Source organism: Rhopalosiphum maidis, chromosome 2 (assembly GCF_003676215.2).
Source record: "Rhopalosiphum maidis isolate BTI-1 chromosome 2, ASM367621v3, whole genome shotgun sequence".
Classification (NCBI taxonomy): Eukaryota; Metazoa; Arthropoda; class Insecta; order Hemiptera; family Aphididae; genus Rhopalosiphum; species Rhopalosiphum maidis.
In genome coordinates, this window is record NC_040878.1 from 63,618,188 (window position 1) to 63,762,366 (window position 144,179).

The 144,179-nt window shown below is 25.5% G+C and overlaps 2 protein-coding genes across 3 annotated transcripts; one reads left to right on the forward strand and one right to left on the reverse strand.

The window, feature by feature from the left end:
• Positions 1-842: 842 nt before the first annotated feature.
• LOC113551041 (nitric oxide synthase, salivary gland) lies at positions 843-79,817 on the forward strand. 2 transcript variants are annotated; one of them, XM_026953049.1, is made up of 25 exons: positions 843-1,280; positions 14,578-14,808; positions 37,690-37,829; positions 55,743-55,905; positions 57,146-57,237; positions 62,079-62,220; positions 64,237-64,376; positions 66,192-66,366; positions 66,438-66,539; positions 66,629-66,823; positions 67,241-67,338; positions 67,444-67,588; positions 67,740-67,844; positions 69,163-69,251; positions 69,328-69,447; positions 72,753-72,960; positions 73,313-73,445; positions 73,536-73,829; positions 74,747-74,916; positions 74,973-75,183; positions 75,502-75,589; positions 75,754-75,878; positions 76,003-76,148; positions 76,792-76,983; positions 78,443-79,817. In XM_026953049.1, exons 2-25 carry the CDS (start codon positions 14,593-14,595, stop codon positions 78,554-78,556), a joined length of 3,603 nt encoding a protein of 1,200 aa, XP_026808850.1. In that variant the 5' UTR covers positions 843-1,280; positions 14,578-14,592; the 3' UTR covers positions 78,557-79,817. The 2 variants fall into 2 exon arrangements, with proteins under 2 accessions (XP_026808850.1, XP_026808851.1); XM_026953050.1 differs by having other exon boundaries at positions 72,753-72,927.
• Positions 79,818-86,126: 6,309 nt separating this feature from the next.
• Positions 86,127-90,984, reverse strand: LOC113551650 (pre-mRNA-processing factor 19). The gene is made up of 9 exons (XM_026954021.1): positions 90,656-90,984; positions 90,032-90,181; positions 87,967-88,268; positions 87,700-87,894; positions 87,420-87,605; positions 87,114-87,317; positions 86,900-87,038; positions 86,576-86,780; positions 86,127-86,503 (listed from the first exon to the last, which is right to left on the reverse strand). Exons 1-9 carry the CDS (start codon positions 90,672-90,674, stop codon positions 86,362-86,364), a joined length of 1,542 nt encoding a protein of 513 aa, XP_026809822.1. The 5' UTR covers positions 90,675-90,984; the 3' UTR covers positions 86,127-86,361.
• Positions 90,985-144,179: the final 53,195 nt, after the last annotated feature.

Genomic DNA, 144,179 nt, shown 5'->3' on the forward strand with positions numbered 1-144,179 from the left:
TTTTGACAAAAGTATAAAATCATAATAGAAAACGTATTTTTCATTTTTTTGGAACCGAAATACTGGTTTTTTAAAAACCGAAATTTTAGTTTTTTAGAAACCTAACCAAAACCGGAACCGTAAAAATCATCAAGGTCCCAGTGCCTGGTGGGAATCCAATCCGTGCAGAAAATAACTAGGAATGTTACAGTGGATGATAAGAAAGAACATTTTCTCGTTTCAAAATTAGTTGCATTACAAGTGCACGGTTGACGCGAACTTAAACGGCACGAGCCCAGTAGGACGCGTAAATTTATTTTCCTTTCCTCACGGCGTAAAATCGTAGTTCGCACGCGGCATTCGCAGCGCAAGATATCACGTGCAGTGTTCGAAAAAAAAAAAAAAAAACCCGTCACAAATTACTCGCGCGTACGATAAACCAAATAGTATCGTGTTCCACGGCATACGGCCCATAGCGTTTTCCCGATTTTCGCGTATTGGCTAGGCGAAAGGTTAGCGACGGACCGTTATCCGGCACATTAAACATGATATTGTTATTGTCATTATTGCCTGCAACAAAATAATATATCAAAACGCACGTGTCGTATGCACGGACTGCGCTATTGCCCTCGTAACCCACCTAAAGATTATATCATTATCGTCGTCATCAGCATCACCATCGTTATTATTGTTGTGTTATAGAAATCGCGAGATAATTTCGATGGCGTTACGGCGAGACGGTGGCGCGCGCGCCATTGGCCGACCGCCGGGCGGCGCGCGTGGCCGTTAAAAAGTGGCGGGCGAACGCGGCGTGCACGTCTCGCGAGTCATCCGACACGGAACGCGTCGGCAGTAGACTTGTACGCGGAGGCAGCGACGACGACAAAATTATTATTGCAACGTGCTCCTTCGAATTCCACCGTAGTGGTTTAATTTTACCGACGAAGATTTCTCGTTTTCGGTTTCACGCGGTTTTCGACCGGCCAGACGATAACAACGACCGTTCGACATCGTGAACGCGCGCAATATTATCCGAAGCCATCGTCGTCGCGACGGTTATTATACGGCGCGACACCGTGAGACGCGCCCACCGCAGGCGACGAAACCGTTATCGTCGCGATACATGACAATAATTGTAACGATAATATTACTGTTATTCTCGGTTCTTACGGAAATTGTGCGAAATCGCGGTTTACTCGTAACATAACAGTCGTAGGTACGCTTCGCCATCGGCTCCGGCCAGAAGACGCGCACGGAGTGTAGGCCGTCGTCGCCGTCCCGCGAATTCATCGTCATTTTACGTAAGTACATTGAACGGATACATAAAATATTAATAATATAATCATTTTAGCATTATTGTATTCTCATCATTATTATACGTGATAAGTCGTTGTCGAATCTCTACCGTGCTATTATTATTATAGTCGTAGACCTTCGTCATAAATTATTTATTTTTAAATTATATTTTCAAACTATACATGAGCGAAATATTTATAATATATATTTTTTTCGTGTACATATAATTTAATATAATCGACCCATTTGATTCATAATTATTGTACAACCTAGATGTATTTGTAACAATGTAAAACATATGTTTTTATGTATGGAATAAACTTATAGTTATTTTTAACTCTTAGTTAAATTTCACTTAAAGTAATTAATATTTAGAGTAGAACAAAAAAGCTTATTTATTAAATATATATATTATTTGTTTTAATAAGTCTTATGATAAATATTACGATAAATATAAATAGGTATACAATTATTATTTATATAATATTATATAATTACCTAATAATATGTACGTACATTACAAATCTAATATACTAAATTATATTTTAAAACTATACATGAGCGAAATATTTATAATATAAATTAGTTAATAGGTGTATCTGCCCAGTCACCTCACAATTTTTGTCTTAACTTTAAATGCTTTTTTAGCATTACATAATATTATACGATCTACACATTTTAATATCAGCAACATAATACTAAATGTACATACAAAAAGAAAAACTATTACCTATTTTATTATTTTTTATTATCTATATTTCATATTATATATATTTTTTAACGAAACTAAAAAATGGTTTGGGGTGATGGATAATTTAATTTATAAATAATCACTGTGAGTTAATGCTAAATATGGATAGTAAACATAGAAAGTATTATTAAATTGTCAATGAGCACATCATATTATTATATGAACAATTTAAACAACATTAATGGTGTTTGCGTCCACCCAAATATATTTTTAAATTAAAAAACAAATAATTTCAAAAATTAAATAAATAACCAAACGATATTAAATATTTGTATTATACTTTAATTATTTCAAGTGGATACATTATAATGTGCCAAAGAATAAGAAATAACATTTTATGAATCGATTTCTCCTAGTCTTGAAATTAGAACTTTTATTTAATTGTAATAAAAATAATTGAAACGCTTGATTTTTGATTCCTAATTGTTATTATTAATATTAACTAGCGATACAATAATTAATAAAACGTTTGGAATAAATCAAAATATTTTAAATCAAAATAACATGCTTGAATTTTTATTATTATAATTTTTTACTACTCACTGTAAAAAAAACAACACCATTTGTTTGATAAATAAAACATTAATATATCTATACTATTGTATTCGTCCACTAGTGATATTAAATGTATCAGAAATTAAATAAATTAAATATCCTTTTAAATTAGTTTCATAAAACATTGAATGGTGTTATAAAAACAAATAAAACGTTAAAAAAAAACGATCACGTTTATTTAGGATAAAATAGTAAAACATAATTCAATTACTCTTGGTTGGGATTTCAAGGAAGGAATTCGGGCATCTCATCCACACATCGTGCTTTTCACCACGGTATTTTTCGTTTTACTGAGTATTATATTCCGTTACGGTAAATGTTTGGTTTTTTTCATTTTAAACAGCGGTTTTTTCATAACAAGCTGACAGATATTTTCGATTTAAATTTTAAACTATCTGATCGAACGCAATAAACAAGGGACATTTAATCTGGTGTATTAGCAGAAGTAACTGAGTAATGTGTATGCAAATAAAATAAAATGCCATTACTTACATACGAATTATATTATTAAAATGGGTGAAGCATATTTTAATGAACATATTCCCCAGATTGACATAATTTTTACACCTATCAATAATTTAAAGCAATTGTGTAGGAAATAAAAAAATCTCATATTTTTTTTCTTTCTTATTTCCATTAATATAAGAAATTCTAACGATGGAATAGAATCGAGTTCAAAAGTATATTGAGAATTCTATATATGATATGGCTTAATTATGATTTATATGTATGCATGTGTGTGTGTGTTAATGTACTTGAAATTACATGTATAAATAAAAAAAATCTGTTATTGAAATTTACAAATTATGTAAAAAAAGATAAAAAAACAGTCGCACAATAAAGTTACAAAATATTTTGTAATATTTATGCAAAATTTAGAAGATTTTATTCGTAATGTAAATTAAAAATATAGTATCACATAATATTATAATTTAGATATAATTTTATTTTTATCTATTTTAGCAGTGCTTTGGTGGAATACTTATTAATTATACAGCCTACGGCCAAAGTTTACTAAACTTAAATTGCAGGATATCAAAATATTATTACCAAGTCTTAACAACTACTAGCAGTGTGGTAGTGGAAGCTGAAAGATTCTGTCAGACCAATCTCAGAATATTTTATTTTAACACGGTCATCTCTATAGAAAACATATAAATATATAATTGCCTAAATACTCAGTAAACATTACAGTGATTTAAATTCTGATAAGAGTAAGTTCATAAAATATTGCTTTGAAAATATTATGATTTATTTTAAATTCATTTTTGTATATTCGATATTATTGCTTGCAAGAATATAAGAAAACGAATATTTTTAAACGTTTATTAAGATTTATTAAAAACAAAAACGTTGGAAAAATTAGTTTTGTGTTTGATAACCACATTATAGGTACTTATATATTATAATAGTATTCTTAATATTTAACTCCTCTCATATTTGTATTGTAAACTTTATTCATTTAATTGTATTGCTTTAAAATTACTTAAATTAATTACATTTACGTAGAAGCAAATCAGCGCTTAAAGAAAATTTGACTATACAATTATACTTACATATCTATATTTTACTATAACATAAATACAATTTTTTCAACACTGAAGATATAAACAATTTTTGCGAATCGATCTTCAATTCTAAAACTGACTAGTTAATAATTATTAGTAACGTATTTTATTAGAACATAATACAATATTTTTTTTAAGGTCATTTTTCCAAATTTTACAATTTAAAACAATTTTTTTTTTATGATCGTCTTTAGTTATTATTTAATTAATAACTGATTGTATTGAATATTGTATGAATTGTTTTTGTGGTGATTTCAATTCATCTAAAATTGCATATTTCAATATTATCACCATTAAACCGGTAATGGTATATAATAAATAGTATTTTATTTTAAATATTTTTTTCTTCTTTTTGCAATATAGAGATAAGATTCTGGGTAAAACGAAAAACACAGTAAATTCTTAAATGAAATTTAAAAAAACAAAAATTGCAATAATTTCTATTAAATATTTTTCAATAAATAAAAACATATTTTTCAGTTCATTAGAATTATTTATTTATAACATATTGTTTTTATTAGATTTTCTCTTTCTCCGATCAATCGTGTTATGTGTAATTAAATAATATAAATACACAAAGTATGTGATTGTTTGTAATAATTATGTATCGTATCATTATAAATTAATTAAATAAAACTATATTTATTGGAGGAATAAAAAAAAATTCCTATAACAATAATATGTCGTAAATAAATAATTTCAATAAATTGGAAAATATTTATCAATGTAGGTACTAATTAAATACGGATATTTAATAATTTAAATTTCAGTGGTTATTTAAAAAAAAAATGAATAATATGCATTAATTATATTTCTAATGACGACAAACTTAAACAATTTAAACAATTAAATTGATGTAATTTTATTTATAGTGCTGTTAACGAACTCAATTGTCTATACTTATTACTTATAGTAATAAACTATTGTTATTCAACATTATGAAAGATAATAATAATACTATAGTAGGTATGTCAATATTAGCAGTGTGACAATGCTTGATAACCTTAAACTTATTTTTTTTCAATACAACTCGGTCGTACATTTTTGATTTGCTTTAACTTAAATTATTTTATAAATATTGTGCAGAATACAATTTATACACTTTAAACCAAAATCTGTGGATTTAAAATATCAAAAAAATCTTATTCACTTTGGCTGCTTAATATTAAACACGTTTAAATAACGTCTATTGTAAATATTATAAAAATTAATGGCCACTGCTGCCGATATTATTTCAAGATCAATAAAAAAATATATATATTTAATAACATAGCACTCAAATAATTTTAAACATATTTTAATACGTAGTATTACATAATATTTGGGTTTTTAAAATCAAGTGTTATAAAAATATAAATGTTTTTCAATAGTTTTTCCACAAACAACACTACGTACCTATCTAATGCAGTAAGCTTCAACGAAAATATTATGTATATAATAAACCTGCAGTGATTAGTTATAATCTGACCTACTATTATAAATTAGCTATAGATATTTATTTAAAAAAAATTGTTTTTAAAATTTCACGATTTGTTTTTACTATTTATTACCTCGTTCATAAATATATATATATATATATATATACTTTAGTACCTTCTGATACTTCCTTGTCTTAGGAAAGCTGAGAATTAAAAAAAAAATTGTGAAATATTATAAAATTTTATTTATATAATCCTCAATACAATCATCATATAATTGTTGTTAGAAGTTCAAACGAAATAAATAACTTTAATTTTTTAATAATTTTATAGTTTAATTAACAACGATTTAAATAAATATTAATAAAAATTTACTTCGTATGAAAGTTTTCCACGAGCAAACTAAAAATGTTTTATTACTTTTCTAGAATTTTAAAATTACAATTGTTGCTTAACTGTACAAAGCGAATAGAATTTATGAATAAAATTAAAAAAAGAAAGGACATATAACTGGTTAGCTATATAATGAAAAAAATTGTAAGTACCTATGATAAACGTTATCCCTACTTGCTCTAAACTATTTAAAATATGTCTTAATCGACTTAACATTGTAAGGCTAAATATTTTAGAGCTTGTGAATTGTTAGAACTGTTAAACATATATTTGTATATACGATTTGAAAAAAAAAATGTATTTATTCCCTACAATAATATGAATACTACCTATGTGGCTATGTATAGTATATATTTAATTATAGTACAATTTACAATTCATCACGGATTAAAATTCTTTATTTTTAAAACTCTTCTTGGATTGAATATGGTTTGCTTTTAACTGGACCAAATTATAATCACATAAGTACATCAATACATCATAATAATCAATACTCAATCCGATAACAATGGAGTGGAATAATTTACGTATATAAAACAAAAATTAAAAGCATAAAATTGTTTTTAGTTTAAACAAATAGTTGTATAGAATTATGATATGTAAATACCACCTCAAACTCACATATTTTAGGTATTGACCAAATTTATATTTACAACTGCCCACATTGGTTAGAACTACCCGTTAGCGCAAACTTTGAAATATTTTTTAAAGTTTCAAAAACATTATTGGTACATCGGTTATTTTTAATTAGTTATACAAATATGACTTTATTCGATAACGGCAACCTATAGTTAGTTAAACAATATATTTAAATTTAAAAAGTAATTACTTCTCAAAATGGAACTGTCAACTATGAATGATAATAACAATATAATTTAACTAACGGTATTATGATAACAAGATAAAAACAAACATCTGTATAGAAATATGTTTTACTCCAAGCCTTATTAAATATCAAATAATGAACTAAAAACGATATATGTAGCAACTAAACGACCAAGATATTTATATTTAGTGTTAGTATAGTACAAAGAGTCATAGTATACCTTGGTTATTAAAATATTATCATATTAAAAATTTAAAAATTTAAACTTTTAATATTTTTTTATTTAGATTATATTTTTTCTTAACCTAAATTTATTTTATTACCACAGTTTTTTTACATAAGTAATTTTATTGATTTATGAAGTACGAGTATTTGTTGAACTTAATGAAAATTACAAAATATATCGTTTTATCGATTATATAAGCAATGAATAATTTAATCATAACAATATAATTTTTAAAAAAAAGGAATACGTACTGCATAAGTTGAGAATAAAATATCCTTTAATTTGTATTCCTGATATTTTTTCTTCTAAATAAATATATTTATCACTTTCATATGTGATATATATTTTTTGTTTCTTTTTGTAATTGTTGAGAGATAATAATTTATAAATTAAAATCTCGTCAATTATAAAAAAAAAAGAATAATATAAATAAATAGATGCAACATAATATTATTTTTAATTTAATTTCATAATACTTTGCTAGTACAGTGAATTTAAAATAAAAACTTTCACGTATGTTTCAGAAAAATATATATTCGACTATTTTATTAATTAATTGTAATTTTAAGCTATGTAGTTAGCACTTTACCAGTTATGAAGATTGAAAAAGAATTAATATTTTTCTATTCATATTTTCAAATAGCTTATTATACTTTAAGTTTATACTTCATATGTTTAATCTACTGTGTATAATTAGTTTGTTATCAATATTATTTGTTATTTATAAGCTTAAATGTAAACATTGAAAATAATTTTTCAGATGTAAAAATCAATTTTGCATAATTTTTTATATTTTAAAACATCTTATTATTTGTAATGATTACGAAATAATTATATTTAAAATATTTGAGTTGTCATTTGAAACAGTTAAAATCTGTAAAAATCGCTTCGATAAAAAATAGTAAAATAAATACGTAGAAAACATTTTTAAATACTTATTTAAAAGTTATTAATATTTTAAATTATTTATATATAATAAGTTTTTCAAGAAATATAAAAATGTTTTTATAGATTTATTGTATTAAGATAGCGAATCATAGTAGTGTTTTTATATAATATACCTATTATTAATTACTAATTAGTTCTATGTAAATTACATTTTCTTCGTAAAATATTAATTATAAACGAAGATATAAAAATATGTGCAAGCAGACACTCAGATGTCTAATATTATATAAGAATATCATACTTTTCCAAATGGGTTATTAAAATTATAAGCCTATCAAATCTACAGATTAAGTTATCATCTTTTATACCTGTATGCCAAAAGTGATGTGAGAAAGAATTGTTTAGTGTCTAAATTTACTGGCCAAATTGTTATACTCTTGTAAAACGAATATTACTACCTATATATAATAATAATTTTCGTGTGTCAGACAGTTAAATCACTGAGTGTATATAACATATTTTTTTACCATTAAAAAGTGAATAAATTACGATTGAAATTAATTTTTTTCGAGATAAATTAAGGCATTGAAAATGCATTTTAAAATTGTTTTTGAATGGAAATACTTTTTCAATATAACTATCACCTTAGTACTAAAATCAGGATTTTTAATTTATTATATACATCTATAAATATATAACGAATATTAAAAAAAAAAAAACTATATCTTGAGAGTTTTAAATTAACTCAATAATAAATAAAAATAGGTAATAATATTGAAGTAAAATGCATAAGTATAATTTATCAAAATTCTTGTTAGTGTTATTATTTTTTTAAAACAATTAAATTGTACTCGGTGAACCCAATACATTAATTCCTAGTGAATCGAAAATATTCAATATTATTAATTTAACAATGAACATTTTTCGTATAAAAACCATTTGTACGATGTTTTTATTTATACTGCCTTAATGCATAAATCGATATAGTATTCGGTAATTACATAATTTTTATTGTATATTTCTTATAATTATTTTTAGGCAAATGTTTAGGAATATAATTCAAAAAATATTTAAATACTTTGTTTTAACTTACCATAAAATTTATTTTTAATTCGATTTACTTCTATTGCGTTTGTTTTTGTTTAAATTTATGTCAATATTATGTACGGTATATTATAATTGGCAGATGTATATTTGAATGTATACTTTGCATTAAACATTTTCAATAACAGTTATTAAGTTGACAAAAAAAAAAAAATAAACGTGTAAATTAATATTAGGAAGTATAAACATTAAACAAATTAATATGATATTGAACGTAGAAATAATTACCATTACATGATATTATAATAGTATATACTTATACCATTGATTATATATTATAATAAAGCCAACATTTATATAATATATTGTTATTAAAATTAATTGGATAAAATATATTATGATAGATATTAAGCACTAATACTCTATACATAAATGCAAATGTACTTACGTAACATAGTTTACTTAAAATAATATTTTCAAACAACAGACATACTTGATCGGTAAAAATATTCCTTGAAATAGAAATTGCACTTTTAAATTTGTTTACCATATACGTTATTAATAAGTATCAGAAGATTTTTGTTTGTATTTTGCTACTTCAAAATGTTTGTTACAATCGTAATAAATTATAATATGATAGATAATAGGTATATTACTTTTAACTGACATACACTTTAAGTACCTAAATATATAATACTTATATTAGTACAAAATTGTTCACCCTTCACTGTGGTATAGATAATAATAATATTCTTAATTATAACTTCTGTATATTTGGATGGTAAAATCTGAATTATATTTTTATTAATTATATAAATAAGTATTTTGATTACCTACATAAATGCAATATGTAGTTTTTTTTTTTTTTTTGTGTACATATAATTTAATATAATCGACCCATTTGATTCATAATTATTGTACAACCTAGATGTGCTTGTAACAATGTAAAACATATGTTTTTATGTATGGAATAAACTTATAGTTATTTTTAACTCTTAGTTAAATTTCACTTAAAGTAATTAATATTTAGAGTAGAACAAAAAAGCTTATTTATTAAATATATACATATATATATATTATTTGTTTTAATAAGTTTTATGATAAATATTACGATAAATATAAATAGGTATACAATTATTATTTATATAATATTATATAATTACCTAATAATATGTACGTACATTACAAATCTAATATACTACTTTAATATTTCTTTGTCTTATCACTTAAACCATTTATGAAACTGTCTTATGATTCTTCATCCACTCACTCATCGTTATCTACTAATCCTCTTGATAGACTTACGTTGTTATACATATTTTCTCTAATCTTCCTTGTTATATTTGATTTATACTTTGAAATTGTAATCTTATTATTTAGTATTATTTCGTTTAACTTGTTCTAATACATTGCACCCTATTTTATAATTTCCAACTGTGTTTTATACGTTAGCTACTCTAAACAATATCATTCGTAAGCATACGTGCTGTTAAATATTATTTTATTTTAATACTTCTCGATAAAAATCAGATATACATCAAGTTTAATTGAAAATTAACAAAATAATTAGAAAAATATAGATAAAAAAAATTGTTTAATGAAAATTGTCAGGATAGAACTGGATAACATATACTTACATAAGAAACTCATATTTCTTCATTCACCATATTAGTGCAAGATATACTGTGTTTAGTATTGTGATATTACATTTGAGAGTTATGATAGAATATTATATTCAAAGAACTCTTCTGAGTTCATTGTAAAACTAATAGATCATATACCATACAGAATTGTGTCATATAAAATGTATTATAAAATATTATTTACTTATTTATGTGGTTATATGTATGAGAAAATGATATTCTATGAAGGTTTAAAAGAAAATACTTATTTTATTTTAAATGTTTATAGACAATAACATTTACAAATACTTTAAACAGTAAATAATATATTATTGTAAGACATAATTCAAAATATCATATTAGAAGAAATTGTTGTGATGTCTGTCCATCACACTATGTAATATACCTAGTATAGGTATACTATAAAATTGGTTTTGTACTGTCAAATAATTTCCTATTTCAAGTCAACATTTAACTACACAAAACTATTTTAAAATGTATAAATAAGGACATTATTTAAATTATTCTTGAATTTATTTTTTAATTATTTTTATCAAGTAACGATCTGAATTACAAAACGTGTTTTAACACGTCTTTTATTTTGTAATTCTGATAACAGCATTCTAAAAAAAAAATATAAAAATAATACACAAGAATGAGTACTGGAGAATTAAATTTATGCTCAGTATATATTTTAAAATAGATAAATGCGCATAATATTCAATTGCGTATTCCCTGTTAGTAGAACTAAGGAATCCAAATTTATTATTTTACCTAAAATATTTATTAAAGATAAAATATTATCATTGTTCTTTTTGGAGTAATATATATTAATATATCAGTCGTATATTTTTAAAATATTACAGTAAAATCATGAGTAAATTATTTCCTTTTATTATGAATAATAATTTTTTTATTATCAAAGCTACACGCTTAAATATTTTATATAAAAATAATAATAATAATAATAATAATAATAATAATAAATAAATAATTACAACGAATTCAACTTTATTCGGACTTTGTGAAGGTCAATTATCCAAGAAAAAAATGTGTCCAATGTTAATTAACGAAGGAAAATATGAAAAACATTGAATATTTAAACCGTTAACATTTGTTCGTTATAAAGTTCGCTTTAAAAATGATCTGTTTTTTAGATAATTTCACATAGTAAATATCAACATAAAAAGGGCTTGTCAATTGGAGATTTTTACGTTGTACAAATACATAATAATATTTAACACTAAATATATATCGAATATATTAAAAAATAAAAAACCTATGTCAAAACTATAATCCATTTTTGACAGCAATAAAAAAAAACTCTTCATTTAAAATCAGGAATCAGAAGTCTGTTTGTTACTTGATAATACAAACTGTCAATAAAGTATTATAATTATTATATTGCCTTTATTTTTTTTTATTATTATTATTATTATTCTGAGCGTAGCGATTTGATTTTCAATGATCCGTATTTTTTCTAAATATTCATATAGTTGTTAATAAAATGCTTCGATTTTGAAAGACGGGGATGGTTTTGGATATAAAATTTTAAGTTTTTTTTTCTATTAGTTATCCACTGGGTTAAAATTCTTGAAAATTGAATACAAGATCCCTCATAAGTTGTTCTTATATTAGTATAATTTGAAGTTGTAATTTTTATGATATTCGTCTTATTCCCAAAAATATCGTTAACAATTTAGTAGTTAGAAATACTTGAAAACTTTTATTTTATATTAAAGTTTTGAAAATTTAATACAATATTCTTCATAAGTAATTCAAACTCAAACCAAAATCTAAAAAATATATTAAGATAAATTATTTTTCATAAACATTTTAAATTTCAACTTTGGGCATTTAAATTAAAAATAACGGTATGTAAATTATTATGAATTTTACCATATGCAAAACTATTTTTGATTTATTTTAAAATATTATCTATTTACATAGACTTGAGATACTATAAATTGTTTTTACTGTTTTGCTATATTTACAAAATTATGTTGTTAAGTTTTGAGTTAAATAACTTGATATAAAGTAGTATAAATATATTATTACAAAAATTAAATAATAATATAATAAATGCAATATTTTTGAAAAAAAAATTATATCAACCTACTATAATACTAAAAATAAAATAAATTACTTTAATAGTAGCTACTTACTTGGTGATATAAGCTGATAGACCGTTTACCCTCAGAATCGTTTTTCGTATACAATGATATATTATTGAATTCAAATTTAATACATCTATAATAGTAAGTAGTGATCTATGTGATATCCAATGTTCAGCAAATCGGTAAACACTTTTTATTATTTTTTTTCTGTCCCGAGGCATAATTTAAAAAAAAATAAAACAAAGTGATGCATACCGATTGTATTTTTCTATTTTAAAAATTATTAATAATTTATTACCAATACATATTAAATTTTACAGAAAAGAGAGTTGAGTGAAACAAAAACAATAACTATTGGTTTCTGTATGTAAAAAAGCAGGTGATTGTGGTCAGTCTGATCGTTATCCTAACACAAGTGGCATATAGTCGACCCTTCCGGTTCATTGCACGAACATAATGCTAGTATATACATCCAGTACATATCCCCGCGGGATAGTGTAAGAAAAACGTTTTTCTCGATAACTCACAAATATTACCTAACTACAAGCACAAGTCTTTGACCCCTTTTCCTCGCTCATATAATATAACCATTAACCATCGGAAGGTGCTTATTGAACAACTTATATTTTTATTTGTTATCAAGCGTATAGACAAATATATATATACATATAAGTATTATATATTTTAATCAACAATACTTAGGGGATGGAATTAACTAACGATAGAATTATTCTAACTGTGCTTCACATAACATACTTTATTACGCTGTATTTATTTAATTGCAACCACAAACATTTAATATGTTGATATTAAATTGAAAATTATAATTTTAATTATCAATCGAATGTACTTTGTTGAAGGAACATAATTTATTTCTATGAAATTAAAAGAGCAAATTAATTTTGAAAATTCGAGAAACGGAAATAATTACACAATACCAATATTCAAAAAAGTCAATTTTTATATTTTGTTTGAATTCAATAATGATTTAACCTAGATACTCGAAATTATATTAGATTACATTATTACTAATTTTAGATAAATTATTTATAATATAGAAGTTGGTATAGTTTGTGAATAAATTATATTAAAGATCTTTAGAAATAGATATGCTGCCTCTGATCAAAACTGTTTTTTTATGTAATAATGTATCATTGAATTCAATAATTGAATACATCCTTAACAGTGGCTTATTCAACGATGAGGCACACTTTAAACCTACAGCAGACCTTTTTTTTAAATGTAAAAAAAAAATTTCTTCTACAAAATGTCTACCCTCTTTTTAGAAATAATGTTAAAATACAATAAAAGATATCAATCATTCATTACACTTATACATTTTAAAAGGGTAAATCGAAATAAACAACCAATAAGTCATGCTTAATAGTTATAATGCTAAACCGAAGAAAAGTAATTTAAACCAAAAAAACTCATTACGAATATGCATTAATCTTATTTAATTATTTTAAAGCTCTTAGAAAAATTGTTAAAATATGATTATTCTCAATAATATTTTCAACTATGGTTAGGTTATATGAAATATTAAAATAAAAAGTAAAATGGAGAATAATAATTTTTTTTAAATATATAATTATTAATATTATAATATTCAAATATTTATTTTTATATTACATCTCTTTATAGTAATAGTACTCAAGGTTTATATATTTCAAAATTAATTTTAGATGTCATTTTTTATTTATTAGATATTTTCCGAGAATATAACACATTTAAACATTTAATTTTTTAACACTTATGTTATTGACATAAAATACAATAAATTGATTTAATACAAATAACACAGTACTATAAGTAATTTAATCTAAATAAATCAATATAATATAATTTAGTTTTAAACATCTTTTAAATTTTGGAATATTTTGTATTAATATAGGAATAATTTACAAGAATGGCACGTGACACGCCGGACGAATCAGTTCCACTAGAATTAATCATACCGGGTAATACAAAAAGAGGATCACTGGTCAGTAGTCGTTTCGTTGATTTAGCCACTGACGGATTGTCCAACGGCCATTCAAATGTCCCTGTTCAGAAACCATTGAAACTGAAGAACCTCATATCTAAAGGAGAAGCATTCGATTCATTGCATCACAACTCTACCAAGGTTAGTGTGTCATCGATTCTGTATATATATATATGCATATTTTTAAACCAAAAAAAGTGCAATGTACTCAAACAGTTACATTTTAATTGAAACAAAAAAAAAACCATCTAAATTTGAACTTTGAACTTGAACAACGTTCATGTAAATGGCTTTGGGGCTGCTAATATATGTAAAAAAAAACGACAGATGCTTATCTGACTTATCTGCCGACAGAATTTAACGTTCAAAAGCCAACTCATCTCAAGAGTAGAACGAACCCTATTGTTAAACTCACGTATTTTTTAACGGTCAAAAATCAATATTTGTTATAGTTACACTGTATCCGGTTTATAATTTTATTTCTTTAAAAAAAAAACATCTAATAAATCTGATTGAATTGTAACGTAAGACATTTTTTTTATCAATTATGAAATCAATTTGGGTAAGATATTTTATCGAAATGATCCTAAAAAATTATGGATACATTAAAATATTATAATAATAGTTGTCCATATAGTTTTAAATGCATACTTATTTAATTATTAACACCATAATATTATGAATTACCAAAAACTTACTATACTATGCTATGATATTTATAATAGCAAATTTAAATATTTTAAAACTAATCGTGTAATCATCTATATATAATTGATAGAATTAGGATTATTAGGGTATTCACTGTCATAATCTTGGAATAAAGATCACAGCCTAACATAAAACAAATTTAATTTAATTAATAAACACTATATAACTTTAAAATAACATAAACCTTCGATATTGCTTAAAACCTAAATATGTTTATAAAGTATTTCCCAAACTAATATTTACTATGGTTATAAAACAAACCACTAATGGACATATTACATATTTTGCAAGTTATACATAGGAGTAGTGTTACATGGAAAATAATAATATATACCTACTGTATATTTTTGAATATTTTTTAGTTATCCGTTGTCAAACACATTATCGACATAAATCCTGTTTTGAAAATATACTTCTTGTTTACACCTATAATTTATTATATTGTTTTTAACATATTTTTTTTCTAAATTGTATACTGAAGAGAATTTTTAAACAAGTTTTAGTGGTTATATAAATGTAAAAGAGTAAACCACATTAAAATATATAAAAACTACACGCATTTCTTATTTCATAAGCATTACTACATGTTAAAGTCAAACAACATTTTACCAACATTCTTAATTTCAAACAATATACTATTTGTAAATTTAATAAATATTTGATATACTAATGATATTAAATATTTAATAGTCTTAAATTCCTATAATACCTACATTTCTACATCATCTTATTTATTTTATAGATTCTTAATATTTTCTCAAATTGTACTAACCGTTATCTACAAGATTTGTTCAATATCTAGATTATTTAATAGAACACTATTTAGTAATCCAGTAGATAAGTAGTTCTCACCTTGTTATTTTTTATGCCTTCACAGCCTCGTTTTTTACCAATATTCAGATAAAAATGTTCTTTTATATTTTGAATTAAAATAAAATATAGTATAGATATTTCAAAAACAAATAAAAACTACGTTAATGTAAAATAATACATTATTGTATTGAACATATATACACATATTAAATATTTATTGTTATACCTTTAGCCACTAAATTTACAATAAACATCATATTATAAAAACATTACTTAATTGGAAATGGAATCAATTTCGATATTTATTATTTAACAAAACTTACTTCTTTTTTTTTTACTTCATAATATTATACATGAAAAATGTATCATTATTTTTTTGTGCACATATTTTATGGGAGTTGTTTAGGTTTTACACATTTTTAATGAATTGTCTATTAAATACTTTTAAATAGGATATTTTATCACGTTTGTTCAAACTAATACAAAAATATAAATCAAAGTAAGTTAAATGACCCATAAACGTATAGTTTAAAGAAAAAAAAAATTCAGCATATTAAGAAATAACTACTGTTCGATTTTTGCTGTCATTCTGAAGCTGATTAACGAGTTTATTTCGATTTGACGCAAATAAAATAAAGTCAATTCCAAATCAGTTATGCTGTCGTTTTAGATTAAACAATACTATCTCTATTATTGAATCATAATAAAAACTTTAAATTTAAATCAAAACTTTAATCTGTATTGTATTCTAATAATAAGAAACTTCTTTTTCGATTTATCATATTGCAAATCTATAACATTGTTGTTTTTTTTTCAGTATTTTCTGATTTCTGAATGCTTTAACTAAAAACTAAAAATAACGAACAAGTTTTTGATAATAAGTTGTCTTGAATTAAAATATTTTAATATTTATTTTAGAGTCACAAATATCAAAAAAATATCTTTTATACCTAATGATTGCTCAAAATTATCATAACTTATAATCAATCTATGATAATCTGATATTTTTACTACAATTCTTTTGAATAAATTACAAAAAAAAAAACTTTAATACATCTTACATAAAGCTGAAGTATTGTTGCTTAAATTTCACAGTTCATACTATTCTTGGTAATCCTCAAAGACATCTCCGATGAATTTAAACATAAATGGTGTCATTTATGCTTAATGCATAATATTAATTTATGACTTTCCTATCAATTACTAATTAACTTATACAACATTTGAATTATTTTTAAGAATTGATCTGTGAGTATTATTTATTGTATGTCTTCTTTCCTTAAAATGTATTTATTAATTGTTGTATATTGTTGTATATTGTTTTTTTTTTTTTTAACGGATTTTACACGTTGCTTAAGCAGTTATTGTGTCATAGATATAGATTGTATATTTCTTTTAAAAATAATATTAATATTTTACCACCGTCGATACATAGATTATAAGAATAACGTTATATTAAAAATAATCATCAATATTACAAAAATCCTCAAGATTAAAGCCATAAAGATTAATATAATACGAACGTTAAAAAATCAATACACATAATTAATGGTTAGTTCTTATTATTTCTTTCGCATTTTTACTGAACCAGATTATAACGTAATCACGTTGGTATAGAAACTAAATTAATGTCAAATTCAATTTTGAGACGACTTGTGGTAAAAAAAGGGTGAAAAAATTAAGTTTTGTTATAAAAAATGTATTATCAATTTGCATTTTATATGTTATAAGACAAAAAAAAACTTATAAATTTACTATTTTTTTTTTAAATTTTATACCTTAAACCAATAAACATTCACATTTTATTAAAAAAGTTTATTAAAAAATGTTTATCTATTAGTAACATCTCAGTATCATGAAATAAAAAATAATTTTCAGGCTGTTATTACAATACTGTGTCTTATAAATTCTATATTCACTGATAATTCTTGTTCATTCTCATTGGATAATATCTCATTGGATTTACGATTATGGTAGTTACATTTTTATAAAATTTATTTCTAAAACAATAAATTTAAAATCATTATTTTATCAGTATTTTATTAGTTATGAATAAATTTAAAAATAATATAAAATAAATATGTAAATACTTTTAATTGATATCTGGTGGAATTTTATTGTAACCTATTAAAGTTGTATCGTTCAATAACACGATATAATTATTTCTAAATCTAAAAATGACTTAATCTGTCATAATTTGTATTAAGTATAAAGACAAAGCAAGGATCAAAGGATAGCTTTTTAACTCAAACGATATTTTCTCTCAATAACTTTCTAGGAAGTCCTCAACAAAAGGCTACATAATAAAGTTTAAAATAAAAAAATATTCTAACATTTTTTTTTGAATAATAAATATATATATATAATATTAAGTATATTAAAAAAATTGAAAAATAATAACTGACATTAAAATATTAGTGATTATAATTTGACGCCTAATCTATTAGGCGTTATATAATTTGATAACAATATGCTTATTGATACTGCCTAGTTCTGATATTTATATAAATCTGATTTAATACAAATACTTTATTTAATATTACATAAAATACATAAAAACTACATTACTATAACATTATAATATGCACTCACATGCTTGTGTGATAACTGAATTTTTAAATCAATTTTACTATGTAAATCAGGGACGATGACCAAAATACAAGTACAATTCGAAATAATTCAATAAAATAAAAATTAATTCATTTTTTAAGATCACTTGAGACGTTTATGAAAAACGCAATTTAAATATCAACTAACCAACTAATCATGTCATAGGTAGTTTTTATCCTTATGATATTTAATGTGCGTATCATTTTGTGTTTAAAAATTGGTTACCTATGAATTTTTCATTTTCATTAAAATATTTGATTAATATTAAAAATATTATGACACCGACGTAGGATTCTGATAAAAAAATTTAAACTTTAAACTACATATTAAATTGATTTATATAATTTATTTACTTCAAAAACATCTTTAAAATGAATCAAAATTTTAAACAAATTTAAAACGAAAAATGATATTGAAATAAAACTAAAAAAAAATGAATTCTAAAAGTATGTCATATCGTCAAAAAAAATTCCATGTATACCTACACAAATACGAAATATGCGTTATACATTGTCATAAATATATATTATATTTGTATTGTGTACATTAAACAGGCATTTATGTAATCCACGCGAGAAAATAATTTCTTTAAGTACCACCTGCAATATTCTTAAAAATAAACACAAGGAAATGAAAATATGAAGTAGCAATGCGTTGTTTTCGTAAAAATATTTTACCATTAAGAATTCAGAACTCAAGCCAAGCTTATAATATTATACAGGTATAAAAAGAGAAAAATGTTTGACGTATTATTCTGTGAAGTGCTATGATGTGATAATATAATATTTTACGATTAAATCTGATTTTTTCTTGTAGCAGTTTATAAAGATGTCAAACCCAACAATTTATATGATAATATAATTTAATAATACCAAATTACCTACTAATTACTATTTTACATTTTTAATACACATTATACAGTATACGCACATATATTTTATTATTATATATATATATATATATGTATGTGTGTGTGTGGGTGTATGCGTGTACTCGATTACGAGACAGCATTTAAATACTCACATTAATCACAACAAGATAGCATTTAAAAATTATAATCTTGTAAATTATAAATCGATTAAATTAAATAAAAAAAGAAACTTTAAACTAAAAAAAAAGTCATTCCGAGTTCATAAAAGTTCTTGTTTGTCCTGGAATCTGATTTTTAATTATCAAACTCAATAATTAAAATAAATCTAGATTGTTTCGAACTAGTGTATTTTTAATTATAAAATACATACAATAATAAACACGATATTGTATTTGTGTAATATATAAATTATATAAAAACTTGTACTCAGCAAATAATAAATTACAAAAAAAAAAAATATATCTGTAAAGTAGAAACAAATACATTAGAATGTTTATATTAGTTTCATAGATTACTATTCCAGTTGCAGAATTCGTTTTTAACTACATATTTTGATTACATTTATTTTTTAATAACATAATACTTGATTATAAACCAAAGAAAATATATTTACAAAAACCTATTAAAAATTGATTTATACGATCTATACTCCATGCAGTCCCTAAACATGGATTGAGATAATGTATACACATTTAAATAAATAAAATGGTCGATTTATAAATAATGTATGTTCTTAATTTTAATAAAATATATAGTCTACATAAAATACAAGAATATTTAATACTTCATTTATTTTGACTTAATGTTAATGTTTTTAATTATTTATGGAATCTATAGTGATAATCATCATCATTTCCGTATGTATAATTATTTTACAGTCATTAATGTATACTGAGTCCAAATTAATTTCAAAAGTTCTAATCTTTATTGAATGTTTAACATTTCCGAAATCATCAGCAATACTATAAAAAATAGATATTTAAAATAAAACAAATTAATTTTAAATCGTTTGATTAATTAAGAACAGAAAAATATACATACCATTAGAAAAAAATTAAATTATTTAATGCTAGCTGACGCTTAATAAATCTCAAATTTTGAATTGAAATGCCTTTAAAATACTCAATATAAAAATGATAACCATTTTACAAAGAAGATTTTGTTTTAATTATATAGTTAACTGAAAAGATAAATTAAAATAGTTATTATGCTACTGTTACTGAATAATATTTGTTATTATTATTTTTATTACCACATCTAAAAATTAACATGTTTATATTCATCTAAAGTAATGTCTCTCTGCAGTATAAAGTATATATTATACAAACATTTAAGAATATAATCAGATAATAACATAAAACTTTCCATATTTCTTTATGAAAAAAAACTTGGTTAGGTAAGAAAATTGAAACGGAGATTTAACCATTACAACGTTTGTAAAAACGCACATTATTTTTGTTGTGAATAACTTGCAATAGTATACTATGATACATTAAAGTATAAAAACTCGCATAAGAAACACATTTTCATAAAACAAATTATACACATTATTTTTGAGCATTATTATTATAATAAAAAAACAAAATAAGGAAACCTTCACTATGTTCAACACAAATATAGCCAAGTCTTTTATTAGTCTACTTTTACTAATTTTCGCTACAAACCGTATAAATTAATAATGATAGTATTTATATTCGTTGAACTTTCACAAGAATCGATGGTTTTAATATTATTTTAGTTTAAATAATTACTGATTTTTAGTGTTATTTTTGTACTTTTTATCGGAGTGTCCGAATTTTTTCTCGGGTTGTTTCGAAGGGGTTATCCGAATTGGTTCACGGGTTGTTAAAAATGAAATTGTGGCTTTATAAATGATTTTAACATACATTTTTTAAAAATTCAAATCTTAATTTAAAAATATATAAAAAATATAGGTATATTGTTTTTATTTTCATTTTTATTTGACATAAACAATCTATACACAATTGCACAATAAGTTTATTAGATGAGTGTAATAATAATAATAACATGAATGATGTGATTTAGCAGCCACCCATTAGTGACCCTTAGCAAGGTAAAACCTTATAACAAACATTTTTTAAAAATTAAAATCTACCGATTTCGTTATTTTTATATTTATCCATTTCTGTTTTTATAAATATTTCCTTATTTTTAGACTTCAGGTTTTGTAGTTTGTTTGAACTTCGCAATTTTATATAAGTTTCAATTTGAACTTCTTTTAATACATCCATAAATTGAAATATGTTCGGATGTGCGGAATAAAAACAACTGTTGAATTTTCTGTGAAATGTTTCACAGCAATTAGTAGTTCATTCTATTCGTATTTTGATTTTTCGTAAGTCTTTATCGGGAACCAATTCGGATGTGTGTTGCCTGGAATGTCGGGAACTAATTCGGATGTCAATTTTTAGGTATGGGAACCAATTCGGATGCAGTCCTTTTTATTCCCTAAACTTACTTATACTCACCTAAACTAAACTTGATACATTTTAGGTTCAAAAATAATGTGATTCTAAACGCAACAACTGTAATTTATAAACTTATAAATTAATTAAAATAAATTATACTAAGAATATTTTATTAATCTAAAAATATCAACATAATTATTAATTGCCTAAATTGATAGTTCCTAAAAAATTATATTTTTTATTTCTCTTATATTATATGATAATATATAATAAACATTTTTTTGTTCTAAATAATCTGATGTGTACTACAATTATTTTAAATTTAGAAAATAACTACAATATTTATTTTATTAAGAATAAATGCCTTATGAAAATAATATCATCTTGTGATGAATAATAAATTTAATATAGTACTATTGTGTGTATTATTTTTAGTTTTGTAGTTTTTAAACACTGTTATACGTGACAATAACAACTCATATTATTCCAAAATATAAAAATGTATTATTAATTAAAACATTTCAAATTTGTATTATCGCTTAGACTCAATACGCAAATTTGATTGCAATATAAATATACGTGAATACGAGAGTAATAATAAAACATATATGACTGAATTAATTGATTTTAATAATTTAAGTTATCTTCACACCAGTGTCAATGGAACAATGAGGTGGATTATCGAGAGAAAGCATAGCCAAATAAACTACTCGAAAATGAGTATAAAAAAAAAATAATAATTCTTTAGAAATAATAATTTTTCTCATGCGTAGGAACACTTGACCTAAAAGGTAATGTATTCCTTGTTTACTCGTAGTTTGTTACATAAAATACATGTTTACTTTATTCTTGAAATATAAATTTAAAAAAGTTCACACAAATTTCCAATTATTCCTTATGTTTGTAACGATTTTGTTATATATCATATTATTAAAAAAATAAATCGAATCTATTAATGTTCTAAATATTTAAATAACAATAATAGTTTTCATAATAAATTGTTTATGATAAAAAAAAAATAAACCTAGAAGTATTTTTAAATAATTAATTTTAAATCTTAATAATAACATCTATAAACAAAAAGTGGATACCACTTTGCTGGTGCATTAGGAGTCGAGTGGGTTACTGTAATTGATTTGTTAATTTTAAATTTAATTATTTATCGTTGAATACGAAAAAGAACTCAGAGTGGAAAACGCTTACCTTCCAATATTAATAATATGAAATAATATTATATTATTATGTTTTATATATTATTAATACATTCGGTCAGTTGTTTATCACAGTTCGTGATGTGAAGAGCTCTCGTAATTATATAAATGTAAATAAATACACTGAGCATTAAAATATAAATGTTAATTGTATTATTTATTTTATACATTACACTAAGAATACACGTAAATATTTTTAAAAAATTAATTTAACATTATATAGAAACGTTTTATTATTATTATTTTTTTAATATAGGTTAAAAAGTATTTAAAAATACATTGTGTTATATTTTCAAATCTTAGATATGAAAATTAAAAGTTTTATACATTTTTGAATACAAAATAATTTACTAATTTTTACGATTATGATGAATTTTCTACCCAAAATCACCATTAAAGTTAAAAACCTAAGCATTTTTGCTGACCTAAAAGGGCGATGACGGACAAAAATAACCCTTTGTCATTGTAAAATAAAATACATTTATCGCTCCGCTCAGAATCAAAAAATAATATAATATGTCAGACTTGCTAGAGTAAAAACTACAGTGGTTCTTTTGATAAAAGTCTAAAGATATTTATATCAAGGTTGATGTTTATATCAGACCCATATTATGTCTTTATATTTATCTATATAATATAATGTCAAATTGACTGCCTAAAATTGTTAAAAATGTAACAGTTATTGTATGGTGATAAATTCACAATTACTTATTTATAAACAAAAAAAACTTTAATACAATGATATTTGAATACAAAATGGTTTTTATCTTAAAACTTTAAAATTTAATATACAAATAACGTTACTTTTTTGATTCCAGACAACAAATCGATTAAAAATAATAAATACATACGTTTATTCAAAATATGAATACAGTAAATTGTTCAAGGTGTTCAAATTATTTAAATAGAATATAAATTGTCACTTGGTCCTAATAAATTTTTTTTCAAAGTAAAATATCACTTGATAAGTGTAGGTACAATTAATAGTATCATAGCCTATATTATATGAGAAAATTTTAACTTCATCATCTCATATTAATAAAATAATAAAAAGTGTGACTCTAATAGTTTATAAAAATATAATAACAATAAATAATATAATATAAAATAATTATAATAAATAATATAATATAATATAATTTAAATATGATAATATGATATTAATGTTTTGGTTTTAAGATTTTGTAAGAATTTATTAAACAGAGTAACACTATATTATGTAAAATACATATACCATACGTACAAGTATGTATCAGATTTTAAAAATTCAATAATTAGATATGCGAGTTTATTATCTTAATTTCCGTTTCATATAAGTGCCAAGGCGGTGAATTTTGTTTTTATAAGCCATAATAATTAATATGAATTTATCTTATTTCATTCTTACAAAAACTATACATAATTTCAAATGGAGATTATGAATAAATATAAGAAGTGACTTATGACTTTATAATTTGAAACTCCCAAATAGTTATACACAAATTTAAATAAGTTGTATGTATAACAATGGGAAATGAGAATAATAATTAAAAATTGTTTTAAATCCTCACTTAGAGAAAGAGAAAGGATGAAAGTAAAAGAATAAGAGGAAAGGAAATAGTGATACGTAGCAAATCAGAATTACTTCATTGGGTACTTTGTTGTCAATATTTGTTTTGCTATCCTCGAGGTATAACTTACCAAATGTATTAATAGATTAACTAAAATGAATGATTATATCGAAATACTATTCTTTTATACTTAATATAGAAGTTGAAATTCAAGAAAAATATCATATCAACAATTAAAATTCAATAAATCTATATTTATGAAATTAATTGTCTCGACAAGTCACAACTAAGATCATAAACAGATCGGCTGCCAGTTGTTGACAGCTGATTTTAATTATTATATTATTTACCTCAAAGAATACCACCAGATTTTCCAGACATCTTTAAGTAAATTAAAAATTCTTCTCATTAGTACAGAAAATTAAGTTGTCAATTTAAACTTTGTAGTAATCATTAATTGTAAAATATAAGATACCTTAAACGATAAATAAATGATGTTATTATTTATTTTGATACACCAGTACATATTATCGAACAATATTGTATATTGTTCGATAACATTTATACATCATTATTGAAATTGAAACAAAAAACTATAAGAGATAAGACAAGGCGTTAAATAATGTCTAAATCAAGAGTGTTAAGATGTTATCCAAGTAATTAAAATGTTTATGCATTTTATTTAAATAGATAGACGAAGTCATGAAAGTTAAATAAATTAAAATATCCTATGAAAATACGTATATAATTAAAAAAAGAGTAACACAAAACCAATGACTATTGTCTATTGTTGTCAGGTGCCTTGCGTTAAAGTCAAACGAACATGCGCATTAGAATATTATTTTATTATATTTTCTAATACAGATACCTATTCTTTACAGTGGTAAAATAATGTATGAATAATATTATACAAATTTGAACATAATATTAGTTATTGGTTATTGATAAAAACATAGTTTAATCGATGGTGTAATCATATTAAACAATGAAATAGATTAAAAATAATAACTTTAAAATAAGTGTATTTAATTTTACGACTACTAGTTTTTATGATAAAACATAATATATATATACCGATAGGTTAGGTTATGCATAATCAGTTTTTGACAAAATCAATTTTAATATTTTGATTTATAATTATTTAAATATATTTAAATTTAATAAAGTAAATAAGTATTATATGCAAGAAATAAAAACTTTTGTTCCATTTCTATATTACGAACACAACTATAAATGATGCATCTAACATTTTTTTTTTTTTTTGTATAGTATCATACATCGTAGCTAGAGAATTCTGTTCTCCGCTATTAATAATAATAAAAAAAATTTATAAAAAAATTCAATTTTTAATACCTATCAAAAATAATACATATGCACAAGATTATAAATCGTTTATATATATATATATATATACAATATACATTTCAAACATACAATTATGATAAAACGACATCATATAGATGGACAAAATGAGGTATATAAAGCGTTTATAATATTCTAATGCCATCATAAAATCTCACCGATAAACATTTATCTGAAATATAATCGTAAAGTACTTTACCTACAATATATTATTACATTAATATTATACGGCTAGTCAGAAAGTTAACCTTTTAGGACTTATAAACTTCTAGGTAATAATGTAAAATACATTTTGATTTAACCATGTTCTTGCTAAAAAATAAATCGAAAAATCGTGTAAATACATTACATTTGCAACCCTGTAATGAATTATATTCGTTTAGTTAATAATAAATCGATAGCATATTCGCCTTGCATGTAATAAAATAATAAATAACAATACTCAATAATTAAATTTTAATGTTAATATTAATAATAAACTTTTTTCTTGAATTTTTTATATGTGTAGGTTTAATAATTGTGTTCAATACTCGATAAACAAATATATTATACATTATTGTAAAATAACAAATTATATTAGTTTCTTAATGATCAAAAAAATAAAAAAAAATATCTTTATTTATCATTAGAGTCATTAAATTTAGTTCGGTTTTATCATCGTATAAACATAATACAAAAACTTAAATAGTTTTATTTTAAATTATGGCATACTCTGACATCATATTTGTATATAATAAATTATGTTCATATACACCTTTACGTATTAATGCACAAAAATTCAGCCAACTCGTGTATTATCTCTTCATACCTGCTAGTAAATGTATTGTAACTATTCATTGAAGCGAACGAATATATTGAGAAGAAAGCAAAAGCATTTTGATAGACTGCCAAAACACGACGTATGGATAAAATATACAATTGTTTCGATCATCCATAATATTTGATGCCATTAATAAATTGTTTAAAACATATAGAACACTCATAATAAAACTAAAATAAAAAGTAGGTATTAATATATTATGAAGTAATGAAAATGATAATAATTTACTGTTTTTAAAGTATTATTCACAGAAATAAATACAAAAATAAATAAAATACGTATTAATATTATGGAAAACTTTTTGTTTCATATTTCAAGTTTGAAGGAATATAAGTCGTCATCCAAATAGATTATTGTACTATATTATGGATTCCACCCTTATATAGTTATCGCTTAACAGCATATTAAGACTCAGCTATTTCTCGGTGTTACTTTACACTCTTATTTTTTTTAAACTAAAATTTAGGTTCCGAGCTTATCTAACCTTTATTACTCTAAATACCTTTTTACTATCACTCAAAAATGTTATTGTATTCATTATTCAAGACACTTAAAAAGTGATAACTTGACAATTAGTAACAAGCACATTATTTCATTTAACTATTGAATAAATGCACCGGTACTATTGACTGAGGTTTCTAAAAAATAAAAATGTTAACTTTAAATAAATTTGATATTTTGAAAAATTGTTATTAATATGTAGCTTATATTTATGGTGTGTAAACTGTGATTGTAACTAAATTACAATGAAAATCATTCGTAAAATGTATTTTTATATCAGAATAAACGCTAAACGTGAACAATAGAATTTATAAATCATTTACATTTTGCAAAGTAAATAACGCGTATACCTATAAACATAATTTTTCATCAATTGAGCTATGTTTTATTTATAGGTATTAATGATATTCAGTCAATGTATAAATAAACACAGTTATTATTTTAATGATTAAAAACAAAATTTAATTTACCAATATTTCCAAAACTATTTAATATATTACCCATGACTTTATTGACAACCTTTATTATAGATCATTAAAATACAAATCTACAGGTATTAAAATAATCACTAGTTACGAATTTTAAAGTAATAATAAATATGATAATTTATTTATTTTAACGTGATCTACCTAAATATACAATATTATTTAATAATTGTTATTATCTAAATTAATTATAGAATAGAATCTAAAATTTTTATTTTCAAATTACAATTTACGTAAAGTTTTCAAAATATTATACTTATGATATATTTACTAATAAAATATAATGTTATAACATAACATATTACATTTATGTATTAACCAAATACTGTGGATTCAAAAAATATTTAATTTAATACAGCTTTTTTCATACACTAAAATAAAGGTAGTCGAGGATAACAACACAGTCTAAAATAACAAAACAAAAAATGGAGGAAAGTAGTTAATTTTTATTTCTGACTCCTCGCGATTCTGACTAATTTCATTTCCTTACCAGGAAATATATTGAAGTTAAAATTCGAAGTATTTTTCTACTGTAAAAAGTGTCTTAAGAAACAAACATCATTGTAAAGTTAATACATTTATCACCCAACTTGGAATCTAAAAATAAACTTTTCATCTCAATTATCATTAATATTATTATACTATTTAAATATCAACAATCGAAAATCTAAAAATTGAATATAATAAAAAAATCTAAAATCCTTATCTGTTATGTTAAAATTTTTTAATTATTCGTAACTAATATAAATAGCTATTATGATGTGCTGTAATAAATTTAGTTTAATCCAAACGACGGAAAATTAAAAAAAAAAAATTATGATTTAAATAATTGCAGAATATTGTGTATTATTTCTTGTCCGTTTTATGTGAAACCATTGTATTATGATATCAGATTACATTTTACAAAAAAAAATAGATGATCGTTGTTACGTAATTCGCAATGTACAAGACGAATTGACTTGAGGCTCAACTTTCGTTTTAAGCATTTTTTAATATCCAATGTTCGTCGCTAATTTAGTATTAAAAAAAATAAAAAATAATAACAACGAGAAGAATTTTTAACAGATAAATTAAAAATTAATATTTATTATGGCATTATTTTATTAATTCTATCACGACATTTTTCGAGAAAAACTACCTCATTGACTTATTGTAATGAGTTTTTAAAAATATAAATATTTATCACTCCAAACCAAACCTTCTGTATGCATTTATAATATGTATAATAGCGAGGAATGATTATGACAAACTGTTACCATTGATATGAAAAAAAAATCTGGTTTTTATTAGTTTAAAATATAAAAATGTTTGATAGTTATCATAAATATCTGTTATTGAACGAAAAATAAACACTAAATAATATATTATAATATGTATTTGACTGCTATTACGATAGTTTAATTATTTAATGTGCTGTAATTTAAATTTTGGTTCATGTTTTTTTTTTTAACAAATTATCAGCAATTTAAAATTTTCACCAATATTTAATAATATAATTTAAGAAATTTTATAGATTATAAAGAATTATTAAGGACTTAACAATAATACAACAATATTGCGATTTTTGATTTGCTTATGTGTAGGTTAAAAATTGAGTTACCTTTACTACTTACTTACTTTTAGTTGTTAAGAATCAGTGTGTTATCCGATGTGTTTTTCAGTGATGAGCACAGGGAAGGGAGGTTAGAGGTTATATCTTCCTTCATTGACTCTTTTTTTGTTTTTTTTTTTTTTTTTCAGAAAACAACTTATCGGATATTAGAGGTTTTGTCATGTCACTACTTTTGATTATTAGCCATGAAAATATTGCTTATAAATTATTAATCCATAAGTCATAAAACTCCTTATTTGTGTATTTGGATCAGCATAATACATTTAATTGTATTATATTTATGTTATTATAAGTTATAACATATTCCCCCTTACTTAAAATTTCTGAGTACACCACTGGTGTTGAGTATAAATTACTAATCAGATTTCTGAATTCATCTTAAAGGTGAACGGCATTTCAACACGAAAATGCACGGAAAAGCACCAGTCCATGAGAACATATTATGTGATTTCATGGATAAAGGATATATGAAGGAAATTGACCGGAATAAGGGTTTTACGTTGAAATTCGATAGTCTATAAGACAATAATTCAATGTTGCCAAATGCGTTACGATTAATACACTTCGAACTTTTTGGGGGAAAAAAAATGCTGATTTCGATTTTTCGCGTAAGACTGCCTCGTGACAACTGGTCTACTTTCAAAATCACATTGGTTATTTGTCAACACTATAATTATATGATTAATCTTTGTACTTACTCAGTTAAATTAATGTAATTTTCAAAGAATCTAATACTATGTATGGGCGTATGGCATAGCTTTGGTTTGATTAACTTATACTGAAAATACTCAACTTAAAATAAAAGTATTGAATACTTATAATACTAAAATATCATAATAGTTGTTAAAAGTCTATGTATCGTGTAAGTAAATACAATTGATTGTATGTTCATTTTGAATATATCATATTACATCACATTTTAAAATTGAATTAAGTTTTCATTTCATTCGACAGAAAGTGCCAAAAAGTACTTTTTTGCATATAAATCTTCATTGCGTGTAATAAACGTCTACTGTAATAAAGTATATTAATTTACACATATATATATATATAATTAATTTAAAAGTATTAAGAAATATTTTATTATTATAAAGCCATTAACTTCTCTATATATTTTTTTATCAATTTGTGTTTAATAATATCATATTTACATAAATTAGTTGAATACAGTCTACATTTTAGAATCAATTACCTCCGTTTAACTCACAACAATCATCTAGAACAATATACCTATGCTATCTATATTAATCAAATAATTGTTGAACAGAGATAAGGTGCAAAAATGATCTCTTAGTTAAAAATAAAAAGTTTACAGAACATAAATAAGAACTGGCGTCACTATTTTATTTCAAAATAATTTTAACAACTGTTTTAGTTATTTATATTTATTAATTTGATTCGATTATTTAAATGATTTTATTTATTCCTCTTTTTTCAATTTACCATTATATAGGGTAATTATTTTATCGAACAACATTCATTATTTCAAAATCTATTAAATCTTTTGAAAATATTTTTTTTTCATATCTTTTCAAACAAGTTATATTATTTTTCTTTTAAAATGTTATTTTAAATATTAATGTAAAAAAAAATATTTTTTTAATGTTAATAGATTTTTAAATAATAAGTGTTGTTTGATAAAAGAATCACCCAGTATAATAATATGGTTTGATATTTTATTGTTTATTAAATTATTAATTTATTCAGTTTTAATGTAAACAAATGATTTTTCACTGAAAGTCTAAATAATCTAAGTTCAAACAAACAAGTACCTATACACAATTATTATAAAAACTACTCAAAGTATAAACACGTTATATGAATAAAATAAATATGAAAATTAAAAACGTTTTTTTATAAATGTATTGATTCTAGCTTAATGACGTGCTATCATCAATTTAGGTAATATACAAAAAAAATACTTAAATAGATATGATATAAGTGGTTATTATTTATAGATACAATTTATTATTCTCAAAAACAATTTCTAAGAATAATAAATTAACTCAGCTACAGTATTATAATTTGAAACTTTTAGTAACAACTAATCAAATGGCATATCATTAAAAGCTACATAGGTATAATATATAAACTTGTATTTACAAATTCGATTTAATTATATATTTTAAATAGTGTAATCGTCTTAATCATATTAACAGAGTATGTACATTATTACATTTCTACATTCATAAATAAATCATCGTCAATATTAGATGAAAGCAAACATTGAATAAAAGTATGCATTATGAATTTATAAATACAAATTATTCATATTATGAAACGACTTTACTAAATCTTAATAAACAACGATAATTCGATAATTTATTATTTAGGTTGATTTACGGTTAATAATAAACTTTATGCACAAGAATCGAAGTTAGATTAGCACATTATTATACTATTGTATTGAATAACGAAAGTAAGAAACGGTACACAGACGAATACAAATTTTATTATGTTTTGTAAAATTCAACGGAATTTTTGATAATATATTAGTAAAGAAAACAGATGGTGGCGTCAGACACGTAACTAAAATATATACCAAGAAATTATAGATTACGTTGCATAACGATAAACAAGCATGACTTTATCCTGACAAATTTTACTCTCATAACTTTTTGAACTTAATTTAGTTCCTTCCTCATCGCTTGATACACTTTTTTAAAAGAACAGTTAGTTTTTGTATTTATTTGTTTGATCTGTATAGTATATATATATATACATATATTTATGTATAGGTGTGTTTTAAAAAGTTTAAATTATTATATTTCAGCGAGAATGCATTAAATATGTTTAAGATAATAAAGGAAGTTGATTCAATGACTATATAATGCAATTAACAGGTTGAAAGTCACTATAATATAACATCTTGCAAGGAATCGCGCTACTTCTTAATCTCTTTGACCTTGTGTTTTTAACCAAACTCGCTAAATAACGTCGGATTAATGACGGTAAGGAGAAACCTTTTGCCAGCTAATGTGTCACTTGTAACCTAGCTGCCATTATACAATATACCTCGCGAGACGTGGCAAACTAATAAATTTACTTTTTATACACAAATCTTAGTTTCAATTAAAATGATTTCATCTCAAGACAAGAAATAATCCTCGTGTTTATAGAGCTTTCCGACATCCAAGTTTCGATGCGAGGATATACACCAGACAAACTTCTTGTGTGTGTGTGTGTGTTTTGTATAATATAATAATCTGGATTCAATGGAAAGCCGACAGTACAAGCGCACGCCTAATAAACACGTCGATGCTTTTACCAAACACTCTATTAATAACATGCGTATAACGATAACCGAGTATGGGGAAACTTTGCCGTGAAAAAAAAAGGTGCAACTATAGGAGGTTAAGTGTATAGACTACTTGTGACCTTCATCTAGTTTTATAAAGAGTACCAAATCATAATAAATAAATGTACCTAGTCTACGTAATAATCGTATGATTTAAATGAAATAAAAGATTTAGAGGTATTAAGTAAACTTTCTTTAATATTCTTAAAAAAAAAAAAAAATCCATTTTACAAGTATAGTGTGTTTTGTTTCAATGTTTTCGATAAATAGTAAAGAACAAAATTCGTTCAATAATTATGATACGATTCTATAAGTGCTTTTATAAATAATATTCTGATTCTTAATAATATCGATTAGGTAATATTTTGTACTTATTATAGAACTTTATTTGTTCACTTATTTTAGAATCTGTGTGGAAAAAATAATATATTTTTAATTTTTATCTGTAAATATTCTAATAATCTAATAAAATGTATCATGTTATTATCATGGGATATTAAAATGATTTAAAAAAAAAAATGAAAATTAATGATTAAGCTACTTACAGTTCTTCACTGTAAAATAAAACAAAATACAGAACTATTAAACTTATAATAAATCATTGATATTTTTATAATTTAAATCGTAATGCTATTTCGTATGAATAAATACATAATGTTCAAAACTTGTTTTCAATCAAATATACGTTATACCACATTTTTCTTCCCGAATTTGCGGTATAAAACGTTTAATGACGGTGCAAAATATTGTGTTGCCAAGTTGTTTATTGTTATTATTATTTTAGTTTCTTCGTCACGAATAATAACTAAGTTGGTGATTATTTTTTTTTTATGTATTTTTTTTTTTAATTAGATAAAATATTGATTGCTTAAGAAATATTGTTAAAAAAAAAATGGATTCTAGGATACTACCATGCTTTATACGGTTCAACGTTATCGAATATAGAATATAATAATATCAATTTAAAAACATGACTCTAATGCATAAAATATTTGTGTTAAAATAAAAATATATTTAATGTATTTACATATTGACTCGATTTGTTTGAAATGAGAATTTATTAATAGCTTTTGAGTTTATAAGTGAATTGAATTAATTGAATGTTTAAATACAGCCAGTATTTATTGAGGTGTCAAGCACTAGACGGTCTTATTATATAATAATAATACATTAAAAGTCTCTGAATCTCATCACGTTTAACTTAATATATTGTTCATACAATTATTAAAATACATTTTTGTTAACATTATAGCACTAAAACATTTTAATTCTAAAAGTAAAAAGTATCAGTTGACTCCCGACTTATTGACACATTTTAAATTGGAATACGTTTTTAATAATATGTAATCATTGGAAAAAAAATTATCAATATTGACTTTGTACTTAATTGAAATCTTTTATTTACGAATCAGAATATTTGACGCAATATTAAATTATTGTATAATGTTTAATACTATAGCATACTTCCTAATAATACTATACTTATTATTTCATTATTTTATTTTAGTTTGGTAATTTGTTAAATAATCTGAATAAACGAATAATAAAAATTTTATATCTAAAAGTAATTATGTTTAATCCCCTGTTAGGCACTCAATAAGCAAACAATGAGACATTTGTGTGGGTCCAATGACCCAAAAATTATGTATACATTTTTGTGATTTTTGTTGACATTCAAATCCTTTAGTTTGAAGTATTATTATTATAGTCATTGAGACAATGTGATTGTGAATAACTGACATTTGTTTTTTCATAACCGAGAAGCTCCGATGTTCAGTCAGTAGAAGCACTCTAGTATTGTCCTCTCGAGAGAACACTTACCCTAAAGGTTACAAAATATTTTGTCATAAATATTGTTCTTATGTGTTTCTTATTTTGAGACTTTGTTTTCGCGTTTTTAAACTTTTACCAGTCAATGTTCTTTTGGTATGAAATAAAACATAATTTTACTTACCTATAATCAAGATTTTGTGTTTTATATAATATAATAAATTAATACAAATAACTATGATATAGCGTTCAGTGTACACACACGGCACCAGCTACATTTATAAAATATAGACTATACTATGAACTAAAATAATTATTATGAATTGTAACAAAAATAAATTAATTTAAAAAAATAATAAACTCATTCTAAATACAATTAAGTTTGAAAAATATATGAATTTTAAGATAGAAAATAGTTAACAAATAGTCATTTAATAAAAATAGTCCTTGAATTTTAAAATGTATAATTTATTCATAATTAATAAAATATAAAATAATTGCATATATTCTTGACTGTTATATCTATATTTTTTGGTGAATTAAAAACTAATATTTTAGTTAAAAAATAAATTAAAAGCTTTCGCGATTAATATACATTTTTATACATGCACGTATAGGTATGTAATTATTATTAATACGTGCCTTTAAAAAGTTTTCAACCAAATAATTAAAAAAATTTAACTTGTAAAAATTATAAATACCAAATAATCTATAATTCACTAAAAATTAAAATAAGTATAATAATATAATATTATTAATTTAAGATAAAAACATACAATTGTTGTATTGATCAAAAAATAAAAATAAAATAGTATATATACACAAACTTATTTTTTTTTTATTGCTCATTACTAATGTGCATTTGTTTAAAACAATAAGTTCCATCTCTCCGTGCAAGTCATTCACTTTAGGATTTATTTTTATGATGTTCAATAAATTTTAAAGTAATACATATATTATGACGTGTGGGTAATAGTAATTACGTTAAAACTTTTAAAAACATATCTTATTACAAAAGTATGATGTGTTTTAATTTTTAATAATATCACCCAACAATAAATATTTATGAAATTTTTTTATAAATTAATATAAGTTATAATTATAGCTTTATACTTATAAAATTAGTAAATTAATAATTTAAATAAATTATTCATATATTTTTGTTAAATCATTAGTCAAAATACTTTTATTTTAATTATAAAAAAATAAAAATGTAATTGAATCTTTTCAAAAGCATATACGTTCAGTTTTATAAATTGTTCGACACTGGTTTTTAATTAAAATAAATTTAAATTTGTAATTGACAGAATAACTGATGTCTTAAATGGGTTAAAAATATTTAATGTAATTCTAAAATTATTCATTTAAAAAAAAAAAAGGTTATTAGTAATAATTTAATTAAATAATAGATATCAAATATTTATTTTCTGGAATTATCGAAAAATTAAAATACAATATATAAACCAAAATAATAATACCTATACTTGCTTAATAATAAAAAAAATAAAAAAAACTAATAAACATAATATTATTATTGTAAACGTTAGTAATTTGTACCGTACTTTAGTCGCAGCTAACGTATTAAGTTAAAATTAACTAAAATATCCATAAATAATATATGTAACTTATTGTTGTATGTTATGCATATTTTATATCACTATACGTTAAAGTATTAAAATCAAAATTAAATTAAATCATTTTTAGTACAATGTGTCTCGGGGAGAAGTGATTTGCCGGTATTAATATACTAGTATACCTTAAGCTATGAAAAATTCACCCTTTTAAAGAGTTTATCAAAAAACATTCAAAACAAAATAATCATAATATTAATAAATCACAACTAACCACATGTTATGAAAAAATATTGTATTACGATTTCATAAATCAATAAACGATTCTGAAACATAAATCGAGAAAAAGAATTAAAATTAAATTAGACAACCATTTGATGGATAAAAAAATATCAGTTTAGGTGAACAAAAAGTTAAAATAAATTAGTTTTGTACACGGTAAATATTTTTGAGTGAGCGAAAAAATGGATAGTCAGACACTTGTAGGATTTTCTCAGAATTGTATACGATAAATTGTATATATATATATATATTATTTTTTTTTGAGCGGATTATAGTCTGTTAAACATGGTGTAGTTACCGCGAAAAGGAATGAAAATAGAACCAGAAGGGACAAAAACATTATATCATAACTAAAGATTTACTACTTTATAAAAAAAAAAAATGTGAACTATGTATTTTTACATCTCAGATTTCTGCGTAAAATATAGGTTAGGTAGTAATAAAGTAAAGACAATAATGAAAAATTTTAAGACACCCATAGCGATGCCAGACTGTCAGAGCAAACAATAGTAAATGATAATAAATTTTAAATGTATTAATCTGAAATATACACAACTAATTTAGTGTATAGTATTTTGTGTCTATACAATGCTAATATAACAGTTAATTTACAATGTATAAACTATGGAAAATCCCATTTGAGAATATCGGAGTACGAGTAGGTTTATGGCATTCTTTTTAACACCCAAAGCCGCACTATTTGTTTTGCACAATTTCACCTGTGTACTTTATATTAACACGTGAAACCAATGTTTATCTTGAAAATCCGAGTTTTGGTTTTTCGTTTACGATAACAAAAGTTTCATCTTCTACAGAAAATAAATATTAACAATGTTAACTAAAAGAATTATAACTTAATGAATACAATTTTAAAATTTTAAAATATAACATAATATTTATAAAAAAAAAAAATGAAAAAATGAATTTTTAATAAAAAAAATACTACATCTCAACTAATTGTATTTGATTTGTAAATTTAATATCATATATTTCAATGTACATATAAAAAATATAGTATATTTTATAGGTTCACAGGTCATATACTTAATTTAGATTTAAGGCTAAATACATAGTAGAAACTACAGTGTCCATAATATTTTAAATCTAACTAAAACTGTAATGATTTCAGCCTCCTTTGTGCAATGAAAGAGCATGCCTGGGTAGTATTATGCTTCCGCCAGCATTCCATAACTCAACAGTAAGACCAAAAGCTGAAGTACTAGAGCTTGCTGAAGATTTTATGAAACAATATTTCGCCTCCATTAAAAGGTAAGCATTTTTAAGTACAAAACAATTTATTGGAATGAAATGTTGAATCTAGAACAGAAAAAGGTGACTGTGTATGTCAGCCTCCTGTAATGTGATGATCATTGTACTGATTAATGGTTTCTAATACGTATTTCCTCATACAATAAATATATACAAATACGGAGACTTAAAATGTATACACTAGAAAAAGTTATGTGACTGAAACTAAACCATCATCTAAGATATTATTTTTTATTAAAAATACACATAGTTATAAAAAAGAACTCGAACTTATGGGAAAAACAGGTATTTGTAATATTAAAATATTGATACTATAATTTTTAACGAACATGCGTCCAAGTTATGGTATAAATTATAAAATAATTTACTTTTTAGTCATTATTTATTTTGTGTAAAAAGATTTATTATTTATTTATTTTTTTTTAGAATAAGCTGAAATTACATAAAAACGTCTCTAATAGATACGCCGTGACTTATTGCATACGTTTAATATTAATATACTTAAAATCTTATTAAGTAATAGGTATACGGTTATATTTTAAAATCATCAAAATTAATCGAGATTATTAATAATTATTATAATTTTAATAAAACTAAGAAATTTTATGTATTGCATAATAAATAGTAATAAATAACTACCTATAATACATAATAATATTATACTATTTTATTCACGTTTGGTTAATGTTTTGTTAATTCAAATTGAATTTCAGTGTTAAACTACATCCAAATATATTATTGATAACATCTTTGAATATTATTGATTAACAATACAAACTTTTGTCTAATTATAATATTTTTTACATTTATGATGTACAAACTCGTTACATAATTGTTTTGAAACGTTTCAGTCTTCTATAATCTTCTTCAAGGCTTAGCAAATCCACCTATATGTCTATTCAATATGCTTTTTTTACATTCGTCATCTATTAGTCCTCTATTATATAACCATTTTTAATACTTCTTATCTTTACTTTGATTCTTACAATACTTCAACTTTCGTTCTACATTGTTACTTTACATTCAATTTATCATTTATATAATAAAATCTATAAGCCTACTTTTGTGAACATTTTTTCGTCCGTAATAAACTAAACCAATCGATCAATGTATATTATATACAATATAATATATTATATGCAGGTATAATCTATAGTATGTATGTATGTATGTATATTGTATATATAATTTATTATATTGATTATAAAAGTATAGTGTATAAACTATTTTTAAAAGATCGAATGGATTTAATGTGTGATTCATTTTGATTTTACTATTTCAGGAATACAATAAATATATGAAATTATAAACAGTGATCAAGAGTATACATTCTGGATTCTCTTTCTTCGACGCCCCATGATAAACTGGTATTGAGATCTAATTTCGAAATTGAAAAACCATTCCGAACCAAGCTTAATTTATAGGAAAATGGTCAAGATTTTTTTTTAAATTAGGTATTCCGTAATTTCACCTTTTTCACTATATTTCTAGTACATTTTTTAAAAATACCACAGAAATAAAAATCAAATTCACTTATCTGTAAGTAACATTACTGTTCATTTTCCAATCATTTTATAAGTTGCATATTGCATAAGCTTGTGGTACATTTTACTTCCCCAAAAGATAATTTGCATTTAAACATAATTTATTGGAATTTAGAGAGTTCTCTATTAAAAATGATCAGAATTTGAAATAATATAAAGTATATGCGTTGGAAACTTAGTTCATTTTATATTAACGTAGATAGTTTATAATAAACTTTAATTGAAACTTTTTTTAAAAAAAAAATTAACTTTAATAATGTAAATAGAAAATAATTAATTCGATAAAATTCAATATGTGTATAAGTAATAATAATTACGGCAATTATCCAAAATAATACATTAACATTTTACAGGATATATATATTATTATAAACCATATGCTGTGTTTTGTTCTTTGACTCCGAAAATCGCAATAATGTTATGATTAATTGTATGTCAGACTCATACATTTTTTTCGAATGTATTAAATGGACATTATAAGTATTGATATATTTGTATATTTTAATGATCGTAATAAAAAAAATAATGGTTTTTATTACAATATATATTCTATATACATATACATTATAATACAGGTAAACCTATCATAATTATAATATACAATTATTTAATTTAATATTAAACTTTTAAGAAATATTAAAATGAAAAGGATTAATTGTAAGCTATTTTTTTTTTAATCGACGCTCATTTAATGTGTTACCTATAAAATATTATGATTGAATTTCAAAATGTATCATAAAATATAAATGAACAATCTCAAAATATATAGAATAATACTTCAGCGAACTCTTCATATTTCGACAGCAGATCCATTATTCTTATATTTTTACTTTCGTATAATATTCTTATTCTAAGTTTTTGTTAATTTAATGTAAAATTAATTAAAATGTAATAATCAAGCCGATTTTGGGGCTTTGCTATAGCTGGTTAGGCCTTTAATCACAGCGTTACCTAAACTAAAGTTTAGCTACTCAGACCAAATACATCTAAAACCGATTTCCCGGAAACTTGTGTCCCCGTGTCGGACTGTCAGGTTGTATTTAGCGTTTTCGGGAGTCAAGTGTATAGTATTACACGAAGAGTTTTAATCGTAGTTACATTTACCGGATAGCTGGATTTAAATGACCGGGCCAAAGTTGAGAACATACGGTGGAGCTTAGATGTTTAACAAATGAAGTCGATATTACTTTAATATAATACGTATTAAACTGTGATGTTGTTTTATTTTTAAGTTAATTTTGACAGCAGAAGCGTCGTGCGTAGTATTATGCGAACGCAATAAAATCGAAAATCTTTGAAAGGTGTGTGTTTTCTCGTTAGTTAATTATACTCATCCGACGATGTTTATTACTGCGGCCCAACGGGTGAACGTTCCGAAAATGTTACGACCCCAATAAAATCATTCGATGTGCACGACAGCAGTGAAGAGTCGTTTTGTGCGTATTTAACCGTATACATTCGCGTGTGCTGCTCGACAATTCAGACGAATTACGATTCGGATTCATTTGTTTGATTGAAAAAATAACGTGGCTTTATCGAACAAATCGAATGTTTATATACGTATAAAAAAAAGTAATAAACCGTGGACGACAATAATAGATCAGCGGATGTCAAACACCCGTAGTAAAACGATATTAGGCACAGTATAATTCCCCGTCGTACATGTAGTCGCCCGTGGCGTGTGAACTAAAGACGGTAATACTATTACAATGCGTAGACGGATCAGATGGACGAGCGTTTTGATGGAATGATAAAAACTAGCTAACCGGCCCACTGCGCCCCACCGTAAAAGCCTTAAATTCCGATAAAAAAAAAAAAAAAAGAAAAGAAAGAAACTTCCGTCGTATAAACTTCGAACTGGCTCAATTACTACGATAGATACTGTTATTATATTATATATATGTGTGTGTGTGTGTGTGTGTGTGTGTATGGTATATAGTTGGTACCAAAACAAAAAAACTCGAAGGAAAATGATTCTACGTTAAAATGAGTATTCTACAACACATTTTAGCTGCGTGTTCAAAAGATATTCGACGAGAACTTTTAACATCTACAAGTTTTTCAGATGTATTGTTTTGACGTGTGTTGGCTATAATTGTTCCCCAGAAATTTACGTGTTTCTAAATCATGCAATATTGTACCTATTATGTGAAAGGTTTTTTCTTCCCGATTAAACTTGTAAAACGTGTTTAAAACTCGGTGTCTAATCAATTTAAATATTCGTCAACCATATGATAATATAGATAAATAAATATAAATATCTTGTTTTAAATATATGTATATTTTAATCGAAATATTTTAATAGAATATTAATAGAGTTGTATAGGTAGTTCCATTTCGAAAACACGAAAAATAAAAAAATAACAATAAATCATTCGTGTATTAAACACATGTTTAGTGAAATTACTATTAAAATATATTGTGCACCATAGTACATTATGTTTGTTAAATTACCTGTGATAACTCCGTGTAATATAATATCGGCTTATTGTATCATAATAAGCCGTATAAAAAGTAAATATTACATGGGTTGAATATTATTAGCCGACCATAGTCCTTTAAATTGTTAGGGTTAAGACTTATGAGCAACACCATCAACTTCACTGTTAAATTGTGACATTAGACAATTGTATTAATTTAAATTGAAAATGTTTATGATTAATTTCAGTTAGTATAATATTATTAATCTATATCTATATGTATGATACAGAATAAAAAGTTTTTGACTATCTTAATGAGATGATTATAGATATATAATGATACTAACAGGTGTGTATACAACAATTTTGCCTAAATATTAAACAAATGCTATGTAAAATAATAAAAAAAAAAACACGATAAACTAATAGACGTATTAAGGATTAATAAATTTAACTAATGGGATCGTGTAGTGGGCGGCCGTGTTTAAAATTTCGTAGTGAGCGTGTTAAACTGAGTATTGACTTATGAACAAATTTTTATAGGACGTTTATGTAATATTCAATTCTGTTTATATGAAGGTTTTTATGTCTTTACATATATTTTATATTTTCATAAATGTGTATTTTCCAAACCACGGAGCATATTGTGTAATAATTCTTAAAACTTTATTTTGAAATATTTGAATTTTTTTTAAATGTATAGACGAACATAACCCTAGATTGAACATGCATGATTAATAAACTCTAGTTGAAGCTGTTTATATATTAGGATTGACATTTTTTTATAGACTGATGATTTTTTGTTTATTATCGGATTTAACGTCATACTAGCTGTGATTTTATTGATAAGTGTGCCCACCGCGTCAGTATATCAACTAGTGTGACTCTGAGATACAAACAATAATTTAAACTTGAAAGAACAAATAGTTCAAAATTCTTAAATGTGTATACATTAATTATGGTATTAATCTATAGAATACAAATACAAGGTATTTTTTTTTTATGTTCTAATTTAGTTTAAAACGTGAAAATTGCGATGATCGTAATGAAGAATTCTACTAGTTTAAAATGAAATCGAATTTCTTTTCTATTGTTTTTATGGTATCCGCGTTATTTGAGTGACAGTTGGTTTAACACTCGATACATCGAACATGCGATTGCATCAGTTTCATATGGCTACCGTGTACAGTATAAACAATTGACAATAACAATGTTAAAACAAAATTTTAACAGCTTACCAGTGATCGGTGGTTAAAAACTACGTAAAAATAAAAATAGATGCGTTAAATCTGCAGTTGTTATTAATTTTTAAGCGTGAACTTAAACACATACTAATGACAGTATAATGACTTTTAATATGATATTCTGTGGACAATGCCATGTTAAACAGATATGTAAATGGTCATCTTTAAAACAATTAATTGTTTTATTATTTGTATAAGTTTAAAACCGTGATTCAAATTGTCAGACGTTACTACGTAGTACCTACGTACGAGTGTAAACTGTACACATATTATACGACACACACGATATTAATAATATTTATAGTAAAACGATTTCTAGATGCAGCAGGATTCTAACAGCTCTCGTGTATTTATATATTTTATACATATCATTTATGTGCCAGTTGGATATAGTTAACAGCGTACATTTTAACGATTTGAATAAATTTAAGTAATAATTATATAAGCTAAACATATGTATTTAAATAAAGGAAAGGTATGGAAATATTACCGGTTTAGCTTCTGCTAATGATCCGTGCAAATCGGGGTAAGCTATAAGCGCTCTGTTAAACATTTTAGTCACTAATAACGCAAAGAGATTAAGCCGATGGATTTCCCTCTATTTTTTCCCTCTTTAAAGTATCCCACCCATTTTTAAACTAATTTTTTTCCATAACATAAATGTTGTTTTTTTTTTTTTGCTCCTTGAAATTATATTGTACATAAATAATGATGCTAGAACGTCACGTTTTCACCAGTTAGATACGCAATAACAGGAAAAAAAAATAAAATTACTTGTGCGATCTTAATACTCTTTGGGTGGGCGTTTATGTCTTCCCGTATTTGATTTAGAAAACTTGAATTTTTTTTTTCAAGTTCTCGATGTTTGATATACTATTTTGTTCAAAACTTATATTTACGTCATCACCAATGTCAATATCAATATTACTTAGTTTTTTTTTTTTTTAATATATATTTTGTAATCTTTATTTGCGTAGAACAAATTATCAAATAAAATGTTTCATCAGATTTTTTTATATTTTTAAAGTCATGCACAGATTAAAGGAGGCAATGAAATTCTCAGTTTAAGGACACAAAATTGTATCTAATAGAATAACTAAAACTCTCATAAAAAAAATAAATTTAAAAACAAAGTATAATATACACACTAATTTATTTTGATTCGTTATGAAATAATCAATGTATTTAACGATATTTAAGTCATTGAAACGTAAAATAAATAAATATTTTCCAGCTGTAAATTAATTGATTATATATATATATATATATAGTTCTAAAATACAGCTACACGAAAACATTTAATTTACGTAATAATTATCAAATCAAATGTCAAAAGGTAACATTACTCTTAATAATTCGTGTGCAATTTAAATTTTGTCCTATAGGATTAAATTAGTATTATTGTATTGTCCTCTAGTGACTACTTAGTATTAAAATGATTAACTGCATTAAAATATTCAGTAAATTTGGTTTAATTTTTAAGGCGGCCAAAAATACTTAAGCCAGTATACCCGAAAGGTATTTATATTACCCCCTCATATTTTAGTTCACTGTCATATTCTCAAAAATAAAAAACATACATACACAATAATATATAATCTGAAAAAAAAATACGATAGCTGTGATTATCTAATATCTGATATTGCTTATTTAGATGTTATATTTTACCCATTTATTAATAATGACATTTACTTTTAATTTAATTTTTAGTTAATCAATAAATAAACTGATAATCTTTAGTAATAATATATAAATAATCTAAGTTACCATGAACAAGTATTACTTTTATATTTGTATTGTTACATAGTGTGATATAGCTTTATATATATTATATATTATCTAATAAATATCCCGTTTTTCGATTAGTTAAACTATTTATAAGGCAACTATATGTTATTCGCAGTTTACTGGCTTATGTACAAAGTAGGGTACATTTGTCAGTGAAAAATAATACATATCGTTATTTTTTGAAATATATTTCATACTCGCATTATTATATATTGTTAATGTACATGTCTCGAAAATATATTATGCTTATACCGTCGAACTACGCTGTATCCTTATCATTAGTCATATTTTTAATCTTTGAATACATAATATACATTCGGTATTATACAAAATTTCTCAAAATTTCATAATATAAGATACTTGATACATAAGATTAATCAATAAATACAAGAAAACTATTTTATCAGAAATAATAAATTAATTACACAAATAAATAGGTACTAAATTTATAATATAATCTGTTTTTACTCTTCTCAAATCATATATGAAATATTATATCCAATATCTATACACTACCGCCAGCTGTATAATGAAAATGTAACAATAGGTTTTAGACTGTGTGCTGAGCGAGGAACGTATTTTAATTTTATAAGCTTATATAAATAATAAAATTGATCAAGAAAACCATTTGGCCTAGATATTTTATTCTCATTGAAAATAAAATGCAACAAATAATTACGATCAAAAATTAATTTATATATCAAATTACTCGTGCATGGCTGCTGTTCAAATATTGTAATAATTATACATATTTTATGTTCATTAAAACTTTAATATTATTCACTTTGTCGAAGTCATAATACATATTAATTGTAACTATTAATACACAGTAATAATATTAATAATCCTCCGAATAATTTAGTTTACTCCTGTTAGTCTAAAGTACTGTTTATAAATAAATAGATACCAAAGTTATTGTTATATATTATATTTCACTTGAATTAACACAACACAGTAGATAGCTAAATGTGAAAAATCAGTCAATATTACATTACTATAGTGAATAATGTGACTATTTTGTATGTCACAACCCTCAGATTGGTTTAGTTTGCAAAAAACAAAATCCCCATAACTCTTGTGCGTTTATAATGTTCTGTTCACAAGCTGCTTGTACGTATTGTCTTCAGCATCTTTCATTATTTTACTGGAATATAACATGCACGTGTATAGGTTGTTCTTGATATTCCTCTCACACATTTCCTCTCAATCATGCCTTTTGTTATTAAGTTGTGAAGTTTACACCACTCTCACGCCGGTGTGAGTTATAGTATTCTTTTTAAAATATGATTTCTAGCAAAGTTATTTTCTCTATTACTATGTGTATTTAATACGCCATCGTTTGTATTTATATCTGTTCGTCTTTCATCTCCAATACCTTCTATGTTTTCAGTGTTTCTATAGTAGGTAGATATAATATATACTTTGATTATTGTTTTTTTATTATTATTATTATTATTCAATGACCGTATGGTTTTTCCATGAGTTAAACGATCACGTTTTCATTATGTTAATATTTTCTCCCTTTTACAGAAAAGTTCTCTTTTGATTATCATATTTTAATTTTGATACCACAGTTATTTTCATGCTAGTTACAATTTGTCAAACAAAACTGTCGAAAAAAAAAAATTTAAATGAAATGTTTAGTTGTTTTTAGTACTTATTATAATTGATTTAAATATATTATACACCTGTAAATAATTAAGCAATTAATTACAAGCTATAATAAACATTTTAAATTTTAATATTTATCATAAGAATAATAAACATTGTTTTAAATTAAGTATATATATAATTCAACAACAGTAAAACATAAACTTACGTAACAGCATGATGTTACACCGCATGCAGTCTTTTTATCTTCTGTATGCGTATTTTAATACTAGTATAATAGTACTTTTTATTTTTTTCCGAAAATAAGTTAAAACCTTTTTGAACTGTATTTATATTTCATGAGCATAGCTTGGTCAAGAGAAAGAATACAACATAACATAATAACTTAGGCCCCAGGTGGTTCAACCATTAAAGTTATAGCAAGGTTTGGCGAGATTTAAGTTTAACACGGGTGTTGGATTAGAAGATCAATCGTGACCAAGTTGGCTTACTTAATTTACATCGCACCTAACATATAAATCTAAAAGTTACCATGAATGGACATGGTTTAATTTAAATGATGAAGTTATGCAAAACTTAAAACAAAAACAAATACATAAACAGATCTAGGACTGAAAAGTTTTAGGATTATTTGTATTTGCTTGTCAGTGCATATACAATTTATAGCTACCAAGACCACATCATACTTACGTTTGATAAGAATTAAATTTAAAAACAATTTTTTTTTTAAATATTTAGTCGATACATTTTCAGTAGTGATTTTTTTTTTATGGTTTAATTGAACGTGTTTTTTATTAGAACGCCAATGAGTATTAAAAATTAGTAACTATACAAATATTATTAATATATATTATGCGTAGTATTTCTCGTTGAATGCATTTGACATCAAATACCTTTATTATTATACCTCCTGATAAATATATTTAAAAATAAATAGGTTTTATTTTCCTGTGTAATGGCAATAATAATTTGTGTTTTGATTATTCAAACTATTTGAATACATGTTTTAAAAATTTTATTTTTTGAATATTTCGTCAATAGTAATTTGAATACTTTGAATAACAAAATAACAATATTCTACTGAATAGTTTATACATAAATATTACATACCTGATAAATATTCCTGAACACTGATGTTATTTGTATGATATGTATGTACTCGTATTAACTATTATACCAATAACTATAAAATGTGATTTATATAATAATTTATGTACTACGCATATAAACTATAAATTAATTTATATGGATTCAATCCGATTCCTAAGCGTTCTTTTAGTTACTAGTTCTCTACTAACATTATTTTTGTTTTTGTTTATGATGATAATATTTTCATAGTTACATATAACAAAATAATATCTTTATGCTTTATATTATATTGTAATCCTTATAAGATAACATTTTAAAAAACAATATACTACACAAAATTCTTAATCTGAATAAAAATTAAAAATAAACAGTGTATAATAATTATTACATATTTTATTACCAGAAATTTAAATAACTTGTAATGAAATACTCAATACATGAGTATATAACTCATCTATAACTCATAGATATTACATCGAAAATAAAAAAAAATACATATTTTATACTCTGTGTAGTTAATTTTATTCAATATTTATGCAAATTTTATAATAATTTATATTTGAAATATTTTATCACTAAGTCTTTATTTATTTACATGCAAATTACTTTTTAGTCTCAAAAATATATTTCACTATTATAAGATATTCCACGATATTTCGATTTTTTTTTTTTTTTTTTTAGCTAAGTCTATTAAAACGCTCCATTACCCTGACGTCTGGTTCACCCTATAGTATGTATACAATATGCATAATGTATATTACCAGAAACTCGCAAAGTAGTTATTAAATTTTTGATAATATATCAAAATTTTATTATAGCTATATATATATATAGAGAGAGATATATATTAAAAAATGATTATTGATTTATATTTATTTTTCATCTAAAAACAGAATTTTTTAAGATTATTGTTGTAATTTGTTTTTATGAACACCTATAAAATTGTGCCCAACAATTTTGTTAGGAACGTTCGAAAATTCTTACTAACACCAATTATAAGTTGTATAAACAAAATAATATTCATGATGATTTATCTTGCTTTTTAATTTGAATATATATTATATAATACCTACACACTACTGGGGCATAATTTTGTTCTCGGAATAAATTGAAAATGCTTGTTAGAAATGTGTTTTACAGACGAATTAATGGATTCTAACCGTTAATCACCAGTCGACAAAGAATGTGAAATAAATCGCATTCAAATATATAGTTGGTCAAAACAGGAGTCAAAACTAGTTTTGACTGATTTTTTATTGAATATTATTTTCTAGTGTATATTTAATACTATTAAAACCATCATTTATATTCTAAAATCTAATACCTCAAAAATTAAAAAAGAAAGCTGAAACTATTGTTTATAGTGAATAATATATATATATTTTTGATTTTTTTGATTGGTTGTATGAAAATCAATTAACTACATTTTACTAATGAAACTATACACAAAACTATGGGTAATAGACGGCACTATCGTAATACTGAGTAGTAAAAGGTGTCGTATAATATTGATGTTATTAGGGTGCTGCTAAAATGCATACAAAACCATAATTTGATTCTGAGCGTGTTCTGAATTTAACATTCATTCACCTATACATACCGCGGATAATGTTATTTATAAAACATTCTGTTACAAAGCGCATTTCGTATAACAGTAAAGTCCTTAACAGTTATTATTATAAACAAGTTGCGTATGTGTACAGTTGATAAAAGTGAGCGAAATAAAGTTGGTGCGCGTTTTCGCCATTGACGCGCGAGTAGATTATTATAATGCAAAAACTTGAGCTTTCGCTGACGAATATGTCAGTGAATGGCACCGGTAGGAAGGATGTGTTATTTCAGCAAAGCCATTATAATATAATACAACGACGGAGTATATAATAGTAAAAGTAGTAGTAGAAGTAGGTGGTGTATAGTACAGCGCACTGAACTGGTATTGGTAGCGCGACCGGGTAAAACGTATTCACCTGGGGACGAGCGAGTTATTATTAAGCGATCTGACAATATGATAGCTACGAAAGTTCGCGGACGAGCCAAAGTCAAAACGCAGCAGTCGTATGGGCGAGCATACTAAATAGGAGGCCGGTAACCGGAGTCCCGATAAATCACACGAGCACACGCGCACTCGCACGCGTACCAATCACGTATATAGAAAATGGATAGGGATCAATGGTTAACGAAAGGAAATGAAACGTAAATGACCGAAACCTTCCGGCGAAAACTTTTAATACAAAAAGCTACTTTCTTTTAACGTTTTTCCGAAAACCCGTTCTTGGATCTTCTCCCAGTAGAATATGTGTTGTCAGATTTTTCGTTCCGAATGATTAAATGCGTTAAGCCAGCCGCCGCCGCCGCCCACCGCCCAACCAAAACCACTGACTAATAGTAATTTGGTGAAAAATAGTAACATACCTATACAATTTAAACGACACTTAAACGTATAAGCGCGTTGTACAATATGTGTGTGTCTGCATAGACACCTATGTTTTGGGCGTGAAATTCGAATTGAACTATGTACGTATAATATTACCCGCAAATTATCTGTACGACATGATGTGCAGTGGTGTGTACTCGTTTGAAGTTTATTCGCCCTCAAGAGGAAACAATACGCTATAGAAGTAATTTAAATAAACAAAAAACATAATCTCTACGTCTGTAAATTTGATTTATTTCAAGCCGGTTGATTCGCAAGTCGAAACACTAAACGTTTAAATATGTTTTCTCGCCGTCATTGCGATAAAAATAAATATCATATAATCGTGAGACTATTTATAATATTATAGTATTATACTTATACATCGTTATTTTGTATTCGTTCTCTATTGACCTGTTATGTGATTGTTGTGCATAAAAAATATATTACATAAAACAGTAATGCGTCGCGCGCGTTTAAGCAATTTTCCGCTAACAATATTGTTAGCTTTCATGATATGGGCCTTTCGTGATACTACTTGATACGAGAAAATTATTACGACCCAGTATATATGTAAATATTCTAAGGGAGGGGCAAACATACTACTTTATATGGGTAATAAAAACCGCATACTTTAACGGAGACACCAGCAATATACCGATTTGGCACGAAGCATTGTTATGCATTTTTGCCCTTAATATCCAATGTATTCATTATCCGTATAGAGATAAGACGGCCAACTTAGTCAGTTGTGAAGTGATGAATAACGATTACCCACTTTCTGAAAACTAAGTCTAAAATGCTTACGAGAGTTTTATGCTATAACGGTGTCGCATCTATGATAACTTAACATATTAATAATAATGATAAAACTAGAATTAGCTATTAACTACTCGACTACGTATTATATTTTTGTTTTGTTTTGTTTTTTTTTTTCATCACAAATTAACGACCGTAAATCGGTTGAAAAAATAACATTTTATGCTTTCTTTCTTTGTTTTATAAATTAATGTTTCAATGTACTTAATATTGTATAATACGAAACATGGTTTATTAAAATAATTAGCTAAGCACTACATTACAACAGATTACGGTATACACCGTTATTTATTTCGCATCGATTATCATAATTTTGCTATTTTTCATTTTCATTGAATTTCCTTCATATTAAAGCACAGAAATATAACGACTTCGACGTTTATATATAATAACGAAACAACCAGGCATAACAACAGTTATAGACACACATTATACTATTATTATACAGATATAATATCATACGCGACACATCGTTTCCTATGTTTAAATAAAAGCAAAGTTTGACTTAAACGAACAAACTGTAATACTCCGGACAAAGTACCAATTCAGATTACTATTTGTTATTGTGAAAATATTGTTGTCGGGAGGTCATTTTATGCACCGTTACACTCGTTAAGCGATTACTCGCCGTTCGTGCGCATGGTTAGACAATATAAGAGATAAATTCATACGTCCGTACATAAACGAAGAGCGAATAAAATCATCCGAACTTTTGTTAGACTTAAACATTAGTATTTCAATTTTAATGGATTATTTACATAATCGCTCAGTGTTGGCGAATCAATGGGTGGGCATTTTAAACATCTGAAAACATCGCCGGAACGAGAACCACGATTATTTAAATTTCACTGGACTCTGGAATCTGTCGCTTTTGATTTAAAACCGCTATAAAAAGACACAACTGCCATCGTAAAATTATTTAATGCTAAAAATATCGTATCGATTGCGTTTAATTAAATCCTATTCCATATAATATTTACGCGTTGTAAACATATATAGAGATGTACAATATGTAATATGTATAGTTGTAGATTCGCGGTATCTAATTGTGCGCTGATCTAAACACATTCGCATCCAAAAGCTTATGAAAGATAAAAAGATTTGTTTATATTATTCTACAGCCACACATACCTATATTACGGTACAGCGAGATTCGATTCTTAAGTCAAACAGTCGTCAACTCTACGCGTTTAACATGTGTTAAAAACGGTATGGGGTCCATAGACTCCTATATTTTGCAGGTGTTAAGCACATTAAGATAAACACAAATGTTCGCGGATCAAAAGCCATTTTAACGTCATCGCGTAAACACATTATATAATTCTTAATCGATAAACATTCATCACGCGTGAAGAAATGCCTGGAAAAGATTTCGGACACGTTTCACACAATGTTTTTAATATCGTTATATGCTCGAGTGTATAATAATACACAGTAATACACAATAATAATAAAGCGTATAGGTTCGATTAGATTGTATATTATTAGAGTGCCACTATTTAAATTAATTTATCCTAGATTATTCAATGAGGTGATTTTATACAAATGTGATCAAATATACTTATAATAGGTTATATATGTATTAATTTGGTTTTTGATAGGATTTTTTTGTTTTGTTTGTTTTTGCAGTTTTTTATCTGTATGGTACAAATTATCTATGGCTATTAGTATAAAATTGATTACTGAATAAATGTATTATGCTTAATATTAAATATTATGTTGTTGATTATAATTATTAAGAAGCAGGAGTTATTACGTACTATACTTTGTTTATCTATATTCAAAAGGTAATAGATAATTATACGTTGTTATATGGTCTAGGCGGGTGCCAAATTTAAGAAATTCATCAATCTTTTAACAGCAATAAACAGTTATTGTTTTCTCTGTCCATCACCATTCTAACCTATAGACGCTACTTATTGGGTCTATATCGATTATTGGAGTGTGGCGTATCAGAAATAGAATTCAATGTAGAGTAATATAAATTTAAATCCCTAAACATTGGAACTGTCAATTGCTGAAATATTGTCTACTATTCAGAGGTGTCTGATATTGAAAGGGTTCAATTTGTAGACATTTTGTAGTTTCTTCCACCCCCCTCCCCAAAAAAAAAAAAAGTCCACTATTTAGAAATATCAAGATAATATATTCAAGATGATTAACTGATCAGATTCAAAATATAAATTATTAAACTCTCTAATCAAAAATTTCCTCCCCATTGAACTGCAAAATTTTTATTTATCATAATACAGAATACCTACTGGTAATTTTCTGGTTCGTGTATTGGCTAAACACAAATAAATATAATATCATGTGTCATAAAATGTTATTATATTTTCCACCATTTGAATATATTTGGTATTTGATAAATGTTCTTGTGCATTAAGTCTTAGCTTGAATATATTTCCAATTTAAAAGTAGATATTTACATTATTTGTTTTCGATTTATTTAATATATTCCTCGATGTTTTTGTAAAACGTTTATTTTTACAACACAATCTTGTGACACCACCCCAGGTACTATTAAAACAATTAAAATAATAATTATTATTATAATCATATAATAATATGTTATATCCATATCAAAGAAACCACTCTTCGTCACAATACTTCGCACAACCGCCACCGCGTGTCATCACCACCAAGCGTTATCAACCCATTTCCCCCATCGGGGGTGGGGGGGTCGGATAACAACGTCATGTACCGCGAGAACGATAAATTATCATAACTATAATAATAATAATATATAGTACATAAACGTACCACAGGTAATTATATAGCTAATCTCGATATAAACCTTCTCAGACGGCAGCGTATTATATGCGTTTCTCGCGCGCGAGAAGGGAAGAAAAGGACTATTATTAATACGGTAGAGACCACGTCGTATCGTTATACCCATTCAGTCACAATAAATTTGTCGCCGTATGCTGCTACTGTTGTACTGCGTAGGTATATATATAATAATAATAATAAAATAGTAATCCACGCCGAGACGTCGAGAGCTTACTCTCTATTCCTTCCTCGCACCACCAATACCACACCCATCACACCACGTCTAACCATCGTTGCTTCCGTCGGGATGATGATAAAATAATTGTCATAACGTACGTAATAATATTATATTATTATTATTATTATTATTGTTGTATTATTATATATGCCTATAATACATGTGTATAAACGACATGTTGTGTACCGGTAATAATAATTATAATAATAATTCCGAATACCTCACAAGTAGCCCGTGGCTATATCATAATAATATATTATATTATACCGAGTAGTAGTTCTCTTATCGCTAAACCATTATTCTCTCGGTAAATTGATGTGTTTTTGAAAACTTTTTAATGTTTAATAATAATTACAAGTCATTACAACGCAACATTTTTTCTCGTTATTATTTTTAAGTTTTTACAATTTAAATGAAAACTTACATTAATTATAATTTCCTATTACAAACCAATATAAGTATTCAATGTTTAGATTTATGGAATAGTGAACAAGCATTTTGAAGCGTATTATATCGTGTTATACTCCACGACTCTACTCATCTAAATTATGGATCAGAAGATTAATTAAGAAATGTATAACATTATTTTCATTTAAAAAAGTAACATACTTAAAAAATGATAACGATAAAAAATAGTAAAAAAAAAACTAAAAGTGTAGTTTCTTTGTTTTTTTTTTAGATTATAGTGCCGTAATAACTCCAGGAAAAAACATATCCGACAAATAACGACACACATAAATATATCCAAAAAATTACCGTTTTCTGATAAAAAAATAACCACCTCGTACACTTTTGTGTATTAAGAACGTTTTGAAATGACGAATACGTGTATACGTAAAAAATAATAAAATAATAAAATTATTATAATCTTCATTTTGTGTGGTTGTTCGTTGGTTTTAGTAGTAGACGTTTTTCATTTATCGGCCGGATTGAACTTGTGTGACGTACATTTTTCTAGGACTTCAATCGATAAGCTCGCTATACGGGGAAAATATATTTTAGCGTTAAATAACCACATACGAAAATAAAATACACATCCTAAAACGGCACAATAATTAAACAAATCGTCATATAACACTGCGACAAAATTGTCAGTGATCGGCACGAAATCTAAAATGACGAATTATTTTACTAGGAAACTATACATAATACATAACTGCATAGGTACATATAGAGGGAAATAGCACGAATACTAGTAAAATGGGTCGTACATAATAATATACGTCTGACCAACACGAACACCGCTACTACCGCCGTCGCTGAGGCTGAGGTTAACATCGAAATTTATTTTTAAACTTTGTGGGATCGCAAAGTGTATATCTGATCTTCTAGCTACCATAAGGATATCGTAGCTATCATGTTATTTCGTACACGTCGTATTCTATTGAACCGGGTGTCCACTTACATATGGTGGCAAAGTGCTTGCGTTTTATATTTTAGTCTTAAATAAAGGAGATACATATAAAACCGTATCCTTACACCTTTCTATTCAATTATAACCATTATTTACCTAGTAAATGTTTGAGGGTACGTAAATTAAACATATAATTATTATAATATCACCTGTAATAGTAACATTTTTAAAGGAACTGGATCAATAGACGCTCACTCCCACTTACTGTAACAGAGTAAATTGTTACTAGAAAAAAAAAATATTTAGAATATTGTGGTACCTAATAAAAGTCATTATAATCATTTGTAGTATGATATTTAATGCGTAATGTTAATAATAATAAAAAAAAATGTAACGGGAATACATTTTTTGATTTTACACTATATCATAAAAAAATCTACTAGACTCAACTCCCTTACATATTAAATTAAATGAATATATTTATCTGAAAAATAATTAATTATTATGTGTTTATGCAAATAAGCATTTTATATACATCATGATATTACTACTCCACCCAATCACATTCTAATTGAATATTAATTTAGCACGTTCATTTTACAACGGTTTTCATTTTTATAGGTCCAATACTCCAGCGTATGAAGCCAGATGGGAACAAGTACAACAAGAAGTTAATGCAACCGGTACTTATCAACTTACAGAAACTGAATTGGTATTTGGTGCCAAATTAGCGTGGAGGAATTCTGCCAGATGTATTGGACGAATACAATGGGCTAAACTGCAGGTCAGGTTCAAATTATTTCTACAACTATTAAACAGACACAAAGTTATATTTTACGTATACTCACGTTAAGATATTATAATATATAAAACTGGAATACTTCAAAAATATTATAAAAGCAATATCGTAAGGAATTTTTGACCATAATGCTTTAGAATACAGCTAGAACTTGAAAATGCAAATCTTTTTTCGGACTGCATGAAATATAGAAACGAAAGGAATAAAAACATTTACGAAACCCAACGGAAATCTTTTACGCAATATTAAATAGTATATATATTTTTTTTAATATGTACATAAATATATATATATATATTTTTAAATATACCTATAAATTATATATGAAATTGTACAACCATCCTCCTATGTCTTCCCTTTACGCGTCCTTATTCTTTACAGAGTAACATATATTTTGAAAATGGTTGTATATCTGCCAAATAAGAGTAAATGTTCGTGAAAAATAAAAAATATGAATGAAAACATTTTTTAAATTATAACTTTATGGCTACGCACGAATCATTTTTAACCCATTCTGCTGAACACGCATCAATGGTTCTAAGCGCCTATTCAATCAAAACTATAATCGTTTTCTTTTACTAAGTTATCTATACAATATGATTTTGAACTCAAACCTATTGAGTATTCGCGATGGATTGAGAAGAAAACATTTGAACATACCAATGATAAGTGGGTTGTCGGTGGTTATCACGAAAAAATCGTACATAATCCTATTCTGGTTTGTTGAAAATGAATTGAACTATATGAAGGTTGAAGATACATTTCGTACCGTACTATATGATAAAAATGAATAACATTGTACAATGTCTTCAAATGAATCGCTTATAATTTAATAGTATTATTTATACATTTATTGTATATAAAAAAATTTTATCGAATTATAAAACTACGAATTTTAAAAATATTATACCATAATATATTGGTTAATATATTTTGAAGAAAGCCCAATAAAATATATAGATATTTCATTTTAAAAATAATTTTCATTTTATTTGTTGAAATATTATTTAATTAACTATTTAAAACTTACATAATATACCTACTTATTTTATTATATTATATTTTATATATTAAAAAATATTTCGTTTTATCATTAAATGTGGTTTAAATTTTCCTGGTCGAGACACCATAAATCGTTACATCGCGCCCTCTTAATTATTTTTCTGAAATTATTTTCAAAAATATCTATTTACATCTTTTTTCACAATTATTGTTTATTTTTCAGATGTTTGATTGTAGATCAGTGACTACGACTAGCAACATGTTTGAAGCTATTTGCAACCACATAAAGTACAGCACAAACAAGGGTAACATAAGGTTGGTAACCAAAATAAACATTATTCACAATACACGGTACAAGTCTAACATATCTTAAAACACAAATCATTCATCCATGGCCACTATAAAATACCTATTTATTTATGTATATTAGCATATTAAACAAAATTCTGGAACCGAAACCTCTCAATTTATTCTTCTCCAAACCCTTATTATGCGTATACCGATGTTATTGTTGTTCTTGTTCTTGTTGGTGGTGATAGTGGTGGTGGTGGAGGTGGTGGTAGGAATGCTGGAGGTAGTAGTTGAGGTGATGGCGCTAGCGGTGAAGGTAGTTGAAGCGGTGGTGCTGGTGGTAGTGGCGGTGGCGTTATATAAATAGTATTGTCGAGTAGCCCGATTTCAGTGTGCGTTTAATAATTTAATTTGCATACGCAAACCAGCGTGCGATACTTCTCCACTTCATCTAATACAGACAGAATTAAATTCTATAAGTTTGATTAAACTGTCAGCTATTGATTGGATGTACCACATGAACCCGTTCTTGTCACCTTTATTCTTGTAAATTTTGTTATAACAAACACATTTGCATATACCGGAGAATACATCACATCTTAAATCCAAAACAGATATTTCACGTCATATTCTAACTAGTATTTTATGTGATTATCGTGTTTGTAAATGAAATACAAGTCATAAATATGATCCGAAAATATTAAACTAAAAAATTAAACTCTTCGATTATTTTATACTTTTTATTTATTTTTTATACCTAAATAAATTATATAAATATACCTTATAAGTAATATAAGTAATAACTTACTGATAGATAATACATACGAAAATTAAATAATCAATTAACTATACTATATTTAAAATATTTAACTCGTATATGTTGAGTACTGAGAATATTTCTTTGTTCATATTAAAAATATGTAAAAATATAACTACATAATATAATTTAATAAAATATCGATTACAGATACCAAAATATTCCATTATAACCGATAAATACTAATTTTTTTTATAGAATTAAACACAATCGTAGGCTATTGCACACAAATCATAATTTAATTTCTAAAAATGAACGATCATTATAACGTGTACGCGAATTACATAAAATAACATTTCGTATGCAGTACCATTACTATAAAAATCGATATTCTATAATACTAAGAACAAATCTATAGATAAAAGTCTACGTCCTACGTGTGAATGTTTATCATTTTTTTTTAACTGTGTTTTAGTTATTCTACAGCTATATAATACAATACATAAAAAAAAATTGGTTTTGTTATAAACTGACATAGTTATAACTTATAACAAAAAACAAAAATTAAGTGTCATTTATCTTTTAACTTCAAATTTACTACTTAAATGAATATTTCATGAGGTTTTCCTCTATGATCTTATTCGTATACTCAACACTTACAATAATATTTTTTTCTAGTGTCTTTCGTAACATATTGTCACTTATATACAATAAAGAAAATATGAATACATTTAATAATGAACGTTTTTATTTTGTAAAACGTATGTTTTTTTTTCAATTTATAGCAATTTGAGATTTATTTAACTAATATGATTAAAATAAGATTGCAGTGATCACATGAAGGTGGCTCATTTTTTAATTTTAAATAGTTTTAACACACTTGTCAGTCACAGTCTGTGATCGTTGTCATATTTGACACAACGCAGGATTTAACGACAATATTAGGTACGCTGGATATGGCAGATATTACGTCATCGATTACACCGAGGATACCGTGAAGTTTTTTTAACTTGACTATTGACCTCACAATTGTTGATATTTTCAAATATTTCCAAATGGTAAACTGTTCACTTGAGCCCGCATTAAACAACAAAAGAGTTTTCATTTTTTTTTTTTTTTTTGTAGAGTAGAATATTTATTATGGTATCATTAGTGTATAAAATATTAATATGTACTAATTAATATTAACTATCACTATACGTAGGCTTAGTTAAATATTATAAAACCAATTTCAAATAGTAGCTATTTATTCTGCTTCATCAATAATTATTATCATAAGCATAAAATCATGCAATTACTGTGTATCAAAGTAGACAGATACTATCAACGGCCAATTTCCAACCGAATAATTCATAACCAATACAATTATTTGACTTAGTAGAAATACAATTAATAGCAAGGTGTTATTTAAAAGTTTTATCAACTGCGAATGCATTAAATGCGATTTAATTTCCTGCGTCACCTAATATCGCTTGTACTTATTCCAGCATACTATATTATATATATATATATGCATATAAATAAGACGAACTCGAAGTTAGAAGTAAAACGGAAAGGATTTTGCATATAGGAATACCAATGAACTTAAAAACTTTCTTATTAAGACAGTTTTACTAGTAAACTTTACATTTTACGCAATTATTTTAAACAAAATGTGCGTATCCAAAATTAACATTTTCCCCATTATTGTCAATCTTAAAATCTAATATATTAAAATTAAACATGTAAAAACTTCAAACTCATTAAATTGATACAATCTACATTCAATGTACAAACTATTCTTCATTTTCTACTAGAATATTTCTCATAATATTACTGTCACAAAACATGTTAAAGGTCAACGACGTTTTACATTAAAAAAAAAATTATTCGATAATAACTCACCTATACGCAAAAAAACATCTTTCTCTCGTAATGAATGCAATAAAAACCCAATCGACTATTGTTCATTTTTAAGCTCACGAAAGATTATTCAAATTAGTTTTGACTTCATATGTATATACTTAAATACTAAATTCTATGATTTTCGTTACCTGGTTTGCTGGTTATAAAACATTTTTCAATTCTTCAGATAACAATCTTTGGAAAAAAAAAACATTTAACTAGGTAGTTAAAAAAATATAAATACTTTTTTTTCTATACAAACACAGCGTTGTACCGTTTTAGATTTGTGGTTTTACAAGACTATATTAAAATGTTACAAAGATGAATTGAAAAGTTTCAACAGTCACTTACAATTTACAAAGTTTTGAAAGGATAAGTCTATAAGTTTCTCTCTTGTAAAAAACATAGTAGTTAATATGGTTGAAAGAGCTTGTCACATTTTTTGTTAGCCAACGGAACGATTCTGTTTACACTAAATACTTGTTAATTTAATTTTGTTGGTTATAACTTAAAAAACTATAAAAACATGTTTATATTTTTAAGGGAACATAATTTATTATGTAGTGATCAATTCATTATGAACCAAGTTTAATCAGTTTTTAAGTTGAATGTTTACGTAACACTTTGTTTAAACACAAAATGTTTTATTATAATACACTTTGTTACTACTGTTAAGTTTTCTTATTTTGGTATTTGTTTTATTATTATTCATCTCGCTATTCGATAATACACCTGAAATTCACAGTTCTTAATTTTTTTAGGAACAATTATTGATAATACTATTTTGCTTTTTCAATGGAATATGAATACTTATTGTATAAAATAAATTTCAAACAATTTATATTATTTTGTTTCTTTACATTTAAAAGTGATTATTGCTACACTTTAATTGCATACAATTATATACCATATAATAATTTGAATTTTATAGACTTCATTAAAAAAAAAAAAAAAAAAAAAAAAATACATAAATATTTCTTACGAATATTATTAAATTATTTATTAGGGCTTGTAGCAAATAGTGACATTTTTTAATGACCATAATTCATTTATGTAAAATTTAAACTAAAAGCTATTATTAAATTAATACAATAAATTCATAGAGTTTAACTATGGAAAACAAAATAAATTGTGTTTACCTGGAACTTATTAAGGTACTTGTCGGTTATCGCGACTACCTAGCGAGACGGTTAGAATGGTGGCTATTATTAGCATTTGTGTAGGGATTTTTTTTTGATAGGTAACTTAAATTAAAAAAATAAAATAAAAAACTAAAATTTGTGAGTTGTCTCATTAAAACGTACAATAATTTGAATAGTTTTACAACGTGTATTCTTCATTACTAAAATAACTAAGCATTAACTATCCAACTAGATATAACTATAGTTTCTTGTTATTGCAATCTAAATCTTTTTGTTATTGTTGTATATTTTCCACAATTTATCGATAATTTATGGATTAAAAAAAAGTATTGGTAAAAATTTAATTTCTTGATTAAAATATTAATACATAAATAAATCGATATTTAGTTATTATTATGATCGAATAAAAACAAATTTTATTTATTAAATAAGAGATGAATAAAAGTTAGAATGATGACTATAAGATTATTATTATAAGACGAGGTTCTTAGTGTCAACAAAATATATTAAATATAATGATATACACATATCTAACTTTATAAAATAAAATAAATACCTAATCTATTTTGATATTATCATTATCATAGTTTTTTTCACGAAAATATATGCTTATATTACTATGTACATGTCCATATATTTACTTCTTATAGAAATATATATGGCACGTCATATTATCTAAAAAAAAAAGTTATAATGTGGACTAAAAAATTTAATATGTGCACATAGTGATTATTGCAATATTATCAAATAATTAATGATGAATATCATATTTGTACTTTATCTTATATATTTAATTTGTATAAAACTTATATTTTAAATACTTTTTCAATAATTATTTTAACATAATGTAGTTATTATTATTATTATTACTAAGTTTTTTGGCTTGACTAAAAATTAATTAAGCCATTAAGAGATATTCATCAAAAAGAGGAATCGTTCATTTTTATACTTGACCGAACAGGGAAAGTTACAATTTTGATCGGAATAAAGGTCATGTCCATTTTAAAATATATTTGTTATTACGTATGTCAATAAAATAATCTTAAACATCATACTTTATAATCAAATATTTATATTTTTAGATCAGCTATAACTGTATTTCAACAAAGGACCGATGGTCGGCACGATTTTCGTGTGTGGAACTCGCAACTGATTTCTTACGCTGGATACAAGCAACCAGACGGAACAATCATTGGCGACCCGATGAACGTAGAATTCACTGACGTAATATTGTTATATTATATTATATATATATAAAAAAAAAAAATTAATAAGTACACACTTGATGTCTGCTGCTCGTAAAAAATACATTTCTAAATTCAGATTCTGAAACTTCTTAACGATATAAAATGATTTGTATTGTGAAAATAATATGACAAAAATGGTAACGTTGAATAATTTGACCGAACAATAAATTCCAACAATATTATATTGATTCCTCCGATGTTGAATCAACTCCGCTGTCTATTGATTTTGCCAAGCTTTAAATTTAATATAATATACAAATATTTAAAAAAAATATTAAATATTATAAGTGCGTTGGTGGTTATTCCTTGTGTAACGTTAAAAATCGTTACTCTAAATTGTATACATATAAATTGTTTTATCTAAATTATACATTATATTAATATATAATTGGCTAAATTTTGGTGAACCATAAAATTAAACAGTTTTTTATACAACTCATCATTAGACTAATGACTGCGTTTTACCATCTTTATAAATTTAAAACTAAGTTAAATCGATAGTTAGGTAATATAAACAGTAGACGGTGGATTTAATAGTGAGCGGAGTCGATGTGTATAATTTTTTAAAACGGGATATTTTGGAGAAATATAATCCACGTAAAAATTACTAATTAAATAAATTTCATACTACAGTCATATTTTGGGTAAATTATGTTACTTACAGTATGTTGTTTATTGGTTTATTAGTTATTATATATTTTAGTGTTGTAGTATAATTAGGGTTCTAAATTTGAAATATTTCAATGAAATATTGAAAAATATTATTTTTTATTTTTTTAAATGTGTTCGGTTATAGTTGATTAAAAATAATATATTTATTATATACAGAAAATATTGATAGTAAATATGCAAAAATATGCACTATAAATTTTTGATATTTATCACTTGTATTATTAATTGGATCTTTATTGGTTATGATTATTATTATTATTTATTATACATATTTTCTTTGTTTCACACAATAAACCAAGTTTTGAAAATTTTCACTTGCAAGTTGACGTGATTATAAACTTTAAGATATAATAACTTATATTTTATTTTTCATTGCAATGAAATATTTCAAGAAAATAAATTTCGTGAAATTTTAAATCTATGTATAATACATATTATACACATAGTATATATGTTATTTTTATAACTTATTTTTCAATATACTTTGAATTAGGTCTTAATATTTATGATATACATATATATCGTTTATAAATTTGTCAAAAATTATAGAAGCTAAATAGTAATTGACTATACTTCCACAATTGTTCAAAAATCTGTTATTTCGTTTGAATTGAAACTGAACTTGACATATAATATAACCAATAACATTAAAGTTTTAATTGAAACTTAAATAATATACCACAAAAAAAAAATCATTCAATAAAACAAATAAAACTTAATTAAAATAAAATTTTATTTATAAAATAGTAAATATAGCAAACTGCACGCAACAAAACGGACTTCACACTAACTCAAATAATTATATACATATATTAGTATACCATTTATATTGATGTCTAGAATAATAAATTATTATACTGCCCATAACTTATTAATAAAACATTTATTGTATTAAGCATGATTACATGAATTATATTATTTGTTAGTTTTAGTTAATGATTGAAAACTCATCATAATATGATTATGTCAGTACAAAGTTTCTCATAGCCACATACATTTATTTGTATTATTATTATAACATGTAATTCACAAAAAACAAATTCATTAAAAACAAAATCTATATTGATCCGTGTCAATTCAACTATTTATAATATTTTTTGTACGTATAATATTATATAGTACTAACGTTGTATTTAATAATTAAATGTTTCGGTAATTCACGTGCATTACACGGAATGTGTGGTAGGTCACGTGGAGTAGATACTCGGAATTTGCGGTAGGTCATATATTTTACCCGAAATATGCTGGTACGTCAAATGCCCAATCACTAAAATATAATGTACTGGACGTAATTAAATCAACGAAGTGTCGTGGTTTTCAGGTGTGTACAAAACTAGGTTGGCGCGGAAAGGGCACAAGATGGGATTTACTCCCTTTGGTGTTATCAGCAAACGGACACGATCCAGATTATTTCGATTTACCGAGGGAACTAGTTTTGGAAGTTTCGCTCATTCATCCATCGTGAGTACAAATAGTTATACACGCTATTATTAACACATTAATAAATTAAAGTTAAAATTAATACAATTCATCAATAGTTTAGTATAAGACATATATTTATATTTGTTATTGATTACTATACGTAATACTTCTAAAAAAATGTCCATTATATTTTAATACATTGTCTAATTAATGTTATGCGCATACTTATTTACAATTATATAATCACTACCTATACGGTTTTTCATACATAAGCTTTAAACAATTAAAATGCTATATTATAGTATTATACTAATATAGTTTCTCATGAAAAATACATTAATATCAAACAATCACTTTGAAAATGTTGGTATACTTAAATACACATATTATAGAAAACGCGAAACTATAAATTTAAATGTTTTTTTATGTACATTTTATATCAAGGATATAATTGCAATTGGCAATATTTTTATACCCATAATTTGATTTTTCGAACACGAATTACGTATCCAAATATTTAAGCTGATAATTTTCACTTAGTTCACTTTGTAAATATTTGTTTTGTGTTTTTGTAAATATTTTTTGATACATAAATATTTGCTTGTTAATTTCAACAGTCCATGAATACAATATAACTAAGCCACGCGAACAAAAACGATACATACAAATCTTATGAAAATTGTTTACTATGTATAATTGGCAATTATACGTGTATAGTATTTCTAGGATTCTTATACTTGAATTTTCATTAGATTATATTATATTCAAACCAGTAACACAGTTTATAAATTTATGAATGTTATGACACATGGCGTCGTAATAAACATATATAAAAGCTATTAAAATATGTATACACAACACATATTTGTGAGCTATGAGTTCCGTTTAATGTAAATGACGTAAAATGTAGTGTTAAAAGGGAGTAGAGATTAAAAACATTTTATTTTTCTTTTAACGAAGCAGTTTGATTAAAAACCAATAAAAATTCTGATAAAAATCAAAGATAATTTGCTTGGATAAAATAGAAATTGATTTAAAATTGAAATATGGTTATTATTCCATAATAATATAATCTCCAGAGTGGACGATGGATGAATTCGCATAATTGCATTTTATTCTCGAATCTTAAAATACAAATAACGTGTAGATGTCTATGGTTTATAACGGCAAATTAATTTAATGTTTATTAACTATAAAAAAACTGTGCATTTTATCCAATTTCAAATACGTTATAGGGACAAAATGTATTATAACGACATATTTTACTGTGTACACATACCAGTTTCAATATAGGTGGTACAATAATATCATGTATATTATATTTTTGTACTTAAGCATTACAAACTTAATTGCAGTATTTCAACACCTTTTCTGAAAATGAACGATTCTCAATTCCATTTATATCTGTGTTTGTTTTTATACACGAGTAATGTTAAATGTATATTATACAGGACGAATCTGTTAGATACAACACACATTTAATTTTAATGTATGGTTTTTAAATTGTCCAGATTCATTAAATAATATATTTATTTATATCAATTTGTACGAAAAACATACAAATTATATTTAAGTATAATATATAATGTACAATATATTTTTTATATTCGGTGCGTGGTCAAAATTAATAATGTAAATAGTAATAAAGTGTTATAAGTTTTCAGTAAAGCTAAAGCAATTTTTTCTTTATCGGAATGTATTTAAACCCCATAATATCAAAGTATAACTTAAACTTATACACTGAAATATAATATATCAATGTAAAATATACACAAAATTGACTTCATGGTACGACGAGACGCGTTATAAATCGCGGGATTACTTTATCTGATCGTTTCAACCGATTGCTTTCAGATTTGATTGGTTTTCTGATTTGGGTCTCCGATGGTATTGTCTTCCCGCAGTGTCCGGAATGATGTTCGACTGTGGAGGAATTCAGTTCACAGCTTGTCCGTTCAATGGGTGGTACATGAGCTCGGAAATCGGATGTAGGAATCTATGTGACCCACATAGATATAATGTTCTAGATGTAAGCGATCGATGCGTTTTTGATGATCACTTTTATTTATTTTTACTAATCAACTAATTTTTGACTTCCAGGAAGTTTTAGAACGTATGAAAAATGAATTGAAAAATTACGGATTTTTGAAAAAAGATCGAGCTCTTATTGAAGTAAATTTAGCTGTACTCCACAGTTTCCAAGTAAGTCTACGTATCGGTACTTGTTGTTATAACTAATAACTATACTAAACTTTGACATTCTTAAGTTATAATATTTATTTTGACAATAGTCAAACAATATCACGATAATGGATCATCACACTGCATCTGAATCGTTTATGAAACACTACGACAACGAGTTAAGAACAAGAAAAGGATGTCCCGCGGATTGGGTATGGATTGTGCCTCCGATTTCTGGCTCGATTACTCCTGTTTTTCATCAAGAAATGGTCAGCTACGAACTTCATCCAATGTATGCTTATCAGGTAATATCTGAAATTTGACATACATAGTTTGAAATATTATGGATTTAGTCAACTTATCATTAATACATTTATTACATTTCATAAAATAATCAAAGTACTTAGAATAACATAGTAGTAGTTATAGTAAGTAAACATTTACAGAGTTGTACGAGTTTATTTCAATCTTAAAAACATACATTGTAAATATTAAAATCGTTTAAGCGGTATAAGATTGGCAACATTGTTAGATGCATATTAAAAACATATTCAAAATTGTTTTAATTTAATATTAAAAACATATTATTCACAAAAATCATATTTTTCTTGTATATGAAGTATTTAATAAATTATACTTCTGAAAAAAAATTTTTATAATTTCAACTAAATGCATTTCTTATTTATTAAACTGCATCAATATATCACTAAATATGTTCAAAGGAACCAGCCTGGAAAACTCATGTTTGGAAAAAAGGACAAAACCAAGGAAAATCGTTAAAGAAACAGAGACGAAAGTTCCACTTTAAACAAATCGCCAGGTATTTAAAGAAAAAATAGAACTAATACCTACGAGTTTATACAATATTGATACCTATAATATTTTTGTATTTCATTCAATTAAAAGTACATTATTTTTTTAATAGAGCTGTGAAATTTACATCAAAATTATTTGGACAAGCATTGTCTCGTAGAATAAAAGCGACCATACTCTATGCAACAGAAACAGGAAGATCAGAAATGTATGCGAAAAAATTGGGTGAAATATTTGCACATGCTTTTCATTCTCAGGTACATTTAACAGATAGTTAATTTGCCAATAAGATCTAAATCACAAATTCGTTATTACATCTGTAATCACTGTATAAATAATTTATTTTTTAAAATAAATATCTTAACGATTTTAATTAATATTTGAATAACAATCAAATTAATATAAAAGGTAATGAGCATGGAAGAATATGATATGACAAGTATTGAACACGAGGCGCTATTGTTAGTAGTTGTATCAACTTTTGGTAACGGTGATCCTCCGGAGAATGGACAGGTACGTTTAAGCTAAAGTAGTTTAAATAAAATATTAAATCTATCTTGTAAATTTGTACATTTTCATTGATTAAAAATAAATATTAATTATTTAATAGTTAGCACGAATAATTGGTGACTGGTTAGTTACAAGAGTTTTTTTAAAACATTTGTATAATTTATGTGCTTTTCATAACTTAACTATAACTGACTTTAATATTTTGTTGTCAATATTATTTTTATTATTATTTTTTTAATGCAGGTGTACGAATAGAGCTGTAATTGCATTCAAGATAAAATATTTAGATAGGTAGGTGTAGGATTGGTAAATGTACGCGTTTTACTGGGTAAAATAAATTATACAATTAACAACTATTTCAGTTGTATGTTTTATTAATTTAGCTAAGCTTTAATGTTTTTTTAAATTTAAATACTCAAGTAAGTAGGCCTTTTTTCTCTCCAAAAATCAAAAATGTCCCTAGGTTTGTTTGGAGCTCGGAAAACCTATATCAGGTATATAATTAATATGTTTTTTATGTCTTCATGTTTCCCCTTGAAGATATAATATTATGTTATGAGTAAAAAAAAAATAGAGTATAAAATGAAAAAAAAAACGAAAAATTACAAGAAATATTTATTAAAAAAACAATATGGAGACAATTCACGTGAAAATCTTAATTTATTAGAATGTGCAAAATGGGTATTATATTAGTCATATCTATAGCATTGGACGTATAAGTCTTTCGTACATATTATCAACACATTTATTTGTGATTATATGATCATATTTCATAATTATAAGTAGCCAGGTAATATACCTTCTACTAAGAAAAATTGTGAATTTCACGAAACACCTATAAATTTTTTACGAAACCAATTTTCGCCTTTCTTAAAATAAAAAAAAAACAATACTCCAAATACACTGGAATAAGAGTCCTTTTACGGAATCTAATGAAGTATTATATTTAATGCAGATGGGAAAACTATTGGTCATTGATGGAGATTTGAACTGAATGAACTATTTCGATAATTTTTACTAAGAGTGTATTATTTTTATTAATTTGATATCTATATGAATATATCTTGCATAGGTTGAATACTAGCTGTTAAGGTTCTTTTTTAGCTATGCAGCTATAGGTTGTCCAATTTTTAAATCAAATAAGAGGGACCTTTATTTCGTTGACTTCTTAAAAGTTACGTTAATATAAATAAAAAGAAAAACTCTAAAGAAATCAAACTTTTATTTTTTTTTAACGTAACTAAAACTTGTTCAAAAAAATAAAAATTTAACTTTCCAATAAGAAAAATATTTGTTTTTGAGTTTATATTATTCACTACAGGAATTTGCACAACAATTGCATTCAATGAAAATGGAACACGAAGGCACTAATTCTAATAAATCGCTTGCCGTTAAAGCATCACCTCTCAGGTAACCTAATCTTGGCTCATCAAAATTTGGTTAAATGGCAAAAATTAATCACCAATATTAAAATATTTATTTTTAGCTCCGCATCATTTATAAAGGCAAATAGTCTTTCAGAATGCCATCATTTAACTGATCTAAATGATGTATCTAACAGAGATTCGACAGATGTTGATAACTTCGGACCACTTGGAAATGTCAGGTATAATATTAAAATTAAGTAAATAAAAAATAATAACTCTAAATTACAGAGTAATTATTAGAGTACGTAAAAACGTATTACGTTACTATATTCGTGATTTATTTACAAATAATATTGATATTAACAGATTATAATTATAATTTTTCGTTTTTTGACATACAGTAAAAATATTAATTGATTTACATTTATTAACTACTCAGGACATATAGACACAATTATTTATGATACAGAATAATGTATTTACTAACTAATACTCAGAACAAAATAATGATTAATTTATAAAAAATAATGGAAGCCAAATATCTATGAAGGTACTAATGGTAACTCGTAAATATATAAAATATTCAAAAAGTATCTACTAAATATTTCGTTGAATAATTTTACATTAGATTCATATCGTGTAACAAAAGTTTTAATTTTTACAGCAGATAAACTATAATATATGTCCATATATAATTTTACATAACTAGTCATGATAAATTAAAAATCAAAACGTTAAGTTTAATAACTCTTTTTTTTTTTTTTTTGAAAATTATTTTTAATTTAATAAGTTAATTTTTAACATATAATTACATGTCATCTTCAAAGTTATTTTATAAAGAAATAATACAAATTGAATAACGTATTCTATTAACTATTCATTTATAATTTTGGTTGTTTGAGAATTATAAAATAATATTCTACAAGAAATATATTTATAGCTAAATTTATAATCATAATCAGATTTAATTTCAAATATACATGACAGTTTATTATAGATATACAAGATAGGTAGTTGATAACCGATATCACATACATATTTTACACAAACATTTTTTTAAATTAATAAATTCAAACGCATGAAAACTTTTTTCCGATAATGTTTGTTATAGCAATTAGCTGCTTAAAAGTATAGTGGGATAGGTACTTCATGATTGATAGCTTGTATCACTGACATAATTCTTATATTTTTTACAAATACTAATGTACAACATTTTCAATAGCACTTATTAGTTATTACCTATATGAGATGTATTGTTTTAACTCAAGATGCTTTGTTTTTAGCGAATGTTGTAAAAGTTAGTTAGAGAGTCAACTACCCACTTTATGTCAACATTTAACATTACTATGCCTACTACAAGTGCCTTTAACTCCAGGGTTCAAAAATCAAAAATATTGATTATTTAATTGGTATACACAGTGAAACCTCTAAATAACGGACACTCTCGGTCACCAACATTTTGTACACTATTCAGAAGGAGTAAATTTTTGAAATTCATAAGGGTTAAATGTTTAAAAAAAATATATACACTATGTTAAATTAATTAAATAAAGTGTTTAAACAATAAATTATCAAATTAGTCAAATAAAATAAGTAGGTATAAATGAATATTACTGTTAACATTTAAAATATAATATAGTATCAATACAACAACCAGTTTACTATTAAACAAACCAATAAAGATAAAAATGTGAACAAGTGTTGAGTGGACCATTGTTATGAAAATGTTCAATTTAAATTCATTGTTATATAATTTTATATGTATATTTTGGTAACCATATGCTAAATAAATAATTATTAAATTTTAATAAAAGAACAACTTATAAATAATCTTGTATTCAATTTTTAAGCATCATATTTCATTATCAACATTTAAAAAAATATATTAAAACTCCTAAATATCTTTAAATAGCTCAAAAATAAAATATTTAAAAAATTATTTCATGTGTTGGAAGTGCTAACATAAATATTATGTGAAAATTTCAAGTATCACGGTTTTTCGTTTTTCAGTTATACTAAAAAAATAAATTCGATAAAATACTGGTTTAGCGTAAAAATTCTCGTTATCCCGGATTTTTTTTTATATAGGCGTCCGCTATTCGGAGGTTTTTACATTGAAAATAATAAAAATTGTACATCTCCAAGAAATTGTTGTTCACTATTGAGAAATTTCACTGTATTAATTTTTTCTTGCTGATTAGAAAGTCAAATTTTAATTTTTAATAAATAAATTATTTTTATCCATTTAATTAACGAAGTTATAAAAAATATTTTAGTCAATTTAACTTAAATTATTTTTCTTATATTATAAATTAAATATAACAAGTTAAACAAATTCGTTACACTAATCATCCTTGGAATTTCACATTAATAAATTACAATTATTTTAAGATCAATGGTGTAATTTTAAGACATAATTTACATAAGCATCAAATGTTTGGTTAAAATATTTATTGGGGTAGTAATACTGTAATAAAGCTGTACTCATAAATTAGAATGAACGAAGGTAACAAAAAAAAAAAAAACACTCACATACACACAAATGCTATTGACTGGTGATAAGATTTAGTAATCCATTTGAAAAAACCTTAAAACCTTTTAAACTTATCTTACTTTTAGGTACCCATCGATATATTAAGAAATGTAAGAAATGTGTATTACATACATACCTGTATAGTGTACATCTAGTGGATAGGCAAATGTTTAAAATCTTTTATTTATAAAATTTGAGGAAAACATAACAAACGAACTAAATTGTAGTAAATATAAAACAGTAGACGAGATGGGAATTGACGTATTGACGTAAAATAACCGGATAATAATATCTATTTTACAGCAAACTGATTGAAAATAATCAGCTTACTAATAAAATCCTTACTAAGTATCTACAAGTTATATTTATAAATTTAAAGTCTTAAAGTACACCAAAAGAATATTTTTATGTATTATGTACATGGTAAAAAGTACATATTATGCAATTATATATATATCTATTTTAAAATATGCCGTATAATATGTATATGGTGAATCATTTTTTTTTTGTTTTGTACCTATTTTATATTTAAGGTGTGATATTTACCTTGAAAATTACTATAAATTCATACATGTATGAAATGATAATTTATTATTTATTATTATTATAATAATTTTAATCAGTAATTCAGTTTATTTTTTTATACTTATAATATAATTATATAATATTCGAAATGTTTTAATTTTACTGGTTGGAAAAAATTATTGTTCTTATGTTCTTTATTCATTTCAAATAATCAAATATTAAATATTAACTCAATATATTGAACTCTGGAAAAATATACTTAATTTTTTTATAAAACAATTTTGTCATTGAAATTCAAAATTAAAAACTCTGTGGCGGCTGTGTAAACATTATGTAAAAGCATAAATATGATAAAATAAGTAATTATTAAAAAATGAAACTATTTTTCAATTTCATATTATTTGTATACTGAAAGACGTTAGGAAAATTAATGTTCAAATCACAACCAAACTTAAAAGAAAATAAAATCATATTTACTCTTTACAGATTTGCGGTGTTTGGATTAGGCTCGAGTGCGTATCCCAACTTTTGTGCATTTGGATCGTATGTTGATAATCTTCTAGGTGAGCTTGGTGGAGAACGACTAATCAAACTCAATAAGGGCGACGAAATGTGTGGCCAAGAGCAAGCCTTTAAAAAATGGGCTACTGATGTTTTTCATGTGAGCAGACTTAAAACAATGTTGACATCAAAAGTATTTATTTTATATTTCCAATTTATTGCTTTTCGACGGAAGAGCTTTTGTACTCAGTTCAAACGTGTATGGTATATCTTTATTATATAAAACTTGCAGCGAATTTTCAAAATAAATAATCAAAAATATTTACTGAGAAACCAATGATTAATCGAAAAAAAAACCATAATACTACTCTCGTCTGAAAGCCCACTGCAATATCATCAGTTTATTTTAAATCGGTTTTTATAACATTATATTATGATGTTTGGTTTAGCTTCTGTGTTCCGTTTCTGGGGCCAGCCTTATTGCTACTAACACTGTTTACATTATTTAAAAATATAAAAAAAACTAACATGTTGCACACTATTAGGTGGCGTGTGAAACTTTCTGCTTGGACATGGACGAATCTCTTAGCGAAGCTTCACAAGTACTTCATAACGAAAAGCTGTCCGCCTCTACAGTTCGATTCGTGAATAGTTCTGAACCGGACAATCTGCATTCCGGTACGTACAAAACGCATACATAATAATATTATATTATTACTATCGACGAATTTCATAAGTATTTACGATTTATGCGTTTATTTATTTTAGCATACTCACATTATCACAACAAAAGAGTTTGGACGTGCCGACTCTCTAACAAACAGAACTTAATGAGCAACAGTGGAGACTGCAAGAGTGACCGCGTGACATTGTGGCTAGAAATTGACGTGGATGATTGGGCGAAATCGGAGAAGATAATGTATCGACCCGGCGATCACGTGGGCATGTTCGCGACCAACCGAGATGAACTAGTGTCTGGTATTATCCCGTACTTGCAATGTGATCAAGATCCTGACGAACCGATGGAACTTCAAATGCTCAAAGAAAAACATACATCTACAGGTAACACTTTCAATAAATATTAACTTTCAGATTGTATATATATTTCAGTATACTATTTATACTGCTCATACATATTTTATAAAACATATTATGCGTTTGTGTTGTAGATTTATTTTTATATTTTAAAAAGAATAATAATAGGTAACTTTATAAATGTGTACAAAACGAATTTAGTGAAATCCGTTATTATACGTATGTATAATATATTATTTACTTAAGGATAGTAATTTTATCCAGATCACGAAACAGTTGCAATATAGTGTATTGGAAAAAAAATATTTTTAATACTATTTTTGGCATTTAAATATTTAAATTTTTGAAAACTTGAATTTGAAATAATTTTACGTTTTTTTCAATACGAAATCCATTTACAGAGATAATTTATTTATGTGACTGGGTTTTTTTTTTTAAATTGTCTTCATTCTGAAATAGAGAAAATGTAAAATTAAAACAACTTATACTGACGTACATAGTCATGAGTTGGATGTTCAATTTCTAATAGGTACTGTTACTAGAAAAACTCATAAACTTACACTGCAAAACTCGTGCTAGCCGATGACAGTCAACTACAGAATCTAAGCTCCACATAATAGACCGTATTCTAAGATAAGTTTCACAAGTGAAATTTATGACTCTAGAAAAGTAGAAAACTTTAAATCACCAACCATCCACTTATAGCAGGCCCAACGTTTAGAGAGTCCTTGGACATAGTTTAGCTTTTTTATTCTTAATGAATAGCATTACTAAATTGTACATTTATAAATTTACTCAAACATCTACATACTTTGAAACTATTTAGAATAAATTTCCATTTATAGACTAACTAAATCGTATTTTTCGAATATTTAATATGTATATTGTATATTATAAATTTATATTTTTTTTCTTACGCTCATCGACGTTATTGATTATTTAAGGTGTATCTAAGAATTGGTTACCTCACGAGAAGATACCAAGATGCTCTTTGCGAACTTTATTGACACGATTCTTAGACATCACTACACCACCTACACCAAATATGCTACAATTTTTTGCTTCATGTGCTACTGATCCTACAGATAAAAAAAATCTCATAGCATTAGCGACAGTAAGGCATTATCACATTGTTTTATGTTATTGTTTTAAATTGTCCACGTGTTATAGGACAGTGCCGCTTACGAAGATTGGCGTCATTGGAACTTACCCAATCTTCTAGAGATTTTCCAAGAGTTTCCTTCTATTAAACCACCAGCTGCTTTATTAGTCGCACAGCTTACACCATTACAGCCGAGATTTTACAGTATTTCTTCGTCAAGTTTATTACATCCGCATAAAGTGCACCTCACTGTCGCAGTAGTGACTTATAAGACTAAAGGTAATTTTTTTTAAATTTAACATTACATTAGAATATAACAATATGCGTGTATTAATTAATTATAGGAATTAATTTATTTTATTTTTGTAAACTAAGTAATAAAGTGAATAGGCTTCTAATCTTAACACCATACAATTTTATTTTTATTTTAACCATGGAATATGTTTGAAAAATAGTTTAACCCTTATGTAAAATCTCCACGCGATACATAGATGAAGAGCAATAAACAAATTCATATAAAAAATAATACCTATAAATTATTGAAATAAAATATTGGTTTTAATGTAAAAATCATTATTGTTTGTTATTTTTATTTAGGTGGAAAAGGCTTATTACACTACGGCGTATGTTCTAATTACTTATTAGACGCTAACATAAATGACACGGTGTACATGTTTATTCGAAGGTAATAATAATCTTTGCTGAAACCAACGTGATATTATCATGTCAGTATTGACGATTAGTGGCGCACATAAAAACAAAATCCTGTGTGCGCTACTGATGACAAAGCAGTGCCTATCTAATATACTATTGTAACGTCTGTAACTGTTTCTTTTCCTATTCGTATAGTGCACCAAATTTCCATTTGCCCGAAGACGTGACAAAGCCGTTAATACTCGTGGGTCCCGGCACAGGTATCGCCCCGTTCCGAGCGTTTTGGCAACACAGATATGCGCAGAAGAAAAGCGGCATTGGTAAACATGACACGTCTTCATAATACCCATTATATTATTATTTTCGTATAACATATAAATTATTATAATAACGTTAAAATGTCCATCACACAAGTATTTCTGACTCATCCTTTGTCCGCCGCAGATGCCAAAATGGGCAGAACCATGTTGTTCTTCGGATGCCAATACAAATCGATGGATCTCTACAAAACGGACAAGATGGAAATGATAAAAGAAGGCGTATTGAACAAGACTTACTTGGCACTGTCTAGGGAACCATCGATTCCGAAGGTAGGTCTATATTCCGATATTGACGTCATATTCATATTAAAACATACACAAGCCAAAACTCATCGTTGAAAACGGTATCATTTCACGCGAACGTCCAGAATACTACATAATTTTAGCAGCATTTCAAATTCAAATTTATGAATATTTATCGAAATATTGAATGAATGATATATTTTATTTTTAATAGTAATCAATATGCATTGAAATAAATATTTACTGTATCTGAAATTCTTTGCAATGTCCCCTCGATACCGTGTTGTTTTTGATCTACCAACTTCCTCAACTATGGTTTAAATAATCACTTCATCATTGTATGTCTATAGCCAATTCTGGCCCCTTCTTTTTCCATTTCATTTAATAATTAAATTTTTAAATTAAGATTATTTTATACCTTAATAACACTTTTATTTTTCTTGTATTTGTAATAAATCGCTAATTGGGCACATGCCTGTATTATAAAATTATGAAAAATTAAACAATTGTTGAATATATGTGATTTAAATGTGAATGCGATTTCGTGACAATGAATTGACTCGAAACGGTGCCAAACTATAATAGTATTATGTTATTTTTATCTCTCGTAAACAATACTTGTGATCAATTAAACAGTGGTTATAATATAAGTACATTTTTGTTCCCACAGACTTACGTACAAGACTTGATGTTGAAAGAAGCGAAAATGATATACGAATTAATAGCCGTGGAAAGGGGACACTTTTACGTATGTGGTGATTGTAAGATGGCTGAGAACGTGTACCAGACCCTCAAGTCGATAATTCAAGAGCAAACCGGCATGAATTCGACACAGTCCGATAACTTCATGTTGGGATTACGGGTACGCTCATACGAGATTTATGGTGATCGGGGGCGAAAAGTCAGCAACGATATTTTTATTTATTTTAAGCATGATTTTACAAAACATATTATTACGATATCTACGGAACAATTTAAGATTCGTTTTAGTTCATATTTTAAAGGTTACATAATCATATCTAACCTAGCGGAAGACGGTGGTTAATCGTTATATAATATTTCCCCGGACACAGTCCTAGAAATATTTTATAGAGAGTAATAATAATACTATAACTATTCGGTATTATTTTAAAATCGTTAATTATTCTTGTATTTTCGGTCAAACTCGTTTCATATAAATGGTATAGGGATTTATTTAGTTGTGAATGTCTGTTGAAATATATTGTCTATAATATATGTCCTATAAATTACAGAAAATCACCGTCCACCCATGGTTAAATTATTGCACGATAAGTAATAAATAATATCATAATTCATAACACGATTATTCACAATTATACACGACTAGCTGCAATTAACCGTTTATTATTATAGATATTTTACGCTTCTAAAACCACTATTTTACGCACAGGCCTATGTTTCCGGATAAACTGCATGAAATTATTATAAGCCTGATATAATATAATGATATGAAATACAAGGATTTTTTTAACGCCTCTAGATGGATTTTAAAAACTCAAAACCACACCCGACTAACTCGCCTAACATTATGATTCTAGGTCCTTTACAAATCGTAGTTTCAGCGCTCAGCGCGTCTCCGATCTCATCAGGAAATGAAAGTCTAGAAAGATAGGCACACGTCACTGATTTTTGGCATCGCGTTATTCGTTGCGCTTTATATATCATAATATAAACTCGTCTTCGTACACCTTTGCTATGGCGCTATTTATGTATATATATATATATACTATATATCGTGTATGCCTTTATCAGTAAAAACGCACATAGCAGTATTACATTATATTGTACACCTCTACACGGATGTCTCACGTCGGCTTACCGGAATAACGTGACGACTACTACCTCGGATTGCGATCTAAACAAAATCATATACAGATGTATAAATATCATAAACCTACGAGTGCCTACTACCTATTGCACTGACATCGTATCTGTTATACATAATTATTGTGTGATTTACTGTATAATACTGTAATAATGTAGTTGTGCCTACCTGATTTCCGATTTCGGAAATGTACGAGGGCGATTGACGACCCGTGACACGCACGTTTGAAAGATAAGATTAATAACAGATCCCTTGCCGAAACGTCCCTCAAAAGTCGAAATAATATTATGTGTTTACGTGTTTTGACGAAAATCGTATGAGATGTTTGAATTATTTGACAGTTGTAGTCGTTTGGGTGTTCGGTTGCAATACCCACTTGTACCCACGTCCAACGTCATATAATATATTTATATATATGCCCCAATATTGCTGTAACACATTATTATTTATTACATATAATTTATGTGTTGCATAGGACGACAACCGTTATCACGAAGACATATTCGGCATCACGCTGAGGACGGCTGAGGTGCACAACAGTTCAAGGCTGTCTGCTCGAATCCGAATGGCGTCCGAAACGCTTCCATAACGTTCAATTTGGCCTACAATAGGCAACATGTTGGCTAAGTCGATAGCAACGATACAAGAATTTAGAGACAAAAAATTGTAATTATATTACCTTTTGGGTATACGTACCTACTTAATAATACGTATGTAGACGCGATTGTATAAATACATTATTATTTTTCGGATAATTTCAAATTTACAATAATATGATAATATTATTATGACGTGCTTATCCCCTCTCTACACACACCTACACACACTATCATCGTACTGTAGCCCGCCCGCATATTATTTTGTGTAGTGAGTAGAGGTATCTGTTGTACATAAATTAAGTATTCTATACGCTACCCACTCGCCGAAAACATAAATACGAAAACGTCTCTGACTCTCTGTCCATTAATTATTGGATGCTTCAAAAATACGAGATAAAACTGTTGGTTTTTTTTCTTTTTCACGATTTCGTGTTTTCTTTCTGGCGATATACGCACTACCCACTTTTGCGTTTTAAAATATGCAATGTTTAAAACGATCTCATATATGGGTTTGCGCGTGTATAATTAATGAATGCCCGCACGTTTCCGTTTTGTTTCGATTTCAGTTGATCAAAAAATCATATTATACATCATTTATTGAGGCGAGTAAAAACAATTTTTGGAACGTCGTAGTCGAACATAATATTGTAATGTTATTTATGAATTCAATTTTAATTAATTCATCAGCATTTGTAATTTAGACAATATTATACATAAAACTGTACATATTACACATTATACAACGCGCATATAGGTAGTTACATATAATAACTATATGTAGCCATGTAGGGTACCTATGTGTGATTGTAACCTAACCAATACGCAATTGAAACGTTGTTAGTTATATAGTTAATTATATACTTATATTTAAACGTACTCGGTAAAAGTACCTAATGTAGTTTAATAATCTAAGTCAGTGGTTCTCAATTTTTTTTTCTATTCCAGTACAAACTAAGGATATTCACACCCCACTTGAAACTAATATTATATAGTATTTAGTATTAATTATGGCGGTAAATAATAGTTCCAATTTTTCTCCAAATCTAAGTATTGCCCATCAGCTTTCCGTGTACCATATATATTGAGAACAACTGATCTAATAGTTAAATAGTTTAAATACAGTAATACTAATCACGGATTCATCTTGAATTTTTTTGTAAATTATCTCCTTGTGTATAAACTACATATAAATATATTCTTTTATGTTACCAAAAGTATTTACATTTAAATCTTTACTATATTTAATTAAACAACAATACATGGTTTATATTATTATCTTATCACTTTAACGCGTCAATTTATTCCATTTTTATTTATTTTTTTTTTTTTAAATAAGATTTTATAGCTCTATACATATATTTCTTATTAAAATATTATACCCTTATCATCTTTGCTATTTTTTATTATAATGGGTGTACTTGAATATTTTTATCGTTTTTGAATTAATAATTTAAAAAAGAAAAAAATCATTCCTATTGCTACTAATTATTATTATTATTATTATTACATGTAAATATTGTATTTTTTTTTCTTTTTTGATTTTATTATATAATATTATATATTATTATATACCTAGATAATATTCTAGGCGTACGCAAATGTTTATATGGTATCTAAATATTGTTGTTCAGTTATTTAAGTTATTTAATCATATTAAAATTTATCTATTCATTATTTTCTTTGAAACATAATTAGATAATTTAAACTAATAAATCTATTTGTTAATTCTAAAAGTTATACAAATATGTCTTAATAATGTGTGCGTTTTTATTTTATTATAATGACTAGGGCACGGAATTTATAGGAGCTAAAAATAAACAGAATATAAATGAAAAATATTCAATATAAAAAACAATAAAGTAAAAATTCCGAATATTTTTTTTTAATTGAAAAAATCTCTTAAAAAATGTAAATTTTTTATGAAAAATTTACCAACAATTAAAAATAAATAAATTTACGATAAGTTAAGTCTATAGCGATAAGCTATCATCAGTGTGATATAGATGAAATGGACTTCGCACCGTTCGTTAAATATTAGACTCCGACAATGACAATAAATAATATTGAGTTTTATATTCAATATCATTTAAAATAGATAGGTGAAGAAATATTAATATTAATGTGCATGAAATCAATAACATATACACTTTTTTCTTAAAATTGACGAAAAATGCAAAATATGCATTTAAAATTTGTATTTTTAAATTTTAAACTTACCATTGCTTGGATTCTTATCATGGAGTACTATAAATCGATAGCATATAGAGCAATATGTAACTCCTACAACTTCCAACCTCTGGTAATGACTATATTGATATTCCTATAATCCTATCCATATAATAATTATTTTGTTATTAATACATTAAAAGTCAATGTTAACGTTCCATAAAATGGTGTGAATAGGTTCATGGTAAAAAGTATTTAAAATTGGTCTAAATATTTTAAAATAATTTACACAAATTAAAAAAAATAAAAAGACAAAATTGATTTCGTCGAAAACTAGTGTTATGTAAATATTTACATTTCCCGTTGTTATTTTTATTTTTTCTAACTATTAAAAAAAATAATTGATTTTTATACTTAAATTAATCTTTTAACCACTAAAGCGCCAATAATAGATCAAATTTGCTACCAAAAACGGCAAAAAAACATTGAAGATTGAAGCAAATTATCTGTCCCAGAACACCACACACACATATTGTTGTAAAATACTAAAACAAATACATTTCATGTCTTCATCCACTATAAAGAACCTAAAACCAAGTATATATCACTTAATAATATTATGCAACGAAGATAAAACATATTTATTTTTCTGAATATTAAAATAATACACATCATCGTAAACATTTTAGTATTTTACAGCTTTATCTTAAACTCGTTAAACTTGCTTCGCCCAATCGTCCGATCTAAGATAACCATAAGAAAAAAATTAAATATATAAAAAGCTATCATCAGACTAGTGTGATCTATGGCGTTTTGATCTATGGAACTTCAGCAAATTGTTTCTAATCCGCAATTTATGAAAAATAATAATCTCCACGATGGTATATAAATCCCGACGCTCCCTTAATTAAGCCAAATCATATTAAATCACTTGTCATTCAAAGTTAACCCATCATATTTATCCGCTAACAAACTGACTTTATATTTAAAACAAACTTAGCTTAGAAATATTTTTTATGTAAAATATGACGTCGTGCGTGACACTGAGTACCTTCCCAAACTCACTTTATTACAGTCTCTATTATCTAATCAAAACTGCTTATTGTATCTACTTATTTAAGCACAGATTGTAATTAAATTTTAAAAAAAAGTTAACTTGCCTATCAGCCAACAGTTACAGTAAACAGAATAATTAAACATAATCTTATGCAGTCTATGATCATCACATGTATCAATTTTGACAAAAGAACAATGACATATTATTTATATTATTTGTATGAGGTGTACATTGTACAAAGTAAGAATTTAAATCATCTTATTTCGTGTTGGTAGATAAAATCTACAGTGTAATATTATTATAATAGGAGTTTCTACTTATTTTAATAATAATTACTGATTGATGATGTATCATAATATTATGCACTTGCAATCGTTTAAAGTGAAAATAACGTTTCAAATAATATAAAAACTAAATCTACACTTAGATAATTGATTCAATATAAAAAGTTGGTTGTGGACGAGACTAAAAAAATCACCAGTGAACAATTATTAATAATTACAGTCACACGCCGTAACATAATAATATTCCTATACAATCCGTTTACCAAGTCACCTACAGCGTGATGTACTAAAATTGCATATTCATCACGCCGCGCCAGCCTGTAGATGGATTTTTATTATTTCAAAATAAATAATGAACATTTTTTCTTGAAATCGGTTATTTTGAATTTTTATACATTATAAGTATTCACTTCATCTCAAAAGCCGCCAGTGTAAAAGTATATAATATAATAGATAAAAAATAAAAAATAAACGATAAATATTACAATTTTTAAATATTATTTTTTAATTGAAAACAATTGTAGTCTATTATGGGGAAAACAAAAAGAGTCAAAATATTTTTAAAATTATCATGTCTTGAAAATACCTAAAATGAATACTTGAGGAAAAACTTTGAAGCATTTTTACTGTCCCGTGAGATAGACACAGAAAAAATGACTCATTACTCATTGGTTATAATTTTAGAACCAATAGGTAAATTCATCGTTTCGTTCAATATCTAAAAAAAATTTAACAATAATAGCTTTCACATTCTGCGGTAAGTTAGTCCTTTAAATAAGATTTATTAAAAAAAACATAAATGAAAAATGAAAATAGGAAACCGTATATTTTGGAACAACGTCAATCGAAAAATTGTAATAAACAATATTATGCATAATTATTATATTGTATAATTTGATTTATAACATTATTCAAGCGAATCCATTTAAACTAATTATTCCAATAATTCTAATTTATAATTTCAGTAGATATAATTAGTTATAACTAGGGCTTGGAAATTGATGAATTTTGCATTTTTTTAGTTGATTTTTAGACGATGCTCTCCTGGCCACAAATGTGTTTTATTAATATGTGAATCTGAATAATTAATTTTTATTTTGCAATTTTTGGTGTTCATTACTTTTTAAGTCATTTTTCGATATATTTAGTCATTTTTACTGATTTCACATTAGTTTACTTCTTATTGTTTCTTGTCGACCATTTTGCCGATGTCCTGTTGTAGTGGATATTATTGTATTTATTTGCTATTTGAAGAAAAAGTTATAGAGAACTTTGTGTTAGGTTTTTTAATCTTAAATAAATAAATATATATATATATATTTATCTTTATAAATCACGAAAATTTTATACATTTTCAAACTTTTTTTATACTACAACAAGAACAACATAATAAACTTGCATTAAATTTTAAAGATTCTTTGAAAAACTAATTTTTTTTTATCGGCATTTCAAGAAAAAAAATTTAGAAAAATCGAAAATTTCAATGGCCTGTAGTTTGAAAAATTCTAAATATTTTTAAAATTTAATCGTTAATAGATAACGCCAATATAAACATTAGGTGAAAATGTCAAGTATTTACAATGATTCGTTTTTGAGTTACAGCAAAATCAAAAAATTGATTTTGTCGAAGAGTGGTTGTGCGTAAAAATTCCTGTTTTTCCGTTACTTTTTCAGGATTTTCTTGACGCTTTTGAAAACTATTAGAAATTTTTTACTTTTGACACCCTCCCCCCCAAGTACCAACTAGATTCAATTTCCTTTTCAACGAGCGGCTGAAGTAAAAATCAAAGCATTATTTCTACTCCAAAACGTGATGACAGACACAAAAATAAAAAAAAATGTATTAAAAATAGTAACAATTTCAAGAAAATATACCCTTTTAAAAAGTTGACTTGCAATAACATCAACATTTTTATATAAATTACAGTATTAAACCAGATCTTAAAAATATATTGTACAATAACACCAAAAGTTGTTTTATAAGTAGGTACTTGTACAATAACGATTTTATTTCTAAGAGTTCATCGTTATAATGTGATATTAAATTATTACAAACATTGTAATGTCTAGTATACAGTACATATTATTTACCTTTCTACATATTATTTTAGTTACAATTTCTGGTTCAATAGTGTCTACCTCAGTATGTCTAAAAACCATATAGCCCATAGGTATATTATTACCTAATACCTCAACCTCACTATATATATAACAGGATATACTTGTTGCCTTTCTGAAATTTGACCCCATTGCATTTTCTGTTTTTAAACTAGTAGTTAAATGGCACCTTGGTACCACGAAATCGCTTAACACTTACAATAGTTAAACAATAGGTATACATTTTATTTAATGATATTCTATGAAAATACTGAAGACATACACTATTCATACTATAATGGTTAAAACTTTAAAGCCTCAAAGGTAATCTCAAAAATATATTGTTTTTACATATTACAATAGGATTATTATTTACCTAATAATTAAAACTTTAATTACTTAAAAATATAAACTATAAATTCAAAATTTGATTTTCATATACCTAAGTAGGTAAGTACTTCAAAAATAGTAAAATTTTATTTTTTATAAAAATGAAATAATTTTTAAAATAATGAATGTTAGTACTTATATTTAATCTAAAATGGATGACCCCTTATTGTCAATAGTTAAGACTTTTATAACGATATTTTATGTTGCAAAATGATACATAAAATATCAATGAGTTTTAAAAACTTACTTTTATCATTTATTGTACAGAAGATTGTACATTTAATAATTGTTCTTTTTCATATAATTTAAGATTAAGACCAGTCAAATAGTGTTTGTCAAGGATGTTGGTTGTCTTAATTAGGTCAAAAAACCATGTATAATTTAATTATCAAATTATTTTTGAATTTATAATTATTATACTGTCTACACTTTTGACTGTTTAACATAAATACAATTTATGACCTACCCAGAACTTCATCGTCATATTCTTTAAATATACTCCAGTTAAAAACAAATGAGTTTAAATATTAATATAATAAAAATGAATAATGACAATAGATGTATAGATAATTGGATTTTTAAAAATAATACATTACAGAACTTTTACAGACAGCAAAACATGTACTTAACATTTATTAAACTGTATTCTATAAAACTAAATAATAATATCACACATGTTATAGGTATGCTATAATCAGAATAATAACGTCGCACTATTATTCTTTTAAGTTGATGTATATTTAGAAAATCACCAAACAACATTTTTTATAAGATACAGTAGTTTATTAATCTGACGTTTTATATAAACCATTAATAATATATTAAATTATAAATAATTGTTTAAAAAAGATTCAATATTTATCAATTATAAAATGTAAAAAATATTTTGACATAAATAATATTATAAATCAATAATATCCATGTTTACAATCAATAGAATAAATATGAAACTTCACAATGTTCCCAACAGTCATATCTGTATTCATTAACAACTAGTGAACAAATGTAATCATTTCTATAAAATGGTATAATTTTATTCAATAACGCAACCAGGGGCAATGCTATGACCCTTCTCCAAAAATAAATCCTAGTTGTGTCACTGATTTTAACACTTGTTGTAAATGAAAACAAATATCTATTTGTTCAATAAAAATAATAAATAGAAAGTTAATGATGTTGACCAAATAAGCAATTAATTGGTTTCTAATATTTCCAGAATTAAATTTTTATTTAAAGATTATAATAGTTTTATAATTGAATAATATGTATAAACATTTGTTGATTTTTAAATTAGGACATTTAATAAATAAAGCAATTTAAGGAAGAATATATAAATACATAAAATGAGGGATGACGCTGCATGATGATAAACTGTTATATTAATACAGTTAAACCACATCGAATATTAACTTTAAATTTTACATTTGAGTTAATTTTAATGTCATTGAAAAATATAGACATTTTTAAAATCATATGCTTAAGACATTTATTATTTGTACATGAAACCATTATGTTTAATATATTTTAAGCAGAGTCTTGTTTAATGATTCATAAATATATAAAAACTTCAGAAAAATCAGTCATTTGTATTACTAAGAGTGGACAATGAATAACATCTTTTTTCTATACCTATTAAGGAATCAATTAATATAAACAAAATAATATTTTCAAACATGATTTTAGAGGTTTTTTTTATTTATTTTAAGTCTAAATTGTTTGTGCAATATTGCAAATAAAAAAGGTATACACCTTAACAGTTTTTATAACCTAAAATTGAAATGTAGTTCACACTATGTCTGTTTTAAATCCCATAAAGTTTTAATGTCCTGTCCATACTTGTAGAAGCAATAAATTGAGAATGCTTTCCAAATCTAATTCCAGTAGCCAATGCTGTGTGATCATTAAACACTTTTAATTCTTGCCATTGCTTACACATATAAACACTAAAAATAAAATTGAAAGTAATAAGTGTAAAATGTATTTCAATAGCTATATATTTTACTATTTTTACTCACCGAACATCAGTTCCTGCAACACCTAGATATGTACCACTTTGGTCAAAACATAAATCTTTGATTTCATACCCATCATCCATGACGAGAGTTTTGAAATTTTTTAATTTACGCAAATCCCAAAGTTTTACGCAGCAATCATCTGCCGAAGTAGCAAGATAGTAACCATTTTCAGAAAATGATATGGCCGTAATTGGTCCAGAATGTCCTGTATGAAAGAAAAATAAACAAAATAATTGAATATACTTAAAAAAGATTTTGAAATATAGATTGAAAATTTATATTTTTGTAGCTTAACAAAAAACATGTACAAAGTTTAATTTTTACCTGAAAAGGTTGCCACATTTGATTGTTCTTTCAAATCCCAAATTACAACATTTGAATCTGAAGTACCAGTTCCAAAAATAAGTCCATCAGGGTGGAATTGTCCAGTAGTTAAAGTATTGTTTGAAGTTTGACTTGAAACCTACATTTGACACAACATTTAAAATTATTGGTGAATTCATTGTACTTATAATTAATTTAATAATTTATTATTTACTTTGGTTAATAGCTTTCCTGTGCGGATATCAGAGAATGCCCAATTCTGATCAACAGATGTTGACAAAACATAATCCCCAGTTGGATGCAATGATACTCCAGTTACTGAACCTTCATGAGCTCTAATTATTTGGGATAGTGGATTGGAAGCACCAACGTTCCAAACTCGAATTGTTGTATCAGGTGATCCAGTTATCACAACATCCTTAAAAATAATGTTAAACCGTGATATTAATATAAAATTAATATTTTTCATTCAGTCATTAAGTTTATAAAAAACAAGTATTTTATTAATTTTAGTTTTTACCTCATTTGGATGATAAATAACTCGTGTGACTTTCTTAGTATGACCCTTAAGAACAGCTATGATTTGTTCAGTATCTTTATTAAATACTGTGGCGTTTTTATCATTTCCTCCGGTCAAAATTTTACTAGTATCTTCACTGTGTATATCTAAAGACAATATTCCAGGTACACTAGCACTATGAAGACCCTATAAAAAATAAAGTAAAGTAAGAAAAGATACCTAAATATTAAAACTAAATAAACTTAAACAATTTTATCAGTTTATCACAAATATTACTTACGGGATGAGATGCCAATGTTTTAAATCCTTTTAATGATTCTTGGTCAATTAGGTCTTCTGGAACTGTACGTCCTCGTTTCTTTCTCTCCTGTGTTAAAACTGTAGCCTTTTCTTGTAGTTTCTTAATAATTTCATCAGTTATACCTGCTTCTTCGGTTGGTTGATTTGGCACTCCTGCAGCTTCCATAGCAATTGCCTATAAGAATAAACAAGAAATATTAAAAATGTAAGCAATAGAAACAAACTTATACAACACTATTAAACATACTGGTTGTGGTATTGTAGTAGGTCCAGCATTTGCAGATGAATCACTAACAGAAATTCCAGCTTGAGGTTTCAGTGTAGCCAAAGCTTCACGAGCAGCTGTCACTTCTTTAGTCAAACGACCTATCACACGACAAGCAGCATCATGCTGATACAGAGCATGACTTAATTCTTGTCTAGCAGTTTGCAATTGTTGTCTTTGTGTAAATGCATGTAACATCACGGCGTCCCACTCATCTTGGAGCATTTTCAATATAGCAGGAATGCTAGTGCCAGTCACAGGTTTAGGTTTCACAATAGAAGCAGCTATAATTCAAAATAAATAAATAAAAATTGTTTAAACCTTTTAACTAATTATCATAAATCTATTTGAGACTAAATAAAACATTTTCTTCTGTCCTAATTATAGAATAATTTTTATTTTATAAAACTGTTAACCTAGATAAAATGTAACTTTATCAATCTAGACTAAAATATTCAAAAATTATTTATAAATTATAAAATGAACATAAACTTATATTATTTAACAAATATAAAAAAATATAATAAACTGATAGCACTCTTTTACAAGGTTTGAGTACAATTAATAATATTGATGGTAAATATGGTAGTATAACACAATATTCTTATATTCATAAATCATAAGGTACTCACAATAATACATTATTAAATTTAAAAATAAAATGTATGCTTTGCAGAATAACATAAATAAATAATAATATTTTTGTCTTATGAAAACTGCACTCCATACATTTATTATAATATATTATTAATTAAAAACCTAATGATAAAATGTTTAAAAATTAATTCATTTTATGATACATTAAACTATTTAAGTAAAAATATAACATCACAATACTATATCACCATTAACCACATGAACTGAGTATCTACAAACAGTACAAAAAAATTTTAAGTTATGTTTTTCATATGTCTAGCTTGGATTGTATCTAAATGATATTTTAGTATTTGTAGTAAATGTAATTACAAACATTTTTTATAGGGTTTTCATTTTTTAGTCTATACTTCTATAGCATTCTGTACATAGGTACTTAATAATTTGCATTTTAAATAAATCATATACATTAATTTAATACTTAATTTATTCAAATTTTGTCTAATATACCTGAAATTAATTAATAATTTTTTTTTTCGTGTGTGTATTTAATATTGAAAGTAGAACTATAATCTTATGTACATTACTGCAATGATATATATAATCACAAAGCTTTAAAACGTTTTGATAACAGAACAATATTAAAAAATAACCTTTATACAAAATATATATCAATAAATAATTAACATACAGTATGTAAATCAAAAAAAAAAAATGTTGGTATGTCTACTATATATGATATATAATGTCATAATTTCAATTTTATATTTAATATACATTTTATTAATCATTTTCTGTAATTTAACTAATTCTAATGTTTATGTTCAACTTCATTAGTCCTTATTATTTTCTTTTTCTTTTTAATGTTAAAATTAAATAACGTTAAATATTAGCATTTTATAACATTTAAATATCCGAAAACATGAAAACAATATATATTTATAATTTGAGCTCTGGTAGGTACAATATATTTTATATAAAACTTAATAAAAAATAAAAAAAATAGAAATAAACAATAAAATATGAATAACTAATTTTTGGAGTTTTTTCTGTAGTTAATGGGCCACTAAAAACTAATCTGCAGTCAGATGGTCTGTAGTTTGAAGACTTCTGATTACATAGATTATAGAGCATTGGTTAATAATATTGATAAGCTATAACAATGGTCATTAAAAAAAAAAAAAAAATAGGTAGCTATAAATCTTGCAACAATATTAATAAAAAAAATTATTAAACAATAAATTTAAAAAAAAACAGTTAACATAATGTATAAATAACTTTATCTATTGTTATTACATGGATAAATAACGGGATTAAGGCTTTTACATAGTCGTTTAAAAGAGTTGTTACTTGTTAGTAACCCCAGATAAAATTGAGTCTATAATATATATTACTTAAATACCTATTAATTAAGTACAACCTATGGTAAAATGTTTACTTGATTTCAACTTACTCTTAATGTCTACTAACTGTTCAAGAGTTAATTCTTCACCATTTATTGGATCAGTATTATTTTCTTTGATATATTTTTCTATAAGACGTCTTTCAAAAATTGAGCCGGATACTGGTGATACCACAGGATGCTCTGGTACTTCATTAGAAACTGAAAATTAACAGTATGTATAAATAAACTGATTTTTTTTAAATATAATTTACTTATGGATAACTTTTTAACCTTCCAATGGATGTGTTATTAGCTATAACAAGAATAGTCACAAGTTCTAAACTTTGCGATCATTCTAATACGTTGTGATAATCGTACATACCTAATTCAAGTACTAATACATTTAATTTAGGAAAGTAGCAAGTTTAAAAGAAATTAAATACAATTTAAATTATAAAGGATTTTAAACAAACAAATATTCAATAATTATGATGACTTAATCATATTTACTGAAAACATAAAAAATGTCAAATTATGTAAATTTCAATTGGATATATTGTTTTCAAAAACAACGCACACTAAAAAATAAAGCCGGGAAAACGATCACAATTTAATAACAACGAATAAAATAAAATGGTGATTGATTAAATAATAGAGTAAAAATAAAAAGTATAACTAATGGTATAAACTTACTGGCACACACTAACGACATGTTGTTATTAGCGTAAAAGACTTGTACACAACTTTAAAATATAAATGACTGGCGGAATGCTTTCGAAACTTTACAATAAACGCATTTAATAATTGAACAAAACTAACAAGACATTTAAACACAAAAAATTAAGACAATACGCTCGTACCGGTAAGCATTACTAATTTATTTAACGAAAAACAACTATAATAATAATAAGACATAAGTAAACATTAAACAATCCGCAGTCGAGTGGCGTCGGCCTAAAGAGGCAAAGTCTCAACTCCCAAAATCTGAAACGTACGAACGCTACGAACAGTAGTACAGTACGAATATATTGCAATAGTACTACAGACCACAACATAACCTCAAAGTATAAAAACCGGTTAGCCATCGATGACTAAACGTATGACATCGGTGACCGGGAGGTAACTGATAAACAATAGTCCATTTCCATCGTTACCGACATCGTAATATGATAATCATGTTATACCACTTATAGACTGTAATGACATTCATGTATTGTCGATGGAGCAATGTCCCGATATTTGAAGCGCTTATTATTATTATAAGCGTAGACCTATAATATAATATACATTATAGGTCCGCGATTATTTGCGACAAGTCTCTTGTTGTTGACGTGTAATCTGCGCACGCGTGTGTGAATACTCGTCGCATGTTTATTTTGATAAGACTTCATTCTCACTGGGAATTCATGAGTGATAACTCAAATAGATATGCAGCGAGTATACTCGCGCCTGCGCGGATAAGTATCTCAACAAGAGACTCGTCGCTGTGATGTGCTTCGAATTGTTTTGTTTACACAGGTGAGAGGCTAGCCGAGACCCGAGAGGCCATAGTTTTAAGGTTACCTATCGAAACTGTACTTTCAATATAACTAGAAAAAATCATTAAAAAATTGTTGGTCAACTGCCGATTACGTTTCCATAGCCATAGCCCATAGGAACGTTGATGGCGCGCAGCCATATCACAGAGAACTGAGAAATGTTTACAAAATACCCCGTTACGTTAAACCATAATACAATTTATAGTAAAGATATTTGTAGCAATGGCATATATATCGTGTTTTATGGTTGCAATAAATTAATAACATTAATCTGTATCTGATTTTGATTAGAGGTAGTCAATAAATTAATTGTATCTATCTATGATCTATTCCTTGCAAGCACCTCACATGAATTTTTCAACTATCTACGGTGCCTACTGTAAATAATTCCAGAACCTCGTTGTGCCCATGTTAATTATTAGTATTTATAATAATTTAAGTATAAATTCTAACATAACACTTTTTACCTTTACAAAAGATACCCAAAATATTGGTTGCACGGCTTTTTTTTTCTGCTATACACCCCTATACAATGTCAGTTATTTTAGTTAAGTACCATAAAAATAAAATAAGTTTAAAACACATATCTAATGATATTAAGTTACTGCAATTTAATATGAAAATCAACATTTCTTTTAAAAGTATTTATGAATAATAAAATACAATGTAAATTACCTATTTATTTCTATCTTATGAGATAGAAATAATATACCTACACATTGATTGTTATTTGTTATAGGTTCAAAATTGTTAGTAAGAAATCAAATCATTTACGTACATACTAATGTTGTATAAAGATACATAAGTACATGATATATTGATAGAATAATATGGAAATTAAGTAAAATGCCATTTGGTAATATTACTAACACCTATGATGACAAATAAGATCAGTTGTAAAGTTAAACACTTTGTCAACATATTGTCTATAAATTGTTAATTTATTACGAAATATAATATTTTGGTTGCTTATTTATATTGATTTAATTATACTTACACGTCCTGCCAAGTAAGTAAACAGTATGCCGCCACCGAAGTAATAAGAGTAGGGAGATTGATAAACGGTGGATTGGGGGACATATTATTATACCTTACGTTTACGATATTTTAGTCGCGTATGAAAAATCAATCTTAAAAGTATTTGAAAATTTTTGGCTATAACGTTTATGCCATCTAATCAATTTGATTGTGAATCCTTTTGTTCCTATCTGCACAACATTTCTCATAGATTGATACCTTAAACCAGGGGCATGTTTAAGGAGGGCCCATGGGGCCCGTTCCCCTCCCATTCACCGTATTTTATATTTTTTTTTTATTATTGAGAGTTTAGTCTCTTTACGCTCTCTTAATTTTCACATATGAGCGTAGTGGGCGTTAGAATATTCTAAATAATTTGGTTTTTAAGGTTTTTTTTTTAGAAATAAAGTTAACAGTTTTCTACTAAAAAAATTGAATCCTCTCCACAAGGAAAATTTCTAATTACGCCACTAGTGTTTTATCATTAATGTTTCAGATAAGCTTATTTTAAAATCTGGTTACTAGTCTATTATTTCTAATGATTATCCGATATCTAATCAATATTTTGTCTCTAAAATATTTGAGTCTCTACTTTTAAATGTTATATATTCATACAATTATCTGTTAACTATGTCCTTACATAGAAACAGCACAGTTTTCAGCTAGTGAGTTTTACTACCACTGTAATACCTACCATTATTTATTTACTCCAGTCAGACCCGTGCGCAAGATTTTTTCATTGCTTTAATCAAATAGCATAAATATAACTTTTATCAGGAACTTGTTTTACTTTATATTTAATTTATTTGTAATTCATAGTTAATTTAAAATGTATTTAAATTAAATTGATTATAATATTACCACTCTTTGTATGTAATAATTTTTTTAATTTAAGGTTAAATTTTATGAAATATAATAAATCTTTTGCTGTTAGGTTGATATTTCATTAAAGATTTCTTATGAGCTAATTTGTGTTGTACAATAAATATAATTTATAGCTATGCAATTAATTTATATCATATTAAAATTTACCAATATTCCATTATAAAACCACTATAAAATCGGGCGAACCATAACAATAAACAATTAGTAATCAAATTATAGTCAAACATATGTTTTATTAATCATTCGTACACTTGGAAAATTAATTATCAATGGATTTTCAAAAAATTGATATTTCTTTGCTCATCTACTACACATTATATCAATATATATTATGTAAATAACAATCGTGACTTTTTTTTTATTTTTCGTGTGTCGGGGTGAAATAAGCAGCCCATTCACATCTCCTTCATCAAAATATTTACAACACTTGATTTTATTGTTTTCAAACTTAAATAAATGCATAGGTACATTTCTTTTTCAAAATGCAGACTATATCAACACTATTGTACAATATTACACAATTTTTACTATTACACAGAACTCAAAACTTATAAGTAGGCTTATACAACTTTAATAGTTTAACCGTTTGCGTTTTCAATGGAACTACTAGATTTCCTGTTTCTATACGTTAGTAGTTACTACTTACTACGCTATATATTTTATAGAATTCTCTGTATAACCATTCAAGTATTAGAAAGGGAGAATGACGTATATTTTGTCGACATATTTAGTGAATAGAATAGTTGCTTATTGCCTTTATTAGACCAAAATATTATCACAATTTATATTTGTATTATTAAGTTAGTGATGAATTACAACAATAACAAAAATTTATTTTAATAAAATAAATAGGTTTTGTGCAAAAAAATACTTTTCCTCAGGTCTTTTTATGTTTTTCAATTCCATTTAATTATAGAAATATAATTTAAATCTAAATATAATATATTATATCGATATAATATTATCCATATTTTATTATCTTTTGGATTTTTTACAAAAAATAGTTCTTATTTATTTATTTGATTGATGCATTTAAATTTTCTTGATTGTAAACATATAATATTTAAAGTTATTATACACAATAGGTTTATAATATGGATATAGGTACTAAAACATAAATTAAAGTTAATTATTAAAAAAAAAAATGAACTGCAACCTTAACTATTTTATAAAATAAGACATTTTTTTAAAGAAGGTTTTATTGACACCCAAATAATCATCATTAGACTTTACTTGATAGCTGAAAATTCGAAGAAAACTTGAAAAGCTTTGTATAAAAACTTTTAGGCATTTCATCATTTTTATCTTTTTTATTGATAAAATAACAGAATTGTTCCACTGGGTACTCATCTTCTGAAAGTTCTGCAAAATTAATTGTATATAAATATAATAAATAGTTATTACTTAGTTAATACAACACAAATTATTACAGAACTTAGTAATTATTTTGTAACAAGTCAAATGATTATAATAAATACTACATAATTATATATGTAAAATGTTAATATTTATGGTTGATATTTGTACACAATAATACGTACGGTCAAATGAAGATAAGTAAACGAATGCCATATCTATAAAAATAAACTATATTATGGTTTTTTTTCTTTAATTTAATTTTATAAATTTATAATTATTTTATACACGTAATGTGGGAATATATAACTAAAAAATATCAAAAAAGTTTATAGATGGGATAAAAGTAACAAAATATTATCTACATTAAAATGAAGTAATATTTATCCAGATAAAGATAATAAAATATTTATATAACTAATTATACTATTTATTTACACTTTTTGTATTTTTATTGTGTTTGTTAATAACAGCATGACGGCATAATACTAATGATAATAACGAATTTCAAATCTCTGATTTTTTTAAAGAAATATCTCATACAAAGAAATCCTAACCCTCTAAATATTTTAGATCTTATTGAGTCAGTTATTGATATAATGATTTTAAGATCCTAATCGAAATAAGGAATGTATTAATTTTACAATAATGTATGTTTTTGTTTTTGTCTGTCATCATGTTTTGGAGTAGAAATAATGCTTTGATTTTTTACTTCAGCCCCTCTTTGGAAAGAAATTGAATCTAGTTGGTACTTTGGGGGGTTAAAAGTTTTCAAAAGCTTCAGGAAGAACCCTGAAAAAGTGACGGAAAAACGGGAATTTTTACTCATAACCACTGATTTTAATTTTGCTGTAACTCAAAAACGAATCATTGTAAATACTTGAAATTTTCACAAAATGTTTATATTAGCGTCATCTATTTACGATTAAATTTTAAAATTATCTTGACTTTTTCAAAGCTATTTATTAACAATTAAAATTTTCGATTTTTTGAAATGCCTATAAAAAAATTAGGCACATCAAAAAATCTTTAAAATTTAATACAAGGTTAATTATAAGTTATATAGTTAGTAAAAATAAAATCAAGAATCGTAAGTCATAATTTTTGTTGATAATCATTTAAAGTTCAAATAGCGACCTACCCATCTTTACTATACATCAGAGCGATACCCACTTGCTCACTTTTTTTAAATTTATTTCAATACATTTCGATAAAAAATAATTCATTGGATCAAAAAGCTTAAGAATTCAATTCAATATCCCTCAAAAATTGTTATTAAGAGTATATAGAAATACATAACAATAGTCATAAATTATAAATATAATTAACAAATAACTAAACTGAGAACATACATACTCTGAATAATCATTTCTAAAAAATAAAATTGATACATTTTTATTTTAATGCAATATAATTTTGATATTATCCTACCATATAATCAAGTATTGAATAAAAAAATATGTCGTTTGTTATATACCAATTTTAAATCAAAAGAAATAATATATGCTTGAAAAATTGATAATACTTTTCAAATTGTGCAATTATTATAAGGGCCCAAAACATCAATGGAGATTTAATAAAAATCGAAAATATATATAAAGGAATTTTGAAGTAACAAAATATGATACTAAAACAAATATCGGTTCTCAAACTAGCGTAGGAACCAAAAATCCGTGGTTCAATTTTGATTTGTCATGGTTATTATAAACCGTAAAATATACCAATAATGAAGGTTAAAAATTCTACAGAAGAACCATTAATTAATTTTTATGCAATGTCAATGAACCGGTGCATAACATGTAAAATATCATGTATAAATATCTTAGCGGTTGGTTTCAAGAAATAATATAAGCATGTTCTACACCGCGAATTTATAGTTGATTTATAGGTTCATAGAACATTTATTTACCTTACTGCTACTTGTGTACTGTGTAGAGTCAATCGGTTTGTTAATGTGAATATGTCTACCGGGTTAATGATAATGATAATGATACCCATGTCTTATTGAATAGTTTTATGAATATGGTTCTCAGTAAGTAAATACAAATTTAAAATAATGGTGATTAATATTAAGTTTATGAGACAAGCATTGTATAAATTGAGTTAAGAAGTTCTATACATAAAAATATATAGGTATATATTATATAATGCACTACTTACTGAAATATGCTAAAAATAAAATTATAAACATACCAGTTAATAAATAATATTATATATTATGATAATATATCACAATATTATAAGAATATCGATGACCTAATATTGTCTTTATACTGAGCGAAGTGATTGAAGTATTTATTTATTAAACTACGGTTAGGTAGCCCAATGATTGAATTACAATATCATCATTTAATTTCATACAGGTTTAAAATATTAATAAAATTAAATAGGAAAGAAAAAACAAACTTAAAAAAAGTAAAAAAATACATGTATTTATAATATTAAAAGGAAAAGTAATATGATTGAACATTGAAAATTCTAATTATTCTAACGTGGGTTTCATTAGCAGCATGGTTAGTTTTATATCTTGAGAATTAAAATGGGAAATTATCAGTAGATAAAAATGAAGGAACTTTGAAATTTTTTGTAGCAAAGGAGATTTGAAGTGTCTTGTGTAACTATGATTAATTACTAAAAACCTTAATTTGCGTGGACTGTTCTATTAGCTAACGATAATAATTTATAAGAAATAAGAACTAGTTAGGTTAGGTTAGAAAATATTATTCAATAGGACATAAAACTTTTACGTATAAAATTATATTGTGTGACTAACGGTTAGTCACTAACCTAACCGTATATTGTATACATATAGAAAAAATATGACGCGCAATAGTTTTTCAAAATTTGAAATCTTTTATTAAATAAGCCATTAGCATATTATGATCTCCAAAATGTTTTAATTTTGTTCCTTAAACGATTCGCAAACATTAAACTCAGCTATCGATAAACTGCAGACTGTATATAATATATTTTAACTGCAAACCATTCGTTACAATCATGTATGACATTCCTATCTTCACTAACCTTTTTTACCAACATAATACAATGGTTCTGGTTCATACAGAAGCTTCTGAGCGTCAAAGAAATACAATTTTATCAAGATTTTTCATTCTAGAGATTTAACGATGTTGCGATTAAAAAGGTTATCAGTAATATATTGTCTGAGAATTTTTATACGATATTTTCCACATTCATACGTTTAAAGGCAAAGCTGTAAACTAAATATTAATTGTTTATTAGAAAATAAAACTCATTACATACATTCGATCTCTGTAATAATATAAAATAAAATAAATAATAATCATTACAATTTATTCATAATTTCCCTTATATAGCATAAATGATATGTTTAAAAATCGAGATGTTTAAAAAAAATATTATTAATACGGTTTATGAAGTAGGTATTACAGTGAATCTTCCATATAACGAAGTCGAATATGCAACAAAAAAAAAAAATCGTAATATGGAGGAATTACGTATTCATTAACAATGAAGGTCATAGTTCTTAAAAATATTGTGTTAAACAGAAAATTTTGTAAAATGGAAGTTTCGCTATATCAGAATTTCAAAATTTTAGTAATTCTATAGGCGAGCTATTTTAACTTTAAACTACAGGGCGGGACACTTTACACCAACGTCTCTTTTCGCCCAAGAATATTATAGCACTTTTTGACCGGCTTTTATTACTCTCAAAATATATATTGTATATTTGTACATTTTAAAGTATTTGTCGTTTATTGGTTTATTACAATATAGTGTTAAGAATAAAAACGAATTAAGATTTGAGTTAAAAATATTATATACATTGATTTAATAAAATCATACCACCTAATCGTTCCTATTTTATATTGTTGTATTTTTTGATCGTCGTATTTAATAAAAATGTGGCCAAAAAGTGCTACAATATTTTTGGGGTGAAGTAGTATTAAAATATTTGGGTGAAAAGAGACGAGGGCGAAAGATCATATTTGGGCGAACAGAGTCTTGTATCCATTAGATAGATACTTTTTGGTCTATAATAAATGTGTAAAGAAACATAAATATTACAACAATTATAGTACTGAGCCATCAAATTTGTATTACATTTTTATACAATGAATATATAATATGAAATTACTTTTTGGTAATTTATAATTTATTATACTATATGGAAAAAAATCTATTGGTCTTAACACTGTAGTTTTGAATCAATGATGGCTGTATTTATTCAACATTAATTCAACACTAATTAAATATTAATTTTAAAAATATAATAATTACGATAATCTATATCTGCAAAAAAAAAAAAGTTTTAAAAATTGTCAGTGATAAAGTAATATAAAAACGAACAATAAATTAGAGTGTTTTATCATCGTATTTTATTACAAGTATTTATCGTAATTTCAAAATAGTCAGTATAGTAATACATTTAAAAAATTTAGCGCAGCTTATTGGTTTCGATTGTAAGTTTTAATTTCTACATAATGCATAGGCATATTTTAAAAATAAACTGGTATTAACTAATTATTTTTAAAAATATATTAATACGAATGACTAGAGCTATTTCTATAGTTCTATCGGTTGTCAGGCCATATTTCACGAAAAATACCATACTTTATACAAAATAAAAAAATAATATGTACTTTCAACATCTATAATGGACACACATTTATTAATTAATGTCTTATATGATATTTATGTATATTATATACATAAAAGTGAGTAATTTGGTCTACTGATTCATAGATTCGAGAATGTTAAGGTTTACTATTCGAAAAAATGCACATTCTTTAAAATTCTCTTCTTAAGATCAAAAATGAGGCCATATTTCACGCAAAATACAATCATACTAATTACATACAAAATAAAATAATAATACATACGTTCAGGATATGCTGTAGACAATCATTTTTTAAATAACTTTTAAGTATGATATATTATTTATTTATACTGAGTGATTTTTTTATCAAACAACATCCATTATTTCAAAATCTATAACACTTTTTAATAATATTATTTTTTACATAATTTCCAGTTGAATCAAAACAACATCTCTAGAAATTATATTCATAAGTTTTTACTTTTTTGAATGACGGAATCTTTATTATTAATATTATATTCTGATGCAAAATATGTTTTGGAATATTTCGATACATTAAAATCGAAATTTGGACAAGCATTTAGTGAGCAGTGGAATAGTATACAGTGTACTCCGTAAAATGTTGGTCTACTACTCCGCAAACGTTATAAAAATTTAAATAATATATAAATATATATAATCAGGACTAGGCATTTGCATATTTAATTAAAAAATAGAAAGGAGAAACCAGATTTTATACATACTTCTTTTTGAATAAAAGGATTTAAAATTAAAGATATTTAACGCGTATATTTGTATATTTTAGAAATTTGTCTACACATTTTTACATATTTTAAAGATTTATTTGTTTTTATTGCATATACTCTATAATTTTTTATTTAATTTATAAGAAAAATGAAATTATATGATATAACTTATAAACTTCTCGTCTGAATTTTTATTTTAGTCTATCGAAATAATACGTAAAATATTTTACTTCAGAATGTAAAATGAAAAATATATTTAACATATATCTAACCTTTTACTAGAAATTATGTAAAAAAAAAAATTATTTCAAAAACGAAATTTCATAACAAGAAAATTGAAAAAATACAAATAATATTTACTTTTAGCTAAGAACACTAAAAAAGAGGAATTATAATTTTTACTAATGAGTTATTAATAATAATTTTTGATATTTAAGTAGATTTATGAATTATCTGAATTTAAAAATATTCAGTTGTTCCGTATGAGAGCTACTTCAACTGCAAACTAAGTGAAGGCAATATGTTATTTTCATGATATTATTTAGATTTTAATCGGATTGATAGATGTATTGATATTACAGAAATTTGTGCTTTTTATATTTATTTAGTTATAGCACTTTGTGTATTGTGTGTTTAAAATCACTTAAATTTATATGTTTGCACCTAGTCGTAGAATTTTTGTCTAGAAATTCAATTAAGTTGGTACATTAAATTGGGTCAATAGTAATTAATTTCAAATTTTTCTCATACTTAAAAGAAAGAAATTATGAAAATATTAAAATTTTTCGCTAAACTAGTTTTAAAAAAAAACGATATCCTTATTTTGTTATAATTCATGGAAAACCCATACTTTATACGTTTTACCAAATATTCGCATTAGCATTTTATATACGTCTTGATATAATTTTCAAAACAAATAAAATATTTTTAAGTTATTAATAAACAAATTAACTGTTCGATTTTGATTTAATTGATTACTTATTTTTTATAAATTATGTTAATAAAACAATGTCCTATCAGTCAACGACTCGAAAATATATAAACAAAATATAGTATCTTTTAAATTGTTTATACTGATCTTAAAAAACAAATTTGAGCATTAATCTAAAATAATATTTTATGATCGTATTAACCTATTGGTTTTAATAGTAGTAATTTAGAACCAAATAGTTTTATTTAGATAAAAAATATGACATGTTTGATTACAACAAACAATTTTTCCGAGAACTGATGTTGTGTAAATATTCATAATTTCAGCTGTTTTTTTATTATTTTGAACATAAACTTTACCAGTTAGATTCTATGTTAAACCAAAAATATATAAACATAGAATCATATTTTATTATTTACATATTAAAAACACACATTATTCAAAATCTAAAATTTTAGACATTTTTCACTCGGGATACCTTAATTATATACAAAATAATGAAATAATACGTACATTCATGGACTGTGAACAATAATTATTTAATTAATTTTGAAATGTGTAAAAATTATAAATAATATTCATTCATTTTATTCATACTTAAAACCAAAAATCTCGTTAGATCAAAATAGAACTATTACAAAGTAACTACCGATGTTGAGTGTTAAAAGAATCAATACAGTTCTGCTACAAATATATCAAGTTATAAAGGTTATAAACTACATTGTTTAGTGACAATTTGCGTTTTCCCAATATTGAATTTTAAATTCTAAAGTTTTCGATATCGTAGATTGACAGTCAATCAACAATGACGTAGTCTCCGAGAAGCACAATTCAAAGGTTCATGATAACTGATAGCGATCCAACGGACGAAAGGAAAGCATTATTGCCACTTTGTCAGAACCATAGATTAATGTGAAAACACGTGACAAAAAACGATATCGCAATCACAATGATAATGATTAAAAAACTACTAAACGGTTTACTTTAAAAAATAATTAGTTGGTTCACATGTTTTTGGTTTATAGCACATCTTTTTTTTTTTGTATACGCGAATTTGAAATTTCATATAAATTAAATTTAAATTTAAAATACTAATAATATGTACGTACACGGTATCACAACTAAAGAAAAATGTTATTTTAATCGTTAGTAATTAGTTATTCATAATAATAATTAAATAGCTATTGAAATGTATTAAGATTTATGAATTATCAGAATTTCGAAATATTCAGTATTCCGTTGGAGAGTTATATAAACATCAAAATAATATAATATCTTCTTTTCAAGTAAAAAAAATAAAAATAAAACAAAAATGTCAGTTAGAAAACTAAAAGTTCTATAGTAGAACCATTTGGTTGTTAAATTATTATTTTCATTTAGTTTTACTATTAATATTTCTGCGTCATAAAATTTGCATTAAACTGTTTACACAACGAAAATAATAGCTGTATTAATTATAAATTTGAAAATTACAATAATTACATACATATTCCATCTACAAAAAAAAAATAAAAAAGGTAATAAGTATTATTGATTAAGTAATTCGAAAAAATAAACAATAATTTAAATTGTATTATGAATTATTATGATTTTTAAACAGTCAAAAGGAAAGAATTAAGCTATTTGTCTTATCGGTTTTGATTGAACTGTAAGTTTTAATTTCTAAATAATGGATACATTTATAGTAAACTAGGATCAACCAGCTGTTTTTACAAATATATTATCACGATTGATAATGAACTTTATAAAGTACAAACTAGATCCTATTATCTATCCAAAACTACATTCAAAATAAAAAATAAAAGAATTTTATTGACTATTTAGTGTGTAAAATAGATCACAAACATAACTGCAAAATGAATACATTCATCGCTTAGCTCAGAAACTAAAATTTAATATGTCCTTAAGCATTTTATTATATATATTGTTCATTTGCCATAAATACTAGGTACTACTTTTTGGTAATCTCTATTTATTTTACCATATTCTAACAACCTATTTGTTTTAACATTGTAGTTTTGAACCAATTAGTTTTATTTAGATCATACGATTTAAGTAACTTTGACAATTTTGCGAATAAACACGCAACTCAATTGCATTAATTAATTTGTCTAGCTGTGATGAAAATCGCTAGTATTATAACTCGTTTACGCACACATTTTCTTTCTCAATTTAATAGGATTTAGGACTGTCTTCTTCAAACAGCCCTGAAAAAAAATTGTGTACGTGGTCTATTCTAACATTTTACTGAACCTTTTACTGATGTATTGTCGTAGGTCATGTGTCGTTCGTAACTTACGAAGTCATGGCAATGGCCTATTGATTTGTTTGGTTTTATGTGAAAATCATGAAAATCACTTCTGATGATGTGTCTTGGTTATTGTTAAATTACTATACTCCTGAAGATTATGATTAATGAAAATATTTTTTAATTTGTACATCTAAAAATTTAATCTTCCCTTTTATAAATATCAATAATATTAAAATATCGCGATCATTTTCTTCTTTCAAAAATATTAGAAACTGTTAAGTCCATATTAATGAGTTTACTGAACATGTGTCATACTGACATGCGTCTTCAATGATCGAGGGTATGTATAACACACTATAGTCACTACTATACCGAACCATGCATCTAAAACTGTACTAAAAGTAGATAGATACGAAAAATATAAAACGATATAACCTACACAAACGATTATAAGATTCTTTTTCTATCGAATATTTGATAAATTGTACTGCAGTCTGTGACGATATAATTATACATTATACATATTTTGTGTCGTTGTGTGCGATCGAGCCATCCGTCTTCAGGTTAGCGGCGTATTTCTTTGTTTCAACAAATTTATTGAATGCTTATATCAAAAATCAACATTGTCAAGAACTGGTGTCACGTAAATAGTCCCATCTATTCGCTGTTATTTTTCAACCTAGACTATGTCAGTTAGATTTAATTTTATACAATATTGCAAGTAAGTAAAAGCAATTTCACTGTTCCGAAATAAATAAAAAAAAGAAACATATAGTTCTTCAAAATTTTCACAGAAATCGTATGTCATGTTTCACACGAAATACTTTAATTATAATAAATAAATAAATAATACGTACATACACGATCTGTCGACAATATTTTTTAGTTAATTTTTAATATGCAAACATTAGAAAAGCACTAAATATACATAAAAATCTTTGCTCTGGATAGAATATTATGCTGTGTCAAATTAGATAACAAAAAAAAATTGTTTTCATGAAAAGTAGCCATCGACGGTGCAGTAGTGCTTGGTGGACTCAAAAACACGTGTCAAACAAAGTGCGGCAATTTTAAACTAATTACTTATTAGTTATTTGTCTACATAATTATGTAAAGTTATTTAAACGAATTATTTCTGTTAATTAACAATTTTGTTAATTTAATATCATAATTTAAAAATATATATACACAATTATAATAACAAATTTAACTAATAACATTTTTTTTTTAAATTTCATTTATCGTCATCTGCGGAATCTTTGTAATCGTTATCTGGATTAATTGTTAATATGATGGGTTCCAAAATTTCATCACATAAGCTTTCCTTTATAAAATCTGTGTCTTGCAATTTTTGGTAATGACGTTTTTCTTATTACGAAATTTTAAACGACCTACGATTGTGGTGACCTCACCTTTTACTTGTGCTCTTATATTCTTATAAGCTCTATTGAGTGGTACTGACAACAATAAGGCTGGAGACGTACGACTTCATGTCCCATTTCCAATGCGATTTGATCAAGCACATATAATATGTTTTGTTATGGTATTTATAGTTTGACTTATCTAAATAAATAACGAGCTGAGTATCATTATTTTGGCAAAGTTCAACTATAGTACGCATACATTTTAGTCGCACAGCAACTATATAATTCCACTCAATTAAAATCTAAAGCCCGTTATTATATTTTTTGTACTTAAATATAATTTGCGCTAATACAAAACATAAACTGTAAAAACAACTACGGAGATAAGAGGTTATACGAAATGACACGACTGTGACCCTAGCAAAACAAATAGATTATTATCTTATTTTTTTAAGAATAACAACAATGGGTGGGTAAAAATTTGATGTAGATAATAATACAATGATGATTTTTTTGTTCGACCCCCTTTTGTTTCGTAGAGCTTCTGGCACACAATATATAACTACTACATTGCAGAAATAGCGTCACCAGACACGCCACCGCTGAGGGCCACTTCTCGTGAAAACGACTGTATATTCTAGAATATATATACATATTACATATAAACAGATTTTTATTCATTTCCCATGATGAAATTAGTTTTAAATTTACTAAGTATAATTCATTAATTTAGCGTACAAATAACTGAATTTGTAAATCTTTTCTGCATAATGCATATTACTTCTTATAAATACATCCTAAATACCGAAACAACGTTATGGTATACACCATAAAAAACAAAAAATATAAAAATAGTAAATAAATAAACATGAGAAATATTTACCAATGCTTCCTATACAAAATATGTATATAACATTGTATTAATAATTCAATTATTATAATATTACATAATATTATTAATATAAATTAAAAATAATATTCAACGTAAAGACATAAATACTGATGTTTGCGTATTGATAAATGATAATATAGTGTTTATCATTAGGTGCATTTAAGAGTATTATTAAATAATACTACCCTTTTTATTTCACTTATTTCAAGTCTTACGTGTGTGCCTAAACATATTATTTTTTTTTTTATATTCCAATAAAAAAATTTAAATAACACTTTTGAGAACTTTTTAAATAATTCAAGAACTTATACCATTTAAACAATATGCTATCTAATATTTCTGAACTACACTGTCTATACATCTGAAATTTTTCATTGGCTAATAGATGAAATAATTAATTTCAAAAAATAAACTTGAAATCTCTAACAGAACACAAGCAGAATAATACATTTTAATAATATAAAACAAATAAATAATATACATACTTAGTGCCACTGAAAAAAAAATTAATAAATATATTATACTGATTAAAAGATTAAAAAATAGTGGAATTAATATTTCTCTGGTCTTTTTATTTTGGAATATAATAATGTGATAACAAAAACTGTTAAAACATAGTATGAGAAACACGTCACATACAAATATAAAAAAATAGTATAACATGTAAGACACTTAATAACAAACAAATATGTACCAAATACATCTGAAACTAGATAAAATAAAAATATAATACAGGTATGAGTAATTGGTTTTCATATTTAATATAATTAGTTAGAATAAACCTCATTATAAAACAATATAATTGAAATTTAATTTACGTACTGAGATCTTGCATTGAAAATTAGTTAAAATATTATTTTGTTAATAAGATAATAACAATAAAATCAATCATATTATATTTTACAATACAATTACTTTAAAGTAAAGGAATTGAGATATCAAATAAAAAAAAAATCAAATGTTTAAGTAAATTACTTAATCACTTTGATTATAGTTAATAATTAATACCGTAGCTTAACTGTTAGAAAGTTTACTAGATGTAAGGGTAGGTTCCTGATGGAAACAGAGTAACTATCAATTAATAAGTTTGGATTTACGAAAGGAAAATGTACGCTAGATGCCATTGATGGAGAACGGTGATTGCAGAAAGTGCTAGAAACGGTTCCACAGTGTAAATTCCACTTTATACCTATACAAATGTGTGCCTGATTGTCTCAATTGACAAGAACAACGACTTTAACATGGCACCATAGTAGAAGATCAGTGATGCACAGCATGACAATATGAAATATTAATTTACCAGACACAACCATTGGGCTGAACAATTAATAAGATAGCAGAACAACTAGATTTACGGTTTCTCATATACTAAAACTCTAATGAGAATACTTTGATATTCAGTTATAATACACAATCAGTGTGATAAAGATATGTGCAGGGACGTCCCAAAATAGATTCCAAAGGGGATTGGAGGTAAATATGTTTATATATTATCTTTAAAAACATATAAAAAACCTAATTATATTCAATTTTAAAATCTTAAATATGAACAGAATTTTTTTATGTATTTCTAAAAATTATTATAAAATAACTTGTATTTTTTTTTTTTTTTTGATAAATGTACAATGACAACAAAAGATTAGAGAATGAAAAAAAGTAAAAAAAAAAAAATAAATAATAAACAACATAGGTAATGTGAAGTTAGGGTCCGAATTGGTGTTTGACATTGATAATCTCTTAAATGAATCGTTTGCTAAATAATTAGTGGTGGACGTAAAAAGATGCAGTCGATCGTGTTGAACACTGAGTTACTTTAAAACAAAATAAAGATAAAATTGCAGATTCCTTGACTTTGCTATTCAATAACCCTTCAATGAACCTAATACCTACGGGGATGGAATACTTCGGCGCAGTTAGCAGTAATATATACATTTTTACATCATCATACTATGATAAAAAAATCACAGAATATACGTACTTTTTTTTCCTAAAAAATATAGATTAATTAATAGTTTACAATGATAAACATATAGGAACGTATTGTTTTTATATTTATGAAAATATAAATATATAAAAACCTAAATAAATATACATTATTTAAGTATATAAACATAAACAAAACTGATTTTTTGTGATTATATTAAAAAAATTACCACATGCTATTTTATATTCATTCTATTAGCGTTGGAATTTTTTAAGAAAAATGAAAATGAAATAATTTTATCAATGTTAGTTGAAATATATGTAAATGCAATGTGTGAATATGTATTCACCGTTCAAGAGTCAGACTTGTTTATTTCTTGTATAATTGTTAAAATCTATGCTAAGTACTAACATAATAGGTACCTACAGTCTATACTGACAATATACATATTATATCATACATATATATATATATATTACAATTCTAGTATATTTGTCATTTTTTAAAAGTGATATTATTTTGTTTTTAAAACTAAGTCTATGTTCCCACATTCTATTTTGCGATCTAGTTATTTAACTATCACAATATACTGTTATTTTTAAATGTTTTATACCTACTCAAGTATAGAAGACATAATTTGCATCCACATGGAATTACAGACTAAATTTACAAACCATCTAACAAGCTCTTTTGACGGACTTCATAATATAATATTATGATCACAGTAAGAGTGTAAGTCGTGGTATTCATTTAGATGAATAACTATATATATAACATTTGATTTTCTGGTCAACCCATTTCCTTTTGGTGGACTCCCGAGTTCGACTTATTCCCGTAGAAACGTGTAATTTTAGTTATATAGTTTTATTAAAATAATACACACAATGAGCGCTATACTTCATCACATTGGCCATAGCGACTCAGCATGTTTGTGTTTCTACTTTCTAATTGTTCAAATAATTGTGTTTCCATACATTTTGTGTGCGGGTTTTACATATTTGCCATTAATTAATCTAATACCTGCGGGGATGGAAAACTTAGGCGCAGTTAGCAATAATATATAAATTATTACATCATCTTTTTTTTTAGTCGATTTATATACCTAACATAAAAATAGGTGATCTACTTTATTATTTAATTTAAAAAAAAATCACTGAATATACGTACTTATATTATCTAAAAAATATAGATAATTAATAATTTACAATAATAAACGTGTAGAAACATATTGTTTTTATATTTATGAAAGTATAAATAATATATAAAAACATTAATAAATATACATTATTAAAATATATAAATATAAGCAAAAATGATTTTTAGTGATTACATTAGTCAACACGTCTTATTATTTGTCCATTAATATGTATATACATTTATTCAATTTAATACTATTTAAACAAAAATACAAATTACGAAGTAATATAAGTTGAAATATAAGTGTGAAGTGGTGTTATTACTTAACTCCAAGTGTTTTAAAAATTCTTAACCTTATTGTCGCTACCAACTCAATTTATAAACCGCCTGACAAGCTCTAATTGTGACGAACTCCCTCAAATAATATTATGATGTCAGTGAGAGTGAATGGAAGTCGCGGCTATTCGGTGACTATATACAAGGAGGGATCGTATACATCTTGCTATAAAATTTGGTTTACTGGTCAACTGGTTTCCTTATGGTGGACTTTCGAGTTCGAATTTCTCCGTAGAGACTTGTGATTTTAGTTACATAGTTTTATTAAAATAATATATACAATGAGCAGTATGCTTCGGTACATTGACTTTAGCGTGTTTTAATTTCTAATTTATCAAATAATTATGTTGCCATACCTTTTGTGTGTGTGTGTGTTTTATATATTTAATATAATACAAATCTTCTAGGTATGCACTATGTAACCATCATATTAATTCGTACACTATTTAGAAGAATACATTTATTTGTGAACCATTTAAATGTTTTAATTTAAAATCAAAAGTTTAAAAGTTGTTTTGTAGCATTAAGTATATGAGTTTTCTGAAATGTTTAGTTGCTCTGTTCTCAGAGAAGTTTAAAACTTCAAAGATATGACAAATAATTTTATATTATACATTATCTAAATAAATGTATATATCCACCATAGATAATATTAAAAATTGTTTTTAGTTATTTTCAAATTATTACCTTTATAAATCACGTCCTTGTCTCCACTATTGTCTGTAAATGTATATGATAATATAATACAAATCATTAGTAATTGGTATATTTAACTTGTTAAAGGTTTAACTGTTCCTATGTTCCTTAATATTATTTTAAATTAGAAACATACAAACTTAGTAGGTACATGTAAATATGCACAATTAAAACAGTAACATATTACTTTATGTTTATAAATTTTAATTGAAGTATCATTGCTTACTCTTAAATCCAGCAACGTCTACTAGAAAATCTGTTAAATTTTAAAATTATTCAAATTAAATTACTATATAAAACTATGCTTAACTTTTTAAGACACATAAAAAACTGATTGAAAAAAATATTAAATAACCTAATCTCGATTTAACCATAATAAATACAAAATGCCTAGCTTACTATTGATTAATAGAATTTTTAGTATTTGTTTTTACAACCCATTATTGGTCCATCAAACTGTTAAATCTATGCGATGTTTCAAATATAAAATACAAAAAAAACTATACACCTTGTATATCTTAATAATTACATGAATAACTTTAAATAAAATACTATCGCTGATTTTTTTATGTTGGATTTTATACTTATTTAACCCTATAAAAATTGTAATAAAATTATAAGATATTTACATCTGATTACAACTTATTAGGAATCGTACTGTATTTTTTAAGGTTTTTGTCCAAATGATAATTTTTTATCTACATTTATAGAAACAATAGAAATAAATTAATTTAAATGTAAAATAACTATAAATAGCTTCAAAATATTTCGAAAAATGTATAGAAAGTATATACACATATACACTTGTTGAATATTCTAAGTATCTATATGGTTATTCATATTTATTTTTAAACTGGATTTCCATTTTTCTTACATTTTTTTTTTTTGTTTTTTCGATAAATTTAATAAATAGTAGAAATTTTAAATTTTTGGAAGTTTCAACTAGATTTATTTTGCTATCAGACACCACACTTAAAATTGAATATCCGAGTAGATTTCCTTGTATTAATTGTTTATAGAAATACACACCCCCATACAAAAATAAACATATCACTGCAAAATTAATACATTCATCTCTCCGCTCAGAATTTAAAATAGAATACATTATTTTATATTTTATATGTTTAAACGGTATTTAATTTAAATTATTTTGATAATTTTTTTTTTTATATTAGTTGAAAAAATTAAAAACTGTGTAACTAGTAATATTAGAATATACCCTGCGCCGAGAGAGCGCAAGTCAGCGGCGACCAAAGCTCGTCGTAGTCGGATGATCGGTTCACATCGTCGGCCGTCGCGTTTTCGTGACTCGTGTAAACAGTAGCCACTGCTTTGCGATAGCACTTGGTGGTTTACGACGATGTACGACAGGTCCACTTGGTGGGAGAAATTAGACCACGGAACGACTTCATTGTGATGCGCGGCCGACTCGCGCTTTCTCGGTGTACTCAGTTTTTTTTTATAGTGCTCATTATACATACACACACACATCTCATCAAACTTTCCTAATATCTATAAACATTTTAAATTTGTGAATACCACAAATTCACTTCAAAATATGAATCGTCAATCAACAGCAGATCTAAAATGTATTATTTAAGCGATAATGTTCATTAAAGACAACCATCGTCTATGAATACACTATATAATAATATATCCGCCTTATTTAATACTAAAGCTATTCTAAATTTTCATCTATTTATTAATAATAAATTTAAATTATTACATTTGCAAGCGGCTGAAAAAAATAATTCATAGTAATATAGTATTAATTATTATATAATTATATGTTCATATAAGACCTTATAGATTAAAAAAAATATAACCATAAGATTCTTTTGTATATATTTTTCAAATTGTAAACAATTAAATTTATTTTATTCTAAATCAAAGTGGAAAAAAAATATTAAAATAATTATAGTCTACAAGTAACATTAATTGTATGTATCTTTAATTCAGTCAAGTAAAATTGTAATGTGTCAAAAGAGAATTATTCGTTATAAGCAATAATAGTTTATTTATATACTACAGCTATATTAAGTGAGTATATACATTTTTATGTACAGCAGATTTATTATTTCTTCTATCATAAACAATACAAATATTTTAAAGAAAAAAAAATATTAGTATTAATATTTTTTTTTAATTAAAATTTTATCAACTATATATTAATATTGTGTAAAAATAAAGTATGAGACGATGTAAGTTATGTTTGTTTTTATTGTTTCTAGTTAATAGTAAAATAGTTATCAATAATTGGTTTTAGTTTTTAAATAATTTATTATAACAAAATCTACAAGCTATTACATATTTACATATTACGAATATTAATATAATAAAAATTAAAAAAGAAAATAACTATACATAAATAATTTTTACCAGCATTAATTCTGTTCAAGTTTTTTTCTCTGGCTTCATTACCTGAAAAGCAGAAAATTCAAGAAATGGTACAACTTATATATATATATATATATATGAATATCAATACAGTTTTAATTAAAAAAAACAATAAATATGATCATACCACTAAACTCTTTGTAATATTTATCATTGAAATGTGTGATTGCTGGAATAATCAAAATTGAAAGAACTGTGACTGTAATAATTATAAAAAAATTCATAAACAAATTCATTTTATTTAAATGTTATGTACGAAGAATTCAAATTATGTGAACATTAAATGATGAAATGATTATAGTAATAGGTACTTCTTGTCCTCTATTATAATCGATTACTCCTTAAGGCACACTAAAATAACTAAAATAAACAATGAAACATTGAGCAAATAATATGTAACAAAAAATACATCTACTATGAAAACAAAAAAATATTCATTATTTGTCTCTTTCTATATTAGGCAAAATATTGCAAAAACTTAACCCATTTTTAAGGTTTTTAACACACGTGTGAACAAAACAGTATTTATTTAGCATATTATAACAATAATACTCAAAACTAGATTACAGATAAACAGATAAAAATGTATAAATAGTTATATTACCATTAAAATAAATATTGTTTACACAAATTTAAAAATAAATAAATGTTAACACAATTATTTCTGATAAGTTGGGAATGAATGCTCTAAGATAATTAATCATAATTAGAAAAGACTGCAGCTGTTTCTTATTTATTGATATCTCTAATAAATTCCTTTTATCCTATCCGGATCTGGTATAACGGGTACACACGAATTGCGTACCAAAATACACATACATCTAGGTTCCTAAACTGATATTGCCATAATAAAGATATGTCAGGTTATACAAAAAAAATTGAAATGTAATTGTAAACTCATAATATTGTGATAATAATATAAATTATAAGCCATTATTAATCAGATTAGTTAGTTAGTTGTTCTTTGTGAGTTAGAACTTTTTTCTGCCTATATAATTTCGGAGGAAAAATTGAATTATAAAATTTACTCTAAAAAAATGTGAAATGAATAAATATAATCTATAGTATAAAAATAGCCAAATATGCAAAAATACGCACTAAACATTTTTTTATTTTGTTCATAGTGTCTTGGAATGGATTTCTACTTTCTAGCTCACTAAGAAAAAATCTAATAATTCTTTGTAGGTTATTATTACAATATATAATAGCAATTAAAAATAATAATATTGAAACTAATTATAGTTCAAATATCGGAATATTATATCATATTGATTAAAATGTTCTTTTAAACTATATACCTTTACATTTTAACGTATATATAGCAGATTTTTCAATCATAATATATTGTGTAAATTATGCAACCGCGTAAACGCCATTATATAAAATATCATAATAATATTATGATATACATTATGATAATTTACATATACGGCTGTAGGTATATTATGTTCTTGTAACATATGTGTAACATTGCATTATATTTTATTTAAAAAGTAATATTCAAAACTAGGTTAAGAAAACTGATATAAAAGTATGTACCTATAGTAATGTTATTATCAAAATAAATAGTAACGCATAGATTAGGTAAATAACATATATCACCATTCAATTTCAGTAAAAAGTGTTAAAATAAATAAGTTCCTTGTTTATTATATGTAAGCAATGAGTCATAAATGAAAATAATTTGGACCCAAAACAAATTTATAACGCTGATGAATCATATTTATAATGCAAATGTTACCATAGCATACATTAGTATTAAGTCATGAGAAAAATTATTAAAGCTCGAATAGTATTCATGCCTAGTGCATACGGTTCTGAATTTGAAATATTTCACTTGGCATTTTTCAATTGAAACATTTCAAAATTGAAAACTTCACACTTCTTGTTCTTGAAATATTATAATAGAAAATTGAAAAATATTATTAACGAATGAGGGTTTAGTTCTAGAATTATGCATTTGTATTAATTATACTTTATACAAATTTTAATATTTTACTAAGATGAAAAGATTACTGTTTTCGAAGTGAATACTATCTGTATGATAGGTGATATCACTGACCAACGACACTTTTGGCGCAATTTTCTATCAATTATCACAATGCTTGTTGTATAATGATAATGTTTTAAGATGTACAAATAAATAAAAACACCATTCAAATTCATTTGCAAAGTTAATTTCTATGTATTAATTAATAATAATAAATTTAAAGAAATATTTTTCTATTTTTTGTAGGTTATTCTTTTAATATACAATAGCAATTAAGAACAATAATATTGAAACTAATTATAATTGAAAAATCAGCAAATTATATCATATTGATTAAACGTTCTTTTACACTATACCTTTAAGTTTTACCGTATATACTAGATATTTCAATCTTAATATACTGCGTGTGAATTAGCTAAACGCGTACACGTCATTATTTAAAATACCACCTTTAAAATTAAAAAGACGTAAAATTAATTTTTTTTTAAATTACTTAAACAGGTGGCCGTGGCCTTATAGTAAAATCAAATTTGTAAATTTTAAAACAAAACTTTTTTTTTTACTGTTAAATGACACGTTTATACACGCATCGTTACGCAAATTTTTCCCGCCTGTACGAATAGGTTTCGACAACAAAGAAACGCAAGTGCAGATTAATATCGGACTATATCCGCAGTGATATTATATAGCAGTGATTTTTAACTTATTTTATTCGTGGAACTTTTATAGGAGCTTGAACGTTTTGTAGAACCCCTATATAATTGTTGGGGCTTTTTTATGTTCAAGTCATAATTCAAATCAAATATATAATTAATTAATTAATAATTTCCCAAATTTCTCACGGAACCCTTGGCACCGGCTGACTGAACCCTTAGATTCCGCAGAACACCAGCTGGGAAACACTGTTATATAGTGTATACTGACGGCACGAGACGACAATAATATAAATAATATAATATTGATTATTGGCAACCGATCATATTGGTTATCGATCATAACCGATTGACAATAATACCATATTTAAATATATAATATTACGTCGCGGTCGAAACGACACATTCATATTAATAATAACGGTATTCACAACGGCCGTATCTGATACAGCACTGCAACTAAACGGCCGGCGTTTGCGCTGATTAGGACACAAGCGTAATAGGCGTCACGCAACAGTCCGGAAATAGTGAATTAAACGGGCCGTATTGACAACACGAATCTGACGGGTCACCGATAAAACACGAGGCCGACGCTCGAACGACCGGTATCGATGGAAGTACGAATATTGTGCACACCAAAACGAATGGTGAATTGGTGAATCGCCGGGAGGCTATAACTTATAAGCACCAAAACGATAAATTATGGTTTTGAGTGTACCGATACACTCGTCGGTCGATTAATTCTAAATGATTTATAATAGTCTATATTATCATGTAATAACATTACATTATACACACACAAAAATTACAACTTACCTGTTATACATTTTACACAATTATCTATACATATTTGTATACTTACCTAACTGGCCAATGACTGCTGTTTGCAGTGCTCAAACGACCGGTATAATATACACGTGATGGAAGTGCGAATATTGTGCACACCAAGACGATTTGTTATGGTTTTGAGTGTACCGATACACTCGTCGGTCGATATACACACATATACAACAAAATACCTTTTGTACTAATTTTTATTAGATTATTAGCTATTATATATCATTATGGTTATCAGATTATATCTAAAATCGACATTTTATATTTCATAATATACTAGCTGCTCGAACTTCCTCCGGAAGAAATTATTTTTTTTAATTTAATTTAAAAACATATGACTATTTTTTGGCTATGTAAATAATATAGAATAATTATTTATTGTAGTTATTGATATTGCTAATTTCTGAAAATTATATATGCTACATCTTGAATTTAACCACTGGAGTGGTAAATATTATTTATTTTTATTATAGAATAGAGATAAGGTAGAAAAAAATGTAACAATAAATTATTTGTTCAATGAATAATATATATTTCGAATGGAAAAATGCAAGTGCAACCAAATAAATAATTAATAATTATTATTATTATGAGCAGAAGCAATAAGGTCAGATACGTTCAAAACCTGGTTCCTTCGTCTCCAAAATCAGGTTAGATTTTTATTATATATATGTAAAAAAAATAAAATAATAAAAAAAATAGTATTTTAAAATAGTTGTTAGTCTACTAATTGCTAGGTATTTGCTACGTGTACCACATGTTCATATTAGGCCATTATGATAAAAATGGTAGAAGAATTATCTGTTTATTAGTTAGAATTTTCGTAACTTAACTGTAGCTGGGCATTTTAGCAGGTTTGTACATCATTTAGCCATAAGAGTTTTTACTAGTCATTTGTTAGCTAATTATTGATTTTTGATTTTTTATTAAATATGACTCTTACTTTTATTAAAAGTCAAAAAGGTAATAACCTATTATTACATAAAGGATATCTCCATATTTTTTATAACAATGGTAAAAACAAATATATTTGACGCTGTACTAAGTTCAATAAATATAAATACACTTCATGTCTTACAAGTACTTAACACGAAACAGGTAATTATTGTATTATATAAATATCATTATTTACGAAATATATTTATTTATATACATAATTTATTATAGGCGTAATTGTATTAAATAAATCCTGCCATTCTCATGCTCCAAACGGTACCAAAATTCAAGTAAGAGAAATTTTGGAAAAAATCAAAGATGATGCTTAAACTAATCAAGTGTGCACAAGAAATTTGATTAGTGAAGCTGTAACTAATGTTCCATTAGTTGTTGTTGCTCAATTACCAAGTCAGAAACTGATTTCTCGAACAATCTGTAGAGTGAGATCTAAAGTTCAATTCTGTGCTCAAAATCCATTAACAGTAAACGATTTAAATATACCTCTCGAATATCAGTTAGTTAATAATAAACAATTTTAACTTTAAGACAATAAAAACGAAAGAAGAGTTTTGATATTTTCGATCAATGATAATTTAAAAATACTTAAAAACTGTGATACATGGATAGCAATTGGAACATTTCAGACAGTTCCAAAATTGTTTTCAGAATCATATACTATACATGTCTGTTATAACCGAACACATTATCCAGTTGTTTACGTATTAATGACTGATCGTACGTAACAATACTATATAGTATTTTTAAAGGTTTTAAAAAGATTTGAACTGGATTTGAATCCGATTAGTATTATGATTGATTTCGAACAATTAGTTACATTAGCATTTAAAAGATATACTATAGATAAATAAATAGATTAATAGATATATATTTTAAAGATATATTTTTTTAAGATGTTTTCACCAAATGTATTTTTACCGAGATATTTTGACCAAAGATATTATTTTGAAGATATTATGACATAGAACATTATAATAATAAATAATAATATAATATTATTATCACTTATAATGTGTTTCTCTACACTGGACCATTTTTATTTCAATGAAATACTTCAGTGTTGTTTTTTATTTGGATCCGTGTGGTATTTAGAATTGCAAAAATTCGTATGTAATGTCTTATAAGACTCACTTTGGGACCAGCAAAAAGTGAGTCTTAGAACCGAATGAATCTCGTAGGCGAAGTGGGGAAAACAAAAATTTATAATTACCTATTTATAAATTTTATTTTACTACACATTTTGATTTAATTTTAATCTACTTATTAATATAATATATTACATACGATAGTTGCGAAAAATGTGAAATGCGATATAATGTGTTGAACATACACACACATACAAAGCATGAATCAAAACCAGAAATTACCCCCAAAAAATATGTAATGTTTAAAAACCAAATTATTTTCGTGAGTCTTATAAGCGGCGTCCACTGTAATTAAAATATGCTTCAGTAGTCTGTTACGCTATTTACGACGTAGCCCACGGATTAATGATCAGTTGCTATTTCAACCGGCGTATGTTGTCTTTGACTGGATCTCTTCTTCAGATTAATCAATGCTTATAATATAATGATTCAATATTGATCAATGGTGGTTTTGCTTGGTTGTGTCAAGCTTGGTATATCTTTACTTAGGGACTTTTTGCTACCCAATAGCTGTAATGATGACGTGTATAGGTTAGGTCCATATAATTATGTATGAAAACTTAAAGGGTCATGTTGCTTGTAATTAATTTTTATTATACACCCATGACGCGGCTTCAGCGGTGTGTTTGACTTTGTTGAAATACGATGAGCCGATCGTGAATATTATATTGGTGTAGAACACAGGTTATGTACCTAAATCACTGAACATGATTGCTGAACTTTTAAGCTTAAATTCATTGATATTATAGTCAAAGACAATCGGGAAACGAGATCTATAGCACGAAATTGAGTCTTATATTGGTTAAGAGAAATCACATTCATAAAAAGTTACAAATTGTCTGTCACTAAAATTGTTCTGGCGAGAATCACAATGTTCTGTCTTATTACTCTAAAATTCAACTGCCACGGCTTGCAAAAGTTGCAATTTGAGCCGGGCCTGTAGCCAGCGCTTGCCTGGAATTACTGTCACAGCAATTCCTTCCAGACAGACGCCGTTCTATAGTATTAATATACACTATAATATACAATGCCGGCTACTATAATCAGGGGTTCGTATAAGCATTAATAAATAATAAAGCATGAGAAAGAGGTGGCCTCCTTGTGGAACGCAAAAAGGGACATTACCAATACAAGATCTTATTTCATACATTTTTACAAATGCCTTCCATTAGATAAGTATGAATAAAATCATGTTAATAATAGCTCATTAAATCCCGAATGTTTTAAGACATACAATTTTATGGTTCACCCTATCGGCTATCAAAGGTATACAAGAACTAAAAAAAACAAAATCAACCTGGGCATGATTTTATAAGGCGTCTATTACATATAAAGTCAGCTAAGTGTAGCAAAAGTTAGTGAACTCAAAATACTTGAAAAACTGATTCAGACTATTGAAATATGGTGCTAATGTTTTATACATCTACTATATTTTTTAATATGTTAATAGGTATATATGAAAAATGAAGTTAAACAAAATGATTTACACTTAGGAATAAAAATAGAATAGCCATCAGGACCAATTGACTTAGAAATTAGAATAACATAATGACAACAATCCATCATGCAAAATACATATTGAGAAATTATTAACTATACAACGAAATAAATAAATATTATTTATAGAATTCCCTACAGCCATTAATGTAATAGAAGGGGAGAATGACATATTATGTCGATATATTTAGTTTGATAGACTAGTTTATTTCCCATATCGGACCCATATTAGCACAATACATATTTTTATTACCTATTAATAATATTTAGGTATAAATTGGAACAAAAACTAAAATTTATTTTTACAAAAATAGGTTTGAGTAAAAAAAATATAATTTTTTCCCAGGTCTTTTTTTGTTTTAAAATTCCATTTAATTACAGACATTTATAACATAAATATAAATGTACAAATCTATATTTTATTATCTTCTACATTTTTTACACACTTTTATTTTATTTATTTATTTGATTGATACATTTAACTTTTTTTGATTGTAAATATTAAAATATTAAAATTTATAATCATTATACAGAATATAACAATGTTGGTACTTAAACATAAATTAAAACTAATAATTAAAAAAAAAACCGAACCCTTGATATTTTATTAATTAAAAATTTTTTTGAAGAAGATTTTAATGACACTCATAACAGTCATACCTTGACTTCGCTCGAGGGCAGAGGTGATTGGGAGATTTTGAAAAGATTTGAATAAAATTGTATACGAGTATCATTCACATCTTCATTGATAGAAATACAGTATGAGATCACCGGACCCGAAGGGTAATTTGAATGATCTGCAAATTAATTGGGATTAGATTGGTTGATTGTTTAACAACATATTATTTACTCGTTAATTTGCAAATAATAATATTATTTACTCATAATTATGAGTGTACATTTTTTACACAAAACCTGAGGTCAACACGGATCCAAATTATTTTTACATAAATATAATACTTATTTAATACAACACAATTTATTATAAAACTCAAATATAATTCAGTAATAAGTCAAAATATGATTTTAATATATACTACTTAGGTAGGTAAAATAATAGTAAGTATTTATAGTTAATATTGGTGCACAATAGTTCATACCTTTAATTTTGGATAAGTAATCTTTGGCCAAATCTGTAAAAATAAGATACATTGTGATATTTATCTCTAATTTAATGTTATAATAATTTTATATAGATAGTGTGCGAAAATATACCTAAAAATCGTTAAGAGCATTGATAAATGGGATAATAATATCAAATATTTATATCGAAAAAATATAGGTATTTAATCACTATTTATTTACTTATGAAATATGTAAAATTGAAACGTCTTAACATATTTTAATATTTATTTTATATCGAAACCACTATACAAAATAATTACATTTTTAGTTTATATTATTATACAGGCCTACTTAATTTTATACGTGGTTACGACAATTCATTTATTTTAATACCGATAAATTATATTATTACATACAAAGAAAATATAACCTTCTTAATAAATCATGATTATGTATACCCATATGTTTTGCAGTCACAACTCACTAGCAATAGAACAATCACCAAAAATGATCTAAATGCTGCTAACTATTACATTTAACGTCTAGATATTGCTTGTATGTATTTATTGGGTGTACTTTTTTTTAATACCTAAAAACTTGATATCTCATCGAATTAAATTTTAGATTTATAACCTTTTAGTATAATTTGAATACTGTGATTTTCAATTTTGAGGGTGGTTTCTGTTAGAAAATTGGATGTAGGTGGTTTTTGAGGGGCAAATCTAAAATTTATCCAAATAACTTAATAACCCGAAAAACATATAAAATATTTAGGAATAACAAAATACCTATATTTAACTAAATCAATTTAACTTTTTGGTGTTAATTACAAGTTTATAACAGTCAGCACTTATAATTATCATTAATTAAGTAATTTTTTTAAAAATTTCTATATATATCATAATTCAATTAATATTTTTATTGATTTATGTATTGATATTAGAATTTTTAAATTCATTCCAATAAACGTCGATAAAAATGTTTCTTTAGGTCAAAATTAAAAATTCAATTCAATATTCATCGAGACGTGTGATCAAAAATATTTAAAAATATTTAGTAGAAAACGCACCTTAATAATTATAAATATATTTCCCACAAAATTAAATTAAGAACATACGTACTCTCAAATATTGCTTCTAAAAAATTAAATTGATAAATTGTTATTTTACTGTGATTTACTGTGATATTTTACCGTCTGTTTTAAAGAAACAAATATAAACTATGTTCTGCATAGCAAAATTATACTGATAAATTAACAGTCTATGAATCTTAATTGCTACCTGTGCAGTTATATGATTATCAGTAAGCAAGTATGAGACACAAATTTCATAAACTAAGTTAAAAAGTTCCATACATCAAATTAATAAATATTTATATACATAATATAATGCACTTACGGAAATATTCTAGAAATAAAATGATAAATATACTAATTAATAAATTATATAATATATTATGATACTATATCACAATATTATAAGAATATCGATGACCTAATATTGTCTTCTTACAAACACAATATCAATATGTAGAAATTTACAAACATTAACCGGTTGGATTTGAATGTTTGCGAGACGTTATATTAATAATTACTTTTTAGATTCTGAGCGAAGTTATGAAAGCATTTGTTTATTAAATTACCGGTAGGCTACTAATGGTTGGATTACAATAATTGAATTATATTATTTGGTTTTAAATAGTTTTGAAATATTAACAACCTCAAAAAGAAATTTAAAAAATAATATGAAATACTTGTATAATAGGTATAAAGAAAGAATAAGATGGCTGAACATCATTAATTCTAATAAATAATTCTAAAATGTGATTCCTAAGCACCATTGTTTTTGTTATATATTGAGATTTATAATGGAAAATTATCAGGAGAAGAATATGATGGAACTTTAAAATTTTGAGAGTTTGATTTAACTAAGATCAATTCACTAAAATACCTTAATTTGCTTGGACCATTCTATTATAAGTTAACGATAATAATTGAAAATAAATTAAAACTCTGAGGACCATATTGCTTGTACTTAACATTGTTATTATAATATGATAATATTATATCCATGACGCGGCTTTGTTCGTGTGTTCGAGTTTGTTGAATCACGATGAGCCGATCATGAATATGCTGGTGTAGAACACAAGTTAGGTTAATACAACAACAAAGTGGTGATTTTCTTTCTCTGCCGGAAAAAAATACTTTAGGACGTTTATTTATGTGGTAATGTGAGTACGTGTCAAAATGATAATATAAAAATTGCACAACGGTGGGTGATCAATAATCGTTGTTAAAAAATAAAATAATACACGATGCATCATCAAAGTACTTATAATTATAGGACTTGTGTCTATATATTGAATAAATATATAAATATGTGATGCCCAACAGTCCTTCAGAATTTGAAAACTTTTGTTAAACTAGCAATGAGCATATTATGATAATGTTACTTTTGTTACTTTAATGATGTGCATACGTTAAACTCGGCTACTGATATACTGCAGAGTGTAGAATTACTTTTAACTGCAAATAATTTGTGTTAAACATGATGACCAACGGGGCCTGCTAGATGCAAAAGAGGGGGGTTCCGGACAAATCAGATTGTTGAGGTGTTGTCCGGGCGACATCGGTGAATAATCGCAATAACAAACGAAACGGTCCTGTCACAGCCGAATAAGTATATTGGTTTAGCATCGTTGACGAATTTATTAACACAGAAAAAGACTATTACAATACTGGTATAATTATTAAATGATTTTGTAATAATGGATAAGTCTGCTGTGCGGAGTAGACGTTACACGTACGGCGTCCGGAACTCGAAACAGAGGGATAAGGTGAGAGAGAGTATTCCTCAATCCACTGTTGTCACGACGGTGGAATCGGTTGTCGTGTCCTCTCGTGTGCTTTCGGCTAGTTAGTAGTTGAGATAAGGCAGTACGCGCAATAACGTATGTCGTTATATATTACACAGATTTGCGTCAAACATATATGGAATTTTTATCTTTATTAAGCTTTTTGACAAACACAATAGAGAGAGAGAGAGAGAGAGAGAAACAATTGTTCTGGTTCACACAGAAGCTTCCGAGCGTCAAACGAAAATTTTAACAAGAGTTTTCACTCTAGAGATGTAACGATGTTGCGATTAAAAATGTTATGAGTTATATAATGTTGGCTGAGAGATTTTTATACGTTGTCACATCCATAAGTTTAAAATCAAAGCCGAAACCTTAATTTTAATTGTTCATTACTTACTATTAGTTACTGCAATAATATAAAAAATAATAAATAACAATTAGGGATTATAAAATATTCATAAGTAGCCTAGTTTAGGAAAAATTATGTGTTTAAAAATCGAGGTCAATCATTGATTGATAGCAAATTTATAAATTTTAAATAAAAATGATTGTGAAAGCTAGGAGAGATAACGGTGATAATGGTCGACGATGCCGCATTGATCCGTTATTATCGTCAGTATTAATTTACTGTTGATTGTAAAAGTTATGCCAGACAAAATTGTCTAGTTATTATATATAAATGTAAATTTACAATATCTTAATTTAAATTGTTAAATAATTAAAATGAAACAAAATTAATTGAAAAAAGGTACTTAATGTACGAATAATACAAAAAACTATTTTAAATTAATATTCCTGCTATGTATTGCTTCAATAATTTTGAATATAATTAATGAAGAATTATCAGAATTTCCAAATGTTCAGTAATATTCCATAGGAGAGCCATTTAACAGTCAAACTAGAATATACAATATGAAATTATCTTTTGGTAATCTCTGATTTATTTTACCATATAGATAAAACCTATTGGTTTAGAACCAAAAAGTGATATTTAGTTAACAATAAAATTAAAGCTGTATAGGATAATTTGGTTAACTAATTAAATATTCATTTGAAAAATACAATAATTACATTTTATGGATCCTGAAAAAAAAAGTTGTTGTTTGTGATAAAGTCATAATAAAATATACAATAAATTAATGTTAATTATTGTGATTTAGAAATTGTCAGTAAGAATTAACTTTGAAAATGTTAACTTTTTGATTTTGATTATAAGATTAAATTTTTAAATACTGCACACATTTTTTAAATAAACTGCTATTAATTAGTTATTTTTACAAATATATTAATTTGAATTATACTAACTAGAACTACTTTGTATCGGTGGTTATTGCTGAATAATAAAAAACTAAACTAATGATTCGGTCTGCTATATTGTTGATGCGAAAATGTCAAAATATATAAGTTTTACTGTTCCAAAAATTGAAATAAAAACATCACCTTCTTTAAAATTATATGCTCAGAATCAAAAATGTTAGACATTTTTAACGCGAAATACCTAAATTAAATATAAAATAAAAAATAATACGTACCATGTATGATCTGCGGACAATCATTTTTTAATTAATTTTTAAATACAATTTATAATTTTCTTATACTTATGAACAGGGTCACATTTAGAGGAGAACAACGGGTACAATTGTTCCGGGCGGCGAATTTTTTAGGGTGGCTATAGTTTTTAGGAGCAATGGTATAGAGGTACAAAATGTTGAATAAATTCTCATAAACATAATGGATATTAAAACAAATAATTTAATCATTAAAAACCTTTTTAATATTTAACACATTCAATACGAAACACAATAATAGAAAAATACTTTAATCACACGCTGAGCGCGTTACAGTATTTTATAGAAATAGTAATAGGAACAGTATTTTAATTAGAAAATTAAAATGTATAGGTAAATGGTTGGCTCCATGTAGACTGCGGAGCACTGTTTTTAATTTATTTTTAGGTGATGGCAATAATTGCGTTTTCCCTAGGAATAATGTCTATTGACTTCTAATTTTGTTTCAAATATTTTGGATATTTCTCGTGAATTATATCTAATTATATCTTTATAAGTATAAATCTACTAAGTATATTTTTAAATACACATATAACATAAAATTAATTTATACATACACATAATAATATTAAATATATGATATATATTTAGTAGGTACTAAAGTTATTTTATTATTATTATTATTATGAGATATTAAAATAAATAATTTTTTTGATTCAATAAATTATTCCTGTTTTATAAAATTTTAAAGTAATTATATTAAAGTGTATATTTTCATGGGGGGGAGGACAAATACCCAAGCATATCTCGCTAAAATACGCATCTAATTACAACAAAAAACATTACCAAGAACTGGTGACCTAGTGTTGCGTAAATACTAAATATTCCGATTTCCGTTGTGGTTTTGTTCTAAAATAATTTTTTATGATCATGATAATCTATTAGTTTTAAAAGTAGTAATTTAGAACCAAATAGTGTTATTTTGATCAAATAATTTGATGTCTGATAACAACAAAAAACTTTACCGAGAAATAGTGACCTGGTGTTGCGTAAATATTCCAATTTCCCGCTATTGTTTTATTAATTTTGACTATAAATTTTACCGATTAGATACTATGGTATACCAAATATATATAAACATAGAAGCATATTTTTTACACTTCCAAAAATTGAAATAAAAAAACATATTCTTTAATATTATATTCCCAGAATTTAAAATTCTAGACATGTTTAACGCGTAATACCTTAATTATATGTTAGATAAAATATAATACGTACTAAAAGAACCTGTTGACAATCATTTTTTAATTTATTTTTGAATACAATAAATTGTTTACTTAAACTGAGTTGTTATTTAATCATACAACACTCATTATTTCAAAATCTATTAACCTTTTTATATGTATTTTTTTTTACACCAGAACAACATTTCTAAATATTATTTTTTTAAGTTCTGTCTTTTTTGAATGACGATATAAATTTTTTATTTTTTATTCTGAAGCAAAATATGTTTTGGTGTATTTTAATACATTAAAATCGAAATTAGAATGAGTATTCAGTGATAAGAATGGAATGGTATACAGTACCCAATACTCTGTAAAATGTTGGTCTACTACTACAAAACTTGATCTTTAAAATATAAATACATATAATCCGGACACTGACGAAACTTTATGCATTTGCATATTTGTTTAAGTTATATATAAGAAAAACCAGATTTGGTATACATATATATTTTTTTTAATTCAATGATTTCATATTTAAAAATATTTATTACATTTTTATGCATAGTTTAGGATTTTCACTACATATGACTATTACTATTGTAATGATTTATACGTTTTTATTGCATATTATATTCCATATTTTGTTAATTTACTCAATAAGAAAAAATGGAATTATTAAGAGTGAATTGTTTTGGAGCTACAGAACTGGCGGTTGCAGATCGCCGTGATTCGGTTGCCGGGATGGCTGCACGACGAAAAATGAGTCAGCGGACAACGTCACGACGCACCGCAGTCCTGATACTCTCCCTGGATTCTCCCCCGCCATATCGTAACTTATCCAACGCGACGGTAGTGGCGCGAAGCTAAGTAAAAAAAAAAAGCGGAGCGGTCACTACCGTAGTTTTTAAATTATTTTTTATTAAAAAAAAAGTTTTATGTTCCAAAAATTGAAATAAAAAACACATTCTTTAAAATTATATTCTCAGAATCTAAAATTGTATACATGTTTAACGTGAAATACCTTAATTATATGAAAATAAAAAATAATACGTACCTGTAATATATACTGTATACAATAATTTATCAATTAATTTTTAAATAAGATATATTATTTAGTTTTTCCGAATGATTTTATTATCAAACAACAATCATTATTTCAAAATCTATTAACATTTTTATATTTATTTTTTTTTTTTCATTAGAACAATATTTTTAGATATTATTTTTTTAAGTTCTAATTTTTTTGAATGACAACTTACATTATTAATTTTATATTCTGAAGCAAAATATGTTTCGGAGTATTTCGATACATTAAAATTGAAATTCGGAAGAGCATTCAGTGATAAGAATGAATTGGTAAGATTATGTAACCCGCAAAATGTTGATCTATTACTCCATAAACTTAAACTTTAAAATATAAATACATATAACCAGGACTCAGAACTTTATGTATATGCATATTTATTTTAGAAATAGTTAAGAAAAACCAGATTTGATACATATATTTTTTTTTAATTCAATGATTTTAAATTTAAAAATATTTATTGCTTCTTTTTGCATATTTTACAACTTTTTTTACACCTGACACAAACTTAGCTATTGTAATGATTTATACATTTTTATTGCACATTATTTTCTATATTTTTTAATTTACTCTATTAGAGAAATGAAATCATTACGAGCAAATAGTTATTAGTTTTGGAGTTATGAAACCGGCGATGTACGGTCGCCAAGACTCGTTCGCTGGGATAGCTGCAGGACGAATAATGAGTCAGTGGACTACACCAAGGTGCGCCGCAGTTCTGAAGATTCGCCTGGATTCACTTTTAGAATCTCGTAACTTATAAAATATTCATCCTCGTTTCAATTATTATGTATCTAAATTCTGCGATAAACATTTTGCTTCAGAAAGTTAAAGTAAAAATATATATTGTCATACAAAAAGCAAAAAATAATGTAATGATAAAAATAAAATTATTTTTTTTTAAATATGTTGTTTTCCTTTACTTGAAATTATGAAGAATTTTTTTTATTAAAAACGAAATTTCTTAACAATATAATTAAATAAATAATAATAATATTTACAATTCCATGCGAGATCTAAAAAAAGTAATTCTAATTGTTATTTATGAGTTATTAATAATAATTATTATTGAGGTTTTTGAAGATTTATGAATTATCTGAATGTTAAAATATTCTGGAATTCCACAGGAGCTATTTTAACTTCAGACTAAACAAAGGAAATACTTTATTTTGATGATAATTAAATTATAATCGGATCAATGAATGAATTAATATTAAAACAATATGTGTTTTTTACATTTATTTACTTATATTATATTATGTTTTTATGATCACTATTCATGTGAAAAATTCTTCAATTTACAATTTTGTGACTAGTTTCTAGAGGAAAATTGAATCAAGTCAGTACATTATTAGGGGTTAACAGTAAATATAATTTCTAATGGTTCTCATACTTAAAGAAAACTCCTCATAAAAATATTAATTTTTTACAAAAACAAGTTATTGACAAATTCGATTTTCTTATTATGCTACAATTTATAAATGAATTAGCATACTTTTTACGTTTTACCATATTTATAAATTAGCATTTTCTATTAGTCATAATATAATTTTCGAAATGAATAAAGCTATTAATAAACAAATAATTTGTTAGATTTTGGTTTAAGCAATTATTTTTTATAGATTATGTCAATAAAAAATGTTCTATCGGTCAACAATTAGAAAATGTATAAAATAAAAATTATCCCTTTTAAATTGTTTAAATTTCTATTAAAAAATAACTTATCGTGAATAAATCTAAAATAATTTTTTATGGTTGTTATAACTTATTAGTTTTCGTATGATAATATTTAGAACCTATAATAGTGATATTTATATCAAATAATTTCATGTGTGATTACAACAAAAACTTTGATGAGAATTGGTGTTGAGTAAATATTCCCATTTAACGCTGTTGTTTTCTTAATTTTGATCACAACATTTACCAGCTAGATACTTTGATATGCCAAATATATAAAAACATAGTATATTTACAGTTCTAAAAAAAAAAAAATTAAAAAAACACATGACCCAAAACCTAAAATTGTTTACATAATTAACGCGAAATACCTTAATTAATAATTATATATAAAATAATGGAATAATACGTACCTTCATAGGCTGTGAACAATAATATAACTTATTTAATATTTAAATATAAAAAGATTGTATACGGTAGGTAATTGTATACATATAATATTCACTAATTTTAGTCATTATCTGAAACTAATAGTCTAATTATATCCAAATAGAAATTGTAACAAAAAAACTACCGATATTAATTATTAAAGAATTGATATGGATCTGATAAAAACAGAATGGTACAAATATTAAGTAATAAAGTTTACCAATTATATTAGTAAGTGACAATTTGAGTTTTCTCAATATTAAATTTCAAATTATAAAGTTCTTGATATCGTGGTATGGCAGCCAATCTAAAACGACGTAGTGTCCGAGAAGCCACAAATGCACAATTCGACGGTTTATGATAACTGAGAACAGTTCAACGGATATAAATAAAGCATAATAATATTGTCATTTTACTAGAAGAAATAACTTAACAAACGAAAAAAATGATATCGCAATCACAATGATAATGATTAAAAAGTTCACAAACAGTTCTATTTAAAAATTAATAAATTGTTTATAGGATAAACAATTAATACTTAGAAGCCGGAGTTTCAAAAAAAAATATCTTTTACACATGTTTATAGCACATACCTACATTTTTTTGTACCCGTGATTTTTAAATTTCATATAAATAAAACTTAAGTTTAAATTAATAATTATATGTACCTACCCTTCATCACTTCTAAAAAAATAATGTAATTTTAAACGTTAGTTATTGGTTATTTTATTAATTTTACACTGTAGTTTGAAACAAAACCGTTCTATTTATAATACAATTGAATAATAGCTGTATTAAATATAAATTTAATAAATATAATTATTACATACTTATGTTACCTAAAAAGAAAAAGTTATTATAATCGTTAGTGATAAAGTAATTTTAAGAAATAAACAATAGTTTAAGATGTATAATGAATTATCATGATTTCAAAAGAATTTGTAGCAAATAATTTTTAAAACATATTGTCTTATTAGTTTTGGTTGAACAATAAGTTTTAATTTCTAAATATAGTATGTTTTTATAGTAAACTGGGACCAATCAGTTTTTTTTACAAATATATTATCACTTATGAAATTAAATTTCTAAAATATAAACTAAATTTTATTTTATACCCAAAAGCACATTCAAACTTATATATTGAAAAAGAGTCAATGAGCATTTAATTAACCAACAATAGGTATTGCACATTCAAAATATCCAATTAGTATTATATTACTATTTACTCAATAAATATAAGATATTACTTTTTGGTAATCTCCAATTTATTTTGTCATATTTCACAGGAAATACTTTAAATCTACAAAGTAAATAAAGAAGTAATACGTACTATTCCGATCTGTGGAAAATATACATATATATTATTTTTTTTTTTTTTATATATAACTAAATATACATAAATAGCATTGCTTGAGCTGGAATTTCCTGTGCCAATAATTCCCTCTTTTGATGTAACTATGAACAAATAAGTCTACAAAAAAAAAAGTCATTTTCACGAAAAGTAGCCCTTGACAATGGTGCCTGGTGGACGTATTGAAGTAGGGGCTTTAAACCAAGTATCAAACAAGGCCCGGTAAAATTAAATTAATAATTATACAAAATACACCACATGAAAGTAACTGAACCTTTGTACATACTTCAATTTCGATACTCAGCTAATATATGTGATGTGGTAGGATCTCAGGTTTATTTGCTTCATTTGCTAATTTGGCTATTTTATATTTCTTCCACGAGGAAGTGAACGATGGATCGATAGTCTATGATACAGAAGATGATTAATTTCCTTCCAAAGTTATAAGTTTGACAATTTTTTCACTTACACCAAACGCTTCAAAAGTTTTTAATTGTGTCTGTTTCAAAAACGTAGCCATCTTCGGATTAGACAAATTATAAATAGAAATTAAAAATACTAAGTAAATATAAGTACATAACTAGAAACACGAAAAGTTATACAAAGTGATGCAACTATATGACAATGGAAAAAAAGGTATTTTATTTTGTTAATTTTTGGAAGGAAAAGAATTATGGATTGGTAAAAAAATTGGTGTAGTTATACGGCTAAATACTACAATGATGATATTGTTGTTCGAGCACCTGTTGTGTTGCACAGTTACCGGCGTATATTGAGAACCACTGTATTTAAAATTAACGTCACTAGCTGCGCCACCGCCGAAGGCTACTTATCGTGAGAACGACTGTAGATTCTAGAATATACAGACATCTAGAAAGACTATCATTCATTTTTCATAACTTCTATATTATTAGTAGTTGTACCAAGTATAATTCATTAATTTTATATTATAATATTATAATATAAACAACTCTACTATTATTTGAAAAATTGTTTGCGTATTACTTCTTATAAATACGTCCTTACTATATAAACATTGCCACGGTAGGTACCAGGAGAAACAAAAAATACAAAAAAAGTAAATAAATTAATATAAAAATTACTTACCGAAATCTCCTATAAAAACATGTATATGATATCGTAGTATGAATACAATTATAATATTAAATTTACAATAGTATTCAACATGAAGACCTAAATTCTGGTGATAGATGATAATAATAATCATTATTATTTTGTGAATTTGAGAGTATTTTAAAAAATGCTATGCTTTTTATTTTACATATTTCTAGTTTTACGGATGTATTTATGCGTATTTACTTCTTTAGTAATATTCAAAAATGTGATTTAATTCATTTAAAAATTACCATTGAACTAATGGACGAAATAATTAATGTCACAAAACAAACTCGAAATCTTATATTGTATTCGAGTAGATTAATACATTTTATCAATAAAACAAAACAAAACTGTACATACTTAGTGAATCTAAAAAAAAAGGTAATGGATATATAAAAATGATTTAAAGAATTTGAAATAATGGGATAAATATTTATAATTTAAAATGACACAAGCAAAGCATATTTGATTTTTTTTCATTTATCTAGAATTTCTATTTTGTAATAGAATAATGTATAAAATTATTAAAATATACCATAAGAAACTTATTACATAAAAATATAAGAAAAAATGTATAAGATGCAATATAAAAAAAAAATAAATAAATACGTACTATATATTTTTACAACTAAAAAAAATAAAAAAAAATACAGGTATGAGTAATTAATTTTCATAATTAATATAATTATTAATGAAAAAAAAAACAATAAAAAAACAAATAAACAGTATTATTGAAATTAATTTTACGTACTTGGATCTATTAAGAAAAATGTATTAAAATATTATTTTGTTAATAACATAATAATAATACAATTTATCATATTTTATTTTACCATACTTTAACTACATTAATATAGAGGAATTGAGATATCAAAAAAAAAAAAAAATCAAATGTTTAAGTACACTTTGATTATATTTATTAACTGTTAGAAAGTTTTCTAATACGTAGGATGGGGAGATTTCTGATTGAAACAGAGTCAATTAGTTTTGATTTACGAAAGGAAAATGTATGCTGTATATAATGTATGATATTTATATATTGTATGAGATAAAAAAAAAAAAATAAAATAAAATGTTTTGAAAACAAAAATTTTTCTGAGACGTAGACTACTCGTCTGATACAAACAGAGTCGACGTAGCTCGGTGATTGCATAGATCCACCAGTACACCGGATGTCTGCCTGCGGGACAGGGTCTCGTTTTCGTCGCCGTGCCCGGATGACATGGCCGAAACGATGTTTTTCGCAGCAGAGGTGGAACTTGCGCCTTTCGAGAGTTCAAGGAGGAGACATCCGTCCCGCGTCTGCCTTATTGTGACCTTGACCCCGATGTCTTCTTTGGATAGGCCGCAGTTGTGGACCAACAGGATTGTGTCCCAGTAGGTCTTGCCCTCAGCGTTCCTGACGAAGATGGCTGGCGGTGGCAGTTCTCGAAGCCTGGCGGTCCCATAACCCTGGGGTAAGTTCCATATCTGTGGAGGCTTCGGACGTGGTCTTCCCGCTGGAAACACCAGCCGAAGGTGGGTCGTTTTCGGGCAAGCCCACGACGTTACCATTCTTCTCGAAAGGCGAGTCCACTGTCGTGAAGGCAACAGCAGTACGGGTCAGAAGAAGCTCAAGGTGGGCCCGCGGGTCCTCGTCCACGATTCTGTCCATCACGATCTTCGCGCTAGATACAACACCCATAATGATAGACCTCGCTTTGTTAAGTTTCTCCCTCAAATTGTCGTTCCAACCGTGTCTGTTGGAATTCTGCGTCGGTCCGGAGCTGCCCTGGAAAGGACCTGTCACCTTAAGTTTCTTGACGATCGGCTCGCTGACAGCGGAGGTCTTTGCAGGTGCTTCTGCCTAGGTCAGGGCCGGCCGGCTGCAGGTCAATACGTGGGACTGAGGTTTCTGGTCCATCGGGCTGCTGTGGTCTAGCATGTTGTCACCAGGGTCGAGCCCCGGATGTCTGGTGTGGTAGTTGGCTTCTCTTTCAGTTGGTTGCTGCTCCGATCTGGCTTGCTGTGAAACTGGCGTTCGGAGCGCAGCGCAGTGGGTTGTGTGGGTCCGAATTGGTGTTTGACATTAATAATCTCTTAAATGGATCGTTTGCTAAATAATTAGTGGTGGTATGTGAGACGTAAAAAGATGCAGTCGATCGTGTTAAACACTGAGTTACTTTAAAACAAATTGTAGATAAAATTGCAGATGGCTTGACTTTGTTATTCGATAACCCTTCAATGAACCTAATTCCTACGGGGATGGGAAACTTCGGCGCAGTTAGCAGTAATATATACATTTTTAAATCATCATATTTTTTACTTTGATTTATATACCTAACCTAAAAATAGGTAATCTCATTTATTATTTAATTAATAAAAAATAATTTTAAAAAAAATCACAGAATATACGTACCTTTTTCTAAAAAATATAGATAATTAATAATTTACGATAATAAACGTGTAGAAACATATTGTTTTTATATTTATGAAAATATAAATATATAAAAACATAAATAAATATAGGTACATTATTAAAATATATAAACATAAATAAAACTGATATTTTGTGATTACATTGGTCAACACGTCTTATTATTTATCCATTAATATGTATATACATTTATTCAATTTACTACTATTCAAACATAAATACAAATTACGAAAAATAAGTTAACATATGAGTGTATAGATGTGTTATTACTAAATTCCAACTGTTTTAAAAATTCTTAATCTTATTGTTGTTGTAGGCCCAATTTATAAACCGTCTGACAAGCTCATTGTGACGAACTCCCTCAAATAATATTATGATATCAGTGAGAGTGGATGTAAGTCGCGGCGATATGGTGACTATACGTATTCTTGGAGGCTTGTACACATCTCACTATAAAATTTGGTTTACTGATCAACTGGTTTCCATTATGGTGGATTCGTGAGTTCGAAAATTGCGATTTTATTTAGGTTTATAGTTTTATTAGAATAGTACATAAAATGAGCAACTGAGTACATGTACAAATGCACCATTGATAGTGGTGTTTAATGGATGGCTTGACTTTGTTATTCGACAATCCTTCAATGAACTTAATACCTATGGGGATGGGACAATTCGGCGCAGTTAGCAGTAATATATACATTTTTACATCATCATATTTTTTCAGTGGATTTATATACCTAACCTAAAAATAGGTAATCTCATTTATTATTTAATTGATAAAACATAATTTTTAAAAAAATCACAGAATATACGTACCTATTTTTTCTAAAAAATATAGATAACTAATAATTTACGATAATAAACGTGTAGAAACATATTGTTTTTATATTTATGAAAATATAAACATATAAAAACATAAATGAATATAGGTACATTATTAAAATATGTAAACAAAAACAAAACTGAACTTTTGTGATTACATTGCCACATTGGTCAACACGTTTTATTATTTGTCCATTAATATTTATATACATTTATTCAATTTACTACTATTCAAACATAAATACAAATTACGAAATATAAGTCATCATATGAGATAAGAGATGTGTTACTTATTACTAAATTCCAAATGTTTTAAAAATTGTTAACCTTATTGTCGTTGTCAACCCAATTTACAAACCGTCTGACATGCTTATTGTGACGAACTCCCTCAAATAATATTATGATGTCAGTGAGAGTGGATGTAAGTCGCGGCGATATGGTGACTATACGTATTCTTGGAGGCTTGTACACATCTCACTATAAAATTTGGTTTACTGATCAACTGGTTTCCATTATGGTGGATTCGTGAGTTCGAAAATTGCGATTTTATTTAGGTTTATAGTTTTATTAGAATAGTACATAAAATGAGCAACTTAGTACATGTACAATTGCACTATTGATAGTGGTATTTAATGGATGGCTTGACTTTGTTATTCGACAATCCTTCAATGAACTTAATACCTATGGGGATGGGACAATTCGGTGCAGTTAGCAGTAACGCATACATTTTTACATCATCATCTTTTTTAGTCGATTTATATACCAAACTTAAAAAAAAAGGTAAACAAATTATCACAGAATATACGTACTTGCTATATTTTCTAAAAAATTTCAAGAAAAATGAAAATAAAATAATTTTATCAATATAAGTTGAACATATGTGAATGCAATGTATGAATATGTATTCACCTTTCAAAAGTCAGACTTATTTATTTCTTGTATAATTGTTAAAATCTATACTAAGTACTAACATAATAGTTACTTATACTAAAAATATACATATTATATCATACATATATATATTAAAATTCTAGTATATTTGTCATTTTTTAAAAGTGATATTATTTTGTTTTTAAAACTAAGTCTATGTTCCGACATTTTATTTTTGCGATCTAGTTATTTAACTATCACAATCTACTGTTCTTTTTAAATGTTTTATACCTATTCAAGTATAGAAATCATAATTTGCATCTACGTTGAATTACAGACCAAATTTACAATTTACAAACTATCTGACAAGCTCTTTTGACGGACTTCATAACATAATATTATAATCTCCGTAAGAGTGTAAGTCGTTGTATTCATTTAGATGAATAATTATAAATATATATAACATTTGATTTTCTGGTTAACCCATTTCCTTTTGGTGGACTCCCGAGTTCGACTTATTCCCGTTGAAACGTGTTATTTTAGTTATATAGTTTTATTAAAATAATACACACAATGAGCTCTAATCTTCATCACTTTTGCCATAGCGGCTTAGCATGTCTGTGTTTCTAATTGGTCAAATTATTGTGTTGCTATACATTTCTGGTGCGGGCTTAACATATTTAATATAATATAAATCCAATAGGTAAGCAGCTGCAATCTTATTAACATGTACAATGATTACATTATTCATCGAATTAATTGTTAAACATTTAAATGTTTCAATGTAAAATGAATAGTTTAAAAATTGCTTCATAGTATTATATCTTAGAGTTTTCTGAACTGTATAGTTGCTCTATTTTTAGAGAAGTTTAAAACATAAAGAATACGACAACTAATTTGTTGTTATACTTTAACTAAGAAAATGTATACATCCGCCAAAGACATTATTGAAAATTGGTCATTTTAATTATTTTCAAATAGTTACCTCCAAATTTCACTTTTGTGTCGTCTAAATTATCTGTAAATGTATTATTTTAGTATAATGCAAATCATTAATCAATTTAACTTGTTTCCTAATATTATTTTAGGCAAGCTAAATATAAAATTAGTACAGGTAAATATTCCCAATTTATAGAGGTACTTCAATGTTTTATTTATAATTTTTAATAATAGTGAATTATCGTACGGGTTATAATTTGTATTATAATTGTACTTATATAAAATATCTAGGGGAAAAATACTGTAACTGTTTGAAGAATAGCAGTTAATAAAATATTAATTATTGGTTTTTAACTTGTTACATTTGTGTGTCTAATTTTGTATCGGTTATTTGGGTGCGAGGTTTCATAAAATAATGTTTTTTTATAATTTAGGGTTTAAAAAAATTAGTTTTTTAATTGAACAATACTAATAATTAAATCACACTAATTTTTATTTACTTTAGTCAAAATTTATTTCACTTAAAATAGTATAAATAATATAAAAATTTCAAATTAAAAGAAAAAAATGTCGGAAAATAAAACATAATATGGTTAAGTACATCGTGCAATTATTATAAAAATGAATATTGTTGATTTTTTTTATAAATAATAGATAATAAAAAAAAGTATATAATAAATATTTCATGATAAATCAATCCCTCTAAAATTATAAGTACCTTTTTTTAAATATTTTACGCTGGTTAAACTTTTTATTTCGTATTCGGTCTAAGTTGTGCATGAAAATTCTATACGTTGCTTCTCTTCATTTCGTCTAGAATTCACTGTACCTTTATTTACTTCCTTTATTTTTAAATAAGTTTCTACTTGAACTAATTTTAAAATTTCAATAACATTAGTAATTTGAGGATGAGGTGAATTAAATTTCAAATTAAAATGTTTGTAGAAAGACTCGGCACAATTTGTAGTTCGTAGTGCTTCGAAAGGAGGTTCAGCCCAAACTGATAATGGAAATGTACACCCAATAATAATATAATTATGTAATATATAGTCTGAAAATTCTGATAAACATGGTAAATTAAAGTCGGGCATTAGAGTTTGAATATCGAAAAAAGCATCTTTAACTTCATTTGACGGTAAAAATGATAATTCGAAGAACATTATTAACCATTTGGCAATATCGGAAGACTGATCGTTATAAAACTTTTTCAGATCTGGAATAGAATTTATCTTTCGATACCAAGATTGACCCAAGTGAAATCTACAGGATTTTTTTTGTCTTTGAAAGCTTCGTGAGCGGCAATTTCCAAATCTAGATGAATTGATATTGAATTAAACGGTTGTTGAATTTCATTCATACATAAAATATGCAAGTGCTCATCACTGTAAAACTAAATTGTTTAATTCTTCTCCCAAAATTACCTAAAATCTATAGTATAGATATAGTTTGGAGTTTATATCTATATTCTATAATGTATAATATGCAATTATTAGTACAAACCGCCTTGGTGGAACAGCCCATGAGGAAGCTGCATTTATAATCTCCCACAATATTGACAATCCTTTAATAATGTAAGCTTTCATTTAGGTAACACATCCTTAAAATTTAACTCAGTAGCTACCTGCCTATCTCAATAGACTCTCGCTATTTCCCTTCTAAGACGTATTTCCTTACAACCAAACTAACCAAAAATTTAAAACTAAAATAATTTTTACATTTAACATTACAAAAGGAAATGCTTATAAGTTATCACTATGTCTAATATTTGTCAAAGAAGGATATATAAGTAAAATAAAATTACTATCCCGTAAACTGTGAAGTAGCATTGCTTACTGTTAAATCCAGCAACGTCTACTAGATAATCTGTTAAATTTTAAAATTATTCAAATTAAATTACAATATAAATCTATGCTTAACTTTTTAAGACACATAAAAAACTGATTGAAAAAAATATTAAATAACCTAATCTCGTTTTAACCATAATAAATACAAAATGCCTAGCTTACTATTGATTAATAGAATTTTTAGTATTTGTTTTTACAATCCATTATTGGTCCATCAAACTGTTAAATCTATGCAAATATAAAATACAAAAAAAACTATACACCTTGTATATCTTAATAATTACATGAATAACTTTAAATAAAATACTATCACTGATTTTTTTATGTTGGATTTTATACTTATTTAACCCTATAAAAATTGTAATAAAATTATAAGATATTTACATCTGATTACAGCTTATTAGGAATCGTACTGTATTTTTTAAGGTTTTTGTCCAAATGAAAATTTTTTATCTACATTTATAGAAACAATAGAAATAAATTAATTTAAATGTAAAATAACTATAAATAGCTTCAAAATATTTCGAAAAATGTATTGAAAGTATATACACATATACACTTGTTGAATATTCTAAGTATCTATATGGTTATTCATATTTATTTTTAAACTGGATTTCCATTTTTTCTTACATTTTTTTTTTGTTTTCTCGATAAATTTAATAAATAGTAGAAATTTTAAATTTTTGGAAGTTTCAACTAGATTTATTTTGCTATCAGACACCACACTTAAAATTGAATATCCGAGTAGATTTCCTTGTATTAATTGTTTATAGAAATACACACCCCCATACAAAAATAAACATATCACTGCAAAATTAATACATTCATCTCTCCGCTCAGAATTTAAAATAGAATACATTATTTTATATTTTATGTGTTCAATTTAAATTATTTTGTTATTTTTTTTTTTTTATATTAGTTGAAAAAATTAAAAACTGTGTAACTAGTAATATTAGAATATACCCTGCGCCGAGAGAGCGCAAGTCAGCGGCGACCAAAGCTCGTCGTAGTCGGATGATCGGTTCACATCGTCGGCCGTCGCGTTTTCGTGACTCGTGTAAACAGTAGCCACTGCTTTGCGATAGCACTTGGTGGTTTACGACGATGTACGACAGGTCCACTAAGTGGGAGAAATTAGACCGCGGAACGACTTCATTGTGATGCGCGGCCGACTTGCGCTCTCTCGGTGCACTCAGTTTTATAGTGCTCATTATACATACACACACATTTCATCATAATTTATTAATATCTATAAACATTTTGAATTTGTGAATGGGACAAATTCACTTCAAAGTAGGAATCGTCAATCAACAGCAGATCTAAAATTTATAATTTTGTAAATTTATCATTTAGACGACAATTTTTAGTAAAGACAACTACTATCTATGAATACACTATATAATAATATATCCATTTTTTAATATTTAATACTAAAACTATTCTAAATTTTCATCTATTTACTAATAATAAGTTAAAATTATTACATTTGCAATCGGCTGAAAAAAATAACTCATATTAATATAGTATTAATTATTATATAATTATATGTTCATATAAGACCTTATAGATTAAAAAAAATATAACCATAAGATTCTTTTGTATATATTTTTCAAATTGTAAACAATTAAATTTATTTTATTCTAAACCAAAGTGGAAAAAAAATATTAAAATAATTATAATTTACAAGTAACATTAATTGTAAGTATCTTTCATTCAGTCAAGTAAAATTGTAATGTGTCAAAAGAAAGTTATTTGATATAATTGATAAATAATGGTTTATTTATGTATTGTAGCTATATTTAGTGAGTATATACATTTTTATGTACAGCAGATTTATTATTTCTTCTATTATAAACAATACAAATATTTTAAAGTCAAAAAAAGATATTAATATTACATTATTTTTATCATCTATACATTAAACTTGTATAAAAATATAGTATGTAACGATGTAAGTTATTTAATGTAAGTTAATAATAAAACAGTTATCAATAATTGGGTTTAATTTCTAGATAATTTACAATAAATTCTACAATCTATTACATATGAATATCAATACAATAAAAATTAAAAAAATTTTAACAAATTTAACATAAATAAATTTTACCAGCATTCGGTTTATTATAATCTCCTTTAATAGCTGAAAAAAATAGAAAATTCAATAAATCGTATAAAATATGTATGAATATTAATACAGAAATAATTAAAATTAAAAAAAACAATAAATATGATCATACCATTAAATTCTTGGAGATATTTATCATTTAAGATCGCGATCGCTGGAATAATAAAAGTTGAAAGAACTGTGATTGTTATAGTTATAAAATAATGCATAAAAATATTCATTTTATTTAAATGTTTTGTACGAAAAATACAAATTATGTGAACGTTAAATAATGAAATGATAAAAATAATAGGTACTTCTTGTCCTCTATTATAATCGATTACTCCTTAAGGCACACTAAAATAACTAAAATAAACAATGAAACATTGAGCAAATAAAATGTAACAACAAATATACCTACTATGAAAACAAAAAATATTCATTATTTGTCTTTTTCTATATTAAGCAATTAATTGCAAAAAATTTAACCCATTTTTAAGATTTTTTAACACAGGTGTAAACAAAACATTTTTTATTTAGTATATTCGTTACACTAACGGTAATACCACGTATCTACATTTTGCCAATTGTTCAGGAGAGTGAAAAAACTGAATAAATACTAACAAATATTATACACCCCATATTTTTATCAAGTTTAAATTTAAGTTATGATTATTCAACATTATTTTTAATAAAATTCTTTAAATTTGGTTGTTGTTTAAAATTTAGCGTAGTTACGTGGTGTTTACTTAAATTTTTGTGAGATACGTGTTATTGAGCAGTGCTTTAATATAGTTGAAATTTATAAAAATACTAAACAATATAGTAGGTGCCTAGTATATTAAATAAATAATACAATATTAATTATTAATGTTTATACTCATTTTAAAAATATGAATAAATAAAATAAACTTTCAAACAAATCAATATATTATTGTGTAGCTTCTTGCTTACTTTTATTTAAAATATTTATTTTTGTTACGCACTAGTAGACAAATTACTTGGTATCTAAAACTTAACAGTTAACACTTAAAAGTTTTAATAATTAAACATTTTTATGGACCTTAACATTAGACAGTCTTACTGTTTTAAATTAAAAATATAATAAAATATAATTAATTAATCACAATGTTAGATTAGATAAAATAATAAAAATAAAATAATAGTCTTTTTCTTTTTTAAAAGCTTAAATACTAAATAAAAAAACATTAGTTAACAATAGTATTAAAGTATTTAATTTTAACAATTAACAGTCTTGTTATTCTTATGTTATTAAAATATACAAAATATCATAGATTAACTGAAATCACATTTTCTGTTTTCGTTCTTTGAAAGTAGATTCATATGGCAGTGTGTCATAAAAAGAATGCACATCCACTGGCAAAACTTTTTTCAACTTTTGTAAATCATTCCATTTAGTTTTAGTTAGTTTTAGTGGTCCTGTGTACAATGGCTGTAGTGCTTCTTCAGTAAAGACAGCCTTGTTTCTTGTTGTCCGTTGGGGTAACTAATCCCATGGATCATAAAATGTTAGTTTATGATATATAATTCCTGTTATTTCCAACATTTGTGTTTCCTGATTGGAATAAATTTCAGCACAATTATCTAAATTGCTATTTTCTTGAACACCAGAAAAATTATTTGTAATAAGTTCATTGATATTAATTTCTAAATCATTAATTATTTCACTTTCTAATAATAATGTATTATCAGAAATCTGGTTTTCAATATTTTCATTATTATTTTGTACAGTAGTTACAGTACAGTAAGGTATGTAATTATCTTCGAATACAATTTCAGAAGAATTTATTAAATCTCCAAAACTAATAGGTTGAGAGTCTTTCAAACTTTCGCAATTGCCAACTGCAAAATTGCAAGATTAACTAATTTTTTAATTCTTGATTTCGATGTCATATTTTATAGTAATATTTAAATTAAAAAAATGGAAACTAATTACTAATATTATTATAATAAAATAATTCAATAAAAAAAATATTAAAAATTATAAAAATATTTTTTACTTTAATATAAGGTACAACAACACGTAACTGCAAATGTATTTTTTTTTTTTTTGCAATACCACGTATCTGAAATAGTATTAAAGAAGTGATTTTAATTAATAAATTTGATAGTTTTGACAAAATAACTTATTTGTAATTTAAATAAGAGCAACTATGCATTGTGTTTATAAATTCAAATGTAATAATTACCTGGTATGATAAAAGGATCACGTATGTAAATTAATCCTCGAATCCTTCACATGGTAAACTGTGTAGATACGTGTTGTCACAGATACTATTTAGATACGTGTTATCATTTAAATCAAATTTGGAGGAAAAATAATTTATTTTAGGTTATTGTACAGAAAATAAATTTTGTGCACAAAGAGATAACAAATATTTTGATACCAAAAACTCATTTTACGTAAAATTTCAGGTACGTGGTATTGCCATTAGTGTAACGATATGTCAATAATATTCAAAACTAGGTTTATATTGTAAACATAAACATAAATATTGTATAAATACAAATTTAAAAATAAATAAATAAATGACAACACAATTACTTATTTTATTATTTATATAAAGATTAAACATTTTTTCTAGTTTTTTTTATATATAGGCATCCCTTTCCACTGAAATTTGAGTTTTTCGTAAATTAAACTACTTAAGTTCTAAATTGTTAGAAAAATCACTATACCATTTTCATGTTTTGACTGCGTTTATTACTTTGGCGAGAATTATGTCTCTACTAGTTTTAATTTTTATTTTAAACCAGTCTAATATAAAAGGCGATTGTTTGTGAATAAAATTGAGACTAATATATTCTTTATTATGGTTTTCGATTTTTGATTTTGAACTTTTCATTCGTGATAAAAAAAATTTGCTGTATTATTTTCAGATTTTACATATTTTATGTTGAAATCAAATGATGATAAAACATAGGCCCATCGTTGTAACCAATTAGCCGCATAAATTGAGATACCTTTCTTATCACCAACAATATGTATTAACGGTTTGTAATGAATGAAAAGACTAAATTAATCGGGGACGATTATATGTCTCTAAATCCATTACTTATTAAATTCTAATTTGGTAATATTACCTCTCTGATCCTTGTAGCTACTGTAATTTTATTTGACTTTTTCAACATAACTTAATATATGTATTTTAATTTATTACAAACGTTTATAATTAACTTATTATGTCTTATTGCATGATCGATTTGCGTAGTCACTTATTCTAGCCTTTGACCGTTCGTACAAAAAGACATTGCTTGACTGTAAATTGGAATCCTTACATATAATGTTGTGTGTATGTTTTTCATCACTATTTGCATCTAACCTCTGACCCAAGTATTCAATTGACTTTTTTATAAATTTGCACTTTTTCAACTTAGCCTACTCCAACTGTTTAGTAAATTGTCTAAACTAGCATTGTGCTCTGTGATAGTGGAACCTGTAACAATAATATCATCTTGGAATATACCAATGCCCTCAAGACTTGCTGTGGAAGTTTCAGTAGCTTTTTGGAACTCCCCTTTTTGGAACGATTTTATTCCAAAAGGGATACGGGTATAGCTAAAAAGACTTTTATGCGTGTTAATGGTGGTAAATTGCGATCAGATTCTTTAATAACCATTTGTTGGTATGCGTCTAAGAGGAGGAAATTATTTGAAATTTGTATTTTTCAGAAACTTTGTTCACTAGTTCCGGTGTATAATTTTGAACCCATATCGCGAAACCCGTAGGTTGATCAGTTACCATTATACCGTATATATAC

Bases quoted from the DNA above. Each gene is read 5' to 3' on its own strand.
- LOC113551650 (XM_026954021.1), bottom strand. The intron at 87,318-87,419 runs GTAAAAACTAAA...ATTATTTTTAAG, and splicing joins TTATTTATCATCCAAATGAG to GATGTTGTGATAACTGGATC. The intron at 86,781-86,899 runs GTAAAAATTAAA...TCTTTCATACAG, and splicing joins AAATGTGGCAACCTTTTCAG to GACATTCTGGACCAATTACG.
- LOC113551041 (XM_026953049.1), top strand. From the start codon at position 14,593: ATGGCACGTGACACGCCGGACGAATCAGTTCCACTAGAATTAATCATA. The intron at 67,589-67,739 runs GTACATTTAACA...TTAATATAAAAG, and splicing joins CACATGCTTTTCATTCTCAG to GTAATGAGCATGGAAGAATA. The intron at 76,149-76,791 runs GTAGGTCTATAT...TTGTTCCCACAG, and splicing joins GGGAACCATCGATTCCGAAG to ACTTACGTACAAGACTTGAT.